Below are 144,179 nucleotides of genomic sequence, written 5' to 3'. Positions count from 1 at the left end.
TCTTTAATGTGTTTGCTATTAGAAAATAGAGTTTAAAAAAAACAGAAAATGTCCCACTTAAAATGATATAAAGCTCTCCACAACATAAATTTAACTGAGGGTGTATTAAAATAGTTTTTCCCTCCTATTTTTCTATCAATTTTCTTTTCCATTCATTCAAGATAGTGTTGAAACTTTTTCCAGAACAGAGAATGTTGACTTAAAAGTACGTATAGCTGCCATTTTTCGAAAGTTTTCTCCTACATCACTCTTGCTAATCTTTCAGGCTCAGCCTGTGTGTGTATGTATGTATATATGTATGTATGTATTTAATCTCATTTAATCTTCAAACTATTTCTTTTCAAAAATAAGGGAATAGTTTTAAAGTAGTTACATAAGTTTTGACATGAGAAAGCTAATCAGTGAACAATTTGGGAAGATGTCAGGCAGTATCCATTTAGACACTCCACAAAAATAATTTGAATAAATGAATAAATATATCGAGCCTGCTCACTAAAACTTAGATGCTGCCCTTCAAACCTCTGTGAGAGCTAAATTGCAAGGTATGTTGATAGCATAAATGGAGCCATAACACAATGAATAGAAACTGTAAATAGACAATGAAATACACAAGTTCCTGGACTGGATATTTTACCTAGTACTCTCCATCCGGTCCAATTCTTACACCAAGAAATATCTGCATATATATCTTCCCCTCTTCCAACGTGTTCAAGAAAAATGAGATTTTCCTTAATGCATCCCCAGAAGTGAATGGCAGAAAGACATTTTAGAATCACATTTTCCATCTCCAACAGATATGTTCAGTATCACTAAACACTTGTTTTCTAATAGATTTTTAAGCGTAACCTTAAAAGTTATCTTTAACCCAATTTATTTTTTAAGTTACAAAGATGAGGCCTAAAGAGATTTGATTATGAGCTTAAGATTAGTATGTAGCCAAAACCAGGGCAACAGACTTTTCCATTTCAAGGAGGTGATCTTTGCACAATACCCTAACAACTTTACAAATAAAATAATTTGGGAAAGTGAATTTTTACAGGTAAAAATTCTATACATGCAAGTTTTCCTTGTCTTTGGTGTCTGAGTAAGATATGCAAAGTTTGCACTAATATAATCATTTTTTTCTCCTTAGTATACATACCACTCGGCTTAGAGCTAGATGACTTGAATAATAATAGCTAACATAAACTGAGAACTTACTCTGATCCAAGGAGTGAGTTAAGAGTTTTATACATATTCTCAATAAATGTGAAGATCCAGAAAACAGTTGTTTTAAAAAATAAATTGAGGGGCACCTGGGTGGCTCAGTACTTTGGCTCAGGTCATGATCTCGCAGTTTGTGAGTTGAGCCCCACTTTGGGCTCCGTGCTGACAGCTCAGAGCCTGGAGCTTGCTTCCAACTCTGTGTCTCCCTCTCTCTCTCTGCCCTTCCCTGCCTCCAGCTCTGTCTCTCTCTGTTTCAAAAATAAATAAACATTTTTAAAAAATAAATAAATTGAAGAATTCTCATTATTACCATTTAAAATCCAAAGCTTTAAGTATTTGGGAAATTAAATGTGCACTGCCCTTCAATTTTGCACTAGCACACATATAGAGTACTATGAAACTGCAAGGAAATTGCTAATGTTAGAAGAAACTTTCAGAGTTTAAATGAAGTTAAGAAAAGCTATCTGATTTAGGACCTTTTGGGTGACACTTAATCTGGCATAGATGACACCAGAAGTTCCCAGAAAGATGTCCCTGCTCCAGTTGATGAAGTTTAAATTAGGTGGTTTAGCATGGAGAGGAAGCAGAAGAAATAACAATTATATGCAGTTTATTAGTCATAATAGGATTTCAATGCTCTCCATCAACCCGCTGAATCCAGGTCAAGAAGACTGTCAAGATTTATTATAATATGGCATATTTAACGTACAGTTGGTATACGATGTTTAATTTTACTTATATGAAATGACTCATCAGGCAACAACTACTCCTTAAAATAAAAAAGTGATTTAGATATGAGTACCAAAATAAAATATAAAATTTCAATATATATTGTAAGAGTAAATATGTATTTTAAAGGATGACGGTATCAGAGAAAGTAAGGAATTTTAAAGAAAAATTTCTCTGTGGCCTAATTATTCCTACCTTACAAAGGTGAAGGAATTATATTCCAAATAATTATCATAATACAAAATAACAAAAACTTATATACATTTGGCAACACGTTGCACTCTTCAGAACTTTAAAAAGTAGTACACTCCAATCAATGTGTATGTTTAAATTCCACTGCACTTGGCAGTCTGATCAAAGAAGTATAGCAAGAAATTCTGTCCTTCAGAATCATACTATCTCACTGAAGAGTTATACTAACAATACAAAATAATTAAAATCTCTGCTTCAGAGTCCTAGTGAAAATGGGATTCAAAGGAGGAGACACTAAGAGAACCAGAAGGGGCGAGGATGCCCTCTGGGAGAAAGAAGCCTTGAAAAGTGCTTTTGGGGGATGTGATGACTCAACCAGATGAGAAGACAGGCTTCTGCCCTGAGTCTAGAAACAGCTGCAGGTTTCAGAGGTGCTGAGAGGGGCAGCCTGACTATAGAACAGTATTTACTGTTACAGAGTAGGTATATATGAACACAGAGAAATAGAATTCTGGCTATTAGGATATTTAGGTTTAATTTTATAAAATAAAACAAAACCCAAAGCCATCTACTGAATGTATAAAATAGTATGTGAAAGAGCACAAATACAGATAACATGAGAGGTAAAATAGAATGAAGCATATTCACGTATATATGTTCATGTATATATGTTCATAGTTTATTTCTGTTTACTAACAGAAATAAAAGTGATACACATCTATGAAAGATATCTCTTAGTTTATAAAATATTATCATAAATGAAGAAAAGCATGAATTAGGGAAGACAATTATTGAAAATAGTATAAGAAAACTGCCACTTTGCCTAGAGGGCTTGGAAAAAGTTATACTAAACTATTTCTAAGCCAAAGGACAATTAATATAGAACATTCCTTCATGAGAATTCAAATATCCAGTGGGAAATTACCAGGAGAAAGTTTTTCATTTCTATTCTCAGTTCCAGGAGAACAAAAAGCAGAGAGTCTAGTTATACACTTCCCACATAATTACCTTTGAGCTATGAATTAAATAGGTAAACTAAATGGAATCTTAAAGTTTATATTTACTTCTCTACAATATTAAAAACAGAGAGTGGAAAAACTTACATTTCAACCCCCCAGCTTTATTTGACAAAAAAAATGAGAATTATATATATACTCAGCAAACAAAATTTAGAACCTCAGTTTTACCAGGTGTTTTTGAAAACCTGAATGACAATGGAGCAGCCTTTGAGCATGAGGGAATTTTTTGTTTCAATTAAAAATGTGTGTTTATTTTTATTTAATAGGGGAGGGGCAGTTAATAATTATAGAAATGTCCCTTTAATTATAATCTTAAGATTTTGATGTTTTAAAATTGAAGCAAATATTTTCCTATGAAGTCTCCCTCAAAATAAAATAATTTTGTTCATTAAGTAGTTGGCCTTTCAGGGAATTCAAATTTAAGAGGTAGGAAGAGATGAATAGAGAACCAAGAGAGTGAGAACGGCAGGGAGGGGGGGACGAGTGAGGGAGGGGTGACAAAGGGAGAGAGGGATGGAGGGAAAGGGAGAGAGAAGGAAGGAAGAGAATTGTTTTCTTTATAAAGCAATATTCTGACATTATTCACTTCTTACAGAATGAAATAACTGTTAGAGAACCACAGTTTTATTTCTGAAGGCACGCCAAATATACCACTCTTCAAACATAGGTGACAGTAAATCAGCAAGAACAAAAGTGTTCAATATTATACCTGGTATTCTACATCAGGAACGAAAACAGTTACATGAAGTATCAAGCAGTCTTGTTAAAGCCAGCCACACCTCATTAAGATAGAGCAGCCAACTAATTCATAGTAAAAATGAATGCTTTCTAGGACAACTGTCTTTCTGAGATAGACTTATGAAGTAGAGAAATAATTGTGATATTCTTGATCGGTTAAGAAGAAACATTTAACGATACACAAAATGCCCCAATAAAATCTATGCAGAGTTGTGAGTTCCATCAATCCTTGCAGAACTGTGTTAGAAATTACAGTATGGGAGGAGAGTGTGTGTGGGTATATATGGGGAGAATGTGTATATGTTTGTGTATGTGTGCGTGTCTGTATTTGATGAGACAAAGTGGATAGTCAGGTCATGGAAGCTTATTATCTCTATTTTTAGTCAGACTTCTACGTGTGATTGTCTGTTGAGCTTCAGGAATGAGTATCATAGATAGGTTGAACAGTACAATACCAGGGCGAGAAAGGATGGCCAAAAAAATTTTAATTTACCCTGTAGGCAGTTTGCTCTTAACAAAAGAAGATAGTTCTGCTATTTTCTAAAAGTTCTTGGAGAGATATATTCTTTGGCTATTTATTACCATTTTAAATTAAATTAAAACATGTTTAAGCATCTATTCTCTATGTGATAACTTACAAGGTAGTTAAGAAGATTTTATGGATGTGCATATTTCATCTATCCAGTACTTAGAAGTCAAGTATGGGTTAAATATTTCTGGTATAATTTGCTAGTAAGTATAGTGGGAGTTAAGGAAAATTAGTTTAGTTTCACTTATTTCCTATGAAAAGATAATCTTTTTTAAAGTTAATTTATTTATTTTGAGATAGAAAGCACATGCATGCATGCAGGGGAGGGGCAGAGAGAGGGAGAAAGAGAGAATCCCAAACAGGCTCTGCACTGTCAGAGCAGCCCAATGCAGGGCTCAAACTCACAGACCTTGAGATCATGACCTGAGCTGAAATTAGGAGTTGAATGCTTAACTGACTGAGCCACACAGTTGCCCCAAAGAAGTGACCTTTTAACCTAAATGAATAATACTGTTTAACCCACATAGTAAAAACTTGAGAGAAATATTTTAAATAAAGAGAGAAATGAATGAGTGATAAAATACATAGCAGTAAATAAGAGAAAAAACTGAATCCATCATCTTTATTTGACTTACCTTATTTCTTGATAAAATCACTACTTCATTTGTTAGGGTAGGTATATATATGGTTCTTAAATTGTCTTTTTTCTTTATTTTTAATAAAATGCAAAGATTTGTGAAAGTAATTCCAGGTATTAAAAAGCTGAAAAGACTTCAAGGAATCTAAAAGCATATTAATTGTCATAATTATTAGTCCTGTGTCAAGATGATATATAATATGTATTGTAATATATAGTATAATATATATTCCTTTTGGAATTCCTGAAGCCTGGGTTCGAACTCCAGAGCATCAAATTTCAGCCATGAGTCAAGAGACAATACTCTTTGATAATTAACTTACCCAGCTATAACATGGGTACTAAATCTAATTTATAAATTATTGTGTATAAAATAGTGTTATTTATTATTGTTGTTGTTGTTGTTCCATAACCTGTATTTCATATGTGAGGTACTCTGATCCATGTTATCCATGCTGTATACTCATTAACGCCTCTACACATCAACAAGATGCCTAATTGAATATCTAACACATAGTGGACCTTATAGTAATGATTGAAGTTACTCTATGGTGTATGAGAAATGGGTGTTGGCTTACAAAAGGAGTTTGATTACACAAGGGACAACTTAGAAATATTTTGGGAAGGGGCACCTGGGTGACTCAGTCAGTCAAGTGTCCACTTCTTGGTTTCGGCTCAGGTCATCATCTCACAGTTTGTGAATTTGAGCTCCACATCGGGCTCTGTTCACACTGACACCACAGAGCCTGCCTTAAGATTATCTCTTACCTTCTCTCTTTGGTCCTCCTCTGCTCACTCTCTCTCTCTCTCTCTCTCAAAATAAATAAATAAACTTAAAAAAAAAGAAATATTTTGGGAAAAGATAACCATAGTATATACGTAAAAAGCAGATATGAAGTAACTGATAAGACGGTAATTTACTAAGACCACTCTCATTGTCTAATTGTTTTTTAAAATGCTTTTTAAAAGAATTATAAATATACATATTGGATCTACTTATGAGTCCTGGTAATCATCTACAGCATATATGGTGATCATAAAGAGAACCTCAATTGTTAAAAAGCCTAAAAAACAGCTCTTTAAAAAGATTCAAGAGTTTTTGCTTTATTTTGGTTTGGGAAGGGTGGAAACTCTTCTTGATGATGAAAATGCACATTGTGAGGCACCTGGGTGGCTCAGTCAGTTAAGCATCCTACTTTGGCTCAGGTCATGATCTCACAGTTTGTGAGTTCAAACCCCACCTTGGGCTCTGTGCTGACAGCTTTGTGTTCTGTCTCTCAAAAAAAAAAAAAAAAAGTGTTAAAAATGTTTTATTTAAATAGATATAATGCACATGGTTAAGAGAGACTATAATTTCTTTGAAGGCAGGAATGGTCTTAGTAGTCTTTATATAATGGTGCCCAGTGAACAATTAAATGTTTAAAAATATTTATGGATAAGAAAGGAAAGAGAAAGTGAGAACTAGAGAGGGGAATGGTATATTCCAATCCTGACTAGAGTAGTGGTTGTAAATGTGGCTTCTCATGAGAACTGCCTGAAGTGCTTCTTTAAAATCTGCGGAAATAAGAATCTGAGTAATTTTTGAAAAGAAGGATTCACAAGTGCTTATGGTGGTCAATCAAGATTGGCAGTCATTAGAGTAGGCAATGAAATCATATGTCAGAACTCCAGATTCCATTTAGAAGAAGAGACTGGCCCTTGGCTCAGATCCTTGGTCACGGCAAGGAAGCCTGAGAGTAGGGCAATGACAGAGGCAGGAATTATGGCACTCGTGTAAAATATTTCCATGAAACTAGAATTCAAGCAACTTCAAAATGCTCATGAAGGAACCATGTTCACTAATATGTAAGTGCTGATGGGGCTCATACTATTGTTAGTAGTGAAAGAAGAAAATTAGCAGCAGCAATGAGGCTTTCCTTCTCTATTTCCCAAACTCACGTCATTACAGTAATTAAACAAGGCCATTAGACTGGGGTGGCTCTCATGTCTTGGTAGCCCATGTAAGCAAACAAAGCTAAGTCAGAGTCAATGCACTTGTATATAAAAAAATGAAACTAAAGAACAACCAACCACAAACAGCGAACTAACTAGGCCTTCCCAAATAAGGCTATCACTTCAGCTGTAGCCAATCAAATAATTTCCTTGCTTTGCTTCCCATCTGCTCTACAAAAACCTCTTCCCAGCTCCTGTCTAGGAGTACTCCTAGCCACTTTTGGTTTAGTGCTACCCAATTTGAATCGATGATTTCTCACATAAGCTCTTAAAATTTTCATGCACCTTAGTTTATCTTTTAAAGACACTGAGCCTTTTATTTGGAACGTGACTGAATTTACAACTCCAAAGGTGCCTTTACATAGCAAGGGGAACAACTAAACTCATTTAAAACTTTTCAGTATTTCCCACATCTTGGAAAAGAACCTCTTGTTACTCTATAGCCATTTGAGGTTATTCCTGTATCATCAAATGCAAATATGCATTACAGTCATGCTAATTTGCCAAAGCAGGATATACATTAGCAATTTCCATATGGTATCTGATTACATATATATACATGTAATATACATGTAATATACATGTATGTATATATATGTATATATATATACATATATATACGTATATATATGTATATATACGTATATATAAATGTCAAATAAGACCAGAGAATTGGATTATACCCCAAGATGCTCCCAGAAATGGAAAGTGTTGCATTGCATACTGAGAAAGTGAACAAAGCAGGGTTGCCAGCTTTAACCAACATGTGATTAGTGAGATTTCTGCAGAAACTTGTCAGGAGTATAAAGTGTACTTGAACTAGCAGGTAGGACTGCCTTTTAACACTTTTCTCTAATAAATAAAAAGCTTAGATTAGTGAAGGTGCAGCCTTCTTAGAGTAAAATCCCTTCTGTACTTAGTCCATGACATTTATAATGCTGAATTTGACCTGTTCTCTAAATTTATTCAAAGAAGATAGACTTTAGAGTAAACTAATGTCATTCACTTTGTAAACCAGCACAATGCTAACCAATCTTATTTTTACCATCCTTAGTCTGACTGGTTTCAGTAAACTGAAAAGAAATTTAAACTAGTACACTCTGCTACACTTTGTCTTTTTTCTAAAATATTTAACACTACCACCATTTTAATTTCCAAAGCCAGTTTTACCTCAGAAATGCCAGGAAAAGAGAACCACTTTCCTAGATTGATGGTATACATATGGTGTGTATATATATGTATACATACACACACACACACACACACACACACATTTGGTTCGCTTCTCTCAAGAGCATTAATAAAGTGAAATTGAAATGGACTACAGATATCAATTTATGAAATATCTAATTTCTACATATATGTAGTATTTGATTCATTTATAATGTATACACTTTTCTCAAGTCTACATGAGCCCAATGAAATCTGTAAGACCTTATTTTAAATTTAGACTCTGCTACTTACTTATAAGTGTCTTGGGCAAGCCAAGACACTTTGAACTTCAGTGTGTTCCTGTATGAAAAGCCAGTAATGTCACTCTGCATCATGAGATTGTTTTCAAGGGCAAATAAAATAAGGTTTATGAAATGAATTTAAACAATATCTGGCACATGGCGCTCAATACAACTTCCTTACTTTGTTTTATATCCCAATAGCTAATGAACATACTCCACAAAGAGAACTTGAGTGTCTGTGTGTCCTCTTCCATTTCTGAACATTTATTTTACTGAATCTCAGGTTCTAAAGAGATACAAAGTCCAGCAGTTCTTAAGATAAAATTGGGGTAGCTGTCCTTTCATCATTTAACAATGCCAAATTAGTTTAACAACTCTCAACTACCAGAATCCTAAAATAAAATTCATGGAAGAGAATCTTCAAGAATGCCTATCAGAGTGGGGCGCCTGTGTGGCTCCGTCGGTTGAGCGTCTGAACTCAGCTCCGGTCATGATCACGGTTCGTGAGTTTGAGCCCCGTGTCAGGCTCTGTGCTGACAGCTAGCTCAGAGCCTGGAGCCTGTTTCGGATTCTGTATCTCCCTCTCTCTGACCCATCCCTACTCACGCTGTCTCTCTCTCTCTCAGAAATAAATAAAACATTAAAAAAATTAAAAAAAAAAAAAGAATGCCTACCAGAGTAAGGAGGGCACTTGCAAAGTAGATTATTGGCTTGACAGGTGACCACAGAAGAATACTGACGATGATAGAAAAACTAGTTACCACTTTCAAGAAGTAGGTAGAGTCTGCTTAAAATATTTTCTGGAAAATGCTACAGGAAACTTAATAAAAGAAATACTTAGATGAAGGTAAAATCGAAAAAGTTGAGTCCTAATAATCTAGTTTCATAGAAAACAAATATTAACAGTCTACCTTTGTCAGTCTTTACCGCAGATGGAAAACCTCTCTTAAGATACCCATATGGGAGAGATGGATAAAAATTATCTGGATGCTAGTACAAGTAGCTATGCTCTTACCTATTAAATTATGTCCAGATATTTTACTAAATTGATCCACACCAATCTAAGTAATATCTAGATATATAATTAAAAGGGTCTGGCCTTTCTTCACTCCTTATAAACATTGTGGTCCTCATTGTGAATACAGGATAGGAAGTAATAATTGAATAATAATGACATTTATTAAATAGTATGTGCAAAACACTTTGCAAAGCATCCTTTGTGTATCATCCCCTGTACTCTTGAAAGCCACTGTATGAAGTAGTATTATCATCATATCCTTTTCTTATAGATAAACAACTTATGCTCTCCAAACAAAGGCAAAAACAAAAACAAAACCCCAGTAACAATAATAATAAAGGGACTGGTAGAAAACTCTGGAAGGTGATAGATATGTCTATGATCTTGATGGTAATGATATTTCACAGGTATATATTTATCCCCAAACTCATCAAGTTGTATACATTAAACATGTATAGCTTTTTGCATGTCAAGCATACCTTAATAAAGTGATTTTAAGAAATGATACTTGACTCTGATAGTGTAACAATTACATTTGGAAGGTAATTCAAAATTTAACCTATGTTTCTTTTTGTTAAAAAATGTAAATGTTATACTAAGTTTGGAGGAAATAAATAGACCTTTTCCCATAAAATAAGAAACTTAGACTTACAGAGGTCTAGTAACTGGCTCCAAGTCTGGAGAATGGGTTATGCAGAGGTGCCAGGCTTAGAACCCAGGCTCATCTCACCCATAACACCACTTAAGTACTAGTCTACACTGCTTCTCAGTAATATACACCAATCATACTTGCAGATGTCAGATCAGGGGAGAGAATAAGTACCTTATATATCAGATTAAGATAAAAAAGTATCTTGATAGGCTGGTATGGGAAGCTGAAGCTGGACTTTAGCAAGAATCATTAAGTGTTCCATTTAACATCTTTCCTGCAGATTCTTCTGGTACAATTCAAGGAAAGAAGAGAGATGAGTTAGTGGCAAGGGGGCAGTGTGTATGTGTGTGTGTGTGCGCACGCGCATGGATTTCCTATTTAACAGAATTATCCAAAGACAAGAGGCACCTGGGTGGCTCAGTCGGTTAAGTGTCTGACTTCAGCTCAGGTCATAATCTCACATTTGTGAGTTTGAGCCCTCTGTCAGGCTCTGTGCTGACAGCTCAGAGCCTGGAGCCTCCTTTGGATTCTGCGTCTCCCTCTCTCTCTCCACCTCCCCCACTCACACTGTTTCTCTCTCTCAAAAATAAATATTTTAAAAAAGCATGTTAAAAAAAACAAAGACAAAAGTGTCTGCTTTTGAAGAAAATGAGTTTACTGGTTCTGAAAGCATTCAAACCTAGGCTAGATGACAGAAAAGTACTATGGTTAAGAATGAAGACCAGATGGAAATATACAGTAAACATTTAAGTATCTTTATGACCCTGATATTCTGCTCTTATGGTATGACCAGATGTCCAGATAAAAAGAATCTAATGTGTGGGGTGCCTGGGTGGCTCAATTGGTTTAGTGTCTAACTTCATCTCAGGTCATGATCTTGAGGTCTGCGAATTCCAGCCCGGTATCAGGCTCTGAGCTGTCAGCACAGAGCCTGCTTCAGATTTTGTGTCTCCCTCTCTCTCTGACCCTCCATGCTCGCTCGCTCACACTTTCTCTATCTCTCTCTCTCAAAAATGAATAAATGTTAAAATTTTTTAAATAAAGAGAATCTAATGTGGTTAGGAGAGACAGAGGGGCATATGTATTTCTAGACTCTTTAGCTTGTAGTAAATATTTGGAAAATCCATCAAAAAAGCAAAATTATATCTCAACTGACAAGCCTTACCCAGTGCACACCGCAGGCAATGCTCTTATGTCACTGAGAAACAAATTGGTCCACCCAGAAGAGAGCCTCACTAATCTTGATGCCTAAAAGCTGGAAGCTTCACTGGAGAAGTGAACAGTCAAATGGGGCTTGTCACTGCTGATTAGCTGAATGTTGAGAGACACTGCTCTTCATACAAAGAAAAAAAAAAAAAAGAAAAAGAAGAAAAAAAAAAAAGGAGGAGGATATTTCTCTGCCAAGATGAATAAGGTTCACAGCTGAGCTCTCTAGCTGGATGGTTAAAGAAGGTGCTATCATTGGCCACGGTCACTTTGAGCTGGAGTTTGAATACAGTCTGTAGCATAAAAGCAAGCATAGGACACACCTTTTTCTTCCCTGAAGAGACTGCTAGCGAAGGGAATACTGTCAGCCACCTTCTGGGGTCCCTCCCCTCAACATATGTGGACTCTGATCACAAGCAGCCAACCTGGGCTTCTCTCCAGTCAGGGGCATATGGTGAGGTCACAGTGGCTGAAAGGGCTGAGACAGAAGATTTGATTTCAGAGCCAGGGAGAGAAAGCCCATCAAATGCAGGTGCACAGAGATTAGGAGATCAGAACAGCTCCTGGAATTTTTGCTGCTTTTACAGTGTTTTCCCACTCCCTTGCTCAGTAACTTGTCAGCACACCTAAAATTGGGGGTTTGATAAGAGAACAGCAAAGACTGAAATATGTTCAAATCAGAACTATGAATTTTGCCAAATGTAAGAATCGTTTTACACAGAACAGTTTATGATTAGTGAGAGCAAGGAAAAGCACTGCCAAGAACTGACCATGCGGTGGGACTTCTCCGTCAGTAACCATGAGGCCCCACATTCTCCCAGTAACCTGACGTCATGCTGCCTTGGGGTAGGGTGGTCCTGGGTAGGGTGTGCCTGGGGTGGCGGGAATGAGATGATCCAGGTCTGTGAAAGCAGGGCTACATAATTTACACACACTTCCCCAAACAGTCAGGAATTATAGCTCAGAGGAAGGCTGTAGCTTTCTCATGGTAGAGAATTCAGGATATAAAATATATTTTATACTAGGAAGTAATATGCAGCAACTTTGACCCAATTCATCACCCACCAAAGTCCATTAGGAAACAAATGAAATGGTCTAAATAAAGAGAATGGACTAATTGAGGTTAGGATTTCCAGAACAGAGAGAGAGAGCTGAGACTCCAATTAAAGGAGCCTCCCAACCCCACATGTGAAGCAAAGGAACTGAAATAGAGAGGACATGAATTCCTTCTGCTTTGCACCACAGGAGCACCATCTGACAAATCAAACAGCTGTCCAAATGAACAAACATATGCACAGCCCAAAACATAAACATTTAATTTAGAGGTATCTGAAGTATTATGCGAGCTCAAGAGAGAGAGACCCAGAGAAATGGGAGAGAGGGAAACCAGGGTCCTGGCTTTGGGATTGACCTTGAATGTCAAAGAGAACACTCCTGACTTTTTGGATTCCTGAAATTTACATATATATAAAATTTTTGAAAACCTACAGACATGAAAAACATTCTCTGAAGTACTTATCAGGAGACGTGGTCTCAATGTTTTTGTTCCCCACAATCCAGTGTTCAAAAGCAGTACTAGCTGCTTTTTTATTTGTTTACTTTGCAATCCAATGTATTCATTCAAATCCTAGGAGAATCTACCTTTTCCCTTTTGTTTCAATGGTTAAACAGCTAAATAAAACGAGTGTTCTCTGTTTCTAAATTAAAAATTATGGTAAGGAACAAATGCCAAAATAACATGGTTAAAACCTACCAATGTTTTAAGTCATTAGATGGCACAGAAGAACCTCTGGTTTATTAGGAAATGTCACCTGCCAGCAGCTAACATTTGGACCAAGTCTTATATCACTGTCCTGGCCAAACTATGACAAAGCGGAGAAATTGCTTAAGCAAAAACAAGGACAATAAAAACAAAGGTTTTCTAAATTACTGTTGCCCGTGTCATTAAATTTCATATTGTGCATGGAATATAAATACATCACTTTGTTCTGCATGACAAGCAGAAGTGAGCATTCATACATTACTCAGCCACTTAATTAAGTGCCCGGGATATTTGCAGTTAGCAGAAACTAATAAGGGAATCACATTTAAATTCAAATCACTCCTCAGGGTAGCTGTGTGCAACATAAGCAAAGCTTACTGGGTAGATGTTCCACTAAATGCTCAGCTAAAAGCTTAGATTCACTGTATTTGTGAATAAAGAATAATTCCACTTGTGATTAAAGGTGAGAGTAAAATAAACAATTCTGTTAGGGATTTTTGAGTGATGTTTTATTTCCCCTGTTTTAAATACCCATTTTGTCACTTACTTTGTCTACCAGAACAAGGGTATGATTTAGGGCTTTGCCGGCATAGAGAGGAGGTTCCATAAAAAACAAATGACTACACTGACCCTTTCCATGGCAGCCTTTCAACAGACCTGACAGTAACAGTCCCTGCACCACAGACAGTAAACAACAAAATTATAAAGTCTCCATTCAAAAAAATAAGCAGGAAACAAAATGATGGAGGGTCACAGGAGGCCAAGAAAGGGGAGGGGAGGGGAGGAGAAAATTCGCATTTTTTGTGACAAGAAGCCAAGAACCCAGTATTCCAAACTCTGAGGGATGGCTCCTCCCCTAGCCACTGCCCAAGAGTGGGTTTATTTTTAGTCATTCCTCTTTATAAATTTTAACTTTTCTAGACTAAAACAGTCCCATATGGTTTCAAATCTGCCCTTGATTCCAAACAGCCTCCACACCGAGCTTCTTCAAAATTTCAAAGCCATCTGGACGCCAGTGGTACAAATGACCTCTCACAATTCTTCTTCACTCAAAGTGTGGTTTGCAGCTTTGGAAACTGGACTCTCAGTCCCCTATCTAAGCTCCTACTAAGGGCAGAGGTAGAGGTACACAAAAGACCCTGTCACTTGAAGAGAAATAATCTCTAACCCACGGCACTGTCAGGAAAGTGAGTGGAATAGCTTAGATTCAGATCGTACACCCTCGTTCTACTCACAGAAATTACATAATTTCACCTGCAATCATGCATCATTTTGCTACAGAAAACATACATTCCCTAAATTCCAGATTGCATTCCCAAGTAGAAATAAATCAAAGTAAATTTGAATATTTTAACATTGCATTGGGGATGAACATAATATTTTTGGTTAGATGGAAATTTGGCATCTTCTGCAAGTCATAAAATCTTTGAAGCATAAATTCTGATCGTCACAATAGGTACTGTCACACAGCATCACCTCAGATATTGTCAAGGTACCATCTGGCATTAGTATACAGCAGTGGATAAAAAAAAAAAAGGTGTAGCTTTTAATGCTCAATTCTTGAAAGTATAGAAATCAGTATTCGTACCAGCATTAAGAATTACCACCAGGTATATGTAGGGTATACATGAAGAAAAATTTTTTGAGGATTGATTTATATTGGAAATCATTAACTTGGTTATGTCTAGGAAGAAGACATGAAGACTTAGGTTTCAAATGTATATCCTTTAACACAATTTGAATTTTTTGCCATATATATGTAATAATTTTGGTGGGGGGGGAGTAAAGAGATTAAGCAACAAAATTTATGCTCACAGCTTTTCAAGCTTTTCTCCAGCCACTTCTGTCATATTTATTAGTGCGAAAGCACCTTTAAATATGCATATGCATCCACTGAAATCCATCCTACCACTATAAATAATAGCTTCTCAGTCTGTAACCACTCTCTCCCCTCAATCCACTAAATGATGCAGCTCCAGGGTCATGTCCTATTAGATCCCCACATTCTTGACAGAATTGTTGAGGATGGTCTCTTATTTCTTATTTTAAGGGTCATGAGTAAAATTATTTTAGATGCCTGAATATTTAGAAAAGATGTTAATAAGTTGCAGAGTCAAATATGGTAGCTAACTACTATTACATATAATGCCAAAAATATGAGAAGATTCATACAATAAGTTTATTTATCCCTAATGTCATAGGCCAGCATAAGGCTATTCAGAGAGTCCATTATATAAAATGAAGGTCCACTTTCCTTCCACTGTATAACTCAGACATATTATTCTAGGGCCTTGGGCTCCCCTACATTCAGCCAGCAGACCAGTAAAGAGGGAGCACGGAGAATAGCAGGACATAGTTTATATGAGCCAACCATATAAGTGTCATTCCTCACTTCTAACCACATTGACCTGGCATCATTCAGACACTTGGGACCACCTACCTGCAAGGAAAATGAAATTTTAGTGTTTACTTAGGGAAAAAGTTTGGAGAACACCATAGTAGATTGGCTCATTCTTCTCACATTTTCACTCTGCCCATGTATCTATCTATACCTTTTGTTATATGACTTTGCTGTATCTCAGGGGAGTGAGCACCGTGTATTCTCCCATTCCACTAATATTGGCTTTGGCCATATGATTTCCTTCGGTCAAAGGAAAAGTTAGCAAAAGCGATAAAAGTAAAAAATTTAATGTGGTTAGGAATTTTTAGATAGCCCTTGTATTTCTTCCTTAACCTTGAGACGAGCACGCCCCAAGGAGGATGAGAGATATGTGAAATAGACCAGAACCTGGGCAGATATGAATCTGGAAGCAAGCCCAGCCATCCCATAGCCTGAATCAGAGCAACTCATTTTAGCCCAGCCTTGATCAGCCTGAAAACCTGTAACTGTGAGAATAAGCTTATTGTTGTAAGTTACTGAGATGGGGAGGTAGGGCTGTGGAACTGTTTGTTATATATCATTATTATAGCAGTAGCTAACTGATACAGATACATAGCAGTCTCTGCATCAGTTGGTGTCAGTGAGCAATTATAATTTTAAAATACCTCACTGAATCTCATTCTCAAGAGTATTTGCCTGAATTGTTATATTAGACGTTGCTTTACTTTGCTAAATATTAAGAGAATTATGAAATCTAGTAAAATGTAGTGCAAGAAAATGAGTTAACACTAAAAACAGTAAACTGGAAACATGTTGTTTCACTATATTTTTCAAGGAAACTCTTGAGTAATTATTTGCTGAGGGTATTTTTTTGTTTTGTTTTATTTGGGTATAATGTATATAAAAATCTCTACATATTTAATGTACACTATTTGATGAGTTTGGATACATACATAAATCCTAAATGCCATAGAATGCTCCTTTGAAAACTGAATACATTTATAAGAGTTAGTAATTCTATGTCATTTACAAAAAGAATAAGAAATATAGTATCTGTCTCAATTGCTATAACTGCAGATGATCATCCAGAGACTGTTTTGTTTTTTGTTTTTTGTCTGTGAATTGTCTAGGTTTCTTCTCTTTGTGCCTGCTTTAGAACATTTATTTCACAGCTTTCAACAAAAGATGATCAGAAGCCGAAAATATTTTTTACATCAACCATGAATTAAATAATATCAAGCATTTAAAATATATTGCCTCATTAAACCCTCAAAATGTTCCTATGCAGTATTTATCTTTTTTCCCCATTTATAGATGAAGAATATGAATCTTTCAGGCTTTTATTAATTTTTCCAATGTTATATCCTCCTAAATATGAAAGAGGTAGAGGGCTAAGCTTAAAACTAAGGGAGTCTAAGTATTTCCTATATTACCCCAGGCTGTCTTTATAATTAATGTAAATTCCACAACTTTAGTGAGCTCAAATTAAGTTTGGGGATGAGCAGGAAAAATGAATTACCTACACATACAGATATTTGTGACTTAACTTTATTTTCTTAATTATACAATAAAATTTCATAATGTTTAACCTACATAAGAGAAAATCATTTGTTAGCATATGAGTCTAACCAAAGAGGAGATTCATTTATAGAATAAGAATCAATGTATTTCAAACCCTGAATTCACCACAGCTTGTTTGAAATAAATGTAAGATACTGAACGACTTTCCTCAATCCTTCTCCTAAAACTTGACATAGGAGAAACTAACTTCATATGTGGCATCATTATGCAGAAAATGGCTTCAAATCTTAGGAGCTTTAAAGCTTCATAAGCGGAAGTTGTATGTTTAGCCAATGTAACAAAGAAGTATATTTCAAGAGACTTTCTATATTTGAAATTTGGTACAAAAGTATCATCATGTCTCTTAATCTCTGATTCATTTGCCTTCATAATCAGAACCAGAAGAAATAAAATAACTCAAAATGAGTGTTGTCTAAATTCTTGTACAAGTCAACTAAATATTTAAGTCAACAATGAATGGTGAGTTCCCACTGGGATTGAAGATGAAGAGCTCAGTAGTGCCTGCAAGGGGGGCAACCTTCAACCCTTGATGAGCTCACTGGAATCCATGACACCTGCTCCACCTATTGAGTCAGCCTGTGGTGGGTGGTATTGGAAGAGAAAAGTGGGTGACAAATGCAATTTCCAAGGACCAAAATAGGTTCTAGCACATCTAGCTCCTTAGATTTCTTCCATTTAACTCTCCTGAGGAAATTCTGGAACAAAACATATTTACCATACAGAGTTTTCATAAAAGGGTACTTTTACAAGAGGGTGTAATCTTTGCTTCCATAGCAATGTAACTTCAAAATATGAAGGTATTTTGATTTCTCAATCTAATTTCAATTATAAACAATACATACAATGAACTTTTATTGAAGATGAGCTTCCTACTTGTTAGTAACAAACCTTCAACCAGGTGACAAATCACATTAAACAGCCCTTAAATCAGCCCATAATTGGAGGTAAGCTCTTTCTTGTCCAAAGTTCAGACATGTGTTATTTCTTACCTAATTTTTCTTGTTGAAATTGTAACAGAAGGGCAAATTCTTAGCATCCTTCCTCATTCAATTATAAATCTGTGGATGAGAATTATTAAAAGAATAAAATCTTGCCATCTATAGCAATAAGAATGGACCTAGAGGATATGACACTAAGTGAAATTAAGTCAGTTAGAGAAAGACAAATACCTTGTGATTTCATTGGTATGTGGAATTAAAGAAACAAAACAAGCAAATAAACAAAGTCAAAAGAGACGGACAAAAAACTGGTCTCTTAAATACAGAGAACAAACTGGTGGTTTCCAGAGAGAAGAGGAGGTGACTGGGATAATGGGTGAAATAGATAAAGGGGATTAAGAGTACACTTACTTCCATAAGCAATGAGAAATGTACAGAATTGTGGAAGGATTATAGAGTACACCTGAAACTCATCTAAAACTATCATAAATTATACCTAAATTTTAAAAACTATTAAAATTAAATAATATCAGATATGCTCATTCCCAAAATGTTCATTCCTATATTTGTGCACTTTTCTGAAGGATGACTCAAAACAAAATGAAACCCAATGTTGGTCTTGCTTTGAACACTTTTTTTCGATACAAATTCTTTGATTCCTCAATATAATGTTGATTGCATGCACTCTTAATAATTTTAAGGCTCATCTTAACTATTTCTCTCAATTTGCATGTTATATTAATTACTTTCAATTTTAATTTTGTATTAAGTTGAATATATCATAAATACAGAACTAAACCTCTCTTTCTTTAATAAATGCTACTCCCATTATGTATTAAAAAGGTAAATGACTTAAATTAAGTAATTCAAAGGGAGCGTGGGTGGCTCAGTCAGTTAAACATCCAAATCTGATTTCAGTTTAGGTCATGATCTCAGTTTGAGAGTTCAAGCCTCATGTCTGGCTCTGCACTGACATCAAGGAGCCTGCTTGAACTTTCTCTCTCTCTCTCTCTCTTTGTTTCTCTTTCTAAATAAACATCAAAAAAATTTTAATTAAATAATTCAAAAATAATCAGATTTAATTTATCCCTTTAGTTTCATCACTGAAAATACTCTATAGAAGTATGGAGCCAGGTCATTTTATGTGTTTAAAAGTAGTTTAAATTTCACTACCTAGTAAAATAAATTATTGTTTTGTATAATTATATAATTGATAGTCATTGTTAAAAGTGTATAAAATAAAAACAAGTGAAAAATCTATAACAATCTGCCAACTAACACCTAAAGATAATTATCATTCAATGGAATAAATTAATGTTTATTAATATTTTATATTTACATATGTGTCTGTAAAACTGTGACTATCTATTACATTCTGTTTCATAACATTCTCAATGTGTGTTCTCATTACTTTTTTTCCTAATTATTTGAAAGAAATGTTTTCATTGTAATCAGCTTGCTTTTATTTAGTTCACCTTATCTTTTCTAGTTAGCAGTGATAATAAAAAAATAATCTATTAATTATTGGGCATAGTGTCCAATATTAGTATGCCAATCCTCATAAACTTTTCCCATTGACCACCATTATTTTCCCATGTTAAAAAAATGTAAAATGTCAGTATCTTGTAATTACTTTTATTGAATCATCTTTGTCAAGCTCAGAAATTTTCTTTGAAAACTGCATTAATTTATAAGACAGATCTTTATTTAATTGGCTTCAATCCCTTGGTAGGAGCAACTTACTCTTTCATCATCAAGTCATGATTTTTATGCCTTTATTTAAAAATATTCTTTAGGAAGAGAATGTGAGAAATCTGAGAATGCTTTTCTGTTGTCTTCACATAGAGAATTCTCAGATTTGAGGAAATTCTCTGGATGCTAATCCAAATCTTTTATATGAGAAATATGAAATCAGTGTGATTACTCCTTTTCTTTCGTCTGAACCTATTTTATATTCCTGACTGAATGCTTGTAGTCTTTTAAATTTTTAATGCAAAACAAAAATCTAGCATATGAATAAATATAAATTTCTTAAGTGAATTTTTATTTACATACAGTAATCCTTTTCAATTCAAAGATTGAATTTTTTCCAAGTTAGAATAGTATAGTGTAATTACTTTTTAATTATGACATCTCCATCAGTTATTATTTTTCAATCTGTAACTTTATAAATATAATATCATTTATATGTTGGGTCTGTCCTCCATGTCACATCTTTTCTCCAGTTTTTCAAGTTCTTCACTGGTTTAATTATTCAGCATAATCATGACTATTAGTCATTGTTCTCACTATTTCAATTAATAATTTCAATTAAAACTCATGCACTGTGCACTTTTTCTTATATAGTTACCTACTTTTACTTTTTTATTGAAGTATAATTGATATAAAATATCCATTCCTTTCAGGTATACATTGTGGCAATTCAATATTTTTATATATTACAAAATGATCCCCACCATGAGTTTAGTTACCATCTATCACTATACAAAGTTGTTACAATATTATTGATTATATTCCCTATGTTGTATATTATATCTCCATGACTTAATTGTTTTTAACTGGAAGTTTGTACCTCTTAAACCCTTTCAACTATTTTGCCTACCTGCCAAACCACTTCCCTTTCTCATAACCAATAGATTGTTTTCTGTAATTACGAGTCTGTTTCTGTTTTGTTTTGTTTTGGTTTGTGGTTTCCACATATAAGTAAAATCATATGGTATTTGTCCTTCTCTGACTTATTTCGCTTAGCATAATTAAGAACACAACTTTTTAATATTTTTAATGTTTATTTATTTTTGAGACAGAGTGTGAGCAAGGATGGGCAGAGAGAGGGAGAGACACAGAATCTGTAGCAGGCTCCACAATCTGAGCTGTCATCACAGAGTCTGATATGAGGCTTGAACTCATGAATTGTGAGATCATGACCTGAGCCAGAGCTGGATGCTTAACCAACTGAGCCACCCAGTCGCCCCAAGAACACAACTTTTTAAATTTTTTCTAATTGTTTATTCTGTTCCTTGAATAAATCTCTTTAATAGAGGAAAAAATTGTTTCCAGTGGGAAGCAGAGAATGCAGAAAGTTAAAATTGAGTGTTGACATGCCCACAAACCTCAAAGACCCAGAGGGAATTGTATTATTAAGGCTGACCAAGATCTCAATCAATGTGTTATTAACCCATCTTTCCTTGGGATAAACTTTTCCATTATTTGTCTGTCTCATTCGAGATTATGTAAACTCTGGTTTCAGGCAGATAGATGTAAATCTATAAATCTATATATATATAAATATATATATATTTAGAGAGAGATCCTGTTGCATTAGAAGCTCTTGGTAAATATGATTATGATGATGATGATGTGCAGCAGAAATCATGATTTCAGAACACTATTAAACAACACTCAATCCAGAAAAAAAATTACAAAGAATAAATGATACTGGCATTGCTACTGTTGCATATATTCACTTTACTCGAAGGGACAACTAACAATTTTCTTTTCAAATGTTCAGTAAAAGAAAATAATTGAATTCATTTGATAGCTACTATAAAACATAAAATAAATTTAAAAAAATACAATCTAGAATAGTGAATTTGAACTTTCAGGGGATAAAGAATAATTTGACCCACTTACAGAATAGAACATAAAGGGTATGTTTATAACGAGTGATTTCAAAATGTGTTCGTAGGTCATAAGTGTCCCTTCAATTAATCAGAATACTCATAATAAAAAGTCTTTGGCAGCAAAACTTGTAATAATTCTTTCTGAATGGAAATTTAATTATTTGTAAAAGCATTGGTTAGATAACCATTGCCTTAGTAAATAAATGCCACCAACACAAGCCTTCCATGTAATTTGCATTGCATTAACAGTCCTTTTTTTTTAATCATCAGCAACTTTTTACTAAAACCTCATTAAGAACATGAAATTAGCATTACTCTGGTTGTTACAGATGTTATAAACTGTATTTTCTCAGGAGTAGGTGGACCAAGAGCAAGAGTGAACAAGAATGTAAGTCTTCTGGCATGACTGGGCTTCATTTAGAGGAGCTGGTGATACTGGAATTCCATCTGCAATGTTATTTGTTTGAAACTACTGATTTGTCCAACCTTCTACTTAGAGAAAATCACACACATTTTCCCAGAATTATGAGGATCTATGGGAGTTCTAGTATAGAATCAGATATTTCCCTGTTGAGATATGTCTACTATCTGTCTCTTATATTAACTGCATAAATCTTTGGAAATAAAACAGTTTGTATTTAGAAATCCTAACTTTATTTATGTATTTATTTTACTTATAGTGTTATGATCTAAAATTCTCTTCATGCCTTATTTCTCATGCTTTACAAGTATCCATTGTCACTTCATTTGAGAAACTTGGCATTCGGTTTGAAATGTAGAAATCTTGTGAAATTCAAACACAAGCTTCTATAATGAGACTACAACGAACCTCTGGTCTGTTCCTGCTATTCACTTTTTGATATGTCTCACTATGGTGGTTAACTAATTTTTTTAACTCTAGTGCTATACTGTTCAGTTAATGTTAATCCCCCTTAACTTATTTTTGACTATCAAAGAGCATATAGGTAAGTTGTTAATAACTCAAGACACTTTTCCAAAGAGGACATCCAGATGACCAACAGACACATGAAACGATGCTCAGCATCCCTCCTCATCAGGGAAATACAAATCAAAACCACACTGAGATACCACCTCACGCCAGTCAGAGCGGCTAAAATGAGTAAATCAGAGGACTCTAGATGCTGGCGAGGATGTGGAGAAGTAGGCACCCTCCTACACTGTTGGTGGGAATGTAAACTGGTGCAGCCCCTCTGGAAAACAGTGTGGAGGTTCCTCAGGAAACTAACAATAGAACTCCCCTATGACCCAGCAATAGCACTACTAGGAATTTATCCAAGAGATACAGGAGTGCTGATGAATAGGAGCACATGTACCCCAATGTTCATAGCAGCACTCTCACAATAGCTAAAACATGGAAAGAGCCTAAGTGTCCATCAACAGACGAATGGATCAAGAAGATGTGGTTTATTTATACCATGGAATTCTACATGGCAAGAGAAAGAATGAAATCTGGCCATGTGTAGCAACGTGGATGGACCTTGAGGGTGTTATGCTGAGCGAAATAAGTCAGGCAGAGAAGGACAAATACCATATGTTTTCACGTATAGGAGGATTAGCAGGAACATAATGGTGGACCGTGGGGGAGAAGAAGGGGGGAAATAGTGGGGGAAAGGGAGAGAGGCAAACCATGAGAGACTCCTGAATGCTGAGAACAAACTGAGGACTGATGGGTGTGGGGGGGAGAGGGTGGAGATGTGCATGGAGGAGGGCACTTGTGGGGATGAGCACTGGTGTTATATGGAAACCAACTTGACAATAAACTGTAAAAAAAAAAAATAAAGAAAAAATAAAGAAAAGAAATCAGGTTTAAATAAGATAGTTCAATGTAAAAGCTGAACAAGAGCTTTTATGCTGCAACTGAAATCATTTTTAATCCTATTGTTGGAATGATGGCTTAAACTGAGAGGCAAGAAATAACCACAGCATAATGTACATGTGAATAAATGGGGAGAACCCTTAGAATTATTGGATGCCTGAAAATCTCTTAGAACTCTCCTGCTCAGCTGCAGGCTCCAGCACTGAGTTAGTTCTTTTAGAAGATTCTTTTAGTAGGCATTAGTCTATCTGCAGATAAGGAGAGACCATCCTCCAGACTTCCAAAATCTCTTGCATTGTGTGTGTTTTTGGAATGGTAAACAGCATTAGGTAAATCTAGAACTGTATTAGTAGCTTTGATGAAATTTGAATTGGTGAGGGAGAAAGCTCATGAAGATGAAATTTAAAGGTGTAAGGCTTTCTCCGAGGAAGAGCTGTGTGTTTATATGGAGGAAAGACAATTCACATCTGAGGTTAACAGAAGAGAAAACTGGATCTCAAAACACGAATGTCCCATCTACACCAAATGTCAGCAATACCCCAGTAATGAGAGCTCAGTAGTTAACACTAGAATACCAACATAGACTATTTTATGTGAGGTGATCAGCTGTTCCCCCATCCTTTGTTTTTCTTTTTAATAAATTTCATGCATAATAGAACCTTTTTAAGTACTCTTAAATTGGATTCAGCTGCCTAGATGCTAAATCTGACCTCTTTGGGTGAATTTTTATTCTAAATGAAATTAGTGATGAGTAGAGATCCTACCTCAAACGAACACAGATTTTTGGCAAAAACCTTCACGATTCTTTCTGGGGCCTTATTGGCACAAAGGCTGTTCCTACTGAATGATGATGAGTTTAACAGTCTATTCCACGGGGAATTGTTCCAAGACCCAGATCTAGAATACCATATACCAAAATAAGTTGAGTATTATTAGATTACAAATGACCTCATTTTTTTCTATCTTCATTTCTCAATGGAATTTAATGAAATTATTGTAAGCAATCATAACAGTAGGGAAGAGGCTAGGAAACCATATATATCTCTCCATTTCTTTCTGTTACTTCCTTTTATTTATTTATTTAATTTTTGGAATCCTTTTGCTTTACATTTTTCAAGTTCCATGATTCATCGTTGCCAAATTTCTGTTAACATCAAATACAAAATTTACTTTTGTTTGCATCCATTGACAGCTCTGACAATAAAACAGCCCCCTTTTGTCCCTTCTCCCACCAGAAAATCATTGCACAAAACATATTGACTCCCTCCCTTCATCACTTTGACTCTTCATACCTCCATTAGTGAGTTTAGCACTCTTACACAACTGAAAGATACAGAGATCCTGAAGAGAAAGGTAGATAGTTTTACCAAAACAATTTACAATGGTCAATGATCTTCATTATGTTCAACAGGTAAAAACTACAAATAATCTGAAAAGCATGAGGTATAATAAAGCAATGCTCTCCTATAAAAGATACTTGCATATTCTTGTACCCGTCTCTCAAAAATTTACTATGCAACATTTACCTAACCTAAAAGCTTCTGTATATTGTTAATGCACCATTAACAAAATGCGATCAGCAATAGTAACAACAGTTTCTACAGAACAACTAATGAAAACTCCTCCAAACGGATACTTGCATTTTGTAAACAAAAAGATCAATCTAAAAATACCAGATTGGCTATTTAGATAATAGTGCAATTATCTGAGTTATCTTTGCTCAGAGTATAACTCTTTTAAAGTAAAAAGAATTTTGCTTGAAAATATATACCTGCTTTTAAGTAAAACTTATATTTTATGCCACATATTTTAATCATGCTGGTAAAAATAATTGCATTCAACCAAAATGGATGTTTTCAACTTACCTGTGAAAAATGTAAGAAACACATTATTATATCCAACATCAATAATGAAATCTACATTATGGAATCTTTTAAAAATTGGTCATTAACAAATTAGTAGGTATATCATGGTTATGTAACACACCCCATAGTAATACAAGTGTTATATTGTCTAGGGAGGTCTGGGTAGAAAACATCAATTCTACACTAAGGTTCACTTAACAAGAAAACTTTTAATAAGAATATAACATTATGAGAAAAAAAAAAAAGCAAATACAACTAAAACACCTGAAACTACACAGAAGCCCTCCACTATGTTACCATGACACCAATTACAGAATTTCAAAATAGTTTAAATCCCGCCTCTGGCAATGTTATATATAACATGTGTAAAATGTATTCTCAACCCTTGAAGTGAAAATTTGCTTGTCTTAGCTCTTCTCCTGGGCTGAGAATACAAGAGCCTACAGAAAGAAAAAAAAGTATGATTTGGACAATAAACATTATAGATTCTTTGGTATTTCTGTCCCTATATTTTATACTCTGAGGCACCTTTCTAACCTGTGTTTCCAAAGAGAATAGAGTTTTCCCAAAGCAATACTGGTAGTTAAAGGCAAAATTAAACAAATAAAGAAGTTCATTTGAATTAGGAAGGAGCTATTTCCAGTTGGCGGTTGACTCAGTTCTATAGCTGTACTTGCACCCAGTTCAGCTATCAACTATCACACTTCTGTTCCCTAAAGATACAACACAGAGAGCTCTCTGTTTCTGAGCAGAAACTTTCCAGGAAGCTGACAGAGGTCTCTCAGAGCTTTTTCAACAGGGGTTGAGTAAGGAAATATAGTTAAGTACAGACCAAGGCAAGGAACAGCAAAAGAGACTATGTGTCCCTAGCATAGTGCTGGGCTTTTAGTAGATATTCCAAAGTATACTAAATTAAGTAATACAAACCATTTCCATATCTTTTATACTCTATAATCAGAGTCATTGGTTTAAGACTTTATCACTTCTCTTTGTCCTTAACAATCCTCAAAACTTTCAGAATGAATCATTTGGACATACCTACAACCATATATATAGAAATCTGCACTTGAGTTCATTAGCATTCTGGAAATGGTAATAATATTACTTACAACTACCAGTTTCAATTTCTAGTATAACTAATATTGCAAAGTGCTTTCACACAGGTGATCTGCACAATCATAAATATTCTTTTTTGGATTTTGAACTGTTTTGAAAATCATGTTGGTAGTTCCCTTTCCCTTATACTCCACAAACCACTCCAAATTTTTCAGCCAAGTCCCTGGAAGACAACAAAGGCACAAAACATCACCCTCCTAGAACAGAGGCCTACTACTGGGGAATAAACCTTTTAGTGAAGGAAGTGCAGAAGATAAAACTCCTTGCACTTTCTCCTTTAATTACCCCTATCAGCTGTGGCAAAAGAAGGGAAAACAAAGTCTGAAACTGCATATTCCTCCCCTTGCAATTTCTCCTGGGCTTAAACAATCTAAAGAAATAAAAAGGACATGATGTTTACTTAGTGTCTACCATGGACAGAGCTTACTTCACAGCCTATTACAAATTTAGTCATTACTTTAGTCCTGTGAGGTAGGTGGAATTAACCCCATTTTACCAATGATCAGACTGTTGCTCAAATAGGTAGGTAACCTGTTTGGAATGACACCATCAGTAAAAAGGAGGGCTGACTCAGTGGCAGCTCTTGCCAGTAAAGTACCCTGGCTCAGGAGCAAGACGCAGCTGCTTGAGCTTATTCCGGCTTCTAGATGTTATGGAAAGAAAGCCGTGGTTCCTCTTCAGAACTCTAAGTAAAACTTTGAAGATCTTTTTTTTTTTCTTATCTAATGCAAGACTATCAACCAAGTAGAGAAAACAAAGTGAGGAATTTTTTGAAAGAAAGAAGCCCAGAGAAAGGCAGGGAAAAGCTAAGGAGTCTCTAACCCTCGGGACATCTGCCTTGGCAAATGAAAGAAAGAAAAGAAAGAAAAGAAAAGAAAAGAAAAGAAAAGAAAAGAAAAGAAAAGAAAAGAAAAGAAAAGAAAAGAAAAGAAAAGAAAAGAAAAGGAAAGGAAAGGAAAGGAAAGGAAAGGAAAGGAAAGGAAAGGAAAGAAAAGAAAAGAAAAGAAAAGAAAAGAAAAGAAAAGAAAAGAAAGAGAGAGAAAGAAAGAGAGAGAGAAAGAAAGAGAGAGAGAGAAAGAGAGAGAGAGAAAGAGAGAGAGAGAGAAAGGGAAGGAAGGAAGGAAGGAAGGAAGGAAGGAAGGAAGGAAGGAAGGAAGGAAGGAAATAAGGAAGGAAGGAAGGGAGGGAGGGAGGGAGGAATGAAGGAACCAAGGAAGGAATGAAGGAAGAAACAAAGGAAGAAAAAATAAGATAGCATGAAGACCCCTTTCCTTTCTGAAGGACTACGTCAATCAAAGTAAAACTGTGTCCCAAAGCTCTTAAGGTCTCAAAAAGAGAAGTCAAGATGAGCCAGTCTCCCCCTGTTCATAATAATCAACTGATTGAGATTTTAGTGATTAAAATACCTAAAACACTAAAATAAGAATTATTTAAATGGCTTTATAAATCAAAGCTATTAGGCTGAACTATGTTGAAAATGCCCTTTTTGTAGATCAAAAATGGCTGAATAATGTCAATTTCGTATGGTTAAATTTAATATATTATTAAGTTGTTAATGACAATTCAAACATAGGAGAAGACCCAAACAAGAACTATTCAAACATACTAATAACCCTGGATCATTTTAAAATACAGCTTTGGAGGGGCACCTGGGTGGCTCACTCAGTTAAGCATCCAACTTCAGCTCAGGTCATGATCTCACGGTTTGTGGGTTCGAGCCCCGCATCAGGCTCTGTGCTGACAGCTAGCTCAGAGCCTGGAGCCTGCTTCAGAGTCTGTGTCTCCCTCTCTCTCTGACCTTCCCCTGCTCACGCTGTCTTTCTCTCTCTCTCAGAAATAAAGTAAACATTTAAGAAGTATTTAAAAAATAAAATAAAATAAAATAAAATAAAATAAAATAAAATAAAATAAAATAAAATACAGCTTTGGACCCCCCAAATCTCTCCGATAAGCCAATCTGCAGGTGGATCACTCCAAAAGGACAGTAGCCCAGACCTCTGAAACATTATTCAGGAAACAGTCCTTTGCCATGACAGCGATTTGATACACTGAAAAGCAAAACACATGTGACCAAAGTTCTACTTCCCTGATGCCATGGGCAGTTTTTCAGGCTAAGCTAGCTGATTTGTGCTTAACTATTCTCACAGCTGTGGCAAAGCTTTCGTTAGGACCTCTGTATAATTTATATTCAGCCAATAATTGTGTGAAAGAACAGATTTAATTTTTAAAGGGCAGGCCTTCCAGGTTTTAGCATAACTAAGCCTGAATTAAGCCTGTTTGCAATAAGGGCTGAGGCAAGCTGCTCACTACACTGGCCAATTCCAGTCTACAAGCAACCCCCTTAGGTTTTCTACCACATGCTTGAGAGGCTTGTTCTCCATGGCGAAGACAGAATATATCCTGCAAGCTCCCTATGCAACAAGAGGCTGAAAGAGCGTTTAAACTTGATCCTTGCAGCCAAGGGGGAAACTCAAAGCTTTCCAATTTCAGGAGAAGAGTTGGAATGAAATTCAGCTGATATCGCTGTCATGCTTAGAAGAACGAAGAGGCAGACAAGCCCAAGAGGAGACAGGCACAACAAGTAAGAACTCTGGATTTCTAAAGTGGAAATCTACTGCCAAGTCCTCATCGTGCAGCGGCATAATGTTTTGTAGTCCTGGGAAAACTGAGGTTCTCCACAGATGGGCACTCATAGAATGTTTTCCCTTCAGAATATCCTTGGCAGTTGAGACTTTCTTTTTTTGCTTTCCTTCTTTCTCTAAAACTTAAAGAGCACACATAGTATGCTAGACACTATCCTGGATATTAGGTCCAGATCCCAGATATTAGAAAACAAAACAGAGAAGAAACCTAAGAAATATTTAAGAAGAACAATGTCACTATGGGAATGCAAGCAGATGTTGGGTGGAAATATGCTCAACGTCGAAAAATTCCAGTAAGTGTAACAGACTTCTAGTGTACAGAGTCCAGACAAGCAAGGCATCACCCAAGTAAATTTAAAAAGGGTGCTTTTCAGTCTTGTGCTTTCTTCTTGAAGAGATAAGCACTTTGATGTCTTCATATGTCTTAGTTCCTCCACCTAAACTCCTAAATTTGTTCCCTTGACCTTACCTAAGGACAGAACCCTGGAAAATACTTCTCTTAAGGGGTAGGTCTTCACATATTACCCTAACTCACATCTTTTCACCTGTAGTTTCCTTATAATGGCCCTATGTTTTTATGTCTACCATTATGAGTTTGGAAACTAAAGCGTAGTGGACAACTGGTGAATGAAATCAGTGGAAAGAGACTTCAGGATTGTAGCTCAGAGCTCCCCAAAATAAATAACATTTCTTTCCTCCAATATGATTGAAATTATGCACATATCAGTCTGATTTACTAGACATAAATGTTTTCAAAGGAAAGGAGGGTATTTGGGACAAAGGAGAAAGTATCTGGATGCCCTCTAGATTCAGCCCCATATGTGCCCTTTGAAATTTATATTACCAGATTTCTTACCAAGAGACTAAACTGGAGCCTGATTATGATACAAAATTAAATTGTGTATGATTTAAAAGAAATAAACTTTTTCTTTTGTAAAACACAGTTAACAAAAAGTGGTTTCTCAAGTTTCCCTATATTTACTTCTTTATGCAGTGCACTTTCTGAGTGACACCTTAGACACTGTGGTGAACATACGAAATTTTTCCCAGTCTCGTATCTTTTGGCCAATCTTTTGCTAACGCATCCAAATTACCCTTTAGAAAGCTGGAGTAGATTGTATTTTTGTTCTCAATATCCCTCCCTCACCCCCAGCGTGTATTCTTATCCTTGACAGTTCTTCCAATAGTGAGCAAAGTATACCTTCCCACCTCACTGATGCAATGTTGGCTAGGTTACTTGCTTTGGTCAGCAGATTCTTAGACGACATGACACAGAGGCTTCAAATACACTTATATCAGTGTCCTCTGACCTCTTCAGCCATTGCCATAAAAAAACAGATGTCCCTATGCCATGCACCAGTCCCAGAAAAAAGAAAAATGTGGAGCAGAGCTAAACATCTGTCCTAGAGCCAAGTCCAGATAAGCCCAGCCAACATCAGCCAAACCACAGCCAACCCACTGAGACATGAATAGAAATAATTGTTTATTGTTATATGGCAATGTGATTCTGTGGTTGTTATATAGAGGCATGTTATTGTTTCTAACAGGTACAAAAACCAAGGTCTCCCTTTCTAACTCCTTGTGAGACTTTCCATGAAGACTCTCTGTTTCTACTAGATAAGGGGTGGGCACAAGACCAAACCTGGGTCAATCTGGTTTTCTCTCCAAAGAATTTCAATCAAACTGAATGACAAAGATTGAGAAGAGTTGGACCTGTTTCATCCTAGAGCTCTGAAGAAGCTATACAATAATAATTAAAATGCCTAAAACTGCTGTAGTGCTTGATTTTTCAAAGTCTGCTTCTTCAGGTTTTTCCTTTATTCTAGTCAATTAGTACCTATTTATTAAATTCATACATTTATAATTAAGTTAGCAATTAAATCCTGTTGCTGATAATTGAAAAACATTGACTCTCACAAAGACTCCATTTTTTAAATATCTAAATAAATTGATTAAATAGTAACAAATCCACCATTGTTTGTATTTTCCAGGACTGACAGGAATTCATGAAGAAGAGGGAATTGCCTAGTATAATGGGAACATCTCCATAAGAGTTAAAAAGAAAAAAAAAGAAAAAGAAAGAAATGTCTCAACATCAGATAACTTACATATATTCTTGATTTGACATAAGAGAATGATAGGCCTGGCAATGACTTTCTTTTCTAATTTTTTTAATGTTTATTCATTTTTGAGAAAGAGAAAGAGACAGAGAGCATGAGTGGTGGAGGGGCAGAGAGAGAGGGAGACACAGAATCCAAAGCAGGCTCCAGGGTCTGAGCTGTCACCACAGAGCCTGACGTTGGGCTCAAATCCAGGAACCCGCAAACTGTGAGATCATGACCCAGCTGAAGTGGGGTGTCTAACCAACTTGACCACCCCGGTGCCTCCTGGCAATGACTTTTTTGTCCTAGAACATTAACAAAAGTGTTTCTACCAAATAAAAAAAAAAAAACATAGCATAGATGTTATTCTCTTTATTTCATTATTGTAGCTATACCCTGTGAAATAAAGGAATTCTTTTGAAGTGGCAAGTGATATAGAAATTCAGTCAAGATTATGAGATATTTCAAATAGCTTGCAAAAATGCTATTTATTTTAAATAATGCAATGACTCCTATTTCCAGCAATATGATGATCTAAGTAATTTGAAAATCCACCTGATCACAAACAGCTAGAAATGTGGGATAACATTTTAAAGCACACTGTTTTAACCACATGGAAAATATTTAAATACTAGTAAGAAATTTCCAGGAACTTGAATTGGAAAAGGAAGCTCAAAGTAAGGGGGGGTGCGGACATACATGGGCTGATAATTTAGCTGGGCTGTAGAGAATAGTTCACTCCTTTCCTTAACAAACAAAGGATCTTGGATTTTAATGCTCAGGTGAAGATAATGCTTTGTATCTGAGCCAGATAAGGAATTACCACCAGGACTTGCTCATAAAACTGAGTGCGCACTCAGTAAAGTATTGGAGATACATGTATACACACATACATATAGGTAATGAGAGACCATGAGTAAACTTATGGACTTTGGATGAATAAAGAGCCATCTCTGAGAATTCAAAATAGGCCTGAGCCTAACATGAATCTGAAGTTCTAAATCAAACTATCAAACTGTACGGCCCCACAAATCTTTAGCTATAAAATTAATATAAAAGCACCAGTTTGATTAACACATCTTTGGCACAAGGCAAAAGCCAATTCAAACACCTACAAACATAATATTAACAATAAATAGCAAACAGAGCTTTAATTATAAAAGAGACTTAAAATAGTAAAGGAAAATGAACAAAGTTGGCCAATGAATATGAACATTTAATAAAAAGGGTTAAATTTCTAGAAAAATACATTTCTTGCAAACATGGCTAAGCTAAACTTATAACCATTAAAGTCATCCAGTTAGTCTACACCAGTGTTTCTTATCCTTACTACTACTGATGTAATTATTCATTGCCAGAGGCTGCCCTGTACATTGCAGGGTATTTAGCAGCATAGTTGGTCTCTATCTACTAGATGCTTACAGCACCCTCAGAGTTGTGACAATTATGTCTCCAGACAGTGCCTTAATGTCCTCTTGGGAGAAAATGGCTCCTCAATTAAGAATCACTGGAATCACTACTCTACGCTGATCTCTCTCTCTCTCTGTCTCTCTCTCACTCACACACACACAAACACACACATACACATACACACACACACACATACACACACACACTCAAAATGTTCTAAGACAATTTATATAAGCTCTCTAAAACCACAAATTAACAAGTAATCTCTCCCTTTAAAAGTATGTCCCTGAGACTCAAAAGAGCATTCGCTTATGTAATGGACATTACATTAATATGAAAGTCACTTATGGGAAAAATGAGAAAGAATACAGATGGATGTGATTTCTTAAGAAAAATAAAATTATTCTTAATATTGGAAAATTTATTCTTTCCATGTACAAAAAAAGTTCATCACAATTTAATTAACAGCATCCTAAGAATTCAGAGATAGGTGTTATAAAAAATATGATTTTAACTTACTACATAGACATAACCACTGATATATAAAACAACATGGATACATCTCATAGGCATAATATTGAGTAAAAGAAGTCATAAATCAATAAGTATGGTATCATATCACTTACATGCATTCCCAAAACAGCCTACAATGTTAAAAGTGACACTATCAGTTATTTTTGGCCACTGTGGGTAGTAGGTAGTGAAAGAAAAAGGGCATGAGTTGGGGAGCTACTCGAGCCCTAATAGCGTTAAGTGTCTTGATTTGGGGGTTGATTCCATAGATGTTTTGTAAAATTTATAGGCTGTATACCTATGATTTACGTGCTTTTCTGTATTTTTCTTACAGTACAGTAAAATTAACTTAAAAATTTAGGACATAACCCACATTTTAAAAATTGCTAACAAATTGGAATGAATCTGATGAGAGACATCTATAACTTACCTACAAGTGACATTAAATATAATCTTCAATACTTATAGCATGACCAAATTGATCAAATGGAACTTTTTATGTTATATGTCATTATAGTTGTTTTGTTATCATTGACTCCTATATGGTGTTTTAGTGTGGAAGTGCAGCAGCATACACTTGTCGATCCTCCTGTTAATGAATACTTAGGTAGTTTACAGACTTTTTTATCATTATTTTTTTATTGTTTTATTTATTTCTGAGAGAGAGAGAGACAGCGTGAGCAGGGAAGGGTCATAGAGAGAGGGAGACACAGAATCTGAAGCAGGTTCCAGGCTCTGAGCTGTCAGCACAGAGCCCGACGCGGGGCTTGAACCCATGAACTGTGAGATCATGACCTGAGCCGAAGTCGGATGCTTAACCGACTGAGCCACCCAGGTGCCCCCGTTTACCATTATTAATGATGATATAAACACTACAGGGCATATTTTAAGGTAATTATATGTTTTCATCCAATTTTTCATACATCCCTATATATGCCAAGTAGGAATAGCTGAACCATAATGTATGGACACACTGACAGAGCGTGTCCTCTTAGCAGATAGAGCCAAGAAGTTTTTAAAGTAATGCTCCAATTTACATTTTCATTAGCAAAGTATGAGAGTTCCAGTTGCCTCAGTTCTTCTCCAATACCCAATAGTTTTTTTTTTTTTTTTTTTTTTAACAATTTTCCCCATTGTGATAGGTAGGAGTTTTATTCTGTATTCTCTGGATAAATACTGAAGTTGCAAAATTTATCTTCATGTGGACATTCTCTTTTATATAATATCCCTTCAAGCCTTTTTCCCATTTTTCAAGTAGGGCTTTTTGTTTGTCTTTTTATTACTATGGTTTTAAATTTAAATTTTTTTGTTTTTAAAAATACATTTTGAATAGATATATCATATAACTTATGGCTAATAAATTCTCCCATTATGAGGGTTGCTTTGTAACTCTCCTAATGGTATTTTTTAGTCAATAGTAGTTCTTACTTATTACATTTTATAGTTTATTGATTTTTTAATACTTAATGCTTTTTGTGTCTTTCTGAAGAAACTTTGCTTACAGTAAGACCACAAAAGAGTTCTATATTTTCCTCTAAATGTGTCAGTGTTTTACTGATTGCATTTGTACCAGCAATAAAGATCATTAAATTTTGTTTCTGGTGTGAGGACTGCATTTATATCAGCTATATATTGATAACTAATTTTTATGTCTGGGGTGAGGTAAAGATATACCAAGATGTGTTTTTTCCTAAATAGGTAGTGACTAACATAGCATCACTTATTAAAAAATATCATATAACCAATAAGTCTGAAAATTAATATTGTCATAAATCAGGTGATTGTATATGAACAAGCCTGATTTAGGCACTCTCATAATATATTTTTCCTAACATTTTGCATGTAACATACTTCTAAAATTATAGCTTTAAAATGTCTTTTATGAAAAAAAATACATTTTTATACCTTCTAGTGTAAGTCCTACAATTTCATTATTCCTTTTCAAGTTTTCAGTGGTTACTTTTTCTACTTGCATTTGCATGTAAGTTTTAGTATGTTTGTCAATTTCTTCAAAAACAGGGATTGTACTGAATCTAGATGAATTTATGGTAGAATTAAATATCTTGACAATAATGAGTCTTCCAATTACATGAACATGATATATCCTTTATTTACTTAGGTCTTAAAATTTTCATACTTTTCAATGTAAACTTCTTGCTTGCTGTTGTTATACCAACTTTTAGGTATGCAGATGTTTTTATGTCATAGTAATTGCTACAATTGTGAATTTTTATTTTCTATTTGTTGCTGTAATATAGAAAGAAAAACAGTTTGGTTTTTTTTATATTGATTCATATTGAGGAAAGTTGATAAATTCACTTATTGTTTATAGAGTATTTAGAAATTTCTCTATACACAATCATGTCTTCTTCAAATAAGTCTATGTATCTATATTTATGAGAGGTGACTGTCCTAAAATTTTCATCCCACAATCTCTTTGGAACACATCAATTCAAGTTATTATGGTCTCAATCTTGTTCTAATCTCTGCATTTGTAGAGAATGGATGCTATTTCTTTCTTTAAATAGAAAAAAGAAAGTCATGTGGTCCTGAAAATGTGAGATTTTTTAATGACAGATACTATTCTTTCATAAATGTCAGACTATACAGACATGTTTTTATTTCATCTTTTAGAAATTTATAAGTAATGGTCAAATTTATTAGTGTACAGTTATTCATAATATTTTCTTATGGTCTTTCTTTTGTCAGTACGAATTAGGGTTATGTCCTCTTTAATTCTTCACATTGGTAATTTATGTTTTCCTCTTTTTGTCCTAATTAGTTTTTATAGGCTTAGATCAATTTTTTAAAAATATTTTTATTTATTTCTAGGAGAGAGAGGGAGAGAGAGACAGCGGGAGCAGGGGAGGGTCAGAGAGAGAGAGGGAGACACAGACTCTGAAATAGGCTCCAGGCTCCGAGCTGGCAGTCAGCACAGAGCCCGACGCGGGGCTTGAACCCACGAACCGCGAGATCATGACCTAAGCGAAAGTCAGATCCTTAACCGACTAAGCTACCCAGGCGCCCCTAGATCAATTTTATTAACCTTTTCAAAGATTAGCTTTTGTCTATGTTTTCTTTACTGCACATTTGTTTTATCTTACATAGTCCTCTGACCTTATATTATTTCTTTCATTTTACTTTCTTTAATTTTGAGGTGCTAATGCTTTCTGACCTGAAAGAGAGTAAATTTATCTCTGCTCTGTTTTATCCACATTTCACAAGATTTGATTTAATACACTGCATCATCTGTCATAATTCAGTTTAAAATAACTTCAGTTTTGGCTTTGAGTTGTTCTTCGACTCACGGATTATCTATAAACATGTGGCATCATGTCCAGAGAGTTTTTCTAGTTTTATTTTTGTCATTTGTTCTAGTTTAACCGCATCATGGTCATAGAATATAATCTGTAAAATCTCAATATTTTCAGTATTGTTGAAACTTTGTGCCAGCAAATGGACACTTTAGATAAATGTAAAAGACTGGGAAACAATTGTGAATTCTGTCATCATGTGTGTATGTGTGTGTGTGTGTGTGTGTGTGTGTGTGTGTATCCCAACTTGGACATGTTGCTAACTGTGAGCTCAAATCTCATATATGCTTAAATATTTGGGTCTGGGTATTAGTCACTGACAGAGATGTATTAACATCTTCCACTGCAATAGTGGATTTGTTTTTCTTTTTAGTTTTGTCAATTCCTGCTTTGTATGCTCTCAAGCTATGTTTTTGCTGGTATGGAGATTTAAGATTGTGATATCTCATGTCGGATTAGCCCCTTCATTATTATGAAGTATCTCTTCTTATTTATATTATTCCTTGCCTTAAAGTTTATTCTAACATCAGAATAGCTAAAACATCTTACTTTTGTTTAGGATTTGTATAAAATTATATTTCATTTCCATTAATTGATTTTTAATCTCTCCATGTCCTTATATTTGAAATGTTTATAAGAAAAATATAATTTTTTTTAATCCAAACTAAATGATCTTTACTTAAAATATGTATTCATTCGGGCGGCTGTGTAGCTCAGTAGGTTAACCATCCAACTTCAGCTCAGGACATGATCTCACGATTCGTGGGTTCGAGCCCCGCGTCGGGCTCTGTGCTGACTGCCAGCCCAGAGCCTGGAGCCTGTTTCAGATTCTGTATCTCCCTCTCTCTCTGACCCTCCCCTGCTCACACTGTCTCTCTCTCTCTCTCTCTCTCTCTCAGAAATAAATAAAACATAAAAAAAAAAATAAATAAACTCTTAAAACTATTTATTCATTTACATGAAATATAAATACAGTTTAGTTTAGATCTACCCTATTACTACTTTTTTCTATTTAGTCTATCTGCTTTATGTACTTTTAACCTCTGTATAAAAGAAAAAAATTCTTTTGGATTTTGAAAAAACATGTAGATTTATTCTTTTACTATTCTTGTAGTGGTTATAGTAGATATTCAACATGCATCACTGAGTTATTACAAACTAACAAAATGTTTACTCTTTCTACCTTCTTGATACCATCTGGAAGCACAGAACTTCAAAATACAGTTATCTCTCTTGCCTTTTATGTTATTATAGTCCTACTACTAGTTCTACATACAATTTCACTCTATATTATAATTATTGTATAAAGTAATCTATAGTATCTTATACTTGCTTATATAATTATCTTGTCTGGTATTCTTTATTCCGTATAGCACTTCTACATTTCCATCTGGGATCATTTTCCCTTTCCTTTTAGTCTATTTTTTAGTGCAGATCTACTGGTGAAAATTGCTTCAGCTTTGTCTCAAAATGTATTTTACTCTAATTTTTTGAAGAACATATTTTTGGATATAGAAATTTTAGCTGACAGTTATTTTCGAGAAATATCATCTAATTTTTTTCTAGCTTTCATCATTTCTTCTAAAAGTCAACTATCATTCTGGTATTCCTTTGAAAGCAATGTGTTCCTTTTTGATTTTTTTATTTTTTGAATGTTTCTCTCTCTCTCTTTTTCTTTTTTTGCCTTTGATTCTTAACAGTTTTACTATGATGAGCTTGGTGTAATTTTTTTTATATTTGTCCTGCCTGAGACTCGGCAACATTTTTGAATGGCTGAATTTGTTTCTTGTTCAAATCTTGAAAATTGTCAAGTATTTGCTCTCTGAATTTTGCCTCTGACACATGTTTTCTTATGTCTTTCTGGGATTCCAACTACAATTATATTAAGGCTTTTTAGTATGCCCATGTGTCTCATAATGTTTTATTTTTTAATTTTACTGTTTATTTTTTCTCTCTCTGCATTTAGTATTTTCTATTGACCTATTTTTTAATTATCCTGTGTTCTGCTTTGTACAATCTGTGATTAAATTCATCTTGTGAGTTCTTTAGTTCTGTGTAAAATTTTCCAGCTATGGACTTTCTATTTGATTACTTTTATTGATTTTTACTTTTGTTGAAGTTTTATCTTTTTATTAATTTTTCCACATATATTTCTTAATTTTTGGTATTTCAGTCACAATTAAAGTTCTTCTCTGCCAACTTTAATATCTGAGTCATATATAAGTCTGTTTCTAGTATGTGTATCCTTTTATTATCAATATGTTTTCTTTCCTCTATGAATGGCTAGTAATATTCTATTATTTTCCAGAAATGATCCACGAAAGAACTATAAGGGCAACAGATGTTATCTTCCATCGGGAAGAGTTCCTTCTGTTTTTGTAAGGTGGTGTAAGGAGTTGATTACAGCAATATAATCAAGAAACTGAGCTGGTACAAACTCTGTGGTTGAAGATTTAATGATAATGAGTCTACTTCTGATTCATCCCATTCTTCTGGTGTGACCTTCTCTTGTTTTGACAGAGATTGTTGAGTATTTGTTTCTTTCATCCTAAAAAAAATGCAGATAACCGAGCTCTGTCTCTAACAGTTTACAAAATGCACATCCTCCACAAAGTTTCAAAATGTGGTACATGTAATGAGCAAGAGTCCAGCCATTCACTTTCCTCACAGGTCATGTTCCTCCACTGCTAATGCAAAAGATTTTACTCTACCTTTTGGCTTCATTCATCTATTCCCCGTGCAACCCACAAATCCAGAAAACATACATTTGTTAAAACTTGCTGTGTACCTAAGGCCCCTTAAATTTCCTAATTGTTGTTTCAGCCGTATTTGATACCTAAAAGCTTTCCTGATTTTTTCCTGATTTTTCTTCCCTCTAGTAGAGGCTCCCTGACCAGTCTAAGAACAAACCTCATTAACTTTCAAAATTCCTAAAATGACATAGAGAAAACAATGGCTAGTGATCATCATTTTACTCTGGAAAGGTGCTCTACTCTCTATAATTTCATTTTTTCTCCATTGCTTTCAAAGCTCTATAATACCTTAAAAATAGGATTCTTTCAATTTCTCCAGTTTTTTCTAGTTGTGGAGAAGAGATCATTGGCCTGCCATTATAATCTGCTACATCCTTCCCAGAGGTAGGAGTCCTGGGAGACTGCTCAAATGTTAAAGAAAAAAAAGAAAAAAAGGCATTACTAGTAAGTATCTTGTAGTAATACCTATTCTTGGAAAGCAAAGAGATATAATAATTCTAAATGTCATAAGCATTTCCTTTAAAATCAGAAATAAGGGGGTGGCTCAGCTGGTAAGCATCTGATTCTTGATTCAGCTCAGGTCATGATCTCATGGTTCATGGGATCTAGCCCCGAGTCGGGCTCCTTGCTGACAGTGAGAAGCCTGCTTGGAATTCTCTCTCTTTCTCTCTCCCTACCTCACTCCTGCTTGCCCCTTCTTCCTCTCTGTCTCTCTCTCTCAATAAAGAAATAAATAAACTTAAAAAATAGTGTTTAAAATCAGAAATAAGGTAGAAAAGAAGCCCATTATAGTATTATCTATTCAACATTGAAAGAAATGTCTTAGCAAAATTGTAAGAAAAAAAAATAAATTTCAAGTAAAAGGACTATAAATGAACAGGAAAATTTCATCCTTTTTTTTTAGATTACACAGAAAAGTAATACAGATACAGTATTTATCTTCATCTTTTATAATGGATCCAATAACATCTGGTCCAAGACACCTTTCTGTTCTATACTTAGATGTGTTTTTCTACCTCAGAAATTCACATAACTCAAGTACAGTAACAGAAAATGATATTTAGTACAGATTTATTAAATGATTAATTTTAAGTAAAGTTCTACAGAGATGAACTTGTAGCTCTTATCAGCTTTATCTTAAAATTAGTATTAGGCGTAATTTCATTTTCCTCTTTCCACTCAATGGACTACAGAAAAAGAAAAATCTCTATTTTTATGTTATCTTGAAAAATTAAAAGTAAAGTTTAATCCAATTACTCATTTTCTAATATCTTCCATCACTCTGGAAATTAATTTGTAATATATCATTAATCAATAATATATTAGTAAGAGGGGCATCCTACATCAGCTCAGGTCATGATCTCATGGTTCAGAGGCCTGCATCGGGCTCTGGGCTGATAGCTCAGAGTATGGAACCTGCTTCAAATTCTGTGTCTCCCTCTTTCACAATTCTCCACTTGTGCTCTGTCACTCTGTCTCTCTCTGTCTCTCTGTCTGTCTGTCTCTCTCTCTCTCAAAAATAAACATTTAAAAATACTTAAATAATATATTTGTAAAAGACCATGTGTTTTATAATTTTTGGAACATAATTACAGAATATTAAGTTTGCCTCTTGGAGAAAATCGTGTAGAATTTTATGACAGTCTATGTTTTTAGTTAACTGACTTTTTAAAAAATACTTTGAAAAAGCATATGTATCTAAGTTATTCCTAGTGAAATCCATAGAAAGCAAAAAACCAAAATATTTCAGTTAGATTTCAGAAAATGGGTAAAATGTAAAGGCCTCATCATGCACATCATCAGACAGCATTGTTGCTACATACACTGTACACTTTTTGTTCAAATTTGCTTCTGTTCAAGGAAAGGAAAAGAGAAAACCCATGCACCTTGTTGCTCTGTGAATTCTCCAGCTTGCAAGTGTCTGAGAAGCTGCCAGAACCTTTGAGTTGTTTTGTAATCTTTAAGCTCTTTAAAAGGACCTTGACATTCTGCTTACCTATTTCATTTCAGTTACCTATTAAACATCAGACTTTAATGATTTTCTAACTATAACTGCAAAATTACTTTGCTCATTTTTCTGATGTCACAGCCTTTATCTCACAATTCTTCCCTTTCCTTATTTGCTCTAGGGTGACATTGAGGGCACGGACATCAAAATCCTTTTTTGTTTTCTACCCGATCCCCGGGATACACAGTGCTCCTTCCAGCATCCTTATGTTCCCTCAAAATCACAAAGGTTCCCCCTGCCTGTAAGTCACCATCCAAAAGAAAAAAAAAAGGCATTCGGTGAGCTGATTTTCTCTCTTACACAGCGCATACAAAGCACTTCATTATATCTTGGTGTGGCTTAGTAAATTGCAGACATGTGATGGCTACTGAGGAGCCTCTGCACTGTGCAGTTCTGATTCCTCACCCTTTTACTTGCACTCTAAGGAAAATAATCTCTAGGATGAAGGAATCTTTTAAGCATCTCAAATTGAACTCCCCCTTCCCCCTGCAGTCCCACCACTACAACCTACCTTGTCAGTGTCAACCGACTCTCATCCCACAACCCCTCCCAGAAATCACTTTCATACAAATCTCTTACTCATCTTTCGGACCTTTAAAAGAAACCTTTTGAATTTAGTAAACTCTTTTCATATATTTCTCATCCTCTCTGGGAGAGGATTTTATTGATCCATGAATGTCATGACATTTCCAAGATGATGGCAGTTATAGAATTTTTAACATGGGCAAGACTTGGTTTGGGACAAGACAGATGACAAATGGGGAACTGGTGATGATACACATTATATACTAGAAAATTAGGGTAGAAGAGAGCATGTGGTATAAGCCAGGAAGGTTCAGTAATAGATCATCCCTTAAAATAAAACTTAGTTAAAAATGAATCAGTGAAGGGGCGCCTGGGTGGCTTAGTCGGTTGAGCGTCCGACTTTCGCTTAGGTCATGATCTCGCGGTTCGTGAGTTCGAGCCCCGCGTCGGGCTCTGTGCTGACTGCCAGCTCAGAGCCTGGAGCGTATTTCAGAGTCTGTACCTCCCTCTCTCTCTGACCCTCCCCTGCTCACGCTGTCTCTCTCTCTCTCTCTCTCTCTCCTAGAAATAAATAAAAATATTTTAAAAAAATGAATCAGTGAAGGAAAACAAGAGTATCTATTCTTAAGAGGAAAATAAAACACCCATTAAAGCTGCAAGTTAAACTTCTGATTTGGACCAGATATTTTATGTCAGTGAGCAATAATTATGATGGAGTGTGTTTTCACACTATATATAATTAATTTGTACATAGATAATTATTTTGTACACTCTTTTTCCATAAGGGAAGAAACCAGGGGATTTGTAAATAAGGGCAGTGAAATAGTACATTAAATTATGGTAAAGAGATACTTATTTTAGGATGCTTTGATGCCTAAAATAAATAGAGGAAAAGAGGAAAAAGAAGTGAGATGGGAGATTGGAAGTTTACTCAAGATACTAGAAAGGGGCTGAAAAATTGGAGGCTGTAAAACATAAGAGGGAAAGCTTACCTTTATAAAGAGTTTTTTTTTTTTTTATTTCCCAGGGGGGAAAAATGAAAATTAAGCTATTCCTGACTATTGCTTATTCAAAAATTTACTGACCTAGGGGCGCCTGGGTGGCTTAGTCGGTTAAGCGTCTGACTTTCCGACTTTCGCTTAGGTCATGATCTCGCGGTTTGTGGGTTCAAGCCCCGCGTCGGGCTCTGTGCTGACTGCCAGCTCGGAGCCTGGAGCCTGTTTCAGTCTGTGACTCCCTCTCTCTCTGACCCTCCCCTGCTCACGCTGTCTCTCTCTCCTAGAAATAAATAAAACATATAAAAAAAATTTTTTTTCAAAAATTTACTGACTAAAATTATAGCGTTTGGATAGAGATTTTTAATGCCTATCGTCCATGAGCCTAAGAAGCAAAAACTTCTCTTCCTAGGATAATAACTCAGGTATCTGCTATTGACAAAGACTGGCCGCTATATTTCCTTGCAATGCAGTTTAGTTAGGTCATTCTGCAAATTATCTGTCCTTCCCATGTCTATCAGTAAACCATTCTCAAACAAGAGGTCAAAGAGTTAGTAATTTTCAGTGAATAAGTGGTCCTGGCATCGAAGTGAAAAAGAAAAAGCAGAGAGTAGGGAGCAAAAGGAAAGAATGCCACTCTAATAAATGCTGCCCTATAGCTGAATGAGACTCCTACCTAAATGAGAGTTGATCAGCATGTTCTAAATGGCACAATATAGAAAAATTTCTTATAAATGTTTCATTGCAGTACAGTTATCAAAGCATTGTCTGGGCTACTGACTGATTTTAAAAGGTGAGTATGTTCCACCACAATCTAGTGACCATTTAACCATTACTCTAATTGAAATAAAGGAGCATATGCTATGTGATATCAAGGCCTAGGGTTAAAATTTTAATGTACTGATAAAGGTGAATTTTCCAATCTGCTTAAATAAACAGAAAAATATACTTTTTAATAGTGAGGTTTCTCAGTTTTGTTTAGAACTTTATTACGCTAAAGAAAACTTCGTGAAGTGATCATGAGATAGCTTGGGAAAGAAAACACTCTTGAGTAGGTTTTGGAGAATGTTTCAAAATTTCACTCTAATAGTGGCTAGCTGTGAGAGAACTATTAATATAGTATGACAAAAATGCACTGAATATAAACTATGTTTTGGGAATGTAGTAGTGTTTTATCACATACAAAGATGACTAAAGCTGGTTCATAGACTTCAAAATGATAAGACAGTAGGCTTTTGTCATGGGATCAAACATATTGCCTCACCTTTTTTCTTAGGTATATAGAGCATTTATCTAGCAAATTATAAGAGATAGGAGAAGATGTTTCCCACTGCATTTTACAAGTGTTATGAAAAAATCTCTATTGTAAGTATTAAAGTATTAATATGAACTAGAAAGCAGTCATATTGCAAAATCACAAGTGTATTATTTCTAGGGAATCAACAATCCTACAAAAAGGATACCTTTTATGTAAGCAATGGCTCCTTTGTATTCTTTTTTTTTTTAATTTTTTTAATGTTTATTTATTTTTGAGAGACAGAGAGACAGAGCGCGAGTGTAGGAGGGGCAAGGAGAGAGGGAGGCACAGAATCCGAAGCAGGCTCCAGGCTGTGAGCTGTCAACACAGAGCCTGATGTGGGACTTAAACCCACGAACTGCGAGATACAACCCGAGCCGAAGTCGGATGCTCAACCGACTGAGCCACCCAGGCACCCCTCCTTTGTATTCTTAAAAGTTATTAATCGAAATCTAGCTTTCCTGTCAATTTCCAAACTGAACAATTTATCTGGGGGGAAAAAATGGTGGCCAGCTTGCTAGGTCAGAATTCTATCCAGTAAAAATGTCTTTTTGCAAGCACGTACTTTGTCAACTGGAAGTTTAGTACCTCCATGCAAACTGCCAGAGCAAGTTCAATTTGTCCAGGATGGGCAAGGTAAAATTGAAGCTCTCTTATTCTCTCCTAATTTTTCTCTATTTATAGGCTCACTCAGTGACAGGTCTGATGCACAGGAGCGGGCTCTTACTCAACACATCTGCTCCCCATGTGTTGCTGAGTCACACATACTTATTCGTTACCAAAAGTAACAAATATTTATTTTCTCCTTGACAGTCTCACAGAGTTGTTTGCAGCAGGGGGAAAAACAAGTGAGATTCCATTCAGCTTTGCTCATAAAAATATCACTATTGTGTGTGTCTACACTACTAAGAGAGTTGTGGAAACCTTGGAATGTGTCCAGAATAGAGCAATGGAAATGATTTGTCAAGGAGATCTATGTGATCTAAAATATTGGATTTTGGCCTAGAAATAAAATTGTGTGCAATTACAGATTACATCTTGCAGATAAATAATATATATATTATATATATACACATACACACACACATACACACACACACACACATATATATGTACTGATAAAGGTGAATTTTATGTATATATATATAAGATTAGCCTACATCTGAGTTTTGTCTAAAACAAATATTTACAAACCCAGGAGAGGCTTCAGGGAACAGTTCAATCCTCCCTCAAACATAATATCTGTGTTGATCATTAATTCTAGTATGAGCCTAGAATGGAATCATGCACTATTTCCCAAAGGTAATGACAAAAAAGTACATTGTTCCTGTGACAATGTCAGAGGGAAGAAGTGCAAAGCTAGGACTTTCTGGGTTTTTTTCCTTGAAATTTTCTATGTAATTCTTTAAATGGAAAATTGCAGCTGTGGACTTACACACAAAACCATGTCTGATCTAGAAGACAAGGAGTAAAAAGAATAGACAAGCCCATATAATTTCTCTAAATCAGGTTTATAACTCAACTACAATTTCAGCCATATCTTTAGTCTTTTCAAAAGTCTTATAAATGAATGTCATCCTGATCCGATTGACTGATCTTTGTTTCACACCCTTCATAAAGTAGCCTGAAATAGCTGCTGGAAAACACTGTAAACTTGCTGAGTTTTAGCAGTCATCAACTTTATATTGTCATAATTTACTGTGGGTGAGTTATAATTAGGTTTCTTTATTAACTATAAAATCTCCAGAAAGAAAATTTCACAAATCATGTTGTTGCCATCTTATGTTGCTGCTGCCCCCTCTTAAGAAAGATAACACCTCTAATTCACCATCATTAAAGATCCTCACTTAGACGTTTTATAAACTATGAAGACTGACTTCATACTGCGATGGGGCAACTGCCTTTTCTTTAAACTGGCTTATTTGCTATCTTCATTGCACATGGATAAAATCACAAATATTCACAGGATAGGCTCTACAAAGACATATTTGCTGGTATAATGATCACTTTCCATATATAATCTCGTAATGCGCTTAGCATGGTTACATATATTTAGGAAAAAATTCCTTCTATCAAGGTGACCTAAATCAAAAAAATGTTAGCTGACTTGAACATCAGCGGCTGCTTCGTGACCTTGATTGCGTTTAGATCACCTATATTCCCCTTGCTACAGAAGAACCCACATTATGCTAATAACCCTACTTCCCAAAATATCTAACCCTCTCACATCTAGTTAAGCTAGTGCTGTACCAAAAGCATAGATCACCCAAGTGCTCAGGTGCTTACAGGAAATGCACCCTTTCCAATAAGTCATGTTGGCTTGCCACTGCAAGTGCTCATGCATAAAACATACAAACTAGTTCAAGAATTTCTATGAAAATATGTGCCTCGGAATATTTTCCATGATTTTAAAGCCATGTATTTTAAATTTTACACCCAACATAATTAGGAGACGTAGGCCATTTTGAAATATATTTAAAACTTTAAGGAATTAGTTTTCTACTTATGGTTTTCATAAATATGGTTTCTTAATGGTTTTCCAATTTCTTTGTGTTACTTATCTTTCAAAAAATTAAGTAAAATTTTTAAATTCCTTTTATTTTTACACATAGAATTGACTTTCTGCTTAAAAGTAAATTCCCGGTGGGATAGGAAATTCAGTCTCAACATCTAATCTGTTTTCTAGTCTTGAAAATCAGCTGACAGCTCTCCAAATGCAAAGTACATATACATTTTGAAATTTAACCTTCTGGGAATATAAATAGAACAGAGAGAAGCACCTTGCTGTCTCATCGTGTGTGGGGGAATGGCATAAATTGATTCAAAATCTATTAAGATTAATCTTTCAAAGCTAATACTTTGTGGTTCGAAGGTTGCTGAGATAGGTCTCCCTGACATGTTTTATCATATCTCAAAAGTGTCTTAAGGACTCACATATTATCTGATGTTTATCTAGGTTATTGGCTCATTCTATTCATAGCCAATCCAAGCTATTTCTTGTCAGTCAGCAACTGATAAAACTTCAATACCATTCAAGAATATTTCCACAGTAATGTGAATATCCCAGTGGCCATGCAGTAGTAAATTTTTGAAAACAGGTAGTCCATTGTATTTAAAAGTGCTTATTTTCATAGAAAGGCTTTCAGGTGAATGACTAAGTTAATGGCACTATATCTTTTCAAGCTAGCAACTAAGAAACATTTAACACTAGGTAAAATACAGTGTCTTTAAATATCTGTCAATTCAAGAAATATGATGTGGACAGAAAAGTCACTGTGGAATGAAAGTGAAATTAAAAGCAGCCAATATGGATGACCTAAGTCCAAAATATTTTTCTCAAATATAATTTTGGCAGAATGCCAAGATTATAATTTCAGCTTTCTAGTTAATTTTGCATTCATAAAGAAGTTTACAAAGTGATAACAGATTCCCCTTTTTAATAATAAAACATCCATATAATTATTTGTGCCTCAAATGAGATTCTGGTAAATGATGAAGACCTGAGAAAGTACATGGAAGGAAAATTTGGTTCTTTACCTTTATCATTGTTACATCTCACAAAATCAAATTAAATTAATAATAAGCCCATAACAATCTATGCTTTCACAAAGGTAGAGAAGGACATTTATTGGCAAGGCAATTATCACTAGGAAATGGCTATGTTACTAATATTTCCTGAATGTCATAGAAACTTAAAAACAAACAGAAAAATATTAAGTTCTCTCTTCCGGAGATTTTGCTTTGTTTTGTTTTCATTCATTAAAGTAATCCAGATCCCATCATGAATTCATTATTTTTATCCTTAAACATTATCCATTCCTTCTTCCAGGGAATGATCAATGCTGCTCAGACATAAGTTCTTGAAACCTTGTGTCAACATGGATAGAGGAGTGAGTCTAGCTGACCCATTGAGAAAGGACCCTGCACTCAGCCACGACATAGACTGTAGAGAACAATTTCTTACCTTAAACAAAACAAAACAGAACATACTCCTAATGTTCACTGCAGGTACCAGAAGCAAACTTCAGGGAGAGTGAGACTTAAACCATCTTCTACAGAATAATGAGGTTTTGGTTAGTAGCCATCTGAGATTAGAAAGTGGTATTCACAGGAAAAACACCATCTGGTTAAAATAATGAAATGATTTTTGAGATAAAGAATGTCAAGGAAGATCTTTTATTTTGCTATTGTAAGTATTCTAAAAATTATTTATGTCTACATTACTAAGCAATGACATATACCTCTGGAGTAAAAGTATTATACACTATTTATACTCTATCAGGTCTATAGGTAATGTATTTATACATTCCATGACTACCCAGTTGATCATTTTCAATTTCTCTTATGTGGTATTCTTTTGAAATATACCCAGGATTCAAAATAAAATATTTTCAAAAGAAAGACCTAATAAGCAAAAGAGTAAACTCCAACACCAGGAGCTCTATTTGAGTTTGTTTCCCATTGGTCAGGGAAACCCTATAAACATATTACAGTAAATAAAACATTTAGCAAACATAGTAAAAAATCACTGACCTATTGGTAATCCCTTATTTAGGAGTATAAGACTTTTAAAAAGAAACAGGAAAGGAAGAGGAAGTAGAAGATGGAGGAGACAGAGGTTTTTATAGCATAATCAGAGCTACTAAATTACATTCCAAACTTCTACTCTAAGAGAAAAGTGAATCTCACAAGATTTTTATTAATTCTATGTTCAAACATCTGATCAAAGTTAAACCTTGGGTGGGTAGATGAAACAAGGATTTAAAAATATAAGAAGAAAATCCAAAAACAATAACTTAATGTTGATATAATTCATCTAAAAACTCAGTCATGTTAAGACCTCAATGGTAAGAAACGCTACCTATGTTTGGTTAAGAGTAGATTGGCCCAGCCTAGTATCACAGATAAAGAAATCAAGGCTCACTAAAGATCTTAAGTAAATAAATGACAGAATTGGGATTTTATTATACAGTATTAGGATTTGAAATCAAATGAGCTCCCTGGATAGAAATCAAATTTTCCTATGATTCTTATTACTTAGTATAGAAAATTGTGAATCATTAAATATTGATTGACAAAAATACCTAGAATCCCCAGAGAAACCTTTTGAACTTCAAGGAAATTAAATGATTTATCCCACTATATTTAACTAGACCTCCTCCGTAACTCTTACAACCTAAGATCTTATTATTTTTTTCATTCCATGAGATACCCCTCTCAAGGAAGTTGAAAACAACAATAACAAAAAAATGAATCTTTCAGATTCCTGGCCTTAAGCATGTAATATGATTTCTGCCCTTGATAGCCATACTTCTCTCTGTTTGCGCCTCTCCACTGCATCTAGAACTTATCTAGAAGAAGTCACAGGGTATCCAATGAGGAACTCAATTTTTAAAGCAAGAAATAGGCACATCTGTTCCTTGGTAGCTTTATGATTAGTTGACTTAAAAAAAGGAATTTCCTTTACTGGTAAAGTTCTAACCGTTTTAAAAAGTAAAAATAGGGGCGCTTGGGTGGCTCCCTCAGTTGAGCATTCAACTTTTGATTTCAGCTCAGTTCATGATCTCACAGTTGTGGGCTCAAGCCCTGTGTCAGTCTCCATGCTCAGATTCTCTCTCTCTCTTTCCCTCCCGTGCTCTCTCTCTCTCTCTCAAATAAAAATAAATAAAAAAGTATAAAAAATAAAAATATATGCCTTGTAATTATGTAACAGTGGGATGGGGAAGAAAAAATGTTGGAAAATACAGTGGCAATCTCTATTTTTATTTGCTAAATGTGGCAACCCAATTCACAAAAATGTAAATTCTTCACGCAGTGTAACAGGCTGTATTCAAGGTAATTTGGATTTTATATTAGATATCACAGATGTTAAATCCATACCCAATAGGTAATAATCTATTTAGGGAATAAACACCTTTAGTCTGTTTTTTTAATATTTATATGTTGTATTTTATGACTAAATATTATCACTGAGCTAAAATAATTTATACAGCTACAAACATGAAAACATTACCCGTGGATGTAATTCAAGCAAGTGTAAGTATCACCTGTCAGTTGGCTGTTATGAAAACAAATTATAATTAAAACAAACTTAGATTAATTCAATTTCTTTAAAATTCTTTGCAAATACAGTACAGCTATTTGAGAAATGGAAACTAATTTGACTTCCATTACTCATAATTAGCATTTGTTAATAAGGCAAGAATTTTTTAAAAAGCTGTAGCATCTCTGCATCCAACAGTGGAAGATTTGGCTATTATTAAATTTAATGCATAATTTTTTAGCTCAGGTAACTTGGCTAAAATGACCCAGAATTATGAAATTTTGAAAATAGCCCCTCTGGGTTGGATTCTTCCTGAAGAAAAACTTCTTTATATTCTCAAATATCCCATCCCAAAGATGGCCAAAATCTATGACTAGATATTTCATGATAGTTTTTACATCTTTTTCTCTTTGTATGTAAAAATCAACATTTAATAGGGAAAGTATAGTCTGCTCCTCCAATTTTACATGTACAGACAAAGGTTTTATACACCTTCACAAAATAACTAAATAAAAAAGAACCATTTTATGCCTAACAGTTGTCTAGAGTTTAATTTCCATTTTACATTTATTTTAGGCAAAGGAAACTTTACTTAACCACCCTGTGTGACTGTACTGAATTGTCACGACTTCCTTGGCCTCTCCAATTGTTCCACTCAGGAACATTCAGGAAACCCTGCTCATCACTTCTGTTGTTCAGGCCTGTCATTTTTCCTCTGTCTTCTTGTCCAAAGGCTTTTAAAATTCCCTTCCTTAACAAAGATCCTCACGATTAAGAATGCAAAAGAAAGAAAGCTAATCTTTCCACCCCTAATTTTATTTTCTCCCTGGCACATTTGGACCCTACAGTAAAACAACCCCCGGATTAGTGCTCTTGCACTTTCCTACCCTAACATTATCCTTGAGTGAGCTATACATGCTTCATGCAAAATAGATGCTGAATTTTAGGTGTTACATAACTGTGGTGTTTTTGTCCATTAATCCATAAGGTTTTCTACATTTGAGAATTTTTCAAATCATGGACAGTATCATTTTGAAATAATTTTGTAGATCCTGTAGATATTCATATGACATAAAAACAGCCTGATATAAAATTTGGTTTAAATCTGCTCAGCACTGGCCTAAGCTAAGTGGATGTCCCATGTTGCTATGCATAGTTTCAAAAAAGCTATAAAAATACACCTATAAAGGTCTATGTGAGCAAATCACAAACTCTAGGGGTTGAAAAGGAAGTCAAATATATTGATTCTCACATAGACCAAAAAATAAATTCAAGTCATTTCACTGTGAGGGAAAAGAAAGAAAGAAAAAAAAAAAGATGAAAATTTTAGATCTTCGAAGTGATCCTACAATATCCTGTTGTATTTTAAATAAAGGATGTAACTGATTGTCCTGACATTCATTTACAAAGGTGTATTTCATCAATATATTCTTAGAAGTTAAAGCTGATTGTTGTCCCCAAATACCATGATATTAAAAGATCCATTTGTTCAACTAATATACCCAAAGCAGTGAAGTATCCAGAGTCTGAGATTTTAGTCACTACACTTAATGTGAATCTAAACACAAAACAAAACAAAAACAAACAAAAAATCTTTCATAGAAATCTTATCTAAAATGATGGGTACTGGAGGAGTGCCCGGGCAGCTCAGTTGGTTAAGTATTCGACTCTTGGTTTCAGCTCAGGTCATGATCTCCTGGCTTCATGGGTTTGAGCCCCATGTGGGACTCTGTGCTAGCAGCATGGAGCCTGCTGGGGATTCTCTCTTTCTCCTCATCTCTCTCTGCCCCTCCCAAACTTGAGCTCACTCTCTCAATCTCTCTCTCTCTTAAAATAAATAAACTTAAATTTTTTTAAATAAATAAAATGACAGGTACTAGAAGTTGGCCAGTTAATCAAAAAATCAGTTAAAGTAAGAAATTATCTTAAGCAATTTATTAGACAGATATGGAAAAAGAAATTGAGATATGCACAGATGTGACAGTATTTTCATATGCAGCCAAACTTTTTCCCTCAGTAGGTATATGTGTTTAGCAGGCGCTCAGGTAAATACTAAGTGTAGGTGGTTTCTTTGAAAAAACTGACCCCCAGGAAACACAACTAAGAATGCAGTCAAAGTGATTCAGAGAAGGGAGAAAAACCAACAATTTGTAGTTTTAGCTATGGTTACTGAAATCCAATCATACAAGAAATTGTGTGGTACATCCAAGAAGAGACAGCTCTGACTATTTTTATTCACTGATTCTCAAGCCTCATTGAATCAGGGTTGTACCTGGGGTATTAAATCCCTAGCACTTTTGGTGGCCTTAGCATTGGACTGAGCAAGATTCTGTAGCCCTAAGGAAATCCTTTGGGTAGAGAGTCAGAGAAATGCAATAGCTCAGTCTGAAACTCTGTAAAGTTCTTGGGTACTCTGTGCCGAAACTGTAAGGAGAGTGATGTGAATGCAGCATCAAGCATCCCCAGTGTCTGCTTTTATTATGGGTGGTGGGGGCAGGGTCCCGGGTGGGAATTTCTCATCGTTTTTCTTGATTACACCAAAACTATTCTGTTTCCTACAATATTCCATTCCTTTAACATAGAGTGAGAAAATAAGGATACTTGGAAAGCAATCAAAGTGCAAATTCCTTTGGATGATTTAGTTTTCATAATTTTATGTTTTCTCCAAACCTGTATATTTATTTTACCCTCCAGTAATTCTGTGCCATGTTCTTTTTAACAGTATTGAACAGTATTATTTTTAACAATATTTAACAGCATACAAAATAATATGTTATAATAGATAATCACCATTAAAAAGTACTCTTGGCATAAACATGTTTGGGAACACATGCTGAATCTTGGTAAACATACAGTTTAACTGGTGGAATAGCTAAGGCAGTGGAGTCAGCATTCTGCTTGCCTCAGATACCAGGTGGAAATGGTTAGCAACTATGGCTTGGTTGATTTTATGGGTTTGTTAAGTGGAAACTGCTTTGAAAAAGTTGCTGGTGTTTACTGTTGCCATGGATTTTACTCTCCGTCCTAGAAAAGACTCATCTTGATTATTTACATGTTTTATTTTTTTTTAATGTTTATTTATTTATTTATTTGTGTGAGAGTGAGCACATGCAGGGAAGAGGCAGAAAAAGAGAGGGAGACACAGACTCGGAAGCAGGCTTCAGGCTATGAGCTGTCACTGCAGAGCCTGATGCAGGGCTCAAACCCATGAACCCTGAAATCATGACTGAGCCAAAGTTGAACGTTTAACTGACTGAGACACCCAAGCACCCCTGATTATTTATATTTTTAAAACAAAAATGCAAAGGAAAAAAATGATTCATTGTGTGGCCTAGGAAGGTCACACTACAGCCATGTGCACTTACACCTAGATAACCAAAAAGGAAAGTCACTCCCATGACTAACTAATGAGGCAAGACACCCATTCACCCAAACAATGAGTCAATGAGATAAAAAAATAAAAAAGGGTAAGTGAATTAAACAAATCCTTTAAGATAATATGTGTCATAAACTCAGGCAATCACAGACTTAAAATAATGATTCAAATATATTATCTTCTTAAGAATCAATCATGTAAGACAAATTCTAAACAAAAATATAAAGTGAGTAAGGCTTTTAGCCTTACTTTGTTCTCCTGTCTGGAAACTCCTCTTACTGATAAGTACTTTGGCCCTTTATGACAATCTATCTTTCAAGTTTTCCTTCTTCGATTTCTAGCATCATTGCTGAAAAACAGGTTGTCATCCTGGAACTTCACTTCCAGGCCCCACCTTTATCTAAATGGGACCAGTTCTAAATGATAGAAAATGGATGGAGGTAATGCGTATTACTTCTTGGCCTAGATATTTGAAAAGCATCTAGAATGCCTTTTCCCCATTTCCTTTACTATCTATTGGCTGGATATCAAAGCTCAGAGTGACCTGGAAGATGATAAAGCTGCTGGCATCCTGGTCCCTGAATAGCTAGCTGAATGAATGGATCATGACCTTTCCCAGCTCCTGTCCCTGACATGGAACTACCTTTGACTACTGAGCTAAGAGAAAAAAAGATTATATGGAAGCCTAACTTTCAAATAATGCTATATGTTTCCCAAACTATTTCATTTTCTTGGAATACAGGGAGATATAATACTGAGACTGCCTTGTTTTAAGGATATTTCTGTATCTTAGTTCTGGCTAGTGGATTTTGGGTAGAACTGATGTATTCCACTTTCAAACACAACCATAAACACCTTGCAGGATCCTGCATTCTCCCTTTTGTCCTCTGCAGTCTTTTGGAGGTTTATATTGAAGACAAGGAGCTTGGTCCCTAACTGACCAAGTGGGGCATTTTGCACTGACTGTGACATAAGCACTTATTAATAAGCCACTGAGTTCAAAGTTGCTTATTTCAGAGCAGAGATCTTATTCTGAAGACTACAGAAACTAGAAACTTCAAGTGGGGTACTGCCGTAACAGAAGCATAAAACGTGTAGAATTGGTTTAGTGGCCAGATGGTAGATGATGACGAAACAGGTATCACAGGCTGAGTGCTAGAGATCCATATTATCTATTGAACAAATTTTGTAAGCTGTCATCTACACTCTGAAGCCTCTGGAGCACAACATCCCTACCCTATGGCTTCCAAGACCTTAGGGCTGACAGACCAAGAGCCACAGGTGCAGAGCATGTGCTCCCCTCTTCTACCTCTGCTCCAAGAGAATGTCTAGACTCATTATAATGCATTTACATTGTGGTTATAGCCCTCCTCGCCATGGAGAAAGGCCATGACATTCAGGTACAAACCTTGTACAGTCAAACCCCTCCCCCTCTCAATCTGTGGGAGGAGTTCCCCAAAGGACTGGAAGCAGCCTCTGTTAGAGACCACCCCGCTGTAATGGCTCTCAAGCTCTCAAGTTATGGTACACATTGTTTTTCTAAGAAAAAATGCTATCCAGATCACAGGTCAATATTTCAAAATCTGTAGTAATCTAAATATTTTAGGTGGGTACACACGTGAATATTATGAATCATATTCATCATTTTTAAGGCTCATTCTTAATGGGGTAAAATGTCTCATTAAAATGATAAATGTCAAATAACTGAGAAAAAAACCTTCTCTCTATTAGTAAGCAGTAGAGAAGCCTCTTGAAAACAAAGAGGCTTTCCTGATATCCTTGAAATCGTGGCATCAGGAAACACTAACTTGACAGCACTAAAGAAGGATAAAGGTGGCCTCTGACACTAGGAAATAGATCTTTCTGAACAAGACTATCGTAGGTAGTTTCCAACTTGAGACAAATGGCATGCAACACTGACTGGCTTTTGAAAAGTTGGTAAGCTTCCACCTATATCCTCATTTTGGAAAGATAACTCAGTCACACTCCTTTCTTTCCCAGTGTGCCCATACAGGAATAGCTTCTTTAGTTTGACTGTCAATTATCGTATAAACAAACACAGAAACATATACGGCAGGAGAAGCAATGCTGAAGACTCACAATGAGCTTGGATGTCAGATCAAAACAGAGCTTCCCTGCGTCCAACGAACAAAACATTTTATAACAAGACTCACATATCCCTAATACTGATCCATCAAATGAGAGAAAAGACAAGAGCTTAAGCCTGGGTGGCTCAGTCAGTTAAGCATCCAACTCTTGATTTAGGCTTAGGTTATGATTCACAGTTTCCTGAGTTTGGGCCCTGCTTCTGGCTCTGCACTGATAGTGCTGAGCCTGCTTGGGTTCTCCCTGTCTCACTGCCCCTTTCCGGCTTGACCTGTCTCTGTCTCTCTCAAAATAAATAAATAAAATAAAATAAAATTAATTAATTAAAAGCCATTTCAGGTTGCCTGGGTGGCTCAGTACCTCATGCACCTGGCTTTGTTTCAGGTCATGAACTCACAGTTCCTGAGTTTGAGTTCCACATGGGGTGAGCTCAAGCCCCACTGTGATAAACACATGCCCTGCTTAAGGTAAGCACAGCTTCTCCTCTCTCTCTTTCTCTCTCTCTCTCTCTCTATGCCCTTACTCACTTGTGCGCTCTCTCTTTCTCAAAAAAAAAAACAAAACTATTTCATCAGGAACATGCCAACTGCTCTTATAAAAATCATCACCAAAAGAAAATATTTCAAGGACTTCATTGTAATCTCTACAATCTTAAACACTTTCACCTGAATATTTATTATTACAGCTATTTCAACAAATATGACCCCTATTATAATTTATGTAAATTCACATCAATCTTAAATTGAACATTATTGGGACAAATATGTTTCTAGCTTATTATAAAGATACGTAATTAAGGCATCAAATAGCAGAACTAAGTCACATTCTTATAAATATATTATGGCCCAAACTTTCCTAAAGTCAACAGAAAGTGAAGACAATTAGCATGTTGTTGATATTCTCATTCATTTTGCTCTAATTTCCAATTTGTTTTAATGCTTTGGCTAAAGATTTCAGTCAAATAAAGTTAATATATTTCCCTTATTTATGTACTTAACACTACTTAACAAAAAATGTATGCTAACTTGAGGACAGGATTGAAAACTAAAGAATAATCATGGAGTTGCTACATCTCCTTCCCTATGTTGACCATTAAAAACCCCACCACCGATAATAACAACACTGCTCTGGACAGGAAGTGGTAGTCAAGTAACTATCACATGGTAAGAGAGCTAATATTTTTGTACTTCTTCTCATCTGATTTTCCATATGACCTTAGTAAGTAATTCCTTTCCTGACTACTGTATAAAGAAAATATTAACCTGGCTAATAACAGAACTGCAATTCGGAGATTTCTACACAATAACTTTTAATAGCTTTTCGCTTTTAATTATCTTTTTTTTAATGTTTAGTTTATTTCTAGGAGAGAGAGAGACAGCGTGAGCAGGGGAGGGTCAGAGAGAGAGGGAGTCACAGACTCTGAAACAGGCTCCAGGCTCTGAGCTGGCAGTCAGCACAGAGCCCGACACGGGGCTCGAGCCCACGAACTGCGAGATCATGACCTAAGTGAAAGTCGGATGCTTAACCGACTTAGCCACCCAGGTGCCCCGCTTTTAATTATCTTTAATCAAACCATAAAGCTTTGTTAAAATAAATATGTTGATTCATTTCGTTCTGGGTAGGGACAGTAATCACACATTTCTAAAACTTTTCTTGTAGATGACAGTGCTGCTGGTTCATGGACCATACTTTGAATAACAAGGCTATAGTCACATTAGAGTAATATTCAATTTTTGTTTCATTAAATTCATATTGGCTACAATCATTACAGAGCCATATAAAATTAACTTGCAACAGCAACATCTAAAAAAAAATACACAAAAGGAAATAAAATAACTTGAGATTTTTAAGTCCCCATTTATACTCTTTGAACATGTTTTGCATATCCTAACTGTGCAACAAACTAGTTCAGTAGCCAACACTTCTCAAATACACTCACAATTCACAACTACACTAACACTTTCGCAAGCAGATTTCCTTGCATCTTGCTCATTTATTTATTCTTCATATTTTCAGTGTCCACAAGTGCTCTTGGCAGCTTAGCAAGAGCTCATCTCTCACTTCACAGCCATATGCTGCTTAAGTAATAACAAAGCCCCTTTGCACAAATAGAAAAATGAACATTCTTAAAAGCATCTCGAGCTCTTGCCAAGAGGTGCCACTTCTTTGAGATCATTGTTCAAAACCAACTTGAAGGAATATTTGTCTGATTTCCTGCACTATATTCATTCAGCTTTGTCACAATGGTACCCATCAGGGTCACCTACCCAAGAGATCGCCACTTGTCAAAAAGAGAAACTTGTTGGAAATCAGTCTACCAATTCACCCCAAAATTTATGTTCCTTAGAAAACCTCAAAATTTTGTTCGTTACATGCATTTATGTGTACAAACACATGCATATAAATTAAATTTATAAGTATGGAGAACTTAAACAGTAGAGTGAGAGAATTAAACTATTAATAATAGAAATATTTAACAGAAGTATAAACAGCCCTATTTTCCAAATAATGTTTCTTTGTACCTGAAAATAACATGCTTACTTAGAGGTAGAATGGAATAATAGTTAGAGATATGTATACTGGAATCAGAGAGACTTAATTTAAATCTCAGTTCTGCTTTTCAATAGCCATGTGACACAAGACACTTAACCATTCTAGATGTGTGTTTTTTTTTTTTTTTAACAATAGCTTCTGCTTCAAAAATTTGTACTAGCTTTCACTACATAGCAAAACCCACAAAATCATGTAGGCATAGAATAATAAGCATTTATTTTCTAACTCAAAGTTTACATGTTGGCTTGGTGAGTCCATCTGTGGATTATGTCCAGGCCAGCTCTATTTGGCGCCTGGATTGGATGGGCCGGGGCTAATGGAGACATGTGTTCTTCATGATGGAGTTCTGAAGCTTCCAAGGCTTTAAGTAGTAAAATGTGCTGCTTCTTAAGACCCAGGTTCTACACAATGACAATGCCACTTCAGCTCACATTCGATTGGCCAAAGCAATAAATTATATGGCACTTTCTTCATCAAGGAGATGTGGAAAAAAAACTCTCCCTCCTAGGCAGTAAAGAGGGAGGCAAAGACAATTATCTGAACAATAATCTAATATTCCCCCAATTTTTTGTGAGGGTTCTAAAATTCACTTCAGATGCTTAGAGACTGCTATATAATAAGTACTCAGCAAATGTTTAGAAAGGAGATTTAGAGCAACACTAAGAATCTGGCTGATTGTTCACCAGCCATTTCCCTTTTGCTCTTATATACACAGGTCAACCACATTTTCCAGTTTCCCTTACATTTAGGTGTAGTCATTTGTCTGAATTCTGATCAATGCAAAGTGGGATGAAGTAAACTACTAGACCTTAGCCTGCCTCAAAAAATTTCCCTCACAAACTGCGATGCAGCTTGAAACAGAGGTACCAGAGGAAGAAACAGAGGTTATAGACAAAGATGTCCACTAGAATTTTGTGATGATGGAAATGTTTCAGAGCCACGCTTCGCAACAGTTACTAGCCAAAAGTGGTTACTCAGCACTTGAAAAAATGCTACTGATACTGAGTTGAATTTTTCATTTTAATCCATTTTAATTTATTTTTTTTTAATTTTTAATGTTTATTTATTTTTGAGAGAGAAATAGACTACGAGCAGGGGAGGGACAGAGAGAGGGGGATACACAAAACCCAAAGCAGGCTCCAGGCTCCGAGCTGTCAGCACAGAGCCCAACACAGGGCTCTAACTCACCAACTTTGAGATCATGACCTCAGCTGGTCATATGCTTAACTGACCAAGTCATCCAGGAGTCCCAATCCATTTAAATTTAATAGCCACATGACTAATGACTATCACTATCATGGCTCTAGGGAAGGACAAAGACTCTAGATAGAAAGAGCCTACAAGACTGCATGTCAGTTAGCCGATTTAACTGTGACATGAGCGAAAAATAAATTTTTACTTTGTTAAACTACTGAGATTTGGAGATTATGTGATAGAGCTGTTAACCTACTCTAACAGGAACTATATAAAACAGAGTTAAGCATGAAGGCTTTAGCATTAGACAGAGTGAAGTTTTAATCCCGACTCCATAATTTACTAGCTGCGTTAATGTTGGGCAAGTCTTTAACTTGTTCCTGCACTTGTTGAATAGGAATAGTCCCCAAACCTACCTCATAGGGTGTTTGTATAAGGATTATGTATGTCATCTAATGTTTTTATAGTGATACCTGAAACACAATAACAGCTTAAAAATGGCTGGTATAATACTTGTTGTTGTTAACCAGCGAAATAGATGAAAATATAAATCTGTGAGGTCATCCAAAAACCCCTCCTTAGCTTAATGAAAGTTGATAAAATTTTCATATGAAAACAAAGGACTGAGGCAAATCCTGACACTAGTCAAATAAATTTAGATAAGATGGATTATAAAAAGATGGATTTAGAAAAGATGGATTATAAAAAGACCACATTTTGGTCCTATTTCTAGGACTTTAATAAATGCATAGAAACATATAAGTAAAAGGAACTCCAAATTTGTTATAAAAATGATTAAGGAAAAGGAATGCCTTAAAGAGACATACTCATAAGTAATAATAAAATCTAAAACCACAGTTGAAAACCCAAAGAAAAATAATGTAATATGAAAATTGAAAAGAGATGTGTTTGGTTTAAGAATAGTTTTCTACCAACCCTACCACCCATCTTGACTGTAATTTGTTTGGGACCCTGACATTAGGGAAAATATAAGTGTGTGTACATGTACATGAAATTGCTGAGCAGAGTGGATGCAAAGATGGAGTGGGTAGTTTATGACAGGATACTTACCCTAAATCAAAAGCAAGTGAAACATATTATTGTGGAAGTGTGAAATTTCCATAATAATTTAACATTACCACCAGCATAATTTCATATGCACTTTAAAGGACATTTATCATCAATTTAGAAATGCCTTATTTCATCTAATTAAAACAAAGCCTAATACAATTTGTGATGGAAATTTATATTTGAAACAATATAATCTAATAGCATATTTGTTATGTTTTAAAACTAGTGACCTAGTTTAAGGCAGAGAACAATCAACTCATTTCAAGTGATAACTTTCTTCAATCTCAAATATACTGTGAAAGCTTGAAAATTATCAGGAATTTCTGTCTTGTGATGATGTGTCATTTAATTAAGGCATTTTGCATTTTGTTGGACTTGCATCCACCTCATGAAAAAATACTTTTCAAATGTTGATTTAAAGTACCTACTTGCCAGTTTTTGAAATTGTACTAACCTAAACATTACAGAAACAAAAATGAACGTCCTTTTAGCCATAAATTTTCAAGAACTTAGTTTCATGGGGCTGTTTGTTCTAGTTTATGGTGTCTTGTCTTGTTAGGCCCATTTCTTAATATAAAAACAATTTAAGATCATTGTTTCCCTTAGGTCATCTCAGACAGTACCATGGCTGTAAATATAATCAATATGTCAATGACTTCCAAATTTATATCTCCATCCCTGACTCTATCAGGTGACTACTGAGATAACACATATCTGTAATTATCTCCGTGGCTTTCAACAACATTTGTTTCTTGTGCTATTCTAGCATTAACAACTCCGATGGGCTTGACTAGGAGGAGCTCAGTGTCACCTCACCTCATCTCAGATTCCAGGTATGAAGATCAAAGGATCACTGGAACATGCTACCCTCGCTGTAGAGAGCAGAAAATGGGACCAAACTAAAACATGCTAGCACATTTAGAGCTTTTACTCAGATACAGAAACTTTCAAGTCTGTTCATATCCTATTGGCCAAAGCCATTCATGTGGCAAAATCCAAAGTAATAGGGTAAGAAGCATGTCCTGCCTAAAGGAAAAGATGGAAAGAAAAAGAAAAGGACAAATTCCTGAGAACAAATAGTCCCATCTATGGTACTACCATCTCTCAGAGCTCATGGTTCATATGTACGCTGGAGCTACCTGATAACTCCAATTGGATGTCTAATAAATATCTCATACTTACCAGGTCCAAAATGAACCAATTTCCAGTACCCTCTCCAAGCTACAATCCTCTGATTTATCTTTCCCATTTCAATGATAGCACCATTACCCAGTCTATGTTTCTAACCACTACTCTCTTGTAGTCTGTCCTAATAACTCTCTTTCAGTGAGGGGTAGTATTTATGGACTTAATTTGGGCAGTTGATTGCTTATTAACTGAAGGGAAAGTTGTGTTTTTATATATTTTAAAAAGTTTGTATTATGAAAATTTATAAAGTAGAGGTAACAGTGTAGTGAATTTCATGTACTTAACTTCAACAAGTATCAAACTCATCGCTAATGTTGTTTCATCTGAATCTCATTTGCTCCGACCCAGACGCTTTTTAAGCAGATTTCGGATGTATTATTTCATCACTGAGATTATAAATACAGAAAGAGTAGCATTTTTAAATTATCAAACAAATCACTTTATATCTTGTGTTAAAACCTACCCTAGGATCTTATCACTGTCAGAATAAAATTCAATTCCCCTGATATCAATAATATCAGCTTGCATCTACCCCTGTAAACTTATTTCCCTTTATGCTGCTCTCACCCTCATTTAGTAGGCTTTTGACACTCTGGATTTTCTATTCACATAATTTTCCTTTTGTCTCCCAAATTCTCCCACACAATCTTCACAGAGTTATTTTCCTCTTATTATTTAGAACTCACTTAAATGCTAACTTCTCAGAAGAACATTCCCTGAAGATAAATGCAAAATAACCACTCATTAGAAAACCTGCTGTTGGGGTGCCTGGGTGGCTCGGTCAACTTCAGCTCTGGTCATGATCTTGCAGTTCGTGGGTAGAGCCCTGCATCAGGCTCTGTACTAAAAGTCCAGCCAGGAGCCTACTTCCTATTCTGTGTGTCTCCCTATCTCTGCCCCTCCCCTACTCTCTGTCTCTCTGTCTCTCTGTCTCTCTCAAAAATACATAAACATTAAAAAGAAGTTAAATTATAAAAAGAAAAGAAAACCCTATTGCCGTTCTTTCTGTTGCTTTTATACTAGTATGAATTTTTTATTACCCTATTATTTGTCACCTGTTGAAAAATTTTGTGCGCTTAATCACTACATCCTTATGTCTAGACCAAGTGCCTTTTTCATTGCACGTGTTAAATAGGTATTTGCTAAATGAACAGGCTGGTGAACTTTCTACTACTTGGACCAAAATCCTCATTATTTTTACTGAATAATTAAATCAATTTTATTAAATCATATAATTTCTAGGTTCTACAATATATTTCTCTCCAAGCTGCAGGGTTAGATCAAACAATCACCACAGAAGCAGGAGAAGGTTATCTAGTAATTTTAAGACTAAATACACAGATATGGGGGCGCTTGGGTGGCTCAGTTGGTTGGGCATCCGACTTCCACTCAGGTCATGATCTTGCAGTTTGTGGACTGGAGCCCCGCATCAGGCTCTGTGCTGACAGATCAGAGACTGGAGCCTGCTTCAGATTCTGTGTTTTCCCCTCTTTCTGCCCATCCCATGCTTATGCTCTGTCTCTTCTCTCAATAATAAATAAACACTAAATAAATAAATAAATATACTGATTTGTTCATGTTTTATTTAAGTTAAGAATATAGTCTGAGATTTGGATTAGGGAACTTGTGGTGTACTGAAGAACAATGAATGGTAGATCTCGAACGCCTCATGTGACATAATTTAAGACAGCTTGAAAATAAAAATGAAAGATCAAAGTCTCCAGTTTTTGTTTGTATTTTTGAAGCTTCCAGATATAAAGTGAACTCTAACATATCCAAGAACTTTCTGTGGACATTTTTCTTTGGTCAGCTAAAGCCATTGAGTATCATGCTGTTTACCTAATCCTTGACCAAATTTGAAACAGTATATATTAGCAATTAAATAAAATATACAAGCAATAACTGAAGGCAGCACACAGGAGAGCTAATAATGAAATGTTTTGTCATCTGCAGGTGCCATCGAGTGAGTGATGATGAGTAAGAATTTTCCCATTATCTCTGTACAAATAATATATGATGTGTCTTTATAAATGCACCCACTCCCCCATCTTCCAGGCAGATTGCCTCCTTAAGCTCCTCAAGAGAAATTTAAGAGCCACCATTGGTTAAAAATATTTTATAATAAAAAAATCATTACCTAAGAAAGATTTTAATAAAGAACAAAGTTTCTTTCTACCCATTTGAGATAGAGTGAGAGCGTCCATCAAATCATTTTCAGGTGGATAAAAAGGCAGAGAGGAAAACAAACTGCTATTCCTGGCATCCAGACATGACACTAGGAAGAACTAAGACCCCTCCCTTGCAGATAAACTCAGCGTATGTCAAAGGAAAAGAAGGAGAAAACTTGTTAAAGGATGCCAGTTTCCAGTTTCCTTATTTTTCTGTTGTGTTTTATATACACTAAACATGAGTTACTATGGTGAATTCTATGTTAGGAAGAAAACTCAATCAATAGAATAGGAAGACTAGGGTAATAAGTACAGTATTTTCAAACTCAATTGTACAAAACAGCAATTTTGTTTGTTTTCTAGAACCCAACCTAGTTTCAATCTTAATCCCGTTCTATCCTGGATAAAAAAGAAACAACATTTGGCAATTCAAGGCATACTCAAGGATTCCTGCTACCTTCCCTTTTCTTCCTGATATTGTTTAAATACCAAGGTCATTTTGGTGAGAGGTAGAATGGGAGATGGTGGCATCTTGTCCTCCATCCATTGCCTATAATGATATCCAAAGAGGTATATTCTCTAATCTAGTATCTGGAATTAAAATCCTTAAAATGGTATCATCTAAGGTGTCTAATTCTCATGTGGTCTCATCATATGATCCATGACACATAAACTGCTGCAAATCTCCTCCAATTTTTCTGACTCACAAAGCTATGACAACATCATTTAGAGAAACCATCTGCCTATACTGTATGTCTTAATGCATGGAGAGTGCATTTAGCCATTTCATTCTATTCTCTTCTACTAAAAAGACACATAGGACCCTGGCAGCATGGATTTTTACCTAATTGCAAATCCCTAAAGTTATCACGGGATTCTACTTTCTCCCCCTCATTTTAGAATCACCTTAAGTGAAGCAGGAAGGTGTAAGAAAGTCATACAGCATCTTGATCACTAAACTACTTTTTTTCAGCTATAAGGATCGTTCTCCAGTCTGGAGAGGGTTCTAGCGTTGGGGGTTGGGGTGGGGAGACAAACAAACTCCTTCAGTGTGGTCATGTACTTTCCCTCTAATTCTGTTGTCTTATACTTGGATAGTATCCTTTAAAATATAAAAGGCAAGAATGTTAGGTTTTTGTCTTTGTTCTGCTATTCTCTTGAGACTGTCCTCCCCTAAGCAAGGAATGTTTCTTGTGTAGCAGCTATCTAGAAAAAGAAAAGTGCTTTGGTATACAAAGAGATTTTATATTTAAAACTTTAATTTTTTTCATATTTAGTGTTCACCAATAGTTAGGTTAGTTTTCTGAACTTAATCATTTAATGACAGCATAATAAGCAAGTATTAGATTTTATGTTACCTGCCTATTAAATTTTTTTGTAAGAAAGTACAAACTTTTGAGTTTGCTTCATGTAGAGTTTTATTTTTGTTTTTATGGAAAAATAGCACTAGTAGTTTAAAACCTGGCACATGTAAAAGCTGCTATGTAACAATATAAAGAGTAAATGTGGGCTTATCAGAATTTACTCTTAAATACAAGTGATAAGTTTAATTTAAAAAATGGAAAGGGTTTGAGAGCTTAAATGAGAAATCTTATTATTTTTCCATGATCAGTGGTATTTATTCACTCATTCAAATATTTTAAGTGAAACTGAGAATTAGTCAAGAATATTGTAGCCAAGGCAATTATCAAAGCTGTTTCTTACAAATTACAACCTAGACAAGCTAGCACAGGCCACTGTGCCCCGCACCATTCAAAACTCACAAACTGAAGACAAAATTGTCTTGTGAATTTATAATAAAAGTAATCTAGTACATAGTAATGAGTAGTTAGGATTTTGTTAATTTATGATTTTTAAGATGGCTTTCAGACTCCAGCTCATTTAACTCTCAAAGTAATTTTGTGAGGTATGCACAGTGGGTTGTTGTTGTTATTTTTCATTTAAGTAATAAGCAGTTAGACTCAGAAGAGGTAAATTATTTACTTGAGGTCATAAGTCACAGATATTCAAAAGATTTAGAACAATAAGTTTGGGGGCACCTGGGTGTCTCAGTCAGTTAAGCGGCCAACTTCGGCTCAGGTTATGATCTCACGATTTGTGGGTTCTAGCCCCACATTGGGCTCTGTGCTGACAGCTGAGAGCCTAGAGCCTGCTTCAGATTCTGTGTCTCCCTCTCTCTCTGCCCCTCCTCCTCTCACACTGTGTCTCTGTCTCTCTCAAAAAAATAAACATTAAAAAAAATTTAGAAAGAACTATATGTTTGGAATGTTAATACAATGGTTTTTATGCCTCAGAATTATAGTAGCAAAAGCTTAATGAGAGTCTTGCTGTACTCAGGGATGGATTGCACATATTAGCAGCACAACTTAATTAAGCACTCTTATAAAAGAGCTATGATGGGGCTCATGGATGTAATTTGCCCCCTAGGAAATTTGATAATTCAATAGATTACCCTATTTCCTGAGTAATGTGTTATGCTACAGTATTTTAAAGGAAATATAATCTGTTCTTAATAATTCTTCCACATCTTATTTACATGACTAAAATGCTTACTAATCTATTCCTCTGATAGTTTGCAAAAATAAACATATAACTAGTTCTTTGCTGAAAAACCATAAATCCTAAGTTATTCAAATCATGATTGATGATATTTATTGGATATTAATGTACAAGTCTTCAATAAATAATGCTTATTCTTTTCAACTGGCCTGTATAATTCAACAGTGACTATTGGAAAGTGTGATAAAGAGCATACTAACATGATAGAGATTTGAGTAGCTGTTTTGCCCTCACAAATCTTTAAAGAATTGAACAAATACAGAATTCATTACAGACATTCTTCAAATAAAACTAAAAAGGAAAAAAAAATCAGTTCAATTTCTATAAGCCAGAGATTGGAATGAGTTGAAACAGGCTGTGGTAGCTATTCTCTGGGGAGAATAGTTGTTAACTCAATAGAATCAAGTCCTGAGATGGAGGGGGAGAAAAACAAACCAATCAAGGCTAATGGTTCCTGATGAACCCAGATTAAACACAGAGATTGGTCTGGTTTAAATATACTCAAGGGAACAGTCCTTCAGACAAGAGTATCAATTTTCACTCTGGGTCAATAGGATGAAGAGTGTGTGGTTAAAAATCAGATATTGCAAATGTATACAGCTTGAGGCAGGATGTGTGTTGGAAAAAAAAAACTGTCAGAAGACACTCTGAGGGTGCATGAAGAATTATAATTAATATAGTTAAATAAAATTTAAATCAATTATGGAATTGAGGAAGATAGTTTAAAAATAAATATGTGAAACTCAGGAACTTTTCTATGTATCTATCTTAAGAAATAGAAAAAAAACCCGATAGCATTGAAGATATGAAAACACTTATACATAAACTTTGTCCAAAATATCTAGGATTAAAATGAAGAAAACTGAAAAAAGTACTAAACAATATAAACACTTGAAAAAAAAAAAGATATCACTGCACATGAATACAAAGATTAAACCTGTAAAGATTTATATATAGTCTGGTTTCTCTTCAAGTCATATATATCTTTCACCTTTTAAATACTGTAAAAGTTTAATATTTTTCCAGAAAGTAATTTCTAGATTCTTTTTTTAAGTTTATTTATTTATTTTGAGAGGGAGAGAAAGGGAGAGAGAGAGAGCATGAGCAGGGAGGGGCAGAGAGAGACAGAGAATACCACTAGTCTCCACACTGTCAGCACAGAGCCCGATGGAGGACTGAAACTCACCAACCTTGAGATCAAGACTTGAGGGGCACCTGGGTGGCTCAGCCGGTTGAGAGTCCGACTCCAGCTCAGGTCAAGATCTCACTGTTCTCGGGTTCAAGCCCTGCATCAGGCCCTGAGCCTGCTTCAGATTCTGTCTGTCTCTCTCTCTCTATCCCTCCCCACTCACATTATGTCTCTCACTCTCAAATATCAACCTCAAAAAAAAAAACAAAAAAGAGATCAACTCAAGACTTGAGCTGAAATCAAGAGTCAGATGCTCAACCGACTGAGCCAAGCAGGTGTCCCAGTAATGTCTAGGTTTAAAGCAAATCTAATAAAAAAAAAAACCTCAATATTATTTTTGTTAATCTTATAAAATGACATTAAAATTTATTAAAGGATATACTGGTGAAAGGCAGATAAACTGATGGTATCTCTATAAGGATATTCAACGCAGCCTTGTTTAAAATAGTGAAAAATGCAATTATCTAAATATTTAATTATGCTGTAACTGATGATTATGATTTTTTAGGCTTTATTTTTTTTTACAATAAATACATTGTCAAGTAAGTTGCAAAATGATATGCATATTAAATAATGATTTTTATTTTGAAAATATCCTGGAGATATATAATAGTTATGTACAATCGTAGTTAGGAGAAACACTGAGCCAAACCCTCAATGCTCCCTGATGGAGGCAGATAAATCTCTCAGGATGGGAGTGGAGAGGACTATTCACTATCTGGTTTGAGGAACAGTCTTTGAGCAATTCCCAACATTTTAATTGGCTCTTAAATGTTAAATCATATATATATGATTATATATATAATTTATATATAAATATAAAATCATATATATATGATTATTCCCTTGAAGAAACTAAATGGTATATATATATGTGTATATACATATATATATATATACATACATACATATATATACATATATATAGGCATTACATATACACTCATTTATTTACTTTTATACCTGTCATTACTAAGTAAGGTTTGAGGCAGGAAAGCATGGCTGCAGCATCTGTTTATTCTATAATCTTAAAACAGAAGTGGAGAAAATATTCAAAATATATTTTGTCAATAGCACCCAACAGGGCTTATGTCTATGTTGCAGTGTTCATTATTAAGTGGTAGACTCATGAATCATTTTTATTTTCTTTTTTGAGCAAATCCATGTTATCTGAATTTTCTATTCTGGCACGTATTGTTTTTATAATTATAAAATATACAATATGTGTTATTATTTTTTTTAAATGTTTTTTTTTTTAATTTATTTCTAGGAGAGAGAGACAGCGTGAGCAGGGGAGGGTCAGAGAGAGAGGGAGTCACAGACTGAAACAGGCTCCAGGCTCTGAGCTGGCAGTCAGCACAGAGCCCGACGCGGGGCTCGAACCCACGAACCGCGAGATCATGACCTAAGCGAAAGTCGGATGCTTAACCGACTAAGCCACCCAGGCGCCCCTATTTTTAATATCCCTAATTATATCTTCTAAAATAAGGAACAACTAAAAACACTTAGAAATATTTTTACTTTCCTTGTCCCAGATTACTTTTAGAAGGAAAATGGGCATTTTCTAGTAAGAAATGCACGCAGACTTGTGCAACTACTTATTTACTAGACTATATTGTGTTAACTGAACAATCTATTAGAGTGTAACCTCTTTGAGAATAATAATTGCATCAAATGCATTTTGATACTCTTTAGTGCAACTAGCACAGGGCTTTGCACATAGTACTTAATGAAACTTAAGTTGAATTTAACCCAAGTATTTTAAAGCTGACTTACTACACACATATCAGTCTCATTTTAATTTTTTTAATGTTTATTTATTTTTGAGAGAGAGAGAGACAGAGCACAAGTGGGGTAGGGATAGAGAGAGAGGGAGACACAGCACCTGAAGCAGGCTTCAGGCTCTGATTTGTCAGAACAGAGCCCCATGCGGGGCTTGAACTCATGTACTGTGATATCATGACCTAAGCCAAAGTCCATTGCTTAACCAACTGAGTCACCCAGGTGCTCCTCATTTTACCAGTCACCTAATACATCCTAAATTGATTATTTGATATGTATATATAACTCCCTAAATGTACTTCTTAAAAAGGTTTCTATAATAAGTATATGTCATCATATTGCAGATAAGAAACTTGGGGCATACTGCATACTTGTTCATAATAAACTCTACTTTATTATCTTAAAAAAACAAGTATTTAGTACCCCAATGAGAAAATGCATATGCTCAAAGGAATCGTTACATGCTTGAAATGCAACTAATGGCATTATTTGAAATTTTATATTTAAAAATATTTTCCTATCCTTATTTCAGGAAAAAAAATAAACTTGAAAATTTATAGCATACAGTTCCATGTAGAGGAGACTACCATATAGTGCTATTATATTGAAAAAATACTGTTTTTTTTCCTCATTCCTCAAAATGTTAAAATTTTGTGGCAAGCTGGTTATTGGTCTCAGATTAGAGTCATATCTTCCCAAAGGGCACCCAAACTAGACTGTTAAGAAAAATGGGTCACTGGGACAAAATTTATTGTAGAAGAATTTACAATATATAGGATTTCAGGGAACTTCTGTGGTTTTATTAGGGTTCTGAAAATATGCAATGTGAATGAGTTACAACTTTGACCTATCCCTCTATTCACTTTATTGACCCAGGTTGACTATAAAAGCAAAAATTTTGTATCTCCTTAAAATATGAACATCCCACATAGGGTTCCAGCAGCTAAGTATGAGAAAATATTCTAATTTGACTGGACTGCTGATTGATTTCCTAAAGTCCCATTGCTTTCGATTTCTCAGTGATGACATACTTCCCTGAAGTCAATATGCATCTCTTAATTTGTTTGCAGGAAAATTGGCCTCTTTTGCCTTCTCAAATCACACTTTGTAATCAATGGCTATGTTCTAAATGCAACTCAGAAATGTCTTTAGAAATCGAGGGCAGTTTCAATAAATTATTTTTAGCGTGATGTCCCTTTAGGAACTTATTATTACTACAGCATAGCAGCAAATTATATTTTTCTTCTTCCTTGCATTTATAAGCGGACACAGATTCTACTGCTGTAGGCCAGAATTTACAGAGCAGTCACATACTATGAATATATTTTGTCCAATAATATATATTCTCAATCATTTCTTGGAAACATGCCATGGTTACATTATTCTTGTGACACTTCCTATATTATAAAACATACAAGATGATTCTTCAGTCATTTGGCCTACCTAGTAAAGTAAATCTTCAATACCTGGACATGGAAGGAAGTCTTAATTCTTAGGAAAGCCAAGGGCCATCTGATACTATCAAAAGATCCAGGGTAAGATACTTAGGCTTGGAATTTGAAGTCAAAATTACATTACAATAATGAGTAACAATTACTGCTTAGAATGAGCTATTTCATTTATATTGGGTGCTTCTGTTCCACAAAATAGTTGCTCTTTCTCTGAGATCACTTAATGCATTATACTATTATCTTATTTGATGTATAGTATAACTGTATCATTTCAGTTACCCTCCACTGATGTAAACCTCACCAGTAGGTGGCCGATGCAAGCAAGCCCACCTGGGCACAGATCTCTGGATCTGAGAGCAGCACCTTAGCAAGTTATCATTCCTGACTGGTCTGTCCTACAAAAACCATTCCGTACAAGCAACAACAAATGCCACAACCTTAACATCTTACAGTAATGTCGGAAGGAGATCCTACATCAACATCTAGCCACAATGTAATCCCAGTTAACTCATTTGAACAAAAGACAAAAGTGAAGAAGCAATCAAAGCCAAAACCAAGACAAAGACAGTGACAGAACAACTGTCAAAAAGTATAGCTGAAAGCTCATAGTAGAGTCACTTACGGTAGGTCATAGAGTTGACCAAGACTGAGGCTCAGCTATAGAGCCCCTACTGATCACCCACAAGTAAGATGCATTCATTCACTGACTTACCCACTGCTAACTGGGCACCAGTGCTGCTCCAGGCACTGTTCTAAGAAGGGGGTTCAGGAGTGAATAACCCAAACAAATTCCCTCCTTCCACAAAGCTTCCATTTTGGATGAAAAAACACACAAAATATATAAATGTAAAGTAATGCTAAGAGCTAGAGTAAAAACAAATTATAGAATTCTCAAATGACCATGTTACACCAAATGCTTTGAAAATATACTTTAAAATGACTTCAGTATAATGTCATGAGAGTTGTGAAACAAGAAAACAACCTCTGCAACATATATTCACACTTATGTAAGTAACTTTTCCAAACTTATTAGTAGCAGGATTAGGGCAAGTTCCAACATTTTTGAATACTAGGCTATGCCTAGATATACGTCTTAGCATTCAGCTTTCATTAGCCATAGGCTACATTTAGGTTTAAGGATTATAGTATTACCTTAAGAAGAGCATTAGAATAAAACTCAGTAAATGAGGATTCTAGGATTCAAGAGATCATAAGATCATGAGCAAATCTTAATCTCTTTTTGTTGGTTTCCTCCAACTAGCAAATGCAGAAAAGCTCTTTCAAATAAATATAAAGGGGTATCTGAGAAATTCTGTTCAATTTAATTCAACACATCATGTACCAGGTATTGTGATGAGCATAGAGATACACCAAGGAAGACAACAAACACTAAATAATTCATTAAAGGTGTTAGAAAAGTGGAGATCTACCCTTTTCTAGAAGAAAGATAAGCCACTCTAAAACTTAAGCACAGACCTAAAGGTTGAGTATATAATAGTGCGTCCACTAAGTGATGTAAACTTAAACTCTTTGAGGCTCCAAAGGAAAAACACAATGAGTTATTTATTTGTATGATAACAATGGCAGATGTCATATTAGTATAACTTTATAACAGAAAATTTACAATAAGCCCCAAACACTATATAAATGATATACAGGAAAATAAACAAAGTTATATATGTTAATATCTTCACACTAAATTTTTGAGTGAAATAGGAACTAACCAATTAAAATTAAAACATGTCTAAATTTTAAAGGTGTTTTCACAGAATGTGTTGCTAGCATTTTCTCTATCTTCTTCTTCGTCTCTCATTTTTCACTTACTTTGCTCTATCAGACAATCACACTAGTTACTAGACAGCATAGTCAAAATGAAGTGGCACCTGAAATTGTTCATTTTTGTACTGAAATCATTGAAAAGAGAATGAATAGCTCTAAGTGGTTTTCTCTTTAGAAAGCATTCTAGCTGTTAGAGAAAAGATAAAACATTGATTTCCCTATGAACTTTACTTTTTTTCCTAAATTTTATAAGGCTGATCACACTCTTTAATTTTATTTAAATATCAAATTTTGGTGATGAATCTGTATATATTACAGTGACAGAACAAAGAAATAAGATTTCTAGGGCTCACAAAAGCTACATCAATTTTCCATTAAAAGCTTCAGAATTTAGCTGGTCTCATTTAATAATAACCTAATTAGTGAAAGTAAGGAAATAATAACATTCATTAATCTATTATCTATTTTGTATAAATTATGTAATGAAATTCATCTACAGCCATAAGAATACTGGTTATATTATAAATAACTTTGATAATGCATTAACACACTGAGAAACCAAATTTAACCTGTAAGTATGTATTTCTTCACTGAAATTATACAAAATATTTTCATCAAATCTCCATCTACATTCATTTCTTACCAGGAGGAAAAAGGGTGAAGGGCAGAGCAGAAAGAAGATGAGAGGAAGAGAAGAGAGAGGAAGGAAAGCAAGAATTTCTGACACCATATTCCTGCACCAAACTTCAGGCTTTTCAAATACCTAACATAAAATGGAAACCATTTCATGTGTTGTCATACTAAACATAACCAATAATGGCTCCTGTCCCCAGTTTCAGTTAAACACTAAGAAATATAATTCTTGCTTTTACCTTTTGTTTTCCTACTAAGATCTCCAAAGAGCCATTTCAAAATTATTGTTCTATTAAAAGCCTGGCTCAGTTCCTTTTATCTGCCTTATTTGCATTTATGTTTAGGATAAGAATTTCACAATACAAAATTCTCAATGTGCCTCTGATGGTCTTTTGAAATCTCCCCAACAATAATTCACCTTATCTCCAAAGTATTAAAAAGGCCAGTTCATCATCCCAAATGCCACAATTATTTTATCTCTCAAAACTAACCATTTTTTGTTTTTGTTTTTGTTTTTGCAGTAAGGTCACAGGATCATCAGTCCAACATAGGATAAAATACTCCACGCTGCATACTTCCTTAAAGCTTTTACTTTCTATAGAAGTAGATAGCAGAAGAAGAACAATACAAGCACTGTGAAATTCTAAGTAGAAGACAGGTGTTTCTTTGTTTTGTGCCATTTTGCTTTATTTGACATTTAACAAGCTCAGAAAAATGAAAGATTTCTCCTTCAGGAAAACATATTAGATGAGTAGCCATAGTGAATCTTTTCCCTGCTGATCCCTAAAAGGAGAACAATTGCCAAATATTGGCACATAGGCCAAAAAAAAGCCTATCACAACATTCAAACTGTTTGAAAGATGAATAATTTTAATATCTATGTAAAATTTGCATTCTACTCCTTTAAATCCTATTGTTTTCACTTGTTTAAAAACAATCCCAAACTTCTAATAATATTGAAGCTCCAGGCTGCCACAACTCTCCTGTGTAGGAGAGTTTAGAGTGTTGCTGGCATACAATCACTAAATCCCTGAAAGATTTATAGCCTAGTCTGAAATGCATTAATAAGCAAGATGATATTTTTTATGAGGCATACTAACTTACAAAAAAATTGTTAAATGCATGGCATAATTAACCTTAAGAGGTTATATAGTCAAACCACAGTTTCTAGGTACGAGTACATTTGGCATAAACAGTAACATACTCTTCTGTTTGAAAATGTCCAAAAGGGAAAATTACATATCCTGCCATGTTGTCAAGTATAGTAGTCAAACTAATGATTCAAATTTGAAGTGCCTTTCCCCCTTACAAGTCATCTATTCCTATCTACCTAGGATGCAATGAAGAAAAGCTATTAACGACAATTACATCATCATTATTATCTCTTTTATGTTAATAATTTTTGTAAAAGAGCAGTTGGTTTTTACTCTGAACTGTGCAAGGCCTGTACGATAATAATAGCTGTAAAGATAGCAATAGACTTGAAGCAACATCCTCAATACCTCTGAAACCTCAGGGGAACTAAGAAACCTAGGAATTGTCAATCCAAGGTCATGTAGAATTAAAGAAAAAAAAAAAGAGTCATAGGAGCCAATCTAGGACTTCCAGTCTTCTGCTCTTACTGTTTAAATAGTCTCACTATCTTTAAAGTTCTTTTCCATTCAGGTAAGACAAAGCCCTATGGGATTCATTCCCCTTTGTGCAGGTTGCTTAGCTGAGCCATACATTTCTATTGGCCCTATTGATTAGGCATCTGCTTCCTCTCTGTGGATGGTTTGCTCTTGTGGAACCGTGTTTAGCAGCTGTTACAGTTCAGATGAGTGTTGACAGGATGAAAATTAAATTAACACCCAATAACATTTTAACACCTGGTCCAACAACTGCAATATCATTGAATTTCACCTTTTCGAAATTGCTTCGGGAGTTAATTCATCCTTACTTTGACTTTGACCTAAGGAGACACTCCTATAATTTTGCTACAAAAGACTCTCCCTTGACTGTTCATTTATAATTTCCGTAAAACTTCCCTCTGATTCATGTTCAATGACTGCATGGGCAGTCTCTGGAAAATACTCAGATATATTCCATTGGAAGATGTGCTGTTCTCTAGATTATAGCTAAAGATTGTGAGCATGAACAGAAAATGTTAACCAAAAAGGAAGTATGTTTCACTGTAGCATAAGCCAGGCTGATGGGCAAATAATTGTCTACTCTGGGAAAATAATGTTGGAAAGAATGCAGGTTTCATAAGCTGTGACTTCTTAACTCTTGACTGGCATATAAATAATGTGGAGGACATAGAGCATGATCCTTAAGCTAAGAGACTCTGGAGTCAGAAGGCCTCACTTAAAATTTCAACTCTGTTGCACATATAGGTGGATTAGGAGGAACTTAACGGAGGATCATGGGGGAGAAGAAGGGGAAAAATAGTTGGGGAGAAGGAGGGAGGCAAACCATGAAGGACTCTTGAATGCTGAGAACAAACTGAGGGCTGATGGAGGTGGGGGACAGGGGAAGGGGAGTGATGGGCATGGAGGAGGGCAGTTGTGGGGATGAGCACTGGGTGTTATATGGAAACCAAATTGGCAATAAATTATTTAAAAAAAATAAAATAAATAAAACTTCAACTCTGCTGCTCTCAAACATGTGACTTTATGATACCTGAATCCTTAAGTTTTAGTTTCCTCATAAAATCCAACTAATAATAGTACTTGCTCCACAGGGTTTGACAAATACACAATCCATGTAAAAATCTTAAAGTGACAGTGTCCTACAGGATCTGACACATACTAAGTCTTATGCACCATTATTATCTCATAGACTATCCAAATTGAAAAGGAACCTTGAGATCATTTAATCCCATCCTCTCATTTTACTGTTATGTAAACACAAGGAGTTTGATAACTTCCTCAAGAATATAAATTCACATAATCAGTGCTGAGAAACAAATCCAGGTTTCCTCATCAGAGCTCATTTTCTTTTTAGAAGACTCTCAACTTCTGGGGCACCTGGGTGGCTCAGTCGGTGGGGGGTCCAACTTCGGCTCAGGTCATGATCTCGTGGTTCGTGAGTTCAAGCCCCATGTTGGGCTCTGTGCTGACAGCTCAGAGCCTGGAACCTACTTCAGATTCTGTGTCTCCCTCTCTCCCTGTCCCTCCCTCACTGTGCTCTGTCTCTGTCTCTCAAAAATAAACAAACATTAAGAACGTTAAAAAAAAAAAAAAAAGACTATCAATTCCTTAATAGTCTACTGAGAAAAGATTCTATGACCATACTATGTAACTCATTCACTTAAACTTGTTCTATCTGTATTTCTCTTCTCTCTGGGAGAAAGAAATGGTGTTATTTGCTATTTGCGAGGGCTATAAAGACCCATAGATAATGAAACTATCATCCTATCATTTGGTGTTTAGAATTACTATCAGATGCTAGATGTTTTGCCTAAGATAAATATAACACCTTGTCAAACATATAGTAAGGCAAGAAAAAAAAGTTACTGTATAAACACATAACAAAGAACAATAAGCAATTAACAGAAAATGATAATCCATTTAGTGGCTTTTCTAAGATCTTCACTTCTTGTTTATGTTGCCTTCACTTTTATTGCTAATTATTTTTGTAGGCAAGAGTGATTGGCAGAAGGGAGAAGTGCATCTTTTAATTTGGTTACTGTTAGCACTTGTTAACAATCTTTGGCAACTATTTTGTGCCTCTACAGATTGATACTATAGGCTATAATGAGATTTTTGGATCAACAGTAAATTGTATTTATTCGTCTACTTTTCCCCACGGTTAGACATGAGAGCTTATGTTCTTGTTTTATGATAGATTATTTTACTGTAGTATTTTATTCCATTCTTTTTGCTTTAGTTCATTTAATTTGTTTTACTTCTCAACCCAAATATACGGGAGTGATAGCATAGATGTGATTTGTAGGACACAATTTGGAGATAAAATTTAAAACATTAGTTTATGTTCATTCTTTTTAGTGAAGCATCTCAAATTCTATATTGTTAAGTTTGCAAAATTCAATGTAACCATTAATTTTTCAGAAAATATTTTAATAAGAGAAGATATAATTCCATAGTGAATAAGAGTGACAGGGAGGGAGTATGAGGTGCTAACTACTTTAATCTGCTAGTATGAGAAAAGCCGTCTTCCAGAGGTGAAAATCAAATATTGGGAAATACTTTATATTTTCAAAATGTTATAAAATCGCTTAATTGCCTCATTCTCCTAAATGGTTCCCTCTGTCCCTTTAGGTAAATAGATCCTTTGTTACTTTAAGTCCAGAAAGGATCTAATCACCAGAAAGAATATATACATAATTTGAAATGTATAAGCATTAAAGATATACAATGTGCTTGGCACCACATATATCACTTATTCCTTCTGTATTTCCCAGAAAAATGTATAAATATACTGGGACAAGTGTGTTTTCACTAAAAAAAAATAATAAGACTAATAAAAGTTTAAAAAAAATTATTTCCAGCTACCTGAATATGTACTTACAATAGGAAGAAAGCTTACAAGATTCTTGAATTTTCATAGATATGATAGTGGTTTTAATCAATTATTTGCAAGACTAATTACTTAGCTTCTGATAATACTCCTAAAAAACTGACATATTCATACCATGGTATCAATATTTCAGTGTTGTATGAGGAATCATTTGAAAAAGATATTTTTATAAACCTGTAAGTTCAACTAAATTATGGTTGAACATTTTTTTTTTTTTTGCTTATTTACTTTTGAACAAGAGAAAAACAGACCATGAGCAGGAGACAGAGAGAGAGGGAGACACAGAATCCAAACTGGGCCCTAGGCTTTGAGCTGTCAGCACAGAGCCTGACATGGGGCTCAAACTCAGAAGCCTTAAGATCATGACCAGAGCCAAAGTCTGACCCTTAACTGACTGAGCCACCCAGGCACCCCTGCTTGAACATTCTTAAAAGGCCAAAGCAATGAATAATACTTTACTTTTGAATATTTTAATTATTCTGTACTACAAAAAGATGTCGTCATCTAGGAAAGAAATACTGTTTTCCTAGGAAGAAAAAAAGAAGGGAAAAGAGGAATAAAATCGGGAAAAGTTTTGGGGCACCAGCATGGCTCAGTTAAGCATCTGATTCTTGGTTTTTGGCTCAGGTCATAATCGCACAGTCATGAGGTCAAGCCCTGTGTTGTACTTGGGATTATCTCTCTCCTTCTCTCTGCCCCCTCCCTGCTCTTTCTCCCTCTCTCTCAAAATAAATAAATAAATTTTAAAAAATATTCTCTTAAAAAAATCAGGAAAAGTTCCCATCTATTTTAATGCCAAATATGGTGTTATCAAGTAATATTTCATAAAATCATGTAATTGGAAATGTTCTTAATATTTCATTCTATCCACACCCATGCCTCCTGGAAAGAGAAACAGAAAAAGGAGAAAAACAACTAGAGCATCTTGAATCAAAAGAAAAAAAAAAGTTCATTAGCCTCTGGTTTTATTCAGAAATACTCCAGACATGAGAATATCACATTACTTTAAATGCTTACCATGTTCATAATTGATCTGTCCAATTGCATACAGTGTGATCATATTGGCAACCAAAGCACTACTGCCATTCATCAAACATTTAAAAAAAAAAGTTTCATTCATTAAAACTCCATAGAATCACAAACTCAGAATTAAGGCTGAGGATCACTTTAGAGGAGCACGTCATTTTTACAGATAAAGAGACTATGACTGCAAAATGTGACATGTTTTGCACACAATCACACCCATGGTCAGAAAAAAAATAAGATTCATATGAAAAGACATTACCCAATGGGGTAACATTCATTTTACTACATGAGACCAACCTTACAACTTCTGTTATTACTTGTCAATACCTAAATGGCAGCAGAAACTAACAGGGATTTGAAAACCCTGAGACATTTCCCCTCTTTGCCAAAGAAAATCAAGCTCTTACCCACTGGGTCATGAATCAGACAGGAGAGGTCATTTGTTCAGATGTTTACCTCCTGCTCTTGAAGTGCCTTAACCAGCTATAGTGCAAGATTCCTTCCCTGTTTGCTTAACATTTAGTGGTAATGCAATAAATAAAACATCAATCAGCAAGAGTGACGGTATCCAAATCAAGAAAATTTTGGAAGTGAAGGCTTATAATTATGCATTTGGCACCCATATATATTAGCAGAAAAATTATATATGTACAGATTGGGTAAGATATTTAATTAGGAATGTTTCTTGCATGTATAAATAATGTACTGCTTGAACATAACACAAGTCCACTGTTAGAGCTCTCCGAATCTCTACTATGGCTGTTTGCACAGAGGATGAGACATATACTTCTGTTTGGATATTGCTTCATCCTTACTTCAATTGACTTTTTAGCTGTTTCTCTGATTACACTTTTCATATAAGTTCCACTTTTAATATAAGTTCCATTATAAGTTCCATAAACCAACCAACAAATAGTATTTCCATGGAAACTGGAATTCTATTTTCTCTACCAAAGGATCACCAAGAAAGCAAAAAAAAAAAGATCCCATTTTCATCAGCATTTAGGCTAGGCACACCAACAATATAATGTCATGCCCTGGGAAATCTGCAGTGCGAAAATTCTTTAAAGCAGTCTTGACAGACTCACCTAATCAAGACGTCACATTGTTACAGCACATCATACCCACATCTATATGAAATGCAACCTGTAGAAAGAAAAAGCTGAGAAAGACACAGTCACTCTTTGGCTAATGTTTTATTTATTACATCACCACCAAATGTTAAGTAAACAGTGAAACAGATTTTCTTTTACTTAGAACCATGAAAGAAAAGTCCTTTATCTAGAGATTATGATTTAAGGTTTTATTTTCAAACTGGGAATAATAAATGTAGTCATATTTGCTTTCAGTGAAAAATCAAGGTTAATATATTTATACAAATACAGCCTTCCTAAGAAAATAGTTACAGGGGTGCCTGGGTGGCTTAGTCGGTTAAGCGTCCGACTTTCACTTAGGTCATGATCTCATGGTTCGTGGGTTCGAGCCCCGCGTCGGGCTCTGTGCTGACTGCCAGCTCAGAGCCTGGAGCCTGTTTCAGTCTGTGAATCCCTCTCTCTCTGACCCTCCCCTGCTCACGCTGTCTCTCTCTCTCTCCTAGAAATAAATAAAACATTAAAAAATAAAAATTAAAAAAAAAGAAAAAAGAAAATAGTTATAGAAGCAGAGGCTCCTAGAAGTTCATAAAACTCAGACTGAAGAAAGACTGCCTCAATTACACACCTAGGATTGTCTTCAAGATGAACTAAGTGCGTAAGAAAATATATATGTATACACATATATATTCATATATACAAAATATCAAATATAATAAAAATATATTGTCATCCAATAATTTTCCATATTAAAATCTGTTTATTTTAGTGACTGCACCCAAATATATAATTATTTAAGATATTTCCCACTTAGCCTTCCATTATTTTTGTGTAAAGAATGAGTTACCAAATATTTTGAAAAGCAACCACACATTATGAACAAGCTCACAAATTACAATATGATTAGTGGGGAAAGGTAAGAGCTTAATACGAAATATTGAATGTGAATAGTTGAAAATCCTTTTTCTTTGCTCTTGTTACATGTTATGGACATTGTGTTCATATCTTTACAGAACTGTGCCCACACCCTAAAATGCAGAACTTTAAACACATGCAATAAATGATGACTAGCAACCTTAAGTATCCTGAATCTATCATATGGCTCACTTGTCCAAAACTAGCATTAAAGATGGAGCATTAGTGGGGCGCCTGGGTGGCTTAGTTGGTTAAGCGTCTGACTTTCACTTAGGTCATTATCTCGCGGTTTGTGGGTTCGAGCCCCGCGTCGGGCTCTGTGCTGACTGCCAGCTCAGAGCCTGGAGCCTGTTTCAGAGTCTGTGACTCTCTCTCTCTCTCTGACCCTCCCCTGCTCATGCTGTCTCTCTCTCTCTCTCTCTCCTAGAAATAAATAAAACATTTAAAAAAATAAATAAAAAATAAAAAGATGGAGCGTTAGTATCCATAGTTCAACAGCATAATTTCATGGCTGAAACCAACAGGGCTCCATTACTCCTGAAAAAGGTTCATAGATTCAGCCATTATAAATGTATAAATATTATAAATACAATAACTCAATATATTTATTGGCTCTCTCCCTAAAGCTCTCTAACCATATTTTTCTAACTTGTCTTCCAATATTCTCCCATCTCAGAATACCTAAGATTTTGTACTTAAAAATTCACTTCAAGTATCTTCACTTGTTTAGATTGGTCAATTACTTCCACTCCTATTCTCTGTGAAGATGGAAATTCTACATCCACCACCTTCAGAGCAATCTGTAATTGTAATCTTTAAAGTCATTGTATTTGTTTGGGTCATCCGAGAAGCAAACACGAGATGGGATCAGTCTCTCTAGAGACCTAGAGAAACATCTGCAAAGAATAAAAGGAAGGAAGCAGATGCAGGTAAAGAAAACCTTCAGATTAATGCAGTCCTGACACTGGGAAAAGAAGAGGAGCAGGAAGGAGGACTGGTTGCAGTGCAGCTCTAAGAAAATCTCAGCCCAAAAGACAGGGAATTCCCAGCCCAGACTCGCCCACTGGAAGCATCCAATGTGCCATCACAAAAGGCTAACACTAGTATCCCTGCTGTGTTTAATCAGTGACTGAGAAGATTTTAGGGAAGCATGACCTCATTGCGTACACGGCGGTCGATCCAGAGAAGTGGCAGCTTGCCATGTGTTTACCTGTGCTCACCACCACAGGAGATCTAAGGCGCCTTTCCATGAGCACCATAAGTTTTTAGACTCTTTCTACATCTTTGGAAAAAAAGGTCTGAATTCTGTCCTAAAACGTTAAGACAGTTTTTAAATGTCAAAAAATTTGTAAGAATACGTATAGCAGTTTACCCTCCAACTGAAGATAGGGATTCTATCTGCATTACAGTTACAGGGGAATGAAATTGATGCCTGCTGACAAACACTGTACTTAAATAAACACATCTCTTCATTCACGTGGGAAATTAAAAGAAAATCGGAGGACCCCACTTCCCCACTTAAAGCGTCTATTTGTTTTTTCTCTTGATTGATAACAAAATATCTTCAAATGATCTGTTTCTCAGTAGGGGTAACATGCTTCTTCAGAATATGTATATCCAAGAATTTCTTACTGTTACTTTTGCCAATACATACGAACTTGACTGAAATGAGATAAAGGAATGGCAGCTTAATTAGTGCTAACTCTCCCCAAGATGAGGCCCATCTGTCTCATCTCACATACATAATTCTTAAAGGACCAAGGTAGAAACAATATCTCATGAGTATACAGGAACATGGGGTTCAAGGGTGAAAAGTTCCAAAGCCACTGAAAAACAACTAGAGAAATGATACTGGCTACATAGAAGCAACAGCGGTTACTTAGACTTGGTTTTCTATACTTCATTTTACTCTCCTCTTGGGGAGATTAAAAGGCAAAAATCATGACTTCAACTCCCTTGGAATCTAGCTTCCAGAAGTGAATTAGTTGCATTCACAGTGTATTGGGGAGGCAGTGGTGGTTAGCAAGCAAGCTCTGACAGGAGTATTTTTGCTTCAGACAGGCTGCATGTTCTGTTCCCTTGTCACTAATCATCTGGGTATATGATGGCTGTGCTAACAGGTAGTAGCAGTGGCAACAGCAGGGTTTTGTTTCATCTTTATCACAGCTACAGTGTTGTGATCTTGTAACAAAAAGTCCAAACACTTCCATAAATACCTAGTTCCCTACGTGAACATCTAATTCCCTGTGAACACCCAATTCTCTATAAACACCTAATTTTCTGTAGTAAGTCTCTTTTTGCTTGGTTTCATTTTCCTGAACAAAATTTTAACTGATACAATGATTAGAATAGAGACACGTTTGATAGGGAAGTCCATAAGGCAGAGAACTATGGAATGTCCGTATTTGCATCAAATTGTACAGTTACTATGAAACAGTCATAATTTTACTAAGGATCTTCCAAAGAAAGACAACTTTGTTAGTAAATCCTGGGAAGGGAATTACTGGTAGGGAATACTGCAATACTTAAAAACTTATTAGTATATTTTGATACCAATAGGAAGCCAAAGGTTAACAAGGACCAGTTCCTAGTACTTAATGATAATACATCTTTGTGTTATAGATCACTTTGAAGATTATGGTGTGGAACCGTCTGAGCATTTCTTAGCTAGTGCCCTAGACAAACTGAGCTAAAAGCTGAGCTAAACATGAGAAATATTATCTGTCCTATAAACAAGGAGACTGGGGCACAAAGAGATTTTCGTAACTGACAAGTAGTAGAATCTGGATAAAAACTGTTTTTTTTTTTTTTTTGGTTCTCCGTATATTTTATCTAGTACAATGCAGCTTCTCCACATAATGTCTCTACTACACAACAGTAAAACTTTTTTAAAAATATCACTTGAACTCACACACGAATAATTTAGATATTATATAGAAATTAGAAGAAATCTGTAAAAACCTTTACATCCACTCAAATAGCAAAAGAATGTACTTTTCACTGATCTTTCAGTGAAGCAACAAAAATTTGCAACGGCGTGTATAACAGCAACCTCACTTTCTGTGTCTAATAGCATCTTGAGAGTGCATAAACACTGTAAATTTTGCCTTCTCATTCTTCATTCCACATGCATTTAATAGAGATTCGGAGTTATTGAAATTTTAAATCACGGAGTATCATATAGTATTACCATGTGGAATTTAAGCATCAGACACATGCACATCATAAAAGAACATGTGTTTTATTAAATATATTCACATGAAAGAGGCATACTACAAGGTGAGCAACAACAGACTACAAACAAAAGACACAGATGTGTGCAGTACATCTTACAGCAGGCTGTAGCTGAGACAACCAAACCCAAAGCTTTTGATTCTACAATTTCAAGTGACCTGCAATCCACATTTATTCAATCCAAATTACAATTTGGTAAAATGTAATAAGAATTAAATCTATATGTCATAATTCTATTAAGGGAAGCATGCAGCAGAAGGATTATTACATTTGGTCTTCAGCATTACTAATAAAATAGCTTTGCCACCGTATAATGAGCATCAAGTATATGCCAGGAAGAAGAGTAGGTGCTCCACACAAATTATCACATTCATGCTTCACAATAACCTTATACAGTATTAAAATTCACATTTGTAGATAGAGAAATATCTTAGAAAGTTTAAGAAATCTCCTTAAGAGCACATAACTAATAAGTGGTAGCCTCAAACTGGAAATTGGATAACTCTGTGCATGTATGACTCAGCCAGACAAGCTCTCTAGGCTCACTGGCAGAATTTGTCATAAACTACATTGAATTAGGTCATCTGGTTCATTTTTAATCTAAAACTCTCAGTAAATACTTTCTGAACTTCTCTTATGTTCAAGCCACCTAGAACAGCTGTGCTTTGAAGGATGAAATTAGAAAATTAGACACAAATTCTAAAATAAAGATGCTGAAGTTGGTAGGCAGGTAAGGCCTATGCTAACAACGATACAATGAGGAAAGTGAAGGAAGCCCTAGAAACAAACAAATATAATCCTTTGGTAGTCCACAGAAGAAACTGTTATGTTTTGCTAATGAATCATGAATGACTCTGCAGAAATGATAGTATATGAGCCAGGCCTAGAGGGACAGGTAAAATTTAAAGTCAGGTAATAAGTGTTGGTGAGGATGTGGAGAAAGTAGAAGTCGTATACACTGCTGATGAACATATAGAATGGTGCAACTGCTTTGGAAAATAATCAAGAAATTCTTTGATGAAGTAAACAGTTATCATATGATCCAGAAATTCTACTACTATATATACATCCAATAGAAATGAAAGCATGTGTCCATACAAAAACCTGTACACGTGTTTCTAGAAACACTATTCATAAGAGGAAAAAGATGGAAATAACCTAAATGTCAATCAACAAACAAAGAGATAAACAGAATGTGGTATATCAATACAATAGGATATTACTCTGCCTTTAAAAAGGAATAAAATTGGGGTGCCTGGGTGGCTCAGTAGATTAAGCGTCTGACTTCAGCTTGGGTCATGATCTTGTGGTTTGTTAGCTCAAGCCCCATGTCAGGCTCTGTGCTGAGAACTCTGTGCTGACAGCTCAGAGCCTGGAGCCTGCTTCAGATTCTGTGTCTCCCTCTCTCTCTCTGCTTCTCCCCTACTCTCTCTCTCTCTCTCTTTTTCCTCTCTCTCTCTCTCAAAAATAAATAAACCTTAAAAAATTTTTTAAAGTAATAAAATTGTAATACATGCAGCATGAATGAATCTTGAAAATATTATGCAACGTGAAAGAATCCAGTTATAAAAATCCACGTATTATACAATTCCATCCATACAAAAGTCCATAATAAGAAAACGTATAGTAAGAGTGGTTGCTGAGTGCTGGGGACATGAGACATGAATGAGGTAGGGTATGATAGGTAAAGGGTATGGGGTTTCTTTTTGAGGAAAGATCTTTCCAGACATAAACAACAACATAGTCCCACAAAAATGATTTAGCAAATTTGTTTTTGCCTTCCCTTTTGGCTGCATTTTGTAAGATGTTGTTTTAACAAGATAGTGATTATACAGAACAACATTACCCATTGACAAACTGACATTTTTTTTCTTGCTTGTACTATTAAGACATGACCAAACTTAAACAAGATTCTCCCTTGTACCTTTCCTTCTGTGCTTATAGATACTTTCTTTTTGTTTTTTATTCTTAAAATAGTTTCTTGTCAAGTTGGTTTCCATATAACACCCAGTGCTCAACCCCACAAGTGCCCTCCTCCATGCCCATCACCCACCTTCCCCTCTCCCCAACCCCCATCAGCCCTCAGTTTGTTCTCAGTATTCAAGAGTCCCTCATGGTTTGCCTCCCTCCCTCTCTTCAACTTTTCCCCTTCTCCTCCTCCACAGTCCTCCGTTAAGTTCCTCCTAATCCTACTATACGTGCAAACATATGGTATCTGTCCTTCTCTACCTGACTTATTTCGCTCAGCATAACACCCTCAAGTTACTTTCTTATTAATTTATTTTGATTTATAGTTGTATTCTGGTATATTAATTTTATATTACTGTATAACAAATTACCACAAATGTAGCAGCTGAAAAACACATCTATTTATAATCTCACAGTTCTGTATGTCACAAGTCCAAACAGTCATGGCAGCATTCTCTGCTCAGGGTCTCACAAGGCCATAACTAAGGTATCAGCCAGGCTGGGATTTTATCTCAAGGCTCTAGGGAAGAATCTACTTCTAAGCTGATTCGGGTCATTGGCAGAATTCAATCCTTTGCTTTTGTATGACTGAGGTTCCCATTTGCTTGCTGGCTGTTAACCAGGAATTACTCTCAGCAACTAGACCACACTTGGGTCCTTGCAAATTCTGTCTCTATTTGCAAATCCAGCAATACAAGAGTAGATCACATCCATATTGTGCCTTTAATATCTCTGAATTTCCTTCCAACACCACTGAGAGAAAACTCTGTTGTTAAAGGGTTCATGTGATTAGGTTAGGTCCATCCCTGTATCCTCCTTTTCATTAACTCAAATTCAGCTGATTAATGACTTTAATTACATATGAAAGTCCTTTTTAAGTATAAAGTAAAATAGGCAAGGTATGCTATCTCATCATATTCATGATCCCAGGCATTACCACAGGCAATCTTGAGGATCCATTTTGAAACTCAACCTAATACCCCTGGTTTAAATGAAAAGCTTTCTATGGACAAGTAAACAAGCAGTACTGTCTAAGAAATGATAAATAGATTTCTTTTCTCTGCAATCTCCACATGTTTAAGCATTAAATCTGTACATTAGGATTTACCAAGAAGGAAATGCACTGGGGGCGCTTGGGTGGCTCAGTCAGTTAAGTGTCCTACTTTAGCTCAGGTCATGATCTCATGGCTTGTGAGCTGGAGCCCCATGACAGGCTCTGTGCTGACAGCTCAGAGCCTGGAGTCTGCTTTGGATTCTGTGTCCATCTCTCATCCTGCCCCTCCCACATTCATGTTCTCTCGCTCTCTCTCTCCTTCTCTTTCTTTCAAGAATAAACATTAAAAAAAATTTTTTAAGGAAATGCTCTGTTTTTCAAATTGTATATAATTGGCCATTATATCAAATTAGTTCATCAGGACCAGCACCAGTCATAAGAAAATAAAACTGAATAGAAATATTAGAATCAATCACAAGAGGTTAAAAGTATTTTTGTAAATTATATATATAATATATATATATATATTGCTTAGCATGTGTCAGGCTGTGTTCTAAGAATTTTACCAAATTTTAGTGATAATTTTTCCTGAAAGAAAACAGACACAGAGAGCCTAGCCACAGGTGGGACAGTCAGTGAATGTTAGAGCGAAGATATGAACATGTGCTCTACTTGGGTTTCTAGAATCTAGCTAATCAAGGTCACTGCTTTTAGGTTTTATACTAGCTCTCTAATTTCAGCTATTATTTCACTGGCTTTATGTCAAATATATTTGAGAGATAACATTCTATGTACTGTTTCTCAAAAAAATTATATTGAAATATTTTGTTGAGTCCATTTATCATGCTCATCATCATCAATCTTGATAACTATGGCTTTAAAGATGCTTCTATTTATAGCATAAAAAAATCATAAATCTTACACAAATATTTGACTTCCTCTTCTTTCCTTTTTTTGGGAGGGAGAGAAAGGATGTGAGTAGGGAAGAGGGGCCAGAGGGAGGAAGGGAGAGAAAGAGAGAGAGAAAGAGAATTTTAAGTAGGCTTCATGCTCATCCTGGAGCCCAACATTGGGCTCAATCCCATGATCCTGGGATCATGACTTGAGCCAAAATCAAGAGTCTATGCTCATCAGACAACAAATTGAAATACAAGATATCAAAATTGGCGAAGATGAAGTCAAACTTTCACTTTTCACCAACGGCATGATGCTCTACATGAAAATCGAACAGGCTGCATCAAAAGTCTGCTAGAACTAATGCATGAATTCAGCAAAGTCTCAGGGTACAAAATCAATGTACAGAAAGTGGTTGCATTTTTATACACCAATAATTAAGCAACAGAAAGAGAAATAAATAAACTGATCCCATTCACAATTGTACCACGAATCATAAAATACCTAGGAATGAACCTAACCAAAGATGTAAAAGATCTGTATGCTGAAAACTATAGAAAGCTTCTGAAGGAAATTCAAGAAGACATAAAGAAACGGAAAAAACATTACGTGCTCATGGATTGTAAGAGTAAATATTGTTAAAATGTCCTTACTACCCAAAGCAATCTTCTCATTTGATGCAATCCCAATAAAAATTGCACCAGTATTCTTCTCAAAGCTAAAACAAACTATCCTAAAATTTGTATGGAACCACAAAAGACCCTGAATAGCCAAAGTAATATCGAAGAAGAAGGACAAAATGGGGGACATCACCATCCCAGACTTTATCCTCTACTACAAAGCTGTAATCATTAAGACAGTATGGTATTGGCACAAAAAAGACACACAAACCAGTGGAATAGAATAGAGAACTCAGAATTGGACCCACAAATGTAAAGCCAACTAAACTTTGACAATGCGGGAAAGAGTCTCCAATGGAAAACAGCCTTTTTAACAGATGGTGCTGGGAGAACTGGACAGCAACATGCAGAAGAATGAAACTAGATCACTTTCTCACACCATACACAAAAATAAACTCAAAATGGATAAAGGACCTGAATGTGAAACAGGAAACCATCAAAACCCTAGAGGAGAAAGCAGGAAACAACCTCCTTGACCTCAACCGCAGCAATTTCTTACTTGACACATCCCCAAAGGAAAGGGAATCAAGAGCATAAATGAACTATTGGGACCTCATCTAGATAAAAAGCTTCTGCATGGCAAAGGAAACAATCAATAAAACTAATAGGGAACTGACAGAATGGGGAAAGATAGCTGCAAATGACATATCAGATAAAGGGTTTGTATCCAAAATCTGTAAGGAACTCACCAAACTCCACACCTGAAAAACAAATAAACCAGTGAAGAAATGGGCAGAAGACATGAACAGACACTTTTCCAAAGAAGACATCCAGATGGTCAACAGACACATGATAATATGCTGACCGTCAAATGAAAACCACACTGAGATACCGCATCACTCTGGTCAGAGAGGCTAAAATGAACAAATCAGGAGACTATAGATGCTGGCATGGATGTGGAGAAATGGGAACTCTCTTGCACTATTAGTGGGAATGCAAACTGGTGTTGCCGCTCTGGAAAACAGTGTGAAGGTTCTTCAAAAATGTAAAAATAGAACTACCCTAAGACCCAGCAATAGCACTGCTAAGAATTTACCCAAGAGATACAGGAGTGCTGATAGATAGGGGCACAGGTACCCCAATGTTTACAACAGCACTTTCAACAATAGTCAAATCATGGAAAGAGCCTAAATGTCCATCAGCTGACAAATGGATCAAGAAGATGTGGTTTATCTATACAATGGAATACTACATGGCAATGAGAAAGAATGAAATCGGACCATTTGCAGCAACATAGATGGAACTCAAGGGTATTATGCTAAGTGAAATAAGTCAGGCAGAGAAAGATACCATATGTTTTCACTCACATGTAGATCTTGAGAAATTTAACAGAAGACCATGGGGGAGGGGAAGGGGAAAAAAAGTTACAGAGAGGGAAAGAGGCAAACCATTAAGAGATTCTTAAATATTGAGAACAAACTGAAGGTTGATGGGGGTGGGGGAGAGAGGAAAGTTGGTGATGGGCATTGAGGAGGACACTGGGATGAGCACTGAGTGTGGTATGGAAACAAAAATGACGATTATATTTAAAGAAAAAAAGAGTTGGATGCTCAACTGACTGAGCCACCCAGATCGCCCTGCAAATACTTGATTTCTAAATAAATTTCACTAAACTTAAAACTATGTCTGTAATATCAGGTGTTGCAAAATATTTTTAAAATCTATTTAAATAGTCCCTATAATTTCAATATTTCATGAGAAGAACTCAGATTTAGATAACTTTCAATAATTATTTAGGTTTATAGAATAGACCAGGAATTCATGAAGTTAAAGAAATTCTCTCAGGAGCACTGGGGCTGGCTCAGTGGGTTAACCCTCTGAGTCTTGATTTTGGCTCAGATCATGATCTCACTCTTTGTGAGATCAAATCCCCAAAACCCATGTTGGTCTCTGTGCTGACACTTTGGAGCCTGCTTGGGATTCTCTCTCTCTCCTTCTCTCCCTCTATCCCCCACTGGAGCTAGTGCACGCTCTCTCTCTCTCAAAATAAATAAACTTAATAAAAAAAGAAATCTCAGTTCTCAGATGCAATTATACTCATGGAAGCAAGAATAAAAGTAGTAAATATGTACCATAATACATTAAGCACCGTGTAGGAGGAACAAGCTTAATTACTTAGAGCAATATGGAATAATTTTAAAACATATTTTTATTTTTCAAGTTAATGAAGGAGAAATGGAAAAAATCTAAAGGATTTAAGTAAAGATAAAGGACAGGCACGCACACAGACAAATAAAAATGCCATGTATTTTGTTTCCAAAATGCATATATATCTATCTACAATTAAATAGGTACAAATAAGTTTCAAAATTTTTAAATATTTTAAAATATTACAGATATCAGCTGTATTTTAAAAATTATATCATGATCACATGCTCAGACTTGGAGCCTATCCAAGTCCTCGCTCTCTTATGGAAACTTTCTATCTACTGGCCTTCACTCCTGGGGGAATTCTGTTTTATCCTGCTGTCCCCACCTTCTCTCCTTGACCTGCATATCCACTGACAATAATTATTTAAATCATTAATTAAGTGTAAGATTAGCAATTGCAGCATCCTACTTAAATAATGTGTGTGCTATTTAGAAAGTCTTCTGTTTAAAGCATAGGTCATATTATATTCAGTTTGTTACCTATAATATGTGTGATTATTTCTTCCAGAGGTTACACATCAATTCTTTAATCAAGAAAGTGATTTTGCTGTGGTAACATGGTTTCTATAAGAGTATCAGCTTAAATTGCAGCTTTTGAGGTATCTTTTCATAAACACAAATTCTTGTATACTAGATATGCATAGATTTCTGAGGGCTAAAATATAAAGTTGATGCATTCTTTAATATTTGTCTATTTTATTAAGATAAACACTAAAGGTATTATTGAAGATTTGCATAAGTGTATCTTTCAAAAGAATTTTTCATTAATAGTGACTCAAGACTATATTTCCAGAAGTTATTGGTATGAACCATTATATATAGTTTAGTTAGCTAAAATAACCTAATTATAAAAGAGAAATTCTTAACCTCAAAAGCAAAGAAACAGCAGTCATGTATTTTTGTCATTCATTAGCTATAATAACAATGAGAAAAATAATACTGAAAATTCTGCTATGTCAAAAACTTGATGAGATCACTATTTTGGTGGGTGGAAGTTATAAAAAAAAAAGTTTTATTACACTTGTAGCAAGACAAAAGCTTAAAAAGCTGAATTTGTCAGCCATAGGGAGACATTGCTCTTAAAATTGCTCAATTTTAGTAGGAAAAGCTCAGTTCATGGTATTAATCCTACAACTGGAAGAATGTAAACTTCCTCAGCTTCCACCCTAGATCATAAACATGCAAGCTTCTTTCTGACATTTTTATTTAACATTATGAAATATCTTCCAGATGTTAATTGTCCTAAAAACTAAAGTTTAAACAACAAACACTTGCTTAATCATACTCTGATGATATTAGTGGAAAAACTATCATAGAACAATTAAAACCTAAAATAGAAGATAACTTGGACACCCGGATGGCTCAATCAGTTAAGCATCTGACTTTTTTTTTTTTTTGATGATTATCTATGTTTGAGAGAGAGACAGAGAGCGAGAGCGAGAGTGAGAGAGAGAGAGAGATAGTGGGGGAGAGAGAGAGAGAGGGAGAGAGAGAGAGAAAACAGGGGAGGGCCAGAGAGAGGAGACACAGAACCTGAAGCAGGTTCCAGGCTCTGAGCTCTCAGCATAGAGTCCAATATGGGGCTCCAACTCACAGACCATGAAATTATGACCTGAGTTCAAGTCAGACACTCAACCAACTAAGCCACCCAGGTGCCCCAAGCATCTGACCCTTGATCTCAGCCCAGGTCTTCATCTTGGGGTCATGACTTCAAGCCCTGCATTGGGCTCCCTGCTGGGCATGAAGTCTACTTAAAAATAAATAAATAAAAGAAAATTCCCTTCTCCATGCAAGCAAGATGCATGACAGGATACCTTGCAAAAATTGTTACCCATTGGTGGCTCTGGCCTCTCTTATACTTTGTTAACTCACTACAATGCTATATTCTTGAGCATATGAGTATATTCTCTCACATAACAAAAAAAAGTATGGATAATACCATTAAGACAGTTGTACTGATTAGGGGGAATTCTTTCAGAAAAATATGTATATCATATCACCACAATGTAGACTTTTAATATTTTATTATTTTATATCAATTACACCTCAATAAACCTGAATTTTTTATGAAAAGGCAGTTTCCTTGAGTCAAATGAACTCTTATGAATAATATTTCAAAAACGAATATGATTTGATGCACCAGGAGATAGATATATTAGTCTGCTATTGTTCAAGACCTTGAATTAATATTCAAAAACAAATCACATTTTTATCAATAGTTTTCTTTAATTAACTTTTCATATACTTGGTCTATTAAGATAAATTCTGCATTGCTATCCTGCAAATTGACTGAGAAGAAGGAAAGCTGATTGAAACCCAGAGAAACAGGCTTCCTCAAGACAGGAGAATAGACCAAGAAGTCGAAAAGTCAAAATATTCGAAATATTTTAGCACAGATCCAAATGGAGTTTCAGTGACGCAAGATAAGTTCTAGAGATCTGCTTTGCAGCACTGTAGCTGTATTTTTTCTCTTTCTTGCCATTTATCCTTTATTCCCTTTTAGTTCTTGCCACAGAATTTAAACAGTTCTCCTGAAATTTAATAAACTACTCCTCAATCCAATCTATTTTTTCTTCATCCTCTTCCATGATCTCTAACCTCCACAGGAGACTCTGATTATCACTGTCTGACCCTGTCCCTTTCTTATCACCCTCTGATCTATTACAATGATTTCCTCCCATGTCTTCTTTACTGGTTCTTTTCCAGTCTGCCTTTCAAAATGGTGTCCTCATTCCTTTCTCCCACCTCTTCCTTTTTTATTACTTTTTTTTCCTTTTCTCTTAGCTATTTCTCACTAAACTTCATGACTTTCAACATGACTTCTGTGACCTACCAGCAAGTCTACATCTACTTCTTCCTTCCTTCCTTCCTCCTTCCTTCCTTCCTCCCCCTTCATTCATTCTTTCTTCCTTTCTTCCCCTCTCTTTCCCTCTATTTATTTTCTTCTCTTTCTCTCTATTTCTTTCCTTTTTTCTTTCTTTCTTTCTTTCTCTTTTTCCCTTTCTTCCTTTCTTTCTCCCTCCCTTCTTCCTCCCTCTCACAGTTGGTGGGACCAAGCCCTGAGTCAGGCTCTGTGCTGACAGTACGTAGCCTGCTTGGGATTCTCTCTCTTTCTCTTTCTTTCCTCTGTGCCCAACGTGAGTCCTGAAATCATGGCCCTAAGGAAAATCAAGAGTCAAATGCTCTACCGACTGAGCCATTTAGATACCCTTACTACCTTATTTCCTCACCCTCATTTCTAGCTATCTATTTGCTTGTTCTACTTTGAAACCATAACAAAATCTCAAAGGCCAGATTCACAAAGCTGAACTTTTCAGATTCCTAAGTCACATGACTTCTCACTTTCAGCTACTGTCTTGACTATTTTTCCCCAATCACCCACACTTAAGAGTTTCATTTTCTAGTTCATACATGTTGCTCCCTACCTATAGTCAGTGGGGAGGCCATGCTGATTCTTCCACTACAGTATTTCACATATATCCCATATAGTCCTTTTCGCAATTACTACTGCCATCATTATCACATTATACTGTATCCTTAGATTATATCAACATTAGCAGGAATATTTCATGTTTATTCAAATATTTTTTGTAATTCTTTTCACATCTCTTCTTGAGCCTGTCTTTATTATACTTCGTTTTTACTTTGGAACATATAATTTAAATATATTACCTTTATCTTAATTTCCAAGATCTCAAAGTGGATATAATATTTTTAAATGGAACTGTGGTTGTTACCTGGAGGGGAAAAATATAACCATGCAAAAATTGAAATAGTTTAGGGTTAAAGATAGCTTCATAGCATGCAAACTTTTATCAGGTTACACGTAATTTCAAAGTTCTAGTTGTTACATGTATCCATTTAAGTCTCTCAGTTATTTAACTAGTAATTATTTTTTTGAGTACTATATGCCAAGTTCTGGTTTAGGCAATAGGTACACAGTAATGAACAAAATACACAGCCTACCTACATTAATGACATATATTTTAGAGGTAGTAGAGGAGGAGACAAAGTATAAATAAGGTAGAGGTTACCTAAAAAATCTTGGGTGGCACCATAGTACAGCATAGCTAGGAGACAGATGAAGAGCAAAATGACCTAGAAAGAAAACTAACTTTCAGTAATAGCAAATATCATATAGGTCACATGCTGAATTACATCAACACACCTTTTATTTTAGCACTACACATTTCGCACAATAGAATATGAGTTAAAGTAGTGTCTTGAGGTATAGACACTGAGCCTGTAACTTTCATTGGAAGCTTTGTGCAGTTGAAGAATGAAAGACTAGTCATTCTCAGCTGTTAGTATAAGACATGATATAAAAAAATTTACTAACCTTGAGAGCAGATATTCCAAATACCTCTTATTCTTAGAACTCACTTGAAATGTTATTTCATTTATTAAGTTCTTCCTACTCAAACTAATCTCTTTATTTCACATAAAACAATGTCTCTGTATTTTGCACATGCAGCACTCTCTCCTTGAACTGACCTCCTAATTTTGGATATTCCAAGGTTCAATCTATGATCACGTCTTCTTCATTATCTTCACTCAGTTCTTTGGTGAATCATCCAATTTCATAGCTTAAAATATCACTTATTTGCCAAAGACTCATAAATTGACTTATTCTACCAGTCCCAAACCTATATAATCAACTTGATATTTCCACCGAAAGATTAATAGACTTCTCAAACATGACATGCCCAAAACCGAACTCCTAGTTTTCCATCCAAAATTGCTCGTCCCTATCTGAGAGGATAAAAACACCATCCTTGCAGTTCCTCACATCAAAACTGTGTTTTATCCATCTCTCTTTCTCTTGCAAACCCTGTCCAATCTATCAAGAAATTCTTTGGCTTGGGGCGCCTGGGTGGCTCAGTCGGTTAAGCCTCCGACTTCGCCTCAGGTCATGATCTCACGGTTCGTGGGTTCGAGCCCCGCGCCGGGTTCTGTGCAGCTCAGACAGCTCAGAGCCTGGAGCCTGCTTCAGATTCTGTGCCTCCCTCTCTCTCTGCCCCTCCCCTGCTCACACACTCTCTCTCCCTCTCTCTCAGAAATAAATAAAACCTTAAAAAATTTTAAAAGGAAAGAAATTCTTTGGCTCAACCTTCAGATTATCCAGAATCAAACTATTTCTCAGTAATTCCATTACTAATACCTGGTCCTATCTACCATTTTATCTTGTGTGGATTTTTGTACCATCCTCCTGATTAATAAGTTTTATTATTCATGATACAATAGGCAACAGTCTGCAAAGATCTACATGAATCATCATTTCTATTACCTCTCTAACCTCATCAATAGCTCCTTTTTCCACTGTTCATCTATTCAAGCCTCACCTGTCTCTTTGCTATTCTTCACATACACCAGGAACACTCCAATCTGAAGCACTCAGTGACTTGTTTATCAGTCTAGAATATTCTTCATCAAGGTATTCTTATCAACTGCCTCACCTCTATCAAGTCTTTACAGAAATACCACCTTCTCCAAGGAGTCTACTCTGACCATCCTATTTAAAAATACAACATTCTTGGGGCGCCTGGGTGGCTTAGTCGGTTAAGCGTCCGACTTTCTCTTAGGTCATGATCTCGCGGTTCGTGGGTTCGAGCCCCGTGTCGGGCTCTGGGCTGGCTGCCAGCTCAGAGCCTGGAGCCTGTTTCAGTCTGTGACTCCTTCTCTCTCTGACCCTCCCCTGCTCATGCTGTCTCCTCTCTCCTCTAGAAATAAATAAAACATTAAAAAACAAAATACAACATTCTTGATCACTTCTACCTCTTCTATTTTTTATCCATGGTATTTATCATCACCTAATATACAATTTAATTTATTTATACAATGTTTATTTTCTTATTCCTATTAGGATGTAAGATCTAGAATAGCAATTTTTTTAATATGTTTGGTCATGACTATATCTCAAGTGCCTAGATTAATGTTGAATGAATGACTATTTTAAGCTACTTTACATATTACACAATATAGTGCAGTTATCTGTGTATGTCTTCTTTCATTTCTCAGCTTGTGGTCTCCATTAGGAAAAGATCGGTGTCTAATTCATCTTTGTTAATGACATCTCTATCCATAATGTACAGCATCTTGGTTTGTACATGGGATAAGTCTTCGTACTCTTTTATACAAACTCAAACAAGTTAAAAAAATTTAATGAGGTAAATTCATTCTTAGTGTATGAGTATTTCACTGAAATGAGAGCTATCAGATATTTTCCTCTCCACTCTTAATAAATAACTAAAACTGGAGTCTGGAAAGCCGTTGGGAAAGAGAGGATCCCCTGTCTATCTTTCTGTGGAGCCAGGCAGTTGTTCATCTGTGGTTCTCTGCATACTCACTATCTTTCTGGCAGCCTCTGCCTCTTTGTCTCTCTCCACATACATACCATCCTTGATCTCCAATTTTGTTCCTACCTCTAACTGCTTTCCATGTTCCTAACAAAAGATGGCTATCTGCAGCTCCCTAGTTAATTCTCCCTCAAAGAATATGTGACCTATTTCAGTGTCAAAGGCTTTGGCCTACTTAATATGAACCATGAAAATTTATCCTGCCAAATTTTATTCAAGCTTCTCCTGATCATTTAAATGCCCCCCACTATAGGTCCAGATCTCTTAGCAGGAAACTTGCCTATCTCAGCAGGAACTGCCAATGAAGCACCAAACTCACTCAAGCAATTAATAAAAGAAATCTTGACTAGACTGAAGAATTCATTCTAACTAATTAAATCGATTCTTTTGTCCCATTCATCACTCATTTTCTTTAAATAGCTATGCCAATTAACTGTGTCTTACTATTCTATAGTTTATATCCTTGCATGTTTATAGCAGAAAGAAATGAAAAAACAAAGCTAAAGGAAGTTTCAAACCCAACAGGTGAAAAGTGTACCTGCCCAATTTTCACCCATATCACTGTAAAACCTTTAGGCAAGATATCTTGAGTTACAGTTAAAAACAAAACAAAACCACTACTGGGTGGCTCAGTCAGTTAAGCATCTGACTTCGGCTCAGGTCATGATCTCACGGTTCGTGGGTTCAAGCCCCGCGTCGGGCTCTGTGCTGACAGCTCAGAGCCTGGAGCCAGTTTCAGATTCTGTGTCTCCTTCTCTCTCTGCCCCTCCCCCACTCGTGCTCTGTCTCTCTCTGTCTCAAAAATAAATAAACTATAAAAAAATTTTAAATAAAAAAAAACCACTATGGACTAAATCTTCACCACTCTTACCCCTAAATGATCATTTTCTTGTCATTATCTCCAGTTGTCATAAATATACTAGATCACAACTTTCTGCCTAAGCTCTCATAGAAAACATTATTTAAGAAAAACTACAAATTTTAAAGATAGAGATCTCATCTCTTTGATATTTCTTCTTCATTTTACTTCATGTCTTCTCATTTAAAATGATATTTAACAACTAGAGGCAGTAATAGAGAAAGTCTATGATTAATGTCACTGCTCATCTGAAGTTTGAACTATCTCAATGCCTTCTTTCTCCACATCACCCATCCCACTCTGATACAGTCTTAAAACATGAATTCTTTGATATTTATTTCATTGCTAGGTGGGATCCATGCCCTTTCCCCTTGAATCTGGGCAAGGTTGTGCCTACAAGACAATATGCTATATGACTTCCACAGCTAGGTTAAAAGATCTATGTAATTTCCATCTTCTTTACTGGGACACATGCCCTAGGAGCCCTGAACAATTGTGTAAATGTTTAACTATTATAAGATGGCCCTGCTGGACTGGAGTCATGTAGATCCCCAAATCAATATTCCTTGCTGAGATCATTCTTCTGCCATCCTAGTTTAGGTGCTAAAATGTGAGTGAAGAATCTTGAAAGAAGACCTTCTGGCTCAAACTGTTTCAGCCTTCAGCCCTTGAACCACTCCCTGTTACTGCATCATTCTATGAACTTAATAAAATGATTGATTATAGCTTTATGTTCTAAATTTTGTAATTTTTTATACAAAATAGATAACTGGAATACACCCTGAAAAATGAGCTGTTTCTTTTGAATTCTAAACAATCTCTGCACTAACAATATATAGCCACTTATCATTGCTAATGGATCTGATAAAGTTCACAATAAGGTAGTAAGAGATAATAACCCATTACAAGCCTGTGAGCCTTCAGCTTCCTCATTATAAAACCAAAAATATGTACTTTGTAATTTCTAGGTCCCTTCATTTTTGGCCTTTTCATCACTTATGACCAATGTCTTAACTTTGAATAATGAAGCAGCAATGGTCATAGTTGTGGGGATATAATTTGATTTCTAAATATTTAGCTCAGAATCTTCCAAATATATGATTAGGTTGTCATCTTTATCAGTTTTCTTCAAGATTAACCCTATTCTAGAGATTATGTCAGTTCAGAATTTCTTAAGAGAAAGCTAGCCATTTACATCTTTTTCTTAATTACTTTTAAACATGGTGTGTGATTTCTTCAGATGAAAATCCAGATGCTTTCCAATGTCACAATAGTGCATAGAAGCAATCCTCTCAGAATCATACTAACACCATTAAATGGGTAGAATATTAGGCAGAGATATATTTCTGGTTATTTGGTCTGGAATACAAATTAAAAATGTATGGGTAGTTTCCTAGGAAGAAGATTTGCTCAAGCAGTATTTTGCCAACATATTCTCATGTTCATCTTTAGAAAATACAATATATTGCAAAGTCTTTTTCTTCCTTAAGTATTATCCCTAGTTATTTTTTCATTTAATCAAGTGTTATATAGCTGAAGAATTTCCATGTAGATGTTTTACCTCTTCCTCCTAGTGATAGACCATCACTTGGTAGTAAAAAAACAAAACTAACAAAACAAAAAAACCCAAGTAAGTTCAGGTCATTAGGGCCTAAATGGAAAGATTACAGAAGTTAACTAAGTTATATTACCCATAAAAGCTTAAATTTGTGCTTTTCTGAATTCCCTGAGGCAACCCTCACATCATGGATTGCATGTGTTGTACGTTTGGAAGTGCAAAATGACATTAGAATAACTATGAAATTATTTTCAACTAAGGACATATTGGAACTTATCATTATCCAACTCTGGTTCTTTGACTAAAATGTAAAACACTTTTCACTGAAGCATTGAAGTTCTCATTAAGTAGCCTTAGCTTAGTCAAAACGTGATTGTTGACCTTCTGTGCTTAAGGCATGTGCTGTTCCATGCAGATAGAGGCTTTTCTACCACTCGTCTTGATGGTGCATAATAGGAACTACATGTGCATATCAGGAGGAGAATAGACCTTAATTTGGAATATTAAGTAGCACAGGCACATAAAAAGCCTTCATTAAAATATTAAAAGTGTGCTAAACCCTTAAGAGCTAAGCTATGTGTTCCTATGGGAGGAAAATTCCAACCTCAAGTTCCCTCCTTATCTCAATTTCTGACATTTGTTAATAAGAAAGAACATTAACTTAGAAAGTCACTTTTATCCAGTGGCTGCTAAAGTGCCACTAGACTACCAAAGGATTAGCTCATACTATGCCTGTTGCAGAACACAACAATAAACAATCAATGTATCATTGAAACTACCAAACCAGACAGATGTAAGGTTCGTTTTGTCATCTTGAGCTAAATGGGAAAGAAATGTTCATACAATAATTATTTTCACCAAGGCAATGATAGCCCCATCAAAGTTTTGGTATTACAAATGCTATGCCAATGGACAGTTAAATGCTCACATTTTCAAAGGACATTTAAGGAGCACTAAATTCCTGGAACATGAGGCTTTAAGGCTCCAACTTTGACTTTTTAAAAATATAAAATAATAAACTACCTACAGACTAATTCACATACATCAGTCATTATATGAATATAGTAATTTCTATATTTAAAGAAAATGCATTTCTGAACACTTTTAAAATCTAATTTTAAATTAAATGTTGCTTTACATACAGGAGTGATTCTTTCCCTCTCAAAATTTAGTGTCATAAAGAAAATTACTCTCATTTGCTAAGTAATGGGTGTCAAAAAAAGTTTTAATATTTATTCTTATTTTTTATTTTATTTTAGAGAAAGAGAGTGAGTTTGAGTGAGAGAGATGAGCAGAGTGAGAGAGAGAAAATCCCAGGCAGGCTCCATGATTGGGGAAGAGCCTGACATAGGGCTCAATCCAATGACCCTGGAATCAATGACCTGAGCCAAAATCAAAAGTTGGATGTGCAACCAAGCCATCCAGACACCCCCAAAAGTTCTAATATTTACACCTAATTTTAGATATTGTTATTTTTAATAACCTGAAAGTCTTATCATTGGATCTTGGGATTCATCATTGTGCATGAAAAGTACCTGGTCCATAAAAAGCATAGAAGAATTATTAATTTGGGGTGCCTTGGTGGCTCAATCGGTTGGGCATCCGACTTCGGCTCAGGTCATGATTTCACAGTTTGTGGGCTCGAGCCCCGCATCAGGCTCTATGCTGACTGCCAGCTCAGAGCCTGGAGCCTGTTTCAGATTCTGTCTCTCCCTCTCTCTCTGACCCTCCTCTGCTCATGCTGTCTCTCTCTATCTCAGAAATAAATGAAACATTAAAAAAAATTTTAATAAGAACTATTCATTTAACATATGAATACATAAATTTGTTGTATGCTTAACTCTTGCTGGGAATACTTTGATATCATTGCAAAGATAAACACAGGATGAAGCAGCAAGAATTCTTCTAGTAACAACTAGATTCAGAAGGAGTTCGTGGATCTATAGAAATGAAAAGATCCACAATTTGATTTTTAAAAAAGTAATGTATGATATTTAGTATAATACTTTGCTAGGCCATTATAAGAAAATACCACATAGTGGATGAAATAAACAACATGAATTATTTTCTCATAGTTTGGGAGTCCACAGGTCCAATATCAAGGTGCTGGTAGGGTTGGCTTCATTCTGAAACCTGTCTCCTTGACTTGCAGATGGATGCCTTCTCACTGTGTTTTCACATTGTATCTCCTCTATGCGCACGTATATGTGCGTGAGCGCACACGTGTGCGCATGTGCGCGCGCCCACACACACACACACACACACACACACTTTCTGATGTCTCTCTATGTGTCCCAATTTCCTCTTTGTATAAGGATCCTAGTCATATTGGATTAGAGCCTACTCTAAAGACCTCATTTTAAGTTAATCACTTCTTTTAAGACTTTATCTGCAAATACAGTCACATTCTGAAATACTGAGGGTTTAGGCTTTAGCATTTGAACCTGGAGGGAATACAATTCAGCATATAACTATTAATTTCACATCTTCAAGAATCCAGATACCCACAATGTTAAAAAAGAGATTTTTAAAGAGCTCCTTTTTTATTCTTTTTGGAGAATATTAGAGAAAACTTTTAAGTGTTTGGTTATACAGAAAATATGATAAATTTGCAAAGGTATAAGAAATGTAATCAGTAAAAGCATACCTTGTATCAACAACTGCATAATGATCAAATTAATGGCATGGTTTTATACTATAGGAATGAACAGTCACCAACTGTTGGAAATAGGCCCTTTTGTAACCTACCTGAGAGAAGAAAAAGGATCAGGAATGAATTTGAGCAATAACCAATAGCTACATATGGAATCTCTCTCCCAGAAGATAGGGATGAGGGGCTTGAGAAGAAAGGGAAAATTAAATGCTAATTACTAGCTTAATGCTCATCAACCTCTATAAACCATTAGGGCTTTCCTGATGAATCCTAGTTCCCAATCCCTAGAAGGGCCCTATATTTCAGTTTGCACAGGCCTATCCTGATTTATACTTGTTATTTCTCAATATTATGTCCAGTTAGCATCCCCTCTGACTCTCAAAATGATTCATTTTGATCACCCATATATCACTATAGCCCCTTCTCTCCCAACATGTATCTATATCAAGTGTCTGAGATTCAAAAGACCTTTCTCTCATACTCAAAAGATACTGCATCCTACCTATATCTGCTCATCCAAACTATTTTCCTCTTGACAAGTAAAGAGAATTTAACAGATTTAAAGTTCAATTTTATCCATCTTAGATACTATTTCCTAGGTTCTGAAGAGAAAGGAAAAGAATACCCATAATATTTTTTAATTTTTAGATTTAGTTTTAACATGCATCAGGCTATTATGGAAAAGGATCTGGGCCAAAGACAGAAAAATTCTAACTCCTACTTTGTCAACTATTAATCCTGAAATTTTGCACACATCATTTAAACTATTTCAGCCTTGCTTTCCTCATTTATATCAAGGGAGAACAGTAAATAAGTTTATAAATGCTTGCTCATGACATTAATGATACTTCTAGGCGTGACATCTCCTCACTTCTAGAACACTACCCTTTCACATTACCGTTCTAGACATGATGACGATTCATATGAAGAACTTAGGGAAAAGTGGAAGAAAAAAAAAGTTGATTTAGGGAATGTATGTAGCCAAATACATGACAGGAGTTAAGAATGTATGATTGTGATAACTTATACAACTCAACACTAAAAAAACAAATAATTAAAAACTGGACAGAGAGTGGCACCTGGGTGGTTTAGTTGGTTGAGCATCTGACTTCAGCTCAGGTCATGAGCTCATGGTCTGTGGGTTTGAGCCCCTCATCGGGCTCTCTGCTGTCAGCACAGAGCCCGCTTCAGATCCTCTGTCCCCTTTTCTCTTTGCCCCTCCCTGACTCACTTTCTCTCTCTCAAAAATAAACATTAATTTTTTTTAAACTAGGCAGAGAAACTGAATAAATATTTTCCCATAGAAGGCATACAGATGGCCAACAGATACATGAAATAATGATCAATGTCACTAATTAACAGGGAAATGCAAATCAAAACCACTATAAGATATCACCTCAACCCAGTCAGGATGGCTAGCATCAAGAAGACAAGAAATAACAAGGGGTGGCAAAGAGGCAGAGAAAAGGGAACCCATACACTGTTGGGAATATAAATTGGTGCAACCACTCTGGAAAACAGTAGGAAGGTTCCTCAAAAAATTCAAAATAGAAGTACCATACAGTCCAGTAATTCCACAAGTGGGTATTTACCAAAACAAAAACACTAATTTGAAAAGATATATGCACCCCTATGTTTATTGCAGCACTACAATAGCCAAGATATGGAAGAAACCTAAGTGTGCATAGCTAGATAAATGGATTAAGATGTGGGGTGTGTGTGTGTGTGTATAATGGAATATAGAATATACTTATATATTATATAGAATATATTATATTTTATATAGAATATACGTATATATATATGTATATACATATATATATAAAATGAAATACTACTTACGACAACATGGATGGACCTAGAGAATATTATGCTAAATGAAACAAGTCAGACAAAGCTAAGCAAATACAATATGATTTCACTCATATGTGGAATCTAAAAAACAAAACAAATGAACAAAGAAAAAAAAGCAGAAAAAGACTCATAAATACAGACAACAAACTGATAGTTGCCAGAGGGGAGGGAGTGATGGGAAGGGTGAAATAGGTAAAGGTGATTCAGAAGTGCAAACTTCCGGTTATAAAATAAGTCATGGACAGGAAGAGTACAGCACAGGGAATATAGTCAATAATATTGTAATGATGTTGCATGGTGACAGATGGTTACCACACTTACTGTGGGGAGCATAGAGTAATGCAGAGAGTTGTCAAATCACTATATTGTACACCTGAAAGTAGCATAACATTGTATGTCAACTATACATCAATAAAAATATTTTAAAACATTAAATTTTTTTAAAAAATAAAGATTAAGGGAAAAAAATGACTGAGGACCTTAGAAGTTCAGAGTAGAGGGAAAGGTGCAGTGACATAAATAATAATAATAATAATACTTATTATTATTCATAAGCTTCCCAGTTAGGTTTCAACAAGCATTCGGGCATTTGTGTGTCATATGCTGGGTACTCTGTGCTTTTTGTAGTTTGGCTGTGGGGAACAGGGAACTGGAGAATAAGCCTAGGGAAGGTGAATGAGAAAGAAAGCAAACTAAAACAGCAATTAGTAGGCATTTAGCTTTTGTTTTATTCAATCTGACTTTTTGTTTAAAAAGAGGACATAAGAGAGGATACAGGAAAATGAGAATCAAGATGCGACTATATCTGTCAACACAGACCTGGATATATAAGATGTTACCTCGACTTACAATATCCAATTGTTTTTAATGTGTATACAATAAGGGTTTTTTTTTAGGCAAATATAGATAAAAATGCATGGGTATATACCAGAAAGACTGTAACATATGTCTAATCCTGAAGAGGGCAAAAAAATTCATATACAAAATTCACAGTCAATATGGGGAGGGGGAGTGCTTACCAACCTACATCTAAGCATAACACTCTCCACTTTTCACTGTTTCTCATATTGTCGTCTTTTTTTATCTGTCCTGAAATTCCCACTATTTCCATACTCATAATTTACACTATAAATTGTATATTAATTTGGGAATACATCTAGTTATAGGTTCAACAGATGTGCCCTGGTTTCCAAAAAGTAATGTCTATGCTCAAAGAGAACTAGTTCAATATGGTTGAGAAGACACATGGTGTCAGTCCCTGCAATCACTGCAAATCATCTGAAATTAGTCCTTCAAAAAACACCCAAGTTATCATCAGTCTGGAATTTGAATGCAGTTCTGTGACTTTAGGCTCCTTTCACAGAAAGTTGTGTTTTGTTTTGTTTTAAACACAGCTATCTCAGAGTCTGTACTGAATCTGTTTGGGGATTTGATATATTCAAAAGCATTAAAAGTTGGCAATGGCTCTTCTCTTGATGATGATTCTTGGCCACACTATGCCTAGCTGGGGAAAGTAGAGAAGATTATTTTCAGGAAACTGTGACCGCTACAAATCTAATAACAAAACAATTTCACCTTTTCCTATCTATATCAGTTATTTGTTTCCACCATAATGCTGTGAAACAGAAAGCATCAGTGGTCTCCAAGAGTAAACATGTATTTAGCTCACAGCTCCATTAGTGGGTGGTTTAGGCTGGGCTCAACCAGATAATTCTTCTGGTCTCAGATGAGCTCACCTGCACATCTGAGGCTCTGCTGGCTGCCAGTTTGGGACTTATACATATGGATTAGCTGGGTGTTGGCTAGAGCAACTCAGCTGTGCTTCATGTATCTCTCACCATCATCCAGCTGGCTACGCTGGTTGTGTTCTCATGGCAAAGGCAGAGGAGTGAAAGTAGAAATGTCACTGCACATGTGCATTTTCAAGCCTCTTCATTCATCACACCTGCTGATGTCCCATTGGCTGAATCAATTTACAATGGCTGAACTTAGAATCAAGGAACAGAGAAATAAATTTCATCTTTTAATATTAGTAACTTTAGAGTCACAGGGCAAAGCGATATGTATGTAAAGCAGGATGAAGAACTGGGGCTGGATGCAGGGCTCGAGCTCATGAACTCTGCCATTAATGTACTCGTAATCTTGTTTGCTTCCCTAGCACAGGGAAACATAATTTATTTATTTCTAAGTATTCAGATACCCTGTTAAAATAAACTTTTGTGTATATTAAACTTCTAAAATAAACCAATTTTATATACATTAAATAACCTCTAATACACCTCTCACACAGGTATATCAAAAAGCATTCTTAGACAAATAACTTCACAAGTCTTTTGGAGGCATTTCTATATGGTTTCACTGGAATACCTATAGACTGAAAATTCCCAACCATTTTCCTCTGGTCACCTCCCATCCAACTCCAAACCTTATTTCAGCTGCCTAAATGTTTTTCAGGTTTCTCAAACTCAAAATTTTCATTACTGATTCCATCATTCTCCACCACACCAATACCAATATATTTTTTCTCTTAATTCCTTATTCTCTATGTTCTACCTAATCTCACCATCCACCATGTCAACTAAGTCAGAAAAAGTCAACTCTCTTCCCACCTATCCTATCCCTACATTTTCAAATATTTATCATGCCCTAGAACTGCTACCTCTTTACTACTTGTCTTATCTATCTTCTCTTTTCTATCCCTACTGCCTCAGTCTTAAGTTTATGGTTCGCCTTTTATATTTGAACTGCTGAAATTATTTACTTTCCTTTGTATTCTGTAATGCCCCAAATTATCTTTCATTAAAAAAGATTGCCATAGGGATATTCTAGCTCAAACATCTTCATTGACACCTCACTACCAATGGGATATGAAATGTGAGTCCCTTCATAATATAGCCTCTTATTTCTCCAATAACTCAGTTACCTCTAATTTACAATAATACTGTTAATAACTTAGTCTTGTTTTGACAAGACTGGTTGATGATACTCATATATCTCATTTTATTTCCATGTTTCATTTATACCCCCCCCCCCCACCACCACCACACACACACACCACTACCATCACCAGCTGGTATAGTATAATCATTAAGAGACAGACTTTGGAATGAGTAAGAGCTGAGTTTGAATACTGGCTACTTTACTTACTAGCTATGTAGATTTGAGTATGTGAAGTAAACTCTTTAACTTAGTCTCTTTATCTCAGTAATAATCTATTTGTATAAAAATAAAATAATACCAGTGGTGCCTGGGCGGTTCAGTCAGTTAAGCGTCTGACTTTGGCTCAGGTCATGATCTCTAGTTCGTGGGTTCGAGCTCCACTTTGGGCTCTGTGCTGACAGCTCAGAGCCTGGAGTCTGCTTCAGATTCTGTGTCTCCCTCTCTCTCTGCCCCTCCCCTGTTCAGCTCTATCTCCCTGTCTCTCAAAAATAAATAAACATTAAAGAAATTTTTAAAAAATAATAAAATAAAATAAAATAATACCAGCTCCTGGAGGAGGAAGAGAAAATTAAACGCTTAGTCTGAGACATAGGATTTAATAAATGCTCAATGAATATATATATATATATATACCTATTAGGTCTCAGTTCAAAAACCATTTCCCATCTGAATAACCCTCCTAAATAACTTTGAGTCCTTTTCTCACTCTAACCTTTATGCTTCCACTACTTTCTGAGTTGATCTTTACCAAGATAGGTGTAGCACATCAATGTACTTATCTGCTTACATCTGTCTCCACTTTTTTAGACTATTCTCAACTTTACTTAGATGACTTCTTACTCACTTTTTAACACTAGATTCCAGTGTGTAATAGATTTGATGTCTGAATAAGTTCAGAGACAGGTGGTAAGAAAAGTCTCCAGATGAAAAGGAAATATTATTACACAGGTACTCAGAATGCATGTAATATATTCTCTTGGTATTAAATAAAACAGATTGAAGAAAACAGACTAAGCTTAAATTCTTCTCAGTCTATTAAAAAATACTCCAGGAAATATGCCGCTCACCTGTTTTCAATCAGTAATTTCTTCTTAGAGCTCTCTCCAGATATACAAAAGGGCTTTGGTTAGCGAGTCTTACAGAGTAAGTGCCAGAGCCAGCTCTCCAGATGGCATTGAATTCATCAATAATGACAGCACAGAAGTGTTGATGCTGTCCTTCAGTTTCCTATACCTGATGCACAGAAAGAAAGAAAGAAAGAAAGAAAGAAAGAAAGAAAGAAAGGAAGGAAGGAAGGAAGGAAGGAAGGAAGGAAGGAAGGAGGAAGGAAGGAAAGGAAGGAAGGAAGGAAAGAAAGAAAGAAAGAAAGAAAGAAAGAAAGAAAGAAAGAAAGAAAGTCAGTCTACTCTATCCTACTGTGGCCTGATTCCTTCAAATGCACAATTTACAATAGAGAAGCCAAGTGTTAAAATAAAAATATTCTCGCCTTGAAAAGTACCAGCCAATCATTAGAAATTCTATTCTATCCCCAGATATAAGCCATTTGATCTCTCAATGATATGGTTAACACTGAAGAAACACACACAAAAGGAGATTTAAAATAAAATGTAATGAACACAGTATAGCACGTGAAGTATTTATCAACTGCAACAAAATATGCCCATTCGTTTAAATGGTATAAATCCGGATACCATTCAAGGCCTTTGTGTAAGAATGGCCAGGATCTCAAGCAAAGCAAAAAAAAAAAAAAAAAAAAAAAAAAAGTGACTTCGAAATTTCACCTCTTTGAAGAGTCTTTTTCTTTCCTACCTAGTAGATAGTAGATACTCAGTTTTATCATATTTTAAAATCAGAATTATCATCTTAGAATTAACAATAAACTGCATAGTGGAGTTCTGGAGAACTGATCATAACCTTGAATTTTGTCCATACCCATTGTCTCCTATTGAATGAAATTGCTAGAAGATGGCCAGCTGAGTATTCTGAACTTACAAGGTCTTACTCAAAGTGGTAGTGACTATCCAACCCAGTTAGAGAAGGAGCATGGAGTAAAGGAATTCAAGAGATCCACACAAGTAAGTAAATAAGCAAGAGCCATTAGAAAGTAGATACCATGAGTCAGCAAAAGCCAGGAGGTAAAAATAGAAAAGCAAGACATGAAAGGAGATAAATAAATGGAAAAGCAGAGTGACTAAAAATGGGGCAATGGACCCTTGCCTCTGTGGGACAACTATAAAGTTTCTAGAACACTCAAAGGACTTCTCAAGGTCTGGAGATCTGGTTGCTGAAGCAGCTTCTTGGTTTTCCTTCTTCCGTAAACCTACAATGAACTACCATCAAGAGTGGAGTTCTGAACATGCTTGTTTCTTACCACCCAGAAGTACCTTTATAATGCAGTGGAAAAGCATAAAGAATGTGTTTGTAATGGAAAGAATTTACAAGTCCATTTTTCTCTGGAATCTAACCAGGATCATTATCCTCAGCTCTAAAACCTCAAAATTACTTTCATCTGTTCCACCTTTTTTTTGTTACTGTTAATACACTATTAACTCCGATTTTTCTGCATCATGGGTCAATATCTCCAAGTAGTACTTAGACTACCAGAAAAATGCGACATTAAAATTATATCATCTCTGTCTTAGATATGCTAAAGTGTCCTCTTATTTCACTAAAATAAATAAGCATGTTAAACCACTAGCATAAAAAAATGTTCAAACCAAAACACAAATGAAATAAGATGGTCTCTAATATATTTGCTAACCATTATTTGCGCTTCTTTAACTCTCATACTTCAACAACTGATATACCCTGCCTTGAAAACCTCACATTACAGAACCTAAAAATGTTCAGAGAAGTGATATTTTCATTGTTCCCAGAATCACTTTTCTACAAAGTTGAGCAGATATTCATTGACCACCAACTATGCACAGCATCTTTTCCACCATAAACTATTAGCCAAAGCAGATATATGGAGCCTGCAAAGATTCAAGGAGTAGAGAAATAGACTCCACCACCTTGATGAGAGAATCCCATCACAAAAGAGCACATAGGATGGGAAATATGGTAGGGGCCACCTTTGGATGATATAATCTTCCAGTCTTCAAAGTTAGAATGGAAGCACATATAAATTTTATAAAATATCTTCCACAACTTTTCTATCTCCATAGCATTATTTAGCATAATACTTGGCATACAGTGGATGTTTTTACACATTCCATTTCATTTCCCAAGCAAGCTTTGAGATATTTCTAATGCCAACACACAATACACAAAAGGCAGGGGTTTATTTCTTCTTCTGGGTTAAATACAGATGAGAGGATGCTACCCATAAAAAGAGGTTTCTATCAACTGTAAGATTACTGTCTGCCTCATGTTTTCTCTCACAAAAGCAGCAACTTGCATTGTGGGCACTTTACATTATAAAAGCCCCATTTGGTAAATATACTTTAATTATTACACAACTAAATTTGATCTCTGGGTGTGAAAAATGCAAATCCTTAACCTGAGGTTGCTTTGTCTCTCCCCAAAAGATATCTAAAATCTATGTTTTAAAGGTTTATGTATGAGGTACCTGGGTGGCTCAGTTGGTTGGGCATCTGACTTCGGGTCAGGTCATGATCTCATGGTTTGCGAGTTTGAGCCCTGCATTGGACTCTGTGCTGACTGTTGAAACTGAAGCCTGCCTAGGAGTCTATGTCTCTATGTCTCCCTCTCTCTCTGCCCCCTCCCCTGCCCTCTCTCTCTCTCTCTCTCAAATATAAACAAACATTAAAGGTCCATATAGTACTTTCATTAGACAAGTTTGTGTTCAGTGGGGAAAAGTGAGAGGAGACACAAAAAACAAACAAGAACAAACAAAAAACAAACAAAAACAGCCTTCAATACTCTAGATAAAGGACTTCCCTTCGATTGTTGCCAGGGAGACCTTGTCTGAAGCTTCCCTCTGTTCTCAACATACATTGGCTCATATTCATCACTATTGACAGTCTCATATGTGTCACTGTCCAGCAAAAATCCTATCTGTTACTATTAATAAGCTACCCTTTGCCATATCGATTAGTTGCTTATCTGAGCTTTACAGACAACAACCTCCCTGCTTGTCTCAGAAGCCTCATATTAGTCAGAATGATACTGCTAACTCTGCTTCCTATCTTCATGACTTTAAGTATACAGAGCCTTGACCTTAGATATTTTCTTCATACCTCTGTCTTAGCACTTGGATGTCTTCCTGTGCCTTGTTGCAGTAGTAACTCTCAGATGCCTAAACTCTGCTCCGTCCATACACCAACGTGCTCCCTAGAAGTATGGGTCATCTGTTTAATCTGAAAATGGCAGAAATGTCCTGAGCTAAAGCAAACTATCTCTAAACAACATGTACAAAAGAAATTTTATAAGAACATATTCAAATACCCCATAATCTACAAGACCTAGCCCCATTTCCTGGTAACAATAACATTAGTTAAATGGAACTTACAGAAAACTGTAAGATCTCATATGGTACATCAGCTTTATAGCACATGAGCCACATATTAGAAGTGAAATGAGATGTTACTAAAACTTCCCAGAGAACTAGTTAGTTGAGCCAACTAGGAATATGTTTCATTGGCTTCAGTTTGAGAATAATGTTTCCAGTTAGAAGGAAGAGGCAGTTACGAACAGGTGCTTTATTCTTTAGCCCAGTCTTTATCTTGCAGCTTGCATCTAGATGAATATGAGCATTCCAGGGAAGCAGCCTTCAAGAGAAAATAAAAGCCATTTTCACCAAAATTTCCATGAGATATTAAGAGAATGAAGCAGCTACACCCTGGAACACGTGTATGGAAGCATAGCACAAAAGTGAGACAAAGTTTCACTGCCCCTAAGCATAAAGCAGAACAGCCATATGAAGCTTCCTCAGCATCAGACGATAGTGTTTCCACAACAGAGAAGCCTCAGTTCAGTAGAGCCTCAACATGACTTCATTTCTGTGATTATCAAGAGGCCATCACAATATCAGCAGCATTAAATTTCCTTTGAAGGACTGTGTGCGCACTATTTTAGCAGTATATATTACCTTGCAAATATGAAGCAAGACGAGAAGACGGAAAAGAAAAAAGGTTATGCCAGAGGTCCTAGAGTAATTGGGGAAACTTCGAGAGGAACTGGGTTTCCCACAATAAGAAATTAAGGGAAATACAAAATAATACCATTTGTTGTCTCTAAGGTTTTCTCTTTTTATTCTGCATAGAAATAATCTAAAACAAACACAAAACAAAAAACAAAAAAAACAAACAAAAACAAGAAATGAACTAAGCAATATTATACAGAAAGGCCCCAGCAATACAAAAGTAAATAAATATTTGGAATAAGATACAGTATAAACCACATCTGCATTAATCTGCTATTTACAGCCTGTCAAAAGGCAACAGCATAAAAGTATAGTCATCCAATACAATCAGCGAAAAATGGGTTAGGCACACAGCACAGTGCCACGAACAAGAAGTGAATGCTGACTGTTGGCCTCTTCACTCCTATACCTACTCCTATGTAATCTCTTTCCTATCCACTTCTCTAGCTTTTCTTACTTTGTTTATAAATATTAAGGATATTAGATAGGGCTATTGACCTGTGCCTTTGCATAAAATAGCCCTAATATATACAAATGGAATAGAGCAAACATTTTAAAAAATATATACCATGCATAAAATTAGAAGAGAAAGTTTCCATAGCACATTCAGCTCAAGTTGCTGTTTCTTATTTAGGATGCTATTACAGCTTCTTTGCTAGCATGTTGATTTCTAGAATTGTTCACTGTTAGCAATTCACCATAAAATTCCAGAAGCATGTCATGTGAGATTTCATCAAATGTAAGAGTTAATCAGATTCTTTTAATTCTCTGCATAAATTTTCTCAAAATAACATGTACTATCCTTAAGAAAATGATTTCTAAAATATGGTCAAAGCAAAAATAACCTATTCCCTATGGAAAAACAAAGGCTATAGCAAGTACCTTTCCAATTTATATAAACAGAGACAAATAGATTAATTTTGTTTATTGTTTTTTTTTAATGGCTATCAGGATCTCATTTATATAAATGTTTTGGTTGTTGTTTTTTTATTATTAAAATCCTCTTTTAAAAGGGTGTTTCCTCGAGACAAAGGCATCTCGTGGTATAACTGGTATGAGTATGTATGTGAAATTGAATTATGTTAGCTAGCATTCCTCAGATCACCATTTTTTTCATGGGAATCCATTTTTCAACAATAATATTAGAAAATAATTAATACCTTCAGGACAAGGACCTGAACTTTATGCAAATATAGATTAGAGAAGTCCAAATTATTTTTTAATGAGCTATATGTATTATGTTTCCCTATCTAGAGTTCATCTGGACCATAGCATTAAATAAGCTTAGAGTTAATTAAGCGTATTATAACTATTCCTGGCTTCTGCCTTTATTAGTATGAATCCGCCAGCTCAGAGGCACTCAGCAAACATGGAAATATTTTATCAACACCCCACTCCAAAACACCTTGAAATATTTCAATCCTGCCTATACTCCTGGGATAATTCTAGAAGCTCAAGCCTGTTGGACTCTTTTCGAAATCCATTACTTTTCTATTTATATAAATACGAGTTGCAGAAATAGAAGAGGCTTTCTTTGTAGATGTTGATTTATATTAATAAGATCTACAGTCAAACAATTGCTCTTGAGCAGATGCACACAAGAAGGTACGGTATCTCTTGCTGCAGAGATACTGGCTCAGGCATCAGCAGATTAAATGAACAGATTTGCTTCGTATTTTAGTGTGTTAAATTGAATACAAGTCATAATAGAAAATCTCAACATGCAAATGAAATCAGAAGAGCTTTTCTAATTTTCAGGAAGAGAATGAGAGAATCAATCTTTCAGTTAAGAAAATCTGCAGACCACTTATTAATAGATGATCACATTTTGGGAGCAGCCAAACTAATTTAACTTACACCTACTCAGGTTGTGTTAGTTGGAAGAGCAAACTCTTTCAGAACTAACTAATCCTATTAATTTATCCCAAATTTAAAAGAAACATCACTTACATGAGATAATCTTATGGGAAGGAAAAACAACACTGTGAATATCAATACTGAAAAATAACAATATCAACAGAAAAGAAACAGACATTTATTCCCTACTAGAGATTCAGCAAGGAAAGAAAAAGAGCAGAATCCAGATGTAGTTTCCATGGATCTGGCTCACATTCTATCATATGCCCTTGGGGCATATTTCCACAGCTATGGCAAAAATCCTTTATAGGAGAATGATTTGGCATTTTTAGCTATTTTCCCAGTCTCTTCCATACAGTTTCATGATGAAATAAACCCAGGGACCATGAAAAGGTGAGGTATCAAAACAAGAATGGATTTTGGATTCAGAGAAACTAAACTTTAAATATAAGCACTGCCATTCACTCAGTGAATTACCGTGGAAAATCAGTTAACTTTTCTCAGCTTCAGTTCTTTCTACAGTAAAGAGACTACCCAAACAGAACCATTAAAGGAAAACAATCCAACAGATTTTCTGGAAGATAATGGGTACTCTCAATAATTATCAGCTCACTTATCACTTATCTCCACTCTAATTTCCTATGCTATCAGCTGCTACTCAAAGACCTTGGGGTCCCTCATGTGATGTGGGCTTTAATTTCTTTATATTCTACTTACCCGCTAGGCAATCTCAAGTTTTGACTACATACCATATCATTTGAAAATCCTCAAAATTTTCCCTTCCCATTACCTCATTCCACTCCTTCCCTGGGTCTATGGGGAAAAAAAATAAGGAACTCTGGTTAAAGGAATCAACACAAGTAGACTTTTGTACTGAAATGTAAAGTTTCTTTTGAAAAGAATCAAGAAATTTTAAATAGAGTGGGACCCAGGTAAACATACTCTTGGCACTTTTCTCTTGAAATACTCTCCTTCTTAAAATTCCTTATGCCTGATAGGTTCACCATCCTACTGGAGAGACATTGTCCTCTGCACTCACAACCCTAGAGGAAGAACCAGGAGAAAGGAACTGCCCATTGTTTGGGCCACAGTAGTCCTCGTGATACTTACACATGAAGAACAGCTTTGTTCTCCAGAGATGGACACATAAGAATTTCAAAGCCAAATGAGTAATTAATTATTCTTTTTTTCATGAACATGGAACTCAAGACTCAGGATTTAGGGCATGGGCAAGGAGGGCTTCAACTGTTTTGTGAGACAGCTGGGAGAGTCAGAGGTTCAAATCTTATCTAATGTAAAAGTAGGCCAGCTTTCATGAGTTACATACAAAACACTTTACAATATTATAAAATATCATTTCATTACTTTACAAAAAGCATAAAGATTTAGTACTTCATAAAGAATGGCCTTCTTTTCCAAAAAGAGTAAAAATACCCAATCGCAAAATTTACAAGAACTCTCAGATTACATGTCCAGACAATTACTTATAAATACTAATTTCTGATGGGCCAGTGCAGTAGGCTAAATATTAGCCCCACAAAATATCCACGTCCTCATCCCTGGAACCTATTGATTAATTAATTGTTTATTCATATTAAAAAGAATGGCAAAAAGAATTTCACAGAGGTGATTAAGAATATTACATTAGGAAGATTATATTAGATTATCCAGATAGGCCCTAAATGTAATCATCAGCATCTTTATAGTAAGGAGTCAGAGGGAGTTTACTGCAGATGTGATGTGACCATGCTTCTGGCCTTCAGGATAGAGGCAGGAGCCCCAAGGAATCAAGGGGTGTATCTCTAGATCTAGAAAAGGCAGAATGTAGATTCTCCCTTAGAGCCTCTCTTGGGAGATTAACCTGACTGATACCTCAGTTTTGGCCCAGTTTTTTGGACCAGTTTGGAACTTCTGCCCTCCCAAACCATAGGAAAATAGAATTCTGTTGTTTTAATCCAGTGTATTAGTAATATTTGTAATACAGCCATAGAAAACTAATACAATCAGAAATGTCTGACTAAATGGAAACTTACAAAGGATCAAATAATGGGGACATGAACAACAAATAAAGCTTTTCCCAAACTCTCTAAGCTTCATTAGGTATCTCTTGCATTATGTGCTCAAACAGCATAGCACGATTCCCTTTTACGGCATCTCTCACATACCCTGGAATTAAATTATTTAGTTGTCTCTTGTCCACAAAACAGAAGGTCCATGACAGCAGAATCTATGTCCATCTTACTCCTCTCTGTATCTTATGGCTGACATATTGCATCACTGATAAATATATGTTGAAAAGATGAGTAAGTGAAGGAGAGAATGAAAGAATGAATTATTTAGGAACAGTGCCAAGCAGAGAAAAATAATGTGAGGAGACACAGGAAGAAAGAGGATTAACCCACTCTTTTGGAATTGTTTGTCAGTGTAGGGAGGTAAAAATCAACTGATTCAAGGAATTGTTTTTGTTTTTTTTTAATGTTTATTTATTTTTGAGAGACACAGAGACAAAGCATGAGCAAGGGAGGGGCAGAGAAAGAGAGGGAGACACAGAATCTGAAGCAGGCTCCAGGCTCTGAGCTGTCAGCACAGAGCGTGACTCGGGGCTCGAACTCAAAAGCTGTGAGATCATGACCTAAGCCAAAGTCAGATGCTTAACTGTCTGAACCACCCAGGCACCCGACCAGGGAATTGTTTTATGTATTTCTTGGTCAAAGTCGCTAACATTTAAGAGGCAAGGCACATTTAAAAGGCAGCCAAAATAAAATAAAAATTCTGTACAATTCACAAACTTTTAAACAGACCTTAACCACAAAATGTAAACATTTGCAGATAAGCACAGGATAAAATTAATATAAATCTATAAGGCCATCTATTTAACACATTTTGTAAGTTATATTTAAAATAAGGGCACTGGGAGGCTCAGTCAGATAAGCATCTGACTTCAGCTCAGGTCATGATCTCACGGTTTGTGAGTTTGAGCCCCACGCCAGGCTGTGTGCTGACAGTGAGGAGCCCAGAGCCTGCTTTGAGTTCTGTGTCCCCCTCTCTCTGCTACTCCCCTGTTCACACTCTCTCCCAAAAATAAATGAACATTAAAAAGAAATAAATATATGTTATGTGCGCCTGGATGGCTCAGTTTGTTAAGCATCTGACTCGAGTTCGGCTCAGGTCATGATCTCAGTCCCTGAGATGCAGCCCTGCCCCTGCACTGTCAGTGCAAAGCCTGCTTGGGATTCTCTCTCTCTCACTATCTGCCCCTCCCCCACTGGTTTTCTCTCTCTCCTTCTCTCTCTCTCTCTCTCTCTCTCTGGCTCTCGCTCTCGCTCTCACTCTCTCTCTAATAAACTTAAAAAATAAAGAAATGTATTTTGCTGTATTATGCATAATACAGACATCATTGTTATACTGCTATTATGTTATTATATACTCTAAACAATGATCCTTTGTAGCAAATTACACACATAGTACTATAACTATTTTACAGAAGCCAAAAATCAATAGTCAAGTTCAAGAAGGAATTATTATCTTTACAGCCACATCTTTTATACTCCCCAAATGTTTCTATTTCCATTCTCTACACAGAAAAGAGAAGAAACACTCACTGTAGCTTTATTCTCTCAACTATCAACTCTTCTTTAAAACACATTCAGACACCAAAATATGAAATTCTGCTTTAAGAGCACCTGGACCACCTACCTGTCTGGTAGGCTGATTTGTCCAGTGACTTCTTTGTTACAAGTATTCATATTGCCCAGTCATGAGGACTAGCTTTTTTTCCCTCTTAATTATTTTAATCTAACATATATGAAAACTTTTCCCTGTTATTTACTATTACTACAAGCATTTCAGTCAGAGCAAATCTCATAGATATGTATCCCAAACAAAATGCTTCTTTCACACAGAACTGTGTATCCTGGGATCTTCTGCACCTGTTAATCTGAAAGCAAATTTTGGATCTGAAATTTTATTTTTTATTTTTATTTGAGTTTTGTGCAGCTGTTTAAACTACTATGCTAATAGGAAAATCAAATACCATTTATTCAGAAGGGGAATTAACTTTTATAATAACACACATTTCAGAAATTCCCATGTAGATAAATATTGTTTTTCCCCATATTTAGATTCCTTTTATAAAGATTTGTTCTGTGTCACTGAATTCTCTTCTCCAGTTTGGGAGCAAATTTTTACTATGCAAATAAACTGGGACAGCAGGATCATTCACTACAAACCAGTACAAATATGTAATGTCATTAGCATTATTACAATGAACTTTTCAAAGTAAATGTACAATAATATACATTATGGTGAAATGCCAAAAAAAGAATACTAACTGGAATATTAATGCATACATGTACCACCATAAAAGAAATAAATTCAAATGAAGTAAATTCTCACTTGTACATAACATATAAAAATATGTCTGTTTCAGTATAACCAAAGCTAAATTTGGAAATATTTCCAGGACAGAATTCAATTTCAAACATCTCCAATATTTCACCAATAGCAATTAAGAAAATATACGAAAAGGTTTCTAGTTCATGGCAGATTGAAGGATTTTGGTCTCTTCCTATTTCACAAGTTGACTTACTTTCCCCAGTAAATAAAGGGAAAATTAAGTTTAACATGTGCTATAAAGATTTGTAAAAACAAATGAGATCACATGTGTAAAGGTATTTCCAATGTTTTAGATGAAAGTTTAATTATGGTTTAGAATAGTCCTATTATACAATTCCTTAAATCTAATTTAAATATTATTTTCATATGTTAACATTTCTACATTTGTATAAAACATATTCAGTGACATTTTACAACTGAACAAAATTGTTTTCTTGTTTTTATTAGTGATACGTAATAACGGTGCATCCAACTGAAGTCATCTTAGATTGATGAAAAGTAGTAAATTATTTGGCATACAAGATATAAGATAAAGGAAACATTTTAATTTATCTTTCATTATATCATGCAGTATGTAGAAAAATTAATCACAAATGAGGATTAAATATTAAGCAATCATAACTAGCATTACATATTAAAAAACGTATTAAATAAAGGTTAGATGCTTTTTAATGAAATATAAGATTCACTTGCAAAAAGAAAGTAATATCATATAAATGCAAAAGATCTATAGGGCAGTATCTACCTATGTCCAGTCCTTAAATCTGACAGTTGTTCATAAATTAGAGATAGAAAAAAATTGCTTGGTACTTTCCTTTAGCTACCTAAACAATTTTACAAATTAACAATGCCTCACAGGTCTAAAAATCATACTGTAGGTTAGTGTACATCCAAAAGAAATGTATGGTGCTTATTTACAAAAGAAGTATAATTTTTTAAATGTTTATTTATTTTTGAGAGCGAGAGAACAGGAGCAGGGGAGGGGCAGAGAGAGAGGGAGACACAGAATCCATAGCAGGGTTCAGACTCTGAGCTGTCAGCACAGTACCCGATGCGAGGCTCGAACCCATGAACCATGAGATCATGACCTGAGCCGAAGTTGGACACTCAACTGATTGAGCTACACAGGCACCCCAAAAGAAGTATAATTTTAAAACAGGAGTAAATATGAGAAAAAGTATGCACACATCAACCTGTGTCAAAAGATTCTAGGAGATCATGAAAAGGTAGAACATATCACAAATCTATGCCTAGGTCTCTACCAGAATACTTCAGGTCCTCAAACTACCTAGTTAGGGCATTGATGTTAAAATGCTGTTATTATCAGAGGTAGCTTTTCTTTAACTGCTATTAGCCATTAACAACTAAGATAGAACAGTCTAAAAGACTAGTTTGCCATTAACAAATGAATTCCTAAGGAACTACGCATATTTTGATAAGGAGCAAGGAAATATGGCCAAATTGCAAAGATTTATATCAGAGTCTAATTTTTAATCAATTAGTCAGGCTAAGAAATACCAGAGTGACAACAATGAGATGGTGAGCAAGCCCCAGATATTCTGGGCTAAACTACAAAACCATCATGATCAAGATCTGGCACTAAAAAGAATTTAAAAATAACAGAATGGTAACCTTGATTTAGTGATTAACTGCTAGAATATTATTGCTTTAATATCTTGCTTTTTGAGAGTTAAAAAAAATCATCAAATTCTTTTCTCATTTGAGAGCATCATAGAATAATGACCTGGATTGTATTTCCATTAAGGTCATATCTTTATAGGAGATAGATAAGAAAAACAAATTTTACTTTGAAAACTATAGTACTTCTAAAAAAAAAAAAACTGGGTTAAGAAATAACCTATGTGGGATTAAAGAGGTACAACCTTCCAGTTATAAAATAAACAAGTCATGGAGATAAAAAGTATAATGCAGAGAATATAACCAACAATATTATAACTTTTGTGATGACATATGGTATTAACACTTTTGGTGAGCACTGTATAGAACTGTCCAATTGGTATGTTGTACACCTGAAACTAATGCAATATTGTATGTTAATTATACTTTGATAATGTGAAATGAGTGAATGAATGAAAGAAACAAGCTGCTTCTTTCCTTTATTGGCAAGAAGTACAACAAGCCAAGTTGGAGCTTGTAAAGTTATTAGAAAACAATCAGTCTAATTTTGAACAAGGACTCTATAAACATTTCTGAGCTGCTGAATACTTTGCATGTGTAGCTCTGCCAAATTTTTGTGGTCTTTAGTCTCAGTCTGGCACCTCCAATGTTCACAGATTGTCTCAAAATGAAATTTGCAAAACAAAGAAAGATCAAAGTACATTTAAATATGTAACTGAGGCTGAAGGATCTGTCAGTGGAAAAGATCTCCAAGATAGAAACTGTGATCTTTAAAAGCCAGCTACTGTTCCGCAACAGAACCCAAACATAACTGCCTGTTTCGGTCCAGAAGATGTAGCTGAAGCATTTTTCTGTTAGGTGTGGATTAGGGACTTCCTAATTAATTTTTGACTTGCAGCTCTTAATGATAATCTTTTTCTTGAAGACGAGGAATACCACAGGATAGAAAGTTAATTTATTAAGGTGCCAAATACTAGAAATGGGTGAGTCCTTAGAATTCATTGAATAAAACCACTTCATGTTACAGATGTGGAAACTAAGGCCTCGAGAAGGAAAGTTACTTGCCGAAGATTACACAATCTTTAATGTGAAAGGAGGAAGCAGCTCCCACATCTCCTTACTCACTGCCAACTGTTCTTTTCCCCATTATAGCAATACTTCTCCCTTAAAGCACAGCAAAAAGCAACTGAATGTGAGGCAATGATTTACCCTACGTCATACTTGAGTTTTGGCAGCATGTCACTACTTTTTTAAAGCCACAGTTATCTGAGCTACTAAAGATTGACAGTACTACTTCAGTGAAGTTTATTGTTCACATGAAACCATTACAAAGTATAGTAAGAGATAGAACAAATTTGATTTTGAAGTTGACTTTTTGTGCTTAGAGCATGTGATGAGGGAAAATGTTCTGACAGTTCAAGCTTACTCAAGCTTAATGACAGATCTAAATTGGAGCTTGGAGATAAAAGAAATTCTTTAGTGATGCCTCAGTTGTCATTGATTGCTATGAGCAATTTTAAAGCTATTCAAAATGAGAATTGCCAGCTTGGTTCTGAAAAGGGGAGAAAGTGGTACATAAGATTAGAGGCTAGTACAAATGCTATCTTGGTTTAAAAAGAGAGGACAGTTTTGTATCACATACATAGGTGACAATCGTGACTACATATAGACATTTATCAGCAGGAAATGACTCAAAGGGTGTTCAGAGTAGTGTAAGCACCAGCTGTGCTAAGGAAGATGAAAATGAAAGGCGGCTTGCCTTATAAGGATCACCAGCAGCAAGATGGCTGAAAAAAATAAATAAGCAGTTGCTAAAGCTGAGAGCTAATAAAAAAATAATAAAAAAAAACCTATCTTCATAAATTGTAGGATATCTCCCTCCTACTTGCTGAAAACCTTTGAATTAAAAAGACATAGAGTCCATTTTAAGAAATTCAATTTCATCAAATGGAAAGTGAAAGCATCTCCAATTCTACATACACACTGAAGCCTTCATGCCCCATTTGCGCCATTCATATTGAATCCCATAATAAGTTTCTACCTATTGAGTCCAAATAAATGGCAGTTATCAAAATGTTCTGTTTTTAACTGATCTTCTAAGTCAGTTTGTCTCTAGGATTTTATCCTTATATAAAAAAACTATCCTTAGTCCTTAAGACTATTAATAGATGTGCTTTCCCCTAAATGAGGTAATAGTATCATTAATTTAAAAGTAGGAGCCAAGGGGAGGGTGTAAAAAATAATAATAACAAATAAAAGTAGGAGCCAAAAATAGAGAAATTCAGCAATCACAAAGATATGCTTTTATAATAAAGACTATCCACAAGCAGTAGAGATGACCCCAGAAAAAACTATATAGCACCAATAGACATTTTCCTCCAGAATACCCCCCTTAACTGTTTGTCTTTCCCTAAATACACTATGCATATTCACAATTACTGCTTTTTCTTAATGAAATTTTCCATTTATATGAAATACCTGTTCCAATATTCTCCACCTAATGTATATATTGCATCTTCCAAGTCCTAAGTCCAGTATCACTTTAGTAACCAGCAATCTTGTCAGAGAAATACTCCCACCTTCATACATATTGTTTATTTGCCCTTTTACTCCACTATAGGATAGGAACTGCAGCATAGTATGTTATTTTTTTCTGCACTTTTCCCTAAAATTTAAAAAATTGACTAGGACGTAACAAGTACGAAGTACTTGTGTAATAAAGAAATGAGAATGGACTCTTTTATAAATAGGGTTGTATATTTCTTTTGCTTCCAATGAACATTGCAACAGAACATGAAATTTAGCTACAGACAACCTTGCCAGAGATTTTTATTTTGACATATTTCCCAGTAATTTACAGTTTATTCTGATATGTCCTATAGAAAAACATTTCATTATGTCAGTTTCCCACCTAAGCATTTATGGCTAATAAAGAAAATTGCAAATAGCAATTGCATACGTGTCTTCATATTATAACATAGATAATACTTCTCCCCTTATTTTCCTGCAATGTAGAAAAATTTACCAAAAAGGGTATTTCCTGTTGGCTAGATCGAGATTGATAAATATAGAAACGGAAAGATGGTGTTATAGACACTTCAAAACCCACTTCCTTTCACAATCATATGTTGCTTAGGGAGGGGGGGAAGCACATCACACAAATACCTGTGTGTCTACACACATATTCATACCTTCTCTGTCACTGACACCCTCACTACAATATCATAGCTAGAAGGAGATAGAGGCACAGTATCTCATATCATGCTGCCTCCCAACGTATTTCCTTCACAGTTCTTTCATAAGAAATCAAATGGGGTACCTGGGTGGCTCAATCCTGGTTGAGGATCTAACTCTTAATTTTGGCCCAGGGTCATGAGATCAAACCCAAAAAATGAAAAACCTTCTACATATTTATATTTTCGTTTTTTGAGTTAACCTGGGCAGAAAAATCCAAATGATCTTGGTAAAGTGAGCTGGCAAAATCCAATATAAATATTCTAAAAAGGAAAATATTTTAAATTGTAAATCATGTCACACTAAAGAAACTCTCATAGTCCACAGATGTTAGAAGTTGACTAATAAAATATGTCCAATCCCAATATAGTCTAAGCCTCTTCACTTGTTTGTCTATTTCTCCGTTTCACTAGAAATTACCCTACTGGCAAAATGCCATTGTTTTCTATGATGATTTGAAGTTTGTAGAGTCTTGCATTATTTTCCAAGAAAGATCCTACATTCCAGTTCATTTTCTCAATTTGCTGTAATAAGAGAGAGAGGGAAAAAAGGTTTATTTAAATAATCTCCCATGTGGGAGTTTGTTCTCTGTGAAGATATATATAATGATATTATTCTGAGCCAGAGCAAAAATGGTTCTGACCTTCTCAAGAATGTGTATGATTAGTCTGAAAATGAGATAGTTACACCTAATGCACTGTATTTTTATTAAAATAGACATGAAAAGAATCTAACATGACATATGAAATTCTCACACATATTTTACTAGAAAAAATCTCAATTTTTTGAAATGTTTGTTTACATTGCAAAATTACCAAGAAGCAAAACATTTCTAAGGTGACATTAAAAGAACACTATAATTCACATTGGTGTAAAGAACAAATGTTTCTCTTTTTTAATAATCCTCTACAAATGTTTCAAGAATGTCACTGAGGCTAGAGCAAAGAGTTAACCAAATTAACAAAGTGGGGTTGTAATAATTTGGGTCTGATAATAATAAAATTGCCCTGTGGTTTTCTGACTTAATGAAGTGGAATCTTCAGTGCCAAAACCACTCCAGAAGAGCTTTAGAAAAAGAAAATGATTCATACAAAATACAAATAATTTAGTAAATTAAAAGAAAAATACTGAATATTATTTAGAATCCTGAAAGAGACAATGCAAACTATTAATTTATTTCCAGAACAAACAGAAACACAGGCACTATATATCACTAAACATTAACAGTAACAAAAACTTATGATTTTCTAATTAATTTCTGACCACTACTTATCATTCCAGTTTATGCCCTTGCCTAGATTACCATACAGTGGACACTCATCTGACTGTTGGTGGAATGTCTGGATGACTGATTTGGGCTACATTCCTCCAACAGTCTGCATACACTGGAATTGACTGTAACTTGACTCACCGGGAAATTGATTCATAATCCAGAAAGACAAAAAGTCTGGATTATAAAATTAAAAATATCAAAATAGTTCTTTTAGTAAACATTCCTTTAACTTAGAAGACAGAACAGTTGTATTCTCAGTCTTTGTTTTACTAATTGCTGAGTCTTTACTTTTTTAAAACAGCAAACCATTACTGATTTATAGGGGACTCATTTTTTTGCCCTTATTTAAAAAATAGAAATCATTTCACCTTCTGTATATTAAAACAATTTATTTGCTCTTATAATATGTATATCCCTTGTTTTTTAAAATCATTTATTCATACAAGTAAATTATTATATAATTTCATGTTTCCTTCTAAAACGTAAGAATTCATGTATCTCGGGTTAGGGGGGAGACAAAAAGCACATTCTATCAGGTCAAAATACACCCACATCTTTAAGATTATTAAATTTTAGCAAAACCAAAAAAGCATCAGATTATTATGTTTTCAGAGACTAGGCCTATAACCTTTAATCTTCTAAACGGTAATGTACTTCTAATGAAATCTAAAATAAGTTAAATGACTATGGTTTATTAAAAGAACAATCCTATATCAAACCTAGAAAAACTGGATTGATAATTGTAACCAAATGATAATCTGATATTAAATTGGATTTTAATTTCAGTGATATTTAATCTTTAGTTCACATATCATGTAGTATTTAAAATTCAAGGACATAGGGGCGCCTGGGTGGCTTAGTCGGTTAAGCGTCAGACTTTCGCTTAGGTCATGATCTCGCGGTTCGTGGGTTCGAGCCCCACGTCGGGCTCTGTGCTGACTGCCAGCTCAGAGCCTGGAGCCTATTTCAGAGTCTGTATCTCCCTCTCTCTCTGACCCTCCCCTGCTCACGCTGTCTCTCTCTCTCTCTCTCTCCTAGAAATAAATAAAAAATATTTTTTAAAAAAAGTTTAAAATTCAAGGACATAAGAAGGCATGGTTGAAGATTGTTCTAAAAGCACTGTAAATAACAATTATCAAGACACTTCTGTGTCTTTTTATACAGCAAATTACTGTAGGATTTTCAGTACATTGTGGAGAGTATTCTCTAAGAAGTACACTGAAAGATGCTCTCTTCCAAGAGATCCTGAAAAAGGTGCTTGAGTTTGTGATCTTTTACTGGGTCATTAACTCCTTTTGCTAATGTCTCTGTCCCGTATTTTGCACCAATATATAATAGAGATGATACTCTGGTCACAAATTCAGGTGTGCAAGAAATGTACCTTAAATTTTCCATAACTGAGCATTTTCTATCTAGACATTTTCCACCTGGGGTTATCCAGTCTTTTTGTAGTTTTCCAGTGATTTTTCATGGTTTTCCATTATTTCAGGGCCTCAATACCATACTCTAGCTTGAGTCAATGCTCTGCAGAACTTCCAGAAATACCAATCTGGGGTCTATGGGCAAGGCAGCTAATCCTAGGTTGTTGTCATCTACTCACCAACAAGTATATCCCCTCATGAATAAGCAGTAGATGTGTGGTTAATAGTAACGGCAAGTGGCTTAATCTCTCTGTACTTTATTATTTCCATTTTATTGAAGAGGAAGCTGAAGTATAGTCTATATAACAGTGTTGTTGTAAAGGATCGGTGAAAAAATACTTAAGAGTGCTTGGCATCTGTGAAGTAAACAATAAATCTTAGCTACTGATAGCTATTATCTCATCTTGTATTAAGTCTTCAATCTGTACAAGCTGCTGACAGGTCCCTATTTCTGATCCCACCTTGTCCTCATTCATTTTCTTGTCCAAGCGATTTATATCTCTCCCACAACTCTGAACACCAGGCTTCTTGGGTTGTGTCTTCTCTTGACTATGTCTATACCCTTCTTGGATACCCAGAAAACATTTGAAATTCTAAGAATGCCTCACATTATGACCTCCCTAGACACACCAATTACCATCTCTGCTGTATCCTTGTCACATCATGCTTGGTAAGGAAAAAAGCTGAGACCAGATCCATTTTGGTAGTTTGGTTAGTGCACAGAAGAGAATCAAGGCAAAGGCCAACTTTTCAAAAACTAAGTGTCCTTCCTTCATCTTCTCCCACTCTGCTCTCTAAAAGCCAATGGAAATTTTATTTGATCTGGGAAGAAGAAGACAAGAAGAGAATTTTCTCTGAATTGATATTGCATTTTTTATATTTATTATTTATGAAATGAATTCTATGCCCCAAAGTTGTTCAGGCTTAAGTTTCTGATGACCAAAAGTATCCTGTTCTTAAGTCTACTAGGAGAGCCTTCAGATGTTCAAAATCTGTAATGAATTTCTTTGAGAAAATGGATGTCTCATAAGGAAGAAAAGGGGGAGTACAGTTCTGGGCAGCAAAAATTCCTGGGGGAAACACAATAGTTAATTTATTGAAATATGATCCTGCCAAATACGATATGAAATTAACACTGGTGTCTTTTTATTTGTGTCAAAGAAAATATGTAAGAATTACGGCATTCTTTAACCCATTTCTAATCTCCATTTTGAGTATCTATAATCAGTGTATCATTTTTAGAACTTAGGTAAGTTGAAGGATGTTATATATTGCTATATAAAAAGCTTTCAAAACTCTGTAAGTTGTAAATATATAAAAATATGATTCAATGAAAAGGAATTTAAGTCTTCATATGCAAACACAAAATTCTGTTTTTACAAAGAAACTACAGGAAATCCACACCTTGAAGGTTTTCTGCTATATTTGCCACATATCTCTGAGAAAAGGGGAAAAAAAGAAATCCTTACTTTTGCCTCTTTTCCAATAAGAATTATTCCAATATATTAAATAAAAAATGTGTCAACTTTGGCAATATTAGGCCTCCAGACCCACAAGACTTTCATAATCAGGGTTGCCTTATAGATCTTTGAATTGATATATTTTAAGCATGTTAGCATATCTTCTGAATAGGATATGAGGAAGATGCAATATTTTCAGTAATGAGTATCAGTTAAGCACTGAGAATAACTGTAAAACAAAGCAAAAGAATCTCTCTAGGATATAAATAAAACTGTAACATAAGTCGTCTTTCTCTATGTAGAAAAAAAGCTTTATGTGATTCTTCAAAATTGGAGTAAACCTTAGTTTAAAACTAGGAATATTTTTTAAGTGTGTATCAGAAAGAAATGACAATATCAATACAAAAGAAAAAAATTACGGATTCAAAAACTATTTTAAACTACTTTGTATTACCAGGCCCATAAAACTGCTACAAAGTTTTATTATAAAAATATAAACTATCTAAGGACCCAGCCCTTGTCTAAGTTTTTCTTTCCTACTGAATCTTCAGTTCTCTGAACAGTAAATAAAATATAAAAATCATTTCATAAATACTAGCTGGATTAGAGAAAATATATCATTTTATCCGTATGACACATATTTGTTACACAATAAAAAGAGATCATTCTTACCAATTTCATAAAGAGATGGTGAGTGATTTTTTTTTCAAATAACATATAGCTTTTTAGTCACAGACATGAAACATTACCAAGTCTTAATTCAGTGAAGGGGTTCTTTCTTCCAGACCAGAGCAAGATTCTAAAGTTACCAAAAGTGCATATGTTATTAAATGACTTGAAACTGCTGTATTAATTCTATACATAACTTGGAGCTGTGTCAGGCTCAGAAATAATGATTTTGAGGGATTTGCTTTAAATCTATATGTACTGAGGGACAATATTCTTAAGCAGTTGTCCATCCATGCATATATTCAAACTTCTTATCCTGATGATATCACTCAGTACTACAATAAGAGATCCATACAAATAAAATAAAGCAGATGGAGTCTAAACTATCATGGTAAATAACCCAACTTACTCTACTTTATGCTTAAAGAACACTATGACTTTGTCATGCCTTTGAGCTTTTCATAGTACAAAATTAATATGTCACATTGGTTTAGTTGTAAGAGAGCTAGCAAAACCTCAACAATTTGATCACTTCTAAACTCTCACCAGTCCCCATAATTTTCAAGAAACTACCTTCTTATTTTATACCAACACAGTTTGATTAGGCAATTGCCCCAATTTACAACTATAGGATTTCATTCATTCCTGGGATAAGAGAGAAACACTTTAAGAAGAATCTAGCCAAATCAAAACCGATTTAACAGTGAACTCAGCAATGTGAAGAAAATCAAAGCCATGTTAAATGAGAAAAACTTAAAGAAATCAGATGTTTTAGCAGTGAGAAAATTCTAAGAATGAGGCAAGGTCAGGGTCCTCAAACATTTGAAAGGTTATAAAGTTCCAAAAGGGACTGCATTTGTAATAGGGATAGAGTAAGTACTGACGACTAGAAGATTAGCTATTCAAACATAGGATGGGTTACACAATTCAGCCGTGTAAAATTTTCACTATTTTTTTGTCACTCAACTTGTCCAAGTGTAGGTTACAAAACCGCTTGGTGAGGTTGATGTAATCCAATTCAATCATTACATTAAGGTTTGGATTCCGTGACCTTTCAAGTCCATTCCAACCCTGAGATTCATTGAGGCTCTGAAACCCACTCCACTGGGAGTGCTGTCTGCCAAATTAGTCTTTGCATGAAAGGCACAAAATGATGTCAATTGTTGCAGCTGCAGTGAGTCAGCTGGAAACGGATTGACAAAGGCAAAGTTCAACCTAGTTACTAAACCCCAACTAATTTTAAATGATTTTAGCTTTCTTAGATGGTTCCAGAATTACACACTCAATTAATGCTGTTGATTTCAGCCAAGTCGCCACAAAAAAAAAAAAAAAAAAAGAAAGCAAGGCAAGTATTTGGATAAATCAAACCAAAGAAACTAGGACTTCCTGTTTCAACACTATTTCAATGATCCTAAAAACTTAGACCAAAAGGATATCATAATTTAAGACATAGAGGGTTGAACCAGAAAATAGAAGCTCTTGGTTCTAGTCTCTGCCATATTTCACTTTACTTTTAAGAACAGGGGTCTCAGAGTTAGGCAGATCTAAATTACTGGTTCAACTATTACTAGCTGTGAGGCTTCTGGAAGAGATGCAACATCTCTGAATCTGAACAATCTTATCTATAATAACAATAACAACAGCAACTACTACTTATTGAGGGTCTGCTATGTGACTGTCAGTATACTAGAGTTTCAAGTGCATACTTATGATTCTTACAGAATCTCTATGAGATGAGCATTATTATTCACATTTTAGAAATGAAGAAAATAAATTTTAAAGAGATAAAGTAACTATGTCAAGCGACATAATTAGCGGAACTTTTATCAAGTGAGACAGAACCTTTTTTTTTAATTTCATGGTAAGTTATAATCAATGAGATGTAAAAAATGTTCTATAACTTTGAGGAGGATTTAAGGCAGGGCCATGCCCTTTTTGTGCCCTGCCTCCATTCTGCAATTCAAAAGACAGCAGTGATAACTGGAGCTCTAGTAACTGAGAAGGCCACAACTAAGGTAAAGAAGTCATGAACTGAATTGAGTCTGTATCACTGATGATTTTGTGGAACCACCATATCTGTCTTAAGCAGCTCATACATAAGTTTCTTTGACATTAGAGAAAAAATACTCTCATTTTAAACATTTTAGGACACTATTTTTTTTTCATGTGAAATCTCAATTTTTTTTTTTTTACAAATAGTTTATTATCAAATTAGTTTCCACATAACACCCAGTGCCCATCTCCACTAGTGCCCTTCTCCATGCCCATCCCCCCTCCCCCCCACATCCATCAGTCCTCAGTTTTTGTCAGCATTCAAGAGTCTTTCATGGTTTGCCTCTCTCCCTTTCCCCCACCATTTCCCCCCTTCTTCTCCCCCTTGTTCCTCAGTTAAGTTCCTCCTAATCCTCCTATACGTGCAAACATATGATATTTGTTTAGGACACTATTAATGTGAGTTAATTTAGTTAAGTTTTGCTGAATTTGATCCTACATGATATACCATATATCCAAATAAATTCTTTCTCTGGTCAGAAACTTATGCTGGGACATAATATGAGAGGGGTTTGATTAAATTTGCATACAGTAACTCATAGGCTAAAAAGCCATCTAACAACTGAGAATTTCTGTAGGTTATGAAGTAGCAGAGCATGGCAAATGACGGCAGTTTAAGAAGTAGTATATATACAAAATAGGTTAGAGCTGAGAACAAAAGTTTGTCTTAAGTTACAGCACTGACAAATCAGTCCTTACTACAATGATCTTCTAGAAGCAGGGAATAAATAATAAGTCATTCATAATTTCATACTAGACAATAAGCTCATCCTTTCATTCATTCATTCATTTAAATAATTATGCCATATCCATCTATGTGTCAAATCTGCTCTATATGAACAGGTCACAAGGACTGACGGAAGACACAGAAACAGAAAAGCATGATTTTTGTCCTCTAATAAAAAAGACTTAAATAAACAAATATACAGAAATGAATGCTGTGACAGACATAAATACAAGATACCTTAGAAGCCCAGAGAAAGACTTCCCACATGGATTATAAGGAGGGATGGAGAAAAAGATTTCTCAAAAGAGGTAAAATTTGACCTGAGTCCTCAGCAACATACAGAAGTTAACCAGGCATAGAATAATTAGAGGGACACTGTAGACAGAGTGAACAGGATGTACAAATGAACAGAATTGACAGCTTGGCACATTTGGGCTAGTGTATAAAGTGGTATAAAGGAAGATGAGACTGGGGATATGAGGAAAGGACCAGATACTGAAAGGTTAATTTCACTGGCCAGAAGAACTTAAATTTGATCCTTAAAACATCAGAGGTTTTTAATGAGCACTGAAATAATCAAACATGTTTTCAAAGATCACTCTGGCAAAAGTCTTTAGGACAGATTGGAGGTCAAAAGACTAGTAGCAAGGAAACAAGTTTGAAGTTATTTATATAAATGGATAAAAAGAATTCTTGGGAACAGAACAAAAATAGTTGTACTGTAGATGTAACTGAACCATACTTTGGAAGTACGTAAAGGAACTGAGAAATGTCTACCCAATTTAGCAACCTAGACGCCATTTGGATGCATGGTGAGAATTTCAAGGGTGTGTGAAAACAAACTCTATACTAACACTATACTAACATGAGTAGAGGACTGAATGAGCAATGAAGAAGTGGAGAGGAGTACAAGCTAAATTGTTGTTCCCTTTCCATCAAAGCTAAGCTACGTGAATAGGGATGATATTTAAAAAGGTGGTCCAGGAAGGAAAATGACATGGATGTGTTTTTTCCTAATATGGAAAGAGTTGAGAATGTTTATATTCTGGTGGAAATGGGAGGGTCCTAGAAGGATAAAAATAATAACTGATGTGAAGACCATGAGGATTTAAAGGGGAAAAAAATCACTGGGGGAGTCTGGGTGGCTCAGTTGGTTAAGGATCTGACCCTTGATTTCCACTCAGGTCACGATCTCATGGTTATGAAATCAAGCCCCACATCTGGCTCTGAGCTGGGCATGAAGCCTTCTTGGGATTCTCTCTCCTTCTTCATTTGTCCCTTCCCTGCTTGCACTCTCTCTCTCTCTCTCTCTCTCTCTCAAAAAAGAAAAAACAAAAAACAAAAAACGAGAGAGCGGGGGGCAGGGGGAGAGGGAGGAGGAAAGATCCCATGCAAATATCCAATATGTAACATGGTCAGGGAACTGAACCATTTAAGAGAAAGAACCCTGGACGTGATGGAAGTGTTCAAGTTCATATAAACAACATAGTGATTTGACAAGTTTATGTATTATGCTATGTACACCACAAGTGTAGCTGCCATCTGTCCTACTATGTTGTTATTAAATACAGAAAACAAACAGGTGGTTGCCAGAGGGGAGGGGGGTAGAGGGAAGAGTGAAATAGATAAAGAGTATTAAAAGTACACTAAGCATGACAAGCACCAAGTAATGTATAGAATTTTTGAATGATTATATATCTAAAACTAATATAACACTGTATATTAATTATACCTCAATACAAATAAATAAATAAGTAAAACTTAAAAAAAGATTTTTTTTCTTCATCCCTAAGTTGCCTAGGGTGAAATAGCCTATTCAATGAAACTATAAGCAGAGTTTTTAAATATTCAATCTCAACACACAAGAGACATGATAAGAGGCAATACATAATAAAATCGTCGGTATTTTCATAATGGCAAACATTGACAGTGTTGTCAGATCAATAATAGCAAAATTAGGAATGACTTTGAAAGATTAACACCTGGAAAAAAAAAAAAGCCAAAGGAATAAATCCCAGAGATTAGGAACAGTGTTCACAAAATGCAGTTGTAACAATAGTGGAAACTAGTATATTTTCAGTGTCTCCTCCATGTCCAACACTATGACAGCACCAATTAGTAATGAATTTCTCCTACTTTGATATCTGAATAAAAAATATAGCATGAGCTTCATGCCTTCTCCAGTATATGTCACAATCTTCTAGGTATAGGAAAGTGTATACTACCAACTCTGTGCTACCTTCTGTAATGAGTCTAGAACTTTTTGAAGGTGATAGAGATGCAACAGGAAAATGCTCATATATTTTTTCATTCATGCAAAAATCATTTAGTAAGCTCTAATAGGTACCAGGCATGATATTTGAACAATAAACACAAAAATCAGTCAAACCTCAGTGTTTCCTTTCTATCTTGGAGTTCCTAAAGGAGACAGGATCTCTAATATCACAGACATTGAGCTGTGTCTCATAATAGCAGAAATGGTTCCTAGCAATGCTTTTTTTTTCTTCCAAGAATTTATTTAAATTCAAGTTAGTTAACATATAGTGTAGCATTGGTTTCAAGAGTATAATTTACTGATTCATCACTCGCATATAACACCCAGAGTTTATAACTAACTGCCCTTACTAATACCCATCACCAATTTAGCCCATCCCCCCACCCACTACCCCTCCAACAACCCTCAGTTTCTTCTCTATAGTTAAGAGTTCTCTTATGGTTTGCCTCCCTCTCTGTTTTTATCTTATTTTTCTTTCCCTTCCCCTATATTCATGTTTTGTTTCTTAAGTTTCACATATGAATAAAATCATATGGTATTTGTCTTTCTCTGATTGACTAATTTTGCTTAGCATAGAACACCCTAGTTCCATCTGCATCATGGCAGGATTTCATTCTTTTTGATGATTGAGTAATATTCCATTGTTTATATACCACCTCTTCTTTATCCACATCAGTCGATGGACAATTAGGTTCTTTCCATAATTTGGTGGTTGTTGGTAACACTGCTATAAACAGTAGGGTGCATGTGCCCCCTTTGAATCTGTATTTTTGTATCACTTGAAAAAATACCTAGTAGTGCAATTGCTTAGACATAGGGTAGTTCTATCTTTAACTTTATGAGGAACCTCCATGCTGTTTTCTAGGGTGGCTATACCAGTTTGCATTCTCACCAACACTGTAAGAGGGTTGTCCTTTCTCTGCATCCTCACCAACATCTATGGTTTCCTGAGTTGTTAATTTCAGCCATTCTGAGAGGTGTGAGATGGTATTTAATTGGGGTTTTGATTTGTATTTCCCTGATGATGAATGATATTGGGCATTTTTTTCATGTATCTGTTAGCCATTTGTATGTCTTCTTTGGAGAAGTATCTGTTCATGTCTTCTGCCCATTTCTTCACTCGATTATTTATTTCTGGTGTGTGAGCAGTTTGATGAGATCCTTATAGATTTTGGTTATGAACCCTTTATACAATATTTGCAAATATCTTCTCCTATTCCTAGGTTGCTTGTTAATTTTGTTGATTATTTCCTTCACTGTCAGAAGCTTTTTATCTCAACTAAGTTCCAATAGTTCATTTTTCCTTTTGTTTCCCTTGTCTCCAGAGACATATCTAGTAAGAAGTTGCTATGGCTCAGGTCAAAGAGGTTGCTGCCTGTGCTATCCTCTAGAATTTTGATTGTTTCCTGTCCCATATTTAGGTCTTTCGTCCATGTTGACTTTATTTCTGTGTAAGAAAGTGGTCCAGTTTCATCCTTCTGCACATTGCTGTCCAGTTTTCCCAACACCTATTGCTGAAAAGACTTTTTTCCATAGGATATTCTTTTCTGCTTTGTCAAAGATTAGCTGAACTGATAGTTGCGAGTCCATTTATGGGTTCTCTATTCTGTTCCATTAATCTATGTGTCTGTTTTTGTGGCAGTACCATACTGTCTTGATAATTATAGCTTTGTACTACTGCTTGAAGTCCAGAATTGTAATGCCTCCGGCTTTGGTTTTCTTTTGCAACATTACATGGGCTATTTGAGGTCTTTTCTTGTTCCATACACATTTTAGAATTGTTAGCTCTGTGAAAAGTGCTGGTGTTATTTGATAGGGATTGTAGTGAATCTGTAGATTGCTTTGGGTAACAATATTTGCTTTACCAAAGTGAGAGCAAGAAATGTTCTTCCATTTCCTTGTGTCGTCTTCAATTTCTTTCATAAGTGTTCTATAGTTTTCAGAATACAGATCTTTTACCTCTTTACTTAGGTTTATTCCTAGATATCTGATGGTCTTTGGTGCAATTGTAAATGGGATTGATTCCTTGAGTTCTCTTTCTGTTGCTTCATTTTGATATATAGAAAGACAACAGATTTCTATACTTTGATTTTATACCCTCCAACTTTGATGAACTCATGTATCAGTGCTAGCAAATTTTTTGTGGAGTCTTTCCGGTTTCTCCAAGTAGAGTATCATATCATCAGCAAAGAGTGAAAGTTTGACCTCTTTCTTGCTGATGTAGATGCCTTTTATTTCTTTTTGTTTTCTGATTGCTGAGGCTAGGACTTCCAGTATTACATTGAACAATAATGGTAAAAGTAGACATCTTGATGTGTTCCTGACCTTAGAGGAAAAACTGAGTTTTTCTCTTTGAGGATGATATTAGTTGTAGTCTTTCATATATGGCCTTTATGATGTTGAGGTATAGTCCTTCTATCCCTACTTTCTTGAGGGTTTTTATCAAGAAACTATGGTGTATTTTGTCAAATGCTTTTTGTGCATCTATTGAGAGGATCATATGGTTCTTATCCTTTCTATTATCAGTGTGGTGTAACATGTTGACTGATTTCTGGATACTGAATGAACCCTCCAGCCCAGGAATGAATCCCACTTGATCATGGTGAATAATTCAGTTAATCTGCTGTTGAATTTGATTTGCTAATATCTTCCTGAGAATTTCTGCATCCATGTTTATCGGGTATATTAGTCTGTAATTCTCCTTTTTGATAGGGTCATTGTCAAGTTCTAGATTCAAGGTAATGTTGGCTTCATAGAATAAGTTTGGAACTTTTCCTTCCATTTCAATTTTTTGGAATAGTTTCAAAAGAATTCTTTGAATGTTTGCTATATTTCCCCCTGGGAAGCCATCCAGCCCTGGACGCCTGTTTTTTGGGAGATTTTTGATTACTGATTCAATTTCCTCACTGGTTATGGATCTGCTCACATTTTCTATTTCTACCTGTTACATTTTGGTAATTTATATGTTTCTAGGGATTTATCTATTTCTTCCAACTTGCCCAATTTGTTGGCATATAATTGCTCATATTTCTCTTATAATTGTTTGTATTTCTGCAGTGCGGGTTGTCATCTACAACCCAAATGAAATTCTCATTCACCTGTGATTTTATTTATTGCTATATACTTCCATCTTATGACTGCCTTTGCTGCCCAAAGGTTTTGAACTACTGTGTTTCCATTTGCATTGGCTTCCATGTACTTTTTAATTTCCTCTTTAATTTATTGGTTAACCCATTCATTCTTTAGTAAACTTTTCTTTATTCTCCAAGTATTCATGGTCTTTCCAAATTTTTTTCTTATGGTTGGCTTCAAGTTTCATAGTGTTGTGGTCTGAACATATGCATAGTATGATCTCAGTCTTTTTTTACTTGTTGAGGGTTGAATTGTGACCCAGTATGTGATCTATTCTGGAGAATGTTCCATGTGCATTTGAGAAGAATGTGTATTCTGCTGCTTTACGATGAAATGTTCTGAATATATCTGTTAAGTACATCTGATTCAGTGTGTCATTCAAAGCAATTGTTTCCTTTTTGATTTTCTGCTTCTAGATGATCTGTTCATTGCTGTAAGTGGGGTGTTAAAGTCCCCTATTATTACTGTATTAATTTCAATGAGTTTCTTTAAGTTTGTTACTATTTGATTTATATGTTTGCCTCCTCCAAGTTGGGGGCATAAATATTTACAATTATTAGATATTCTTGTAGGATATACCCCTTTATTACCATGTAGTGTCCTTTTTCATCGCTTATTACAGACTTCAGTTTAAAATCTAGTTTGTCTGATATAAGTATGGCATCTTTCTTTTGATGTCCATTAGCATGATAAATGGTTCTCCACCCCCTCACTTTGATTCCAGAAGTGTCTTTGGGTCTAACATGAATCTCTTGTAAGCAGCATATCAATGGGTCTTTTTTTTTTTTTTTATCCATTCTGATACTATATGTCTTTTGAATGGAGCATTTAGTCCATTTACATTCATAGTAATTATTGATAGATATGAATTTAATGCCACTGTATTACCTGTAAGTTGCTATTCCTGTAGATTATCTCTGTTCCTTTCTAGTCTTTGTTTTCTTTTGGTCTCTCTTTCCTGCTCAGACTCCCCTTTAGTAATTCTTGCAGGGCTGGTTTTAGTGTTCACAAATTCCTTTAATTTTTGTTTCTCTTGGAAACTCTTTATCTCTCATCTTATGTAGAATGATAGTCTTGCTGGATAAAGTATTCTTGGCTACATATTTTTCCCATTTAGCACATTAAATATATCATGACACTCCCTCTGACCTTCCAGGTTTCTGTGGACTGGTCTGCTGATAACCTTATGTATCTACCCTTGTATGTTAAGAATCTCAGTCAGGTTCTTAACTGACTGCTGAGTCAGTCCTCAGCAGAGTTCTTCCTTGCTTGCAGTGGGGAGTGTTTGGAACTTTAACTAAGTGTGCTTTGATTTGGTTGTTAAAATAAGTCTGATTTTTAAAAGAAGGCAATATACCCTCTTCCAAATATACTCAGGGAAGGGAAACATCCTCAGTGTGACCCAAGAGATCCCTACACCACACTGTCTGCTGTCCACCCCCAGTCTTCCCTTCCTTTTCCCCAGGAACACCACCACCCATCCAGGACCTACTTCACCAAATGGTGCAGACTTCCATAAACTCAGAATTTGAGCTACTGTTTGCAAAAATGCAATAATCAGTTCCTCACGATTCCTATAGCAATGGTTTAGGGGAAATGCTTTTCTTGAAGGAATCCAACACACTGGTCTCTCATCCCTGGCTCTTTCTCGCACTTCTCTATAGCACGTGTAGATTTTTTTCTCGCCCAAATCCTCACTCCCCATCACATACCTGCCATGTTCTCTCCCTCAAATTATTCAGATTGTTCTCTTAGATCAGTTTCCTAGGTGTTCAAAATGATTTGTCAAAACCACATTGAGATACCACCTCTTGCCGGTCATGAGGTGACTGGCTAAAATGAACAAATCAAGAGACTCTAGATGCTGGCAAAGATGTGGAGAAATGGGCACCCTCCTACACTGTTGCTGGGAATGTAATCTGTTGCAACCCCTCTGGAAAACAGTATGGAGGTTTCTCAAAAAATTAACAATAGAACTCCCCTATGACCCAGCAGTAGCACTGCTAGGAAGTTACCCAAGAGATACAGGAGTGCTGATAGATAGGGGCACATGTACCCCAATGTTCATAGCAGCACTCTCAACAATAGCTAAAACATGGAAAGAGCCTAAGTGTCCTTCAATTGATGAATGGATCAAGAAGATGTGGTTTATCTATACTATGGAATACTTCATGGCAATGAGAAATAATGAAATCTGGCCATGTGTAGCAACTTGGATTGATCTTGAGGGTGTTATGCTGAGCGAAATAAGTCAGGCAGAGAAGGACAGATACCATATGTTTGCACGTATAGGAGGATTAGAAGGAAGTTAACAGAGGACCATGCAGGAGAGAAAGGGGGCAAACAGTGGGGGAGGGGGAGAGAGGCAAAGCATGAGAGACTCTTGAATGCTGAGAACAAACTGAGGACTGATGGATGTGGGGGAGGGGGGAGATGGGCATGGAGGAGGGCACTTGTGGGGATGAGCACTGGGTGTTATATGTAAACCAATTTGACAGTAAACTATTTAAGAAAAAAAACAAAATGATTTCTAGATGTATCTGTGTTTGAGGGAGAAGAACAGCCCATAGTCCCCCTACTACACTGCATCCTAACCCCTCCCGCAGCAGTGCTTCTTAAAGTTAAATGTTCACATACATAAGAATCACATTAAAATGCAGACCCTAATTCAGTAGGTCCTGGGTAGGATCTGAGATTCTGCATTTTCACAAGCTCCCAGGAGATTCTGATTCTGAGGGTCCAATGACTGTACTTTGAGTCTCAAGGAATCACAATATTTTAATATTATATATATATATATGATGTTAATTAAGACACATATTTAGGAATTTTGTTTCTAAGATTTTTCTCTCCATAACATTTCATCTTTTTGCTACATTCTTTTTTAGTGTTTTTGATTTTCTATTGCAATTGTTAATTGCTGTCTCTATACAAAGATTATTATACTTTAGATACATTCTTCAAGCAAAGATGTACTATAAACCACTCATTACTAAAAGTATTCAAATATATTTCAATATGTTTTTGGCCATAAATACTGAATAACTCGGTTCCTTCAAGAAAAATTCTCAATGATCTATTTTCTATTATTAAAGTATTATTTCACTAGAATTGGGGAAAGTACATAAATAGTTCCTTTCCTCTTGACAACTAAATTGTTCTACACTTTCAAGACTTAATTGGAATGATCTCAATTATCATTAGAGTAATAAATTTACTGGTACTCTGTAAAACCCAGACTATATAAAAGTAAAGGAAAACACTTTTATATTTGAGAAACATAACTATAATTTCTAAACACTATAAAAAAGCTTACAAAACAAAATCAGGGGCCACTATTTCCCAACCAACCACTGATACTCAGTATCATAATCCTCATACTTAATATGATGGTATAATACTCTGCTTAATTCCCTGCCCCATAGCCCTTAAACTCTAAACTAGAATTACCAACTGGTCCCTGAATATTCTGTTGATCCACTCCCATCTTTTGTGAATAAGGCCTGGTGTAAAAATCCCTAGGTCAGTATTTAGCATTGAATCCTCTTGACTGTTGGTTTACCTTAATTTTAATAGCACCTAGGTGCGAAGTGCATTTGTCCTTACTTGGTACTTCTAGATACCAAGAGATTGGATCTCCTAACCCTTAACTTCAAAGTCCATTGGATTAAGGGGTGCCTGGGTGGCTTAGTCGGTTAAGCGTCCGACTTTCGTTTAGGGCATGATCTCACGGTTCGTGGGTTCGAGCCCCGCGTCGGGCTCTGTGCTGACTGCCAGCTCAGAGCCTGGAGCCTGTTTCAGTCTGTGACTCCCTCTCTCTCTGACCCTTCCCTGCTCACGCTGTCTCTCTCTCTCTGTCTCCCAGAAATAAACAAACATTAAAAAAAAAAAGTCCGTTGGATTAGATATTATATGTATGTTCCTAGATCATCAAAGTTATAATCTCTTCTCTTCCCTGCTCGTTAGGCACTCTTTATTTAAACTTAAATTGTTTTTTCACTAATACTCACAGTCTGCCTGAATTTTCCACCATGGGCTGAATTTATCAGTTTACATTAATTGTTAATAAATACTAATACCCAAATTTCTCATATTATTTACCTGATATATGGATGTGCCTAGATTTCTAATCTTGCACTGTCCAGCATATCCCATCCCTCTTGTCACCAATTCTATCTCATCCCTCTGTAATTCTATTCTTGATTCTGATACTGAGGTCCCTCCTTTTTTATTCTTTCAAAACAAAATTGAACACCTATTACATCCCAGGAACTATCCTATACATAAGGGATACAGAAGAGAGTCCCCATCTATACAGAGCTTATCCTTCAAACACAGTTCATTCGACCAGATATGTATATAAATTAAAACATCTTTGAACTTTATTTCAATTGTATTTTATTTTTTATTTTGAAAAGTTCAGGAAAAATTAATTTTAAGCCAATCATTTGGTAGAAGTCTTATTATAGTTTTCTTATATGTGGTTGTAGATCTCTGTAAAATGTAAAACCCTTATAGGTTTAACTATTCATTCTACTATATATGAAAACCGTCTATATTCATTTATCTTAGAATCTTAGATTGGAGTTATTGTTGTTTTTTTTAATATTAGAAAATACATAGTTCAATATCCTGCCCAAGTGAACAATATACTGCATTGTGTCTGTGTATATTATCTAGTTTTTGCTAAATGTTTGGGAACTGAGAGTCTTTTTTATTATCATATTGTTGGTTCTTTGGTCCTATATCTGCTCTCTGAATCAACAAAGGAAAATATTGTCACAATACAACCTCCAAATACTTGACTACAACCATCCTGTCTCCCCTTAATTCTCTTCTGTAAGGTGAAGAACCCCAATTATGACAGGGTTTATATAGCACCCACCATCGTGATCCTTGTCCTCTGGATGCACACCACTTCCAATGCTTCTCTAAAAAGTATAGCCCTCTTAACAGGATAAGATAATACAGTTCTGCCAATACAGAGCACCACAACAATCCCTGAGACCAACATAATCTAAAATTGCAAGGGTATCACATCTTCAGTTCACATAGAGCTTGTGGAAACTAAATCATTTTTCACATGACATTCCAGCCATGTACCTGTATCTTGAAATAATCGATTATTTATACCTAATGAGAGTAAATTATATTTATCCTTGTTAAGTTCCAGATGGCAACAAGTCATTCATCCTTTCCAATTTGTCTCCTTTGTATTTTCTTATGAAACTAACCTATGTATGCTATAAAAATTTAAACGTTACAAAAGAAAAAGTAAAAACAGAGTACTCCTATCACAAACCTACTCTCCAGAAGTAAAAACATGTAATATTTTGGTTCATATATATCTATCCTGATAGACAAATCTACCCATCTCTAATTTCACATATTTACAATCTTTTCAAAAGTAGACACATACTTTAAATACTACTCTGCATCTTTTTATCATTTAAATTATCACTGGCCTATTTTTTTCACATGTTCAAATTTTTCAGGCCACCTTATTTTACTCATTTATTTATTTGCTTGTTTATTTATTTTAAGGTTCATTTATTTATTTTCAGAGAGAGAGTGCACATGAGCAGGAAGGCTCAGAGAGGAGAGAGAGGATCCCAAGCAGGCTCTTCACTGTCAGCACAGAGCCTGTGGGGCTTGAACTCATGAACTGTGAGATCATGACTTGTGCCAAGATAAAGAGTTGGACACTCAACCACCTGAGCCACAGAGGCACCTCCTATTTTTTTTTTTTTTGAGAGAGAGAGAGAGAGAGAGAGAGCGAGCATGAGTGGGGGACAGGGGCAGAGGAAGAGAGAGACAGAGAGAGAACCTTAAGCAGAGAGAAAATACGAGGCTTGATCGTGAACCCTGGGATCATGACCTGAGCTGAAATCAAGACTCAGAAGCTCAATCCAGGTGCTCCAAGCCACCTTATTATTTTTAACAGTTGCATTGGATGCTCTTATAGTGGTACCACAATCTGTTTAACTAGTCTCTTCCTGATTGATCAAATTTACTTAAAAGTTTGCTGTTTTAAATATGCTGTGATACATACTTATTGTAATGTACAAATTGTGGGGGCAGTAATGACGGAATTTCTATAAAATTCACTCCTTAAATAGAATTGCTGGTAAAAAAAAAAAAAATACGGAAATTCTCAGCCTAAACGTATACTGCCAAATTGTCCTCCAAAAATGATAATGTTACCAATCAATGTCAAATTACTACATCCTTTTACCTATATCTTTACTCCAAATGAACATTTTTTAATTTGTGTTACTCTAATAGGTAAAAGCTTATTTCAAGTCAAGGTTATTTTTTCAATTACTAAATTTGAGTTTTGATACTTGAAAGTCATTTAAATTTCCTCTATAAGTTGTTAGAATTTCTTTTCCATGTTTTCTAATTGAGTTGCCTTTTTAAACTGATTTTTAAGAGCTCTTTGAATTACAGAGGCCTTATATTTATGACATATTTCTCTAAGTTCAAAACTTGTCTTGCTTCATTTCTTTATTATTGTTGTCATATAGAATTTTTAATTGTCAAATAGTTAAGTTTTACTTTTAAAATAATTTCTATGTTTCACATGATTATGATTTGATAAGCCTTTCACACTACATAGGTATTCAAGAAAAACATTTTTTTCCAATACTTTGTGATTTTATTATTAATTTGCCTGAAATTTTTTTTGGTGTAGAAAACTTAAAAGGCCATATTCTTTATTTTCAAATGGCTAGTTATCCCACTGTCAAGGAATATATTATTCTACACTTACTGACATGAAGCCTATATCCTTCTAAATTTCTACATATATTTGGATCTATATAAGGACATTCTATTTCATTGAACCTGCCAGTATTATGTTAATTCAAATATAGTAGAAAGCAATTTATATTATTACCCTGTTTCTATTTTTAGGATTTCCTATAAATCACTAATATTTAACAATTATTATGAGCTCATTTATTAGTGAAATTCATATTAGGTATTAATATTAGGGCTTTTAAGTAATATATTCCCATTGAAAGAAAAAAATTGAGAAAAACAAAAGAATATTGGAAACAAGAAGTTAACAGCTAATTTGTAACCATTCCCCTGGTTTCAAAGATGTCTAAGGACTTGACCAAATTCTTCTTTCAACACTAACTCAGGAATTTAAAATATACTAGATCTGACCAAGGTTATTATCTAATCAAGCAACTATAACTCAAGATAAACAGTCTTTATCCAAATAACATATAATCAGTATTGATGAGATGTTTACAAAAAAAATTAGAAGATGGGTCCATATATTTAAAGACCCTTGAGACTCACTAGGCATAAAACATAAGGGACCCACAACTGATTAATTATTTAAACTGAGATTGATGACATCAGCCCAGTCTCATCGCTCATTCCTACATGAATTGCAAGTGTAAACTGACAAGATCCTAATACAATGCACAAATGTATAATGTTCCTCAACTCTCCTTTTCTCTCATTTGTACCTCTGCAATGGATATATTAAAAGGATGAAGTGAAGGAATATATTTTTACAAAATGGAAAACAAAATCTTTTCCTCTGCTTATGATTTGGCTTTATTATAATGAATGCATATGAGATGTTGTTTATTAGAACAGTAAACCAATGTAACTTTGTTACTATTAAAAAATAATCAAGATTTCCTAATAAATCCATTATGTATAAATTCTTCCACTTAATTAAATATAAAAAATACCTAGCACACTAACAACACAAACAACAAACCCTGCCCACAACAGGCAGAGAGCCAAGGCAAACAGAGCATAAATGCAGCTCAGCCACAATTAGGGTGGATACAATACACCTCTAAAGCGCTGGGTTCTGGTGAACAGGGACATTGCACTGCATGGCAATACAGGACCTCTTCTTCATATGGCCACTACTTCCAAGAATAGGAAACATAGCTAACTTTCCTAACACAGAGAAACAGACACAGAGTTAGACAAAATGAAGAGAAAGAGGAGTATGTCCCAAATGAAAGAGTAGGACAAAATTGTTGCAAGAGAGCTAAATGAAACAAAATAATATGACTCATGGACAATTTAAAGTAATGGTCATAAAGATATTAACTGAGCTTGAGAAAAGAGTGGAGGATCTCAGTGAT

This window comes from Hyaena hyaena, unplaced genomic scaffold (genome assembly GCF_003009895.1).
Source record: "Hyaena hyaena isolate Hyena2069 unplaced genomic scaffold, ASM300989v1 scaffold_1101, whole genome shotgun sequence".
NCBI lineage: Eukaryota > Metazoa > Chordata > Mammalia > Carnivora > Hyaenidae > Hyaena > Hyaena hyaena.
Note: the sequence above shows the minus strand (reverse complement) of the source record.